The 144,179-nt window shown below is 40.1% G+C and overlaps 1 protein-coding gene across 1 annotated transcript in view; it reads left to right on the forward strand.

The window, feature by feature from the left end:
* Nucleotides 1-141,581: 141,581 nt before the first annotated feature.
* The window catches only part of TENM2 (teneurin transmembrane protein 2), a 1,031,222-nt gene continuing 1,028,624 nt past the window's right edge, over nucleotides 141,582-144,179 (forward strand). The window contains exon 1 of the mRNA XM_054036715.1: nucleotides 141,582-141,782. The gene's annotated coding sequence lies outside the window, so the exon portion shown is untranslated. The remainder of the gene's footprint in view (nucleotides 141,783-144,179) is intronic.

Below are 144,179 nucleotides of genomic sequence, written 5' to 3' on the forward strand. Positions count from 1 at the left end.
TTAGTCTTTGTTTCCTCTCAACTTAAATAAAAATAATTATAAAGTGAGAAAGGGGAAAAACAAAATGGAAAACAGACTTCAAAAAAATCCTTTAAAATATTATCACTACTCTGGGGACATCATGCATAAACAAATACATGAGAGATGCACACTGAAACAACAAAGGAATAGAACGTATTATGTGCAGTCTCTTACTATGTTTGGTAACCAAATGCTTATAAACCAGCTGTCCAAGAATAATAAAAGAGTGGTTCATTTTCTTGCCCTATTTTAAGTTTAAAAGTACAGTTGTAGTCAAACATTTTAGGATTATACAATCTCAGGGAGAATTTGTAGTATTGACAGTTAGCAAATTAATTTGTTTAATTCTAAATTTAGGAAAGTTGACCTGGAGATATTTTGTGGAATATTGTTACAAAAGGAGATGTCACACCAGTATGGTAGTTTTATTCACAGATGGGTATATAAGTACTGGATATAGAATTGCTAGATTTAAGACATTAGGTAGACACCATTCATTGAGAATTTTTCTGATTTTCAGAAGTTCAGCTAAAGTCCATGGGAACTGTAGATACTAAAAACCTTTGACTATCTAGTCATACATAAACCGCAGAATGATATCTCTCTATATCAGGGATCTCAAACTTTTTGTTTCTGAGCCGACCCTCCCCCCACAACACACTATAAAAATTCCACAGCCCACCTGTGCCACAACAGCTGTTTTTCTGCATATCCAGTAGATTTAAATCCAAGGCCAGCATTAGCGGGTAGCAAATAGGGCAATTGCCAGGTGTCCCACACCACAGGGGGCCCCATGAAGCTAAGTTTTCTTGGGCTTCAGCTTTCAGCCCCAGGTGATGGGGCTTGGGCTTCAGCTTTCTACCCTGGGCCGCAGTGAATCTAATCCTGGCCCTGCTCTGTGGTTTGGCAGATCCCCTGAAACCTACTCACAGCCTTCCAGGAAGCCCCAGATACCTGGTTGAGAATGGCTGTTCTAGATGAAGTATAATATGGGTTTTAGCTCAAACTCTTTTTTGTTTGTTTCTAACATTTCAGAAGTAGCTCCCACTGGCTACTGCTAAATGGTCCACAAACCAGATTTGAGCTCTGATGTGTTTCATAATGATCATTTTTTAATCAAATCGACTATATCCGGATAGAAAGAATTCCCATTCCCTCTAAATGTTCTGCACGTCATGTGACTTAAAAAATCTTCATCATCATAAATTTCAGATATTATTTTAAAGTGTAAATGCCCAGAGATAACAGCAGCAAAACAAAGTCAATGTCCACATCATCACCAATCACATGCTATGCACTTAAAATAAATAAATAACTACTGAGTGATATGCACCAGAAAAACAAAGGAGCTGTCTACATTATCTCTAATTGCATACCATGTGCTTTAAAAACCACCCACAAAAATATCACACTAGAATTACAAAGGAACAATCCTCATTATCCCCATTATCTCATTCTTATGGAATTAAAGAAATAGTGGTTTGCACAGTAATTTACAATTTCTAGTAGTATTACAAACACACACACACACATACACAAAAGCTTTGCTGCATTGTGAGATTCAGGATACCAAAGATACATTTTAGAAGTATTTAAGAGCTTGTCTACACCATGCAACTTTTAGCAACAAGGCTGTATCGACACAGCCTTGTCGCTAAAATACTTCCAGCCCCGTGAGCAGCGTTAGTTTTGTCGGCAGGAGAACGCTCACTAAGTAATCACACTGCCACTTGCGTCGGCAAAACTTTTGTCTTTTGCGGGGGGCTTTTTTAAGTACCCGTGAAAGACAAAAGTTTTCTTGACAACTTCGCAGTGTAGACATACCCTAAGTGACTTAAGAGTCTGTATTCCATTTTCAAAAGTGAGTTAGAGGCAGATTGTTAAAGTTATTTAGGCATTGCTCTGATAAGACTAAATTACACAGCAAAGTCCCATTTTCATAAGTGATTTAGGAGCCTAAGTCTTATTGAAAGTTAATGGGGCTTAGGCTTCTGAGTGCCTAAGTTACTTTTGAAAATAAGACTAAACTGTCACTGAGGGCCAGATTTTTAAAGGTATTCAGGTGTCTGCAGATAGATGGCTTGAGGGATTTTCAGAAGTTTCTAGCTGCATCTTTCGGTGCCAAAATACTTTAAAAAAACTGGCCCTTAAACAGTTAGGAGCCTAAGTCTCAATGACTTTCAAGAACCTAAGACTTAGTAACCCTAGTTACTTTTGAAAATGGGACTTATGGTCCTAAGTCCTTCGTTGCAGTTTGCAATTCATAGCACCTTCTGGAGCTTGCTGTGTCCCCCTTGGAAGAATCGATTTTTTTCTGCCTTTGTCTACTCCTATGGTCACTCATTTTCTGATGGTGGATAACTGCAGTGCCCTTTATTTGGGCAGCGGGGGGGGGGGGGGTCGTGGTGTGGGGGAGAATCATGTTTTACAGAAACTGACCAAAACAGCCAGAGATAGATTCCCTATGGGGAGCACTCTTCATCAGGGAAGTACAATAGGCAGAGGGAACAGACTAGAGCTGATCAGGAATTTTCTGATGAAACAGTTTCCTGAGAAAATGCCAATTCATTGAACCCAAAATGTTCTGTGGAAACATCTTGGATTCAACAAACTCTTGACAAATGACCATGCTCTCAGGACTCACAAGCTAAATCTGAGTCAACAATGTAACATTCCTGCAAAAAAAAGCAAATATCATTCTGGGATGTATTAGCAGAAGTGTTGTAAGCAAGACCTGAGAAGTAATTCTTCTGCTCTACTCCACGATAATTAGGCCTCAACTGGAGTAGTGTGTCCAGTGCAACATTTCAGGAAAGATGTGGAGAAATGGGATATAGTCCAGAGAAGAGCAATAAAATTAAAGGTCTAGAAAACAAGACATATGAGGGAAGATTGAGAAAACTGGGTTTGTTTAGTCTAGAGAAGAGAAGACTTAGAGGAGACATCATAAGAGTTTTCAAGTACATAAAAGGTTGTTACAAGGAGGAGGGAGACATTTTTTTCTCTTTAACTCCTGAGGATAGAACAAGAAGCAATGGGCTTAAATTGCAGTAAGTGAGGGTTAGGTTGGACATTAGGAAAAATGTCCTAACTGTCAAGGTGGTTAAGCACTGGAATAAATTACCTAGGGAGTTTATGGAATCTCCATCATTGGAGATTTTTAAAAGCAGGTTAGACAAACACCTGTTGGGTGGTCTAGATAACACTTAGTCCTGCCACAACTGCAGGGGACTGGACTAGATGACCTCTGGAGGTCCCTTCCAGTCCTAGGATTCTATCATTCTATGATTTCCAGGTTCCCTGTCATGGAGCATTAAGACTTCCAGGCTCCCTGCAGTGAAGACAGGAGTCTGGAAATCCTGGGATGGGCTTCCAGGGTCTGCGGCTCTGGGGCAGCCCCGTTGGGCTGCAGGTCAGGGACCACAGGGCTTCCAGACTCCCAGGCTAGGCTCCCAAGCTGCCTGACTGTGACAAAGTGGGACTGTTCTTAATGTTTCCTCTGAATACTGTGTGGGTGCCTCAGTTTCCCCTATGCATTTCTTAAGTCTCCAGTGTTCATAAATGGCCAACACTCTGTATCCTGGCAACAAATGGCTGGGGCCCTTCCCCCATGCAAGGGAATAGCTAAAGGTGAACAAAGAGATCAGGTGACCTCCTGGCCTGGGAAAGAAACAAAGGCCAGGGAGGAGGGGCTGGAGGGGGTTTCAGTTGGGAGCTGGCTGGGGATGGGAAGTGAGTGCAGACGGGGTTGTCTGGCTCGCTGGGCCTCAGAATGGACCCGGCTGAGGGGTCCTGTTCTCTGTACCTACAAGCTCCATTTTAGACCGTGTTCCTGTCATCTAATAAACCTCCGCTTTACTGGCTGGCTAAGAGTCACGTATGACTGCGAAGTGAGGGTGCATGCAGGCCTCTCAGGCTTCCCCAGGACCCCACCTGGGTGGACTCGCTGTGGGAAGCGCACAGAGGGGCATATGCTGAATGCTCCAAGGTCAGATCCAAGAAGGTGAAGCCGTGTGAGCTTCTTGCCCTGAAGACAGTTTGCTCCAAGGGAGAGGAGGATCCCCAAAGTCCTGACTGGCTTTGTGGGGAGCAGTTCCAGAGCATCTCCCAGGGACTCCGTGACACTGACCACCTCAGCCTGTTGAGCCAGTTCAGAGGGTGTTAAGGCACAGGGCTTTTGTATCCCTGGGGGAGCAGCTCCTCTGCTACCCTGAGTGCAGGGACTGCAATACTTCTAGATGTCATTTTGGTCATGCAAGGAAAAAGGAAGGGTTGTTTCTCACACACACATACTTGCTCACCTGGCAAAATCTGGCCCTGTGGTAACACAATTGTTCTGTGTAGCGTTTGGTGCCATCACTGTGTAATGCAGCTAAATGACACATGTAGCTTATTTGAAGCTTTGGTTTCATACCCTAAATCCACCAATCCATACACTTTGTCTTGCTAATTGATTTCTTACAGCTCTTGTGGTACACTGGTAATTAAACACACCAAGTGCTTTCCATGGCTACTGTCATCAATTAAGAACACGAAAGGAGCAACACCGTTTGATAACACTGCTCTACAGCCAAAATGCTTCTGAAATAAATGTAGTCAAACTTTACTAATTCTGGGTCTTTGAGAACGAAAATTATGCTTAAAATTGTTGATTGGCTCTAGTTTTCAAGATATGCTATTGGGTCAGTATATACGACACTTGACTTGGGACTGGAGGAGGATAAGTGAGTTATAAAGGGAAGGGATCTCAATTTAAACCAGAAATGACTAAAATACATCTTTGACTGGATCTATGAATAAATCTATGACTGGGTTTGGACAGTACTTGCTCTTTAGGCAAAACAATGAATGATGCAATCTGAAGCTGGTATTGCATCATACATGATATGAATTGTATCATGTTATTCCTAGAAGTCATGGATGATGCAGTCATAAGGAAGCTTACATCACTCTGCTGAACAAATTGCCCTACATCAGCTCTAGAAATCATACAGTGTCGTGCTCTCTTATTTGTCAGTGTTTGATTTTGCAAAGGGACACATTTCTGTTTAGCCAAAGTGAGCAGAGATGCCTCATACTTGTGTGAACAGTGCAGATAACTTCTGCTATGTTTGTGGTGAAGTGACTTTTGCATCACAAAAGCACAGTATAATAACTATGGTTAAGAAAGCCTATCACCTTTATTTTGGCTGCAAAATTGGAGATCAGGACAAGAGGTGGGCCCCACACATATGCTGCAACACTTGTGCAACAAATCTTCGCCAGTGGTTGAACAGGAAAAGGAAATCTATGCCTTTTGCAGTGCCAATGATTTGGAGAGAGCCAACAGATCATAGCAGCAATTGTTACTTCTGCATAGCGCCTCCAGTTGGGAAAGGTGTGTCAAAGAAGAAAAAGTGGACTGTGCAATATCCAAACATTCCATCAGCTATATGCCTAATACCCCACGGAGAAGGACTGCCGGTTCCTGATACACCAGAATCATTCTCACTTGAGTCAGACGAGGAAGAGGAAGAGGATGAAACTTCTGGTCCTGAACCATCAATGTCACAGGACCCACATTTTCTCCCATCCTCCTCCTCTGAACCACACCTCATAACACAAGGTGAACTGAATGACCTTGTCAGGGATTTGGAACTACCCAAGAGTAAGGCAGAGCTGTTGGGCTCCAGACTACAGCAGTGGAATCTCCTGGCAGGTGATGTTAGGGTTTCCATGTTCCGTGACCATCAAAACGATCTTGTCCCATTCTTCTTCATGGTAGGTGATCTTGTAGCCTGCAACAACATGGATGGTGTGATGGCAGCCCTCAACATGGTTCACGATCCAGATGAGTGGAGACTGTTCATTGATTCATCGAAGACGAGTCTTAAAGCTGTTTTACTGCATAATGGCAATGTTTTGCCATCAATTCCAGTTGGTCATGCAGTCCATATGAAGGAAACTTATGACAACATGAAACAACTTTTGAGGTGCATAAACTATGACCAGCATCAGTGGCAGCTTTGTGCCAATTTGAAGGTTGTTGCTCTCTTGCTTGGTCTTCAGACTGGATACGCAAAGTACTGCTGTTTTCTCCACGAATGGGATAGTCGTGCAAGAGATTCCCACTACATCAAGAAAGATTGGCCACTCTGACAGTCATTGGAGCCTGGGAGGAAAAGTGTTCAGCATCCACCACTTGTTGAATCAAGGAAGATTTTGTTATCACCCTTACACATCAAGCTGGGTCTGATGAAGAACTTTGTCAAGGCCATTGACAAACCACAAGCAACTTTCAAGTACCTCCGTGGAAAATTTCCAAGGTTAAATGAAGCTAAGATAAAGGAATGTGTCTTTGTTGGTCCTCAGATTCGTGAACTTCTTCGAGATGATGCATTTGACCATGCACTGCGTGGCAAGGAAAAGACAGCATGGAAAGCCTTCCAGTTAGTGGCAATAAATTTTCTCGGAAATAACAAGGCAGACAACTACAGGTTGTTTGTGGAAAACCTCCTCAAGGCTTACAAAAGCCTTGGCTGCAACATGTCACTAAAGAGACATTTTTTGCACTCTCATCTAGATTTTTTTCCACTGAACTGCGGAGCAGTGACCGACGAGCACGGCGAGCGATTTCACCAGGACATTGCAACAATGGAGAAACGGTATCAGGGCAAATGGAGCCCATCAATGCTTGCAGACTATTGCTGGACAGTGACAAGAGATGCTCCATTTAATGAATACAAGAGACAAGCCAAGAAGCGCTGAGTAGACACTGAATAGGACTAAACTATGTACATAATAGTTTTTTGCCTTTTGTTTCATAATAAATTTGATTTATATAACCCTTTTGCTGAGTTTTAAAGTGTTACATAAACAGGACAGGTGAAATATTATCATGTAAAGCAACCATAAACACATGAAAAGACCTAGGTTTACAATTCATGATTAAAACTCTACTATCTACACAATATACATAGACATAAAATGTAAAAACTAAAATATCTTAGAAACAGTAGCCAATCAGTTGTTTTAATTGTCATATTTGAATTCAGCACATCAAAATACATAATAAATAGCACATTTTATCTCTGAAGCAGACGACTTCTCAAAAATTGTAGACCAGTGTTATCAATGTGTTACACAGCTGCATTTCAGTTTTGTTTGTCTGAGCCCAGAACAGAATAGATTTTATAAATAGAACCTAAATGTGACCACAGAATGTGCATACTAATCAGTTTATTTTAAGATATTGTTTCTCAATACTTTTAAGATTTACCCATGCTGAGAAAAAAAATTACATGTCATTGGAACAATTTCTTCCCAAAGTTACTAATGGTAATCCATTTCCCACATGAAACATGTAACGATAACAGGTTCACCTTCTCAATCAATGGTGAGATACAAGAAGGCTCTGCTCCACTTGTAAGGGAAAACATTATTCAGATGTTCTAGGAAATAGAACACTGAATCTGTGCTGATAGAACTATTCAGATGCCTGGCAACTCTTTTTCGATAAGCTATTTAGAATAAAATATACACAGATCCCCTTCCCCTATTTATGATCATTCCACTCCCTATAGCAAAGGTGAATCAGACAAGCGGTTGAGGGAGAAAAGTATTGGTAAGAAGGTCAGAGATCTCCCATGTCCACTCTGAAAATATTCTTCCTCCACCTGTGATTTTCTTCAACTAGGAAATCCAACTTTGAATAGTTCAGACAGCTGGAGATTATATATACATATACATACCATTCCCGCCAAACACACTCCACGGTAAATCACACCTGTGTGCAGGAGAATGATTATTCTATTTTCCTGAGAGCAGAAATCTCAAAGGTGACTTTAAATGTGGGTGGGAGTATTGATCCTATCCTAGTGAACTGTGAAGGACCCTTGAATGACCAGCATTTCCTCCTGCCAAGCATGTCATCCAGGTAAAGAGGCAATGTTACCCACTAGATCAGGACCATCAGCTCTCCAGCAGCAGGAGGCATCCACATGAAATGTCCCTACCTCCCTCTAGGGTAGCACAACTCCAGCAGGAGTTGTAGTACCACTGCTTGTGCCCTGTGGCTGCTTAGTAACAGTTGCAAAAGAGATCAAGAGGAAAGTGAAATGGCTTCATGAAGCATTGAATTTTGCTTGGATATTCACAGGGTTACCAGAGGATGTTGCTTCAGAGAATAGCTAGTCCTCTGTTCTAGCTATTCCTAGCCCAACCCAATTCACCAAGCTATTCAGAAATCCCTTCCATCTCCCACTGTGAGCTGTGGGTGTATTGTCCTTCTCTTGATTATTTTGGCAAATTGTTTTAATATTTCATCTCCTTTTTCTGTTAATTAAAGTGTTGACAGAATGGCTGATTAGCTCCTTCCCTAAATTCAGCACCTAAGAACTTGTTTTTGGCTATGAAATTGCTTGTGTTATACTGAAATAAAATAGAAAATAGTAGCTGTCAGAGCTTGAGTATTGGTCAGTCATTTATTTAAATCCTCTCCCTTTTTTCACTCTTTTCTTTGGAGGGCACAAGATGTGTTTAAACTTTATAGAATCAGAAGCCCGTATAAGTTTTTTGTTTTTAAATGGTAACATGCATTCTACTGTTAAAAACATCCTGATCGCAAGAACATAGGCCTCAGTTAGCCAGGGTGAAGGGATGTATTGATGCCAATCTATGCTTTGATTTCAACTTGGCTTGTTCCCTGTAATGCTGTGCTGGCAATTTTAACAGAAGGTGCCTTGTACAAATTACAGCTTGTTCAAAATGTAGCTGCCAGAATAATAATTTGAAGAAAATATTCACATCACATTTTTTTCCAACTTTTAGATCCTTTGCTGAGTTTTTCAGTCTGTTGATGCTGTCCTTCCATGTGTTCCTTGCTTAAGTAGTGAAACCTATAAAAAAAGATTAGTTTTAAGATTCTTTGCAAATGGAACTCCAGAATCCAGGATTATTTAGGGTTATCTTGTGTACTTTTGAATGTCCACCATTGATCTTGCATATTCAGTTGAATCAGTGATTTACCAGATTCTGTTCTTTGGCATACCCTCTCTTCTGACAAATTTACATGGTCTCAACATCTGCATTTTGGTATCTAATGCTTCATTTTGGATTTCTGATACAGAAGAGATTTTCCCGTCTTTCTTTACTAAAAAGACCATTATAATTGTTTGACTAACTTTACTGGTGAATCTCCTAGATTCAAAGCCTGAGTAATTGGGCAGATTAAGAAGTGGGAAAAACCTACATCCCTAAACTGGAGTTGGGTCTATATACTCCTTCAATGTTCCCTTATGCATAAAGATTCCTGGCCACTGGATCTACATGAGCACAAACCAGTGGCCCTACCCAGCTTTCCAGCATCTTTGAACCCTGTGCAGATCCATATTTATGCAGAGGGTCAACTCAAAGCCTGATCTAAGTGTTTACATGGGCTTTAAATGATGCCTAGTTCTGTCAGTGAATTTCAGCTGAGGGACAAGTAAGGTTAGTCTGAAATAGTAAGGTCTAAACACCTCATCCCTCATAGGTATAAACAGAAATACATCATATCTCAGAATTTCCCCCTAAATCTTATAATTTAATTGGGGGGCTTTATAATCACCTAATTATATCCCAGAAATTCAAGACATATTGTAGCTATGCCACCATTTCATGGCACATGGGATGCGTCCAAGAGATGTGGAACGTTGCTTGCATTTTCCATGTGTCCATTCTGTTGTGTTCTTTATGGAGTTCTGAAACAGTTTAAAAAAAAAGTTGAATACTCATATTAGTAACTTGTTTTGATTGTACTTGGATTACTTCCTAAATAGAAAATGTTATCCATATTATAACTATCAAAGATGAAAAAATTACATTAATAAATAGATTAGACTCATCCATGTATTTATAGATCCAATATCCCTGAGGGAATGTCGCCAGTCCACATGCTATTCCTTATATTTGTCTCTCAGTTGTGTATTTTTTTTTTTGAAAGGGGGGTTTTATGCATTAAAAAGAAAATATCCAAGTACAAATAGAAGCATAGTAACTAAGGCCGTGATTCAGCAAAGCACTTATGCACTTTTGTAAGTCCCATTGGAGTCACTAGGACTCAAGAACATGCTTAGAAAACATATGCTTACGTGACTTGCCAAAGAGGGATGGACATAAATATATGCTGAAATGCCTTGCTGAATCTGGGTTTTAGCACTTGGAGGTGCTCGGGTCCTTTTTAGAATAAATACACAAATTCCACAATGGGGAACAGGGGGTGGTAAATTGCACTCATAAAATATTTTCCTGATATCCTCACTTGAGAGACTAGAGTATGAAAAATTGTGGTTTCAGGATAAGACATCAGACTTTGGTTCAACTACATTGCATATTTAAAGCACAAATATGGAGGGAATATATAGATGCCTTAAACTTCAGGATAGATTCTGACACCTTTACTCACATGGAGTGGTACATTGCCATTATGAATAGTCCAACTGATTTCAGTGGATTACTCACCGAATTAAGGTACTGCTCAGTGTGACTAAGAAATTTGGCCCATGCATTTTGAAAGATATCAAAGATCTGGTGGTGATGTACATTATTGTTTATTGTTATCAAACACAAAGATTATTCTATCTGCATATTTGGAGACAGGCTATTCAGCTTTATAGCTGGTAAGACCAATCTCAAGGTGTCTGATTTTAGTTTTCTTTTCTTGAAAAGTTGCCCTTTTAGAATTAATTATTGTGAAGGACATTTCCATTCAGGATACTTAGGAAATATGAATGGCTGTTGAACCTTAAATTCTTCTGAAATGTCAATGCACAGTTTTCAGAAGTGTTCTGAAATTGAGTCCCATTGAATTACATGTTAGTCTCATTTTTTGTGTGACTAATAAATGTTGTACTTATAATCAGAATTAAAATGTGGGGGAAAACATGGGAAAGGATAGAACTTTTAAAATTGACAGCCTTTTGCTGATTACCTAGCTAAGGCCCAGATCCCCCCAAGGTATCTGCAAGCGTGGATACTTACTCCTGCGTGGATGGAACTTCATGCTAGAAGAATGGTCAGCTCTTTCATTTTAATTATAATTTCCAGACACGTAAACTAAATCAAGTCAAGAACAATAAAAAAAGAAAAACGTGATCTCAAGGACTACAGTTCATGGCATCAGGAACAAGAGCTGTATATGGAAGTCAGTTACACAAATTATTTCAGTTATACAAATATATGAAGACCATAAAATTAAATTAAGAAAAGAAAGACAAAAGGTCAATTAAACTCTCAGAGGAAGAAGCTTTTAGTTGTATCAGAATCACCTACTTTCTCTGTAGTCTGATCAATGAGCTCCCATGGAGGCGTTAATTGTGAAAATCATTTTTTAACCTTTTTCTAATCTGTTGTCATTTTTTGCCTGAAAAAGGATTTGACATTTAGCAGGAAAATATATAGTATTTAAGAAATCATTTCTCAGTAATTTAAGCTGAAATGTCTGGTGTTGGGTCACCTGGCTATGTCAGAAAACATTAACAGGGAATCTCCTTGGAGAAATTTTTTTTTTCTTCTTAATACACAGTAGGATTCCACTCTGTTCATTGGAGGCCTGAATCCAGATGCCCTTGAAGTCAATAAAAATCTGTCTATTGGCTTGGATCAGACCTTAGTTGAAGAGAACATACAAGCGTCCAATATTTTCCCCTCCCCATTGCTCCATTTTGTTTCATTATGGTTTGCGTTGTTGTTTTTTTGTTATTTTAACAGGTCTCAAAATTAACCTCTAAAATTTCTTTCAGTGATTTTGATAAATTAATAACAGGGCCAGTACTCTCTAATCCCTCCATTAATTCTAAGATATGGTATGAAGGTTGGTGTTGTTTGCATTGGGGAACCACAGTCGTGGAAAGGATCCTATTGTACTAGGCACTATAAAAACACAGAACAAAAGGATGCCAAAGAACACTTTGAAGCCCTACATTTATTTCCAATTGCCTCCGGTTTTTCTTACTTAGACACACTTGGCCAGATCCTTGGGTTTATACTTTGTGCGTCCAGCATTGTCACTTTTATGCTCCCTCAATCCTGAGACTGCTGGGTGATGCTCTGATTCTAAGGCATTGCATAGAGCAGCTCGAAATTGTACAAACTGCCCACAGCCCTAAAGAAGTTGCTCTACGAGCCAGGAATTGCTGAGGTGTCGGGATGCCTCCTTCACTCAGCCATATACCCTGTGCCAGAGGCCAGGAGAGCAGATGACATAAGAGTAGCTATAATAGTGCTACACCACCTGAGGACTCCCTAGTGTGATGGGAATCTTTGAGCAACTGGTCGAACCAGCTTTCGGATTACTTAGTGCCACTGGAGTAGGAAGAAGCAGCTGGAGAAGGGCCAAGGAACTTGCCCACTGTGCAATGTTCGTATCTTATGTAGAATGAATGCACAGTTTTATTGAATATTTTCAGCTTGCTATTGAATTTATACTTTTTTAAATTTGGGGATCAACAGTGTCAATTTCTTGTCCTGTTTTTCCTGCTAAAGTGCCAGTAATACCACTTGCTACAAAGCTTATTGAATCCAATCCCATTGACAAGCTTGATCTGTGTGAAGGGAAAGATGAAGCCTCAGAGGACAAACCTGCATCTGAGGTTTGCTCACTAACTCTGCTCATTGTAGGTCTAATTGCTTTTGCTGATGAAACTTCTCAACTGATTTCCATTCCTTTAGAACCTGTACTCGAGTTAAAAAAATAAAAATGACATTCTCACCTGAGTAGTCAAGTCACAAAAAAACATAGCAATTTCCACTATAATAATTGTACTTCAGTTACCATTTAGCGAGTTCAGAAGCAGAAGGAAACTTGCATTTTATTCAGTATGTAAATGCTATGAATATTCAAAATACCCCTAGTCACTACCAATCGCAAGAGTGAAAAACAAAAATACTGTTCTAGGAAGGAGGGTTATGTCCATTTTAAAAAGAGAGTAAGTCTAGAAAAAAATAACCCCATTAGTTCCTACTAACTTTATTAATAAATCAAAAATATAATAGCCCAAAAAAGGATCAGATTCTAAAAATCAAAGGCCATCTTCTCTACCTTCTGATTCCCCTTCACCTTAATTTCAACAACAATACTAACATAGATCTCATTTTGTACTGAGATGTATCTCCTCAATAAGGTGACATTAATATATGTTAGATATCAGCCTTATTTATTTTTTTAAAATTTAGTGATCTCCAGGAACAAACTGTGATAAACTCCACCCAACTGGCAATGATCTATCCAAAGAAGAGAGTGGAGTTTCAAGGTGCAAATGTGAGTGGCTTGCTCAGTCTTGAAGGCAGGGGAAAAGGTCAAAATAAAGCACAGTACATATAACAAATTAAAAAAAGTAAATCCAGCCCTTTAAATCCCTGGCAGAGAGGTTATGTCGCAGGAACTCAGGCCCTCAGGAGCATAGAAGAGGCAGTATTCTTTGCTGTTTGTGAATAGTAAAAATCAAATGTTACCATTCTTCTGCAGCTATATTAAGGAAGATTTGAAATTGTTGGAATAGGTGTTAGACTGAAGAGTAAGAAGGTCCTGTTAGAAGGTTTTAATGTGGCTTTTGAATGTGTGTAGCTAACAGTGAAAATATGGTAGGGCTGGAGTGTAAGGAGCAATGCACCTTATCAGCTTTTGTGTGAAATAAACCATATTACATGTATTTATACTAATTGCATAATTCACCATTCAAATTACAGTATGTAAATACATAGTAATCAGCTAAAATTTGCTTTGAAAAACAAGGTAATTCCCATAACAGAATCTACCTTAAAAGAATGTTAAGTTAGGGAAAACTCCATGGAAGTGCAGTAAGGAAATTAACATGTAGTAATTAAACCTTCAATAATTGTGGAGACCAATGTGCCATTTTACCATTTCCCTTTGTGTCCAGCTATATTTAGAGTTTGCTGGGGCCTAATCCAGTGATATGCTGAGCACAATGAAGTCAGTGGAAGTTGAGAGTACTTAGACTCCAGCAGCACTAGGCTCCCATTCCCTTCATTTTAAGAATTCATCTCATTCCTTTAAAACACATGCTCTTTTGTGTGATGGGGAGCCGAGTGTATCAGTCACTCAGAGAGAGAGCACGTAACCTAATACAAACTTACATACAAAAGCAATGCTACACTTGGAGACCTTTGCTGAGTTAATAATAGCTAGAATCATGGGTGGTGGGTATCGTAGGCTGGGGGAGGCTATGCCTCCCCAAAACAGCCTGGCGTGGCCCTGCCCACACTCCATCCCCAGGAGACCCCCTCCTGTAGTTCCCAGTGCTCTGCCTGGGCCCAGGCTGGCTGGGGCTGGCTGGCCTGTGGCGAGGGCTCGGGGTGGCTGGTGCTTGGACCGTGCTGCACGCCTGGTGCTCGGACCGCATCCCCAGTGCTCCGGGGGACTAGAGTGCAAGCGCTATGGACTCCTGCGGTGGAGGGGGGCAGAAGGGATGAGGAAGGGGCAGCATCTCGGGCAGAAGGGAAGGGACGGGGGCTAGCATCCCACAATGGCCAGGTCACTGGCTGCCCATGGTTAGAATATTTGTTGTAGTTCTTCACAGCCCAAAACTGTTCTAGTTACAAATAGGTAAATAAAAACACACTTCCCCAAAGAACCTCACTCTTTCAGTATTAAATAATCTAGCATCGTGTCTCTAAATTGCAGGTTGTTGTCTTTGACTGACATGTTTACCCAGATAATGTAACAGTTTTTCTGAAAGAAATCTACTTAGTGTCTAGATGACATAAACATGTTTTTCATGGAAGAAAGAAGTCCCAAAGTGTTCTTTAAAATGTCTCTTTTTCTCTCATTCTATTTCAAGCTTATAACAAATGATTTACTGTCTTTTACTTTCCTTCATGTAGTTAGTCGTATTGGTTCAGGTGCAGTCTGCATATAAATACGTTAATAAAAAGTGCATTTTTCGGCATTAGCATCGGTCATCATTTAGAAAGATTTCCCCCTTTTATGTTATAGAATACCAACTGATGATGTTAGTGTCATCTTACAATGGTGACATTTGGCATGGCATGTATGGATGTGTGACGCTATCCAATATGCCACCACATTAGATTCCTCTAACTCTAAATCCTTCTTTTCCTTGTGTAAATATAACCCTTACAAGTTTTAAATTAAAGTGAGGTAAATTAGTTCACTCACATTATAACATGATAACGCTAATAAGTACATCAAACAAACGAAGTGTTTGGGGTTTAGTAGATTAGAAAGTTAGGGTTAGATCTGGGCCCCTGCTCTACCGCCTTTATACTTCTGCCTCTGCATTTCTCTGGTATGGAGGTAAACCCAAGGAGATGTGGAGGTAATATATTGAGCTGCTATAGTGAGTGTTAGGGAGGAGACAAGTAGTGAGGAGCCATGGCCAGAGCAAACGGTGTCCCAGCTCTTTTCAGTAGCTGGGCAGTTCCTTAGGAGCCACTACTAACTGGTGAAATACCATTCTCCGTATCAAGGAGCTGCAATCAACTCCCTCTGTTGTGCCCAGCAATGGTGTGGCTCAGCAAAGGATCCAAACCTTAATTCTTAAAGGCCTTCCATTTCCTAGCTCATTTAGATATTTATTTTACTTGGCAGAGACCTAAGTTCTCTTCATGCTCTAACCACAGTCCTGGAGTAGTAGTTCTTTACTAAAATGATACACAACGAAATTAATATCAATGTTGACTCTTAAAATGTTGTTAGTATTAGTCTGTAACTAAGATGAAAGTGGACAAGTTGACACCTCTCTTCATGGCACAATGCTGGTCCTTATTTACAAGGTTGTAAGTGACTAGTTCCAGGTTCTATTAGGGACAGAAGGTGAGATCCTCCCCCTTCCTCTGACCCCTTTATACCAGGTGAAAGGGTGGAGAAGTGTAAAGAGGCTCTAAGAGCTGCATATCTGGTTGGGGGCGGAATCCCTGCAGTGCAGGCATAAGGCTGCCTTCCAACGAACCTCTTGCAAGCTCTGGTGTAGAGGATATGCCTGGGACTGGGTTGGAGCAAACAGAACTGCAGAGATTCCAGGCAGCGTCGTGGTCCATGGGGTGGCCAGAAGAGGTTGACATAACCTCTAACGTGGTTCATGGGGGGGAGGGATAGCTCAGTGGTTTGAGCATGGGCCTGCTAAACCTAGGGTTGTGAGTTCAATCCTTGAGGGGGCCCCTTGAGGATCTGGGGCAAAATCAGTACTTGGTCCTGCTAGTGAAGGCAGGGGGCTGGACTCAATGACCTTTCAAGGTCCCTTCCAGTTCTAGGAGATAGGATATCTCCATTAATTATTATTTATTTAACTTACACCAGCCCCAAGCATTGTCTGCATTATGCCGGTGTAAATATGGCTTAAAGCCATCATATGCCCTCTCCTAGGCTGTGATATCTGTGCCATGCTGCTAAGAGCACTGTTCTCACTGGTCAAAAAATAAAAAAAAGACTGGTGCAAAATTTCAAACATTTTGACATTTTCCAACTATCCTTATTTCTAAGGTTCTCCAGTTATTTATTTTAAAAAATTAGATGTGGTCAGCCAGAATTTTGCTCCTAACATCTAGTTTCTTCCTGTGAAACAAGGCTTTTTCAGATTTTCTGACCAGCAGCTATTAATTTCCCCAGATCATGACAAGTAGCCAGCTTAGTGTAGCTTCAACTCCACTAAGTTCAAAACACTTAGTAAGCTATCGATAGTGTATCCTTTTTCATTCATCCATTGTTTTTCATTTCATTCATACAAACGAATTCTGATAAACTAGTTTAGAAGAGAATTTTGCATTTACCCAAACATCTAGACATTAATTAGCAAATTTCCCATTGAGTTTAATCTAATTTCAACAAGTAAAAATAATTAAAAATGCTAATAGTTTATCGTCTGTCTAAATCACAGTCTGAGAATCAGTTTTGACTGTACCCTTTTCTGGTATCTCTGTTTGGATAAATGCTGATTGAAATAGGAGTTGAGTTCTCTATATGCCAAACACAAACAATTCCTTCAGTATTTCCCCTAACACTATTGCTTCATTACCTGCTGTTGTTTCCCCTTGCACCTAGTGATCCATTTGCTGCTGACATGGTTTTTTAGGGTGATTTGATTAAAATCAATAAGTTATTGGGAAGAGCTCAATTAGCAGTCTCTCACCTCTAATAGCATTGACTGTTAAGCTTTCCATGTGTGTTAATCACAGTATTTTTGCATGACTCTTCAGTCCAGGAACACAGTTTAAAAAGATCTTTTAAAAAACAAGCTTAACCTGGGCCTTTTTATTATTGTTTCCCCAGTTGTAGACTGTACAACATGTTTCTATACTGTACAGCATTTTGGTAGGGAAATATGAATAATAATAAAAGACTTCTCTACATTTCCAGGCATTTTATGCAGTATCAGCTCACTTTTCTTTGTGCCAAATTCTCCTTGTCTAAGGCCTGGGAAGAGCTGCTGGCTGCATGTATGTGAGTGTAGTGTGGACTGTCATTGGAGATAGGGGATATCTTTCTTCCTTTTTCTGGTTTTGTTTTTGTTGTTCAAAGTGCTTTGTATTTTTAATGTGTGTCAAAGGTTCCTGGAGCCATTGGAGAGTTTCTTTTTTTGTGTTCTGTAGATATCTAAGTGAATAAAAATAAATATACCCATTCTAGCATCTACATGCACTTGTTCAACTAGTTGAAAATCCTAATGCTTCCCTATCTGTGGCAATTTCCAAATGCATTAAATAAAAAATATGCTATTTATTTCTTTTAGAACAACATTGTGAGAGCTAGTGCTTGCTATTCAAAGCCTGAATCATCCTTCTCCCCTTACCCCAATCCCAATCTCACAGATCAGTGCTCCGAGGGGTACATTTGCATATGGCTCTGCTCCCCTGCCATATGGCCCTCTGAGACCTCTGCTGCACCATTGGACCCACAAAGTCCTCTCCATAGGGTCTGGTGTGTCTGCTTCAGAAAGTGGATGGAAACTGGCTAGAGCAAGGAGAGAAGTGGATGTGTTAGGGTGAGGGGGAATGCACATGGTCCCATCTCATGCCCCATGGAGTTTACCCAGAAAAGATAACAACCTGAGACTGCATTATCTCCTTCGTGAGACTCCTTCCCCAGGGGCCTTCATGGTGTGTCCCTGGTTGTACAGCTCGTACACAACCATGCAGCCAGGCCCCAGGAAGGGATCACAGGGAGCCAGAACTGCTGTGGAGACTGGGGACCTTCATGCAGATAGTTCTGGCTTCCTGAGAATCCTTTGAGGTCCCTCATGCTTGGGGGTGGACCCTGCAGCCTTTTCCATGAAGGGATAAATTTACACCTTCAGTTTGACAGGAAAATGTGAGAGGATATGTAGAAAGAGATCTTCTAAGGCCTTGTCTTCACTAGTAAAAAAAAAAAAAGTGTGTTCTTAACTGGATTTAGTTAACTTGTGTAAACTAACTCAAGGTAAAATCCCAGTGAAGATAATTCAGTTTGTAGTTTTCTCATGAATTATCTGATCAGATGAAAGACTACAGGCCTATCTTGCACTCAGGCTGCTAAAATGTGAAAATTACAAACTGTCTTTTCTTCATCAGGGTTTTACCTTGAGTTAATCTATATGAGTTAAGAACATGTCTTTTTTCCTAGTGAAAACGCAGCCAAAGAGTGTCATTGACAAAGACTTCCTGCAGCACATTGTCCTGTTTCAGGAGCTTACTTGGGTCCAGTTAAATAAGATAAACACCCAAAGAAAGTGCTGTCAAATCCAATGTAAGGTGATGATAAGCCAGAAGCAATTTCCATTTTCATTATAGTACCATCCCTGAGGCTCACATTAGAGAAGTATATAATAATGGGGTCACAGGAGACTAACATACTTCATACCATTTGGAAAGAGTTTATGTGTGATGTTTGTGCATATAATGTGTGAGAGGGGAAGAGCTTAGTAGTACAGTGTGTTGGTTTAATGGAAACCTGAGTTCAAATTTTACATAAAGTATCAAATAAAATGACGTAATTATGTCTTTCCATTGTGGATTCCCTAGCTCTGTGCTCTTTCATGCTGTCTGCTTTCCGAAACCCATTTCACAGTCTTTTGAGCACTGTTTTCATCCACTCTCCTTTACTGCTTTTATGGATCTCCCTCCCCACTTTAATACTTCATATCCCTCTCCCTATCTCTGCTGCCAAGGGCTCATCTTCCTAAGTTGTAAGCCTCATTCTCTGTTCCAAACCCTTTTCTTTTCTCTTCTTCTCCAGAGTGCATTCTCAATGTCTATCTGCCTCTCTCCTGCTTGCTTTGTTATCCCAAGATCCTACTTTATTGCTAATCATCTTTCCAGGCTTCCCTCTCATGCTCTCTCTCTGTGTCCTCTTTTCTATAACAGCCTTCCCATCTCACTTTTAGTCACATCTTGTATTCCTTCTGAATTCTCCCAACAATCACCTCTGAATTCTGAGGCAATTTGATTCTTCTGTTCCTACCTTCACATTTGCACTCTACCTTGCACTCCCAAGGTATCACCCTTAAACCTTTCACTGTCTCTTGAGTGTGTTACCTCAGACTAAATGTTAATATGAGATTAGTCCTGCTTCTTTCAGCATAGCTTGATTAATCCCACTATATCTGATTGGCTAATGGGGTGATGATGTAACTGTAACTCAAACTTTTTCCCTGGCCTAGCATTATGATATGAATCTCAAACCATGAGCGCTTCAGGTCTGTCAGGAAAATACAAGCCAGTCATTTACAAGGTGCTTCTGTATTTCCATAACATGTTCTACTATACCAACTTATTCGATGTGCACAGAATACTCTGTAGAGTTTATTAATGAACCCAAATACATCAATGCCACCACATTACATAATTTTGCATTCCTTGGGATGCATGAATTATGGATACAAAACTATCATCACTCACTTCTCCATGACATTGTCACTTACTCTGATATTGTACACCTGTGACCTGTTGGCAATGAATTTTGTTGTGGTATGTCATGAAATTCCTAGGACGCTTTGCAGTTTTGTCCCTTTCCTACAAGTATTTTAGTAAGTTTTCCGATGATTTCCCTATGCTTTTATAGTTATGTCATTAACCTCCTAACCCTTTGCCCTGCATTATTAATCATAATTCTACTTTGAGATCCTGAGATGAGAACCACCATACAGTTGCAAAGTGCTTTCAAATGCGCGAAGCACAAATGCAGAAACAAATATACATTTCTCTAAGTATACATGTACCTTGCAAGCAATAAAGCTATGAATAAAAGACCCTTTAAAGAAGTCTTGAACTAGGGTTTCTGTATCCTGTAGTTGGCAACCCTGAAAACTATTGCTCAACCACCACACCACCGTAGGAATGAAATAAAGAGTTTTGTGGGCTGTTGAACACTCACTTTCACAGCTGATAAGTACAGTTTAGTTGAGATGTGTCTAAAGTTCTTTGAATGTTAGTCCATATCATAGTCTACATCCAGCGTGCATGTGTCAGAGAACTTTCTAGTCAGCAGTGCCTGTGGGGTGGTGCATGTGCTTTCACTCCCTTGTGTTCCAGCGATGATACAAAGAGTAGAGCTGCCCCACCACTCTCAGCGTGTGTCAGAGCAGCTCCATTCAGAGCAAATGTACCTTTTTCTAAAGGAGTTATTAGGCAATAGGTGTGTACCAATCTGAAACGCCAGAACAGAACCAACAGGTAAAGAACATGATGCTCATTGGATTGATCAGGTCACCACAGAGGAGGCAGTTGGAGTTTCTGTGCCACTGAAAACTATGCAGATCTTCAATAATCTGCAGTTTAGCCCTTTCTTTTCATAAAGTCTGCACTTCTTCGCCAAGTCTGTATCCTCATCAACCCATAATAAGTTGTTCTTCCCAAGGTGTACATCTGCCTCTGTTCTTATATTTATTTAATTAAAGGCTGAAAATCATATATTTAAAAGCATTCCTTATCTCCATTACTACCAATTTAGGGCCAAATTCTGGCTGCTCTTTTGTGAGTGCATAGGGAACAGGGAGACACATGCAGTGCCCTTACCTTCCTTCCTTATCCCCCTCTTTAAACGAATGGGAGCATGGATGGAAGTCAAAGACTGGGCAGTTGTAATGTTGTAGCATAAGTACCAAAATGACTGACAGGTATAAACTGAATAACCAATTCTATTCACCTCCAAAGAAAGAGAGTGACAGACATCAGGGAAAGAAGTAGCAGCTAGAGACAGTTGCATGCGGAAGTCACTCAAACTTTCACCATTAGTGTTATGATAGAGAACTCTACCATGAGAACTTCAGTTCTGCCAGGAAATGGAAGGAGCAGACATTCTCCTGGTGCTTACAGTCTCTGAGTGTGTAGGAAGTTGTAGTGTCACCTAGGCACATCTGATCCTACACCGCTTCCACCCTGGCTGGCATTGTAGGGTTGGCATTGGAGAGTAAGCATGCTGATGGGCACTTATTATTATTAATTATTTATTATTTGCACTATGCTCACAGGTATGCTAGGTGCCTCTCAAAATATGTATTTATTTATTTATTTATCTATACCTATTCTGCCAGTGCTTAAATCCCAATCAAAGATCAAGGCTCCATTATGCTAGACACTATACAGAAAAATAACAAAAGAGGATAGGCTCTGCCTCAGGAAACTCTTAGTCAAGGTATGAGACAGGCTGACCAAAACTGATAAAAGCAGGGTGGAAGTGCATTTTGGTAGCATAAGAAAACAATAGAACAAATAGCATTTGTCGATAAGTCTTCTGACACACAAAGAGCTTGCAGGTTAGGACTTAGACATGACATGAGTTCAGGAGAAAATACATGAGACAGGGAATCTGAAATTTATCAGATTTATGGTCCTGGTCCTTTAACATTCCTCCTGTCCTGTAGGAAGGAATGTCTTTTTTTTTTAAACAGGAACTCAGTGGAATTCACCCTGCAAATTAGGAAATCTGCTGCAGATCAAGAAGAATTTAAGGGGTCTAGAGGGTTATAATTTGCACCCCTTTGTGGTTGCAACATTGGTCTGGAAATCTCATAGGAGCAGGAACACGCTTGCTTTTGTGAGATTTCCAGTACTTCCTGATTCCAGATGTGCTGGAATTGATATGGAAATAGCCTGTTATGCCGAATCTTTGCACCACTACTTCCGGGCCAAGATAAATAATGCAAGAAAACAAATTTATTTATTTACTTTTTTGTTTAAGTTAACCAAGTTTTCTCAAATCTTTGGCAAAGATTTAAACTGATTCTTATTTAATCTGAACCTGTTCACTTGTTTCTGATCAAGAAGAACTTACATACTGCCCCCCATGACTTTTTTTTAAACAGCTTCTCTCATGTGCACTCATCATTTATAAATAATGTCATGTGTTAGGTCATATCATCCTATAACATTACATTAAGAATCTGGGACATAGCAACCTTCAAGGCAGGGCTCCTATGGAGGCACAGTAGTCCATTAATCTCCTGTACCTTTTTGATGTTTTCTTTTCTTTTTAACCGCCCCTCACAATTGGAGTAACTACAGTTAACAATGCATGGGAATACAACTTTAAAAAACCCCAGCAGCCCTCAGTACTCTTCTATGGATCAGTTCCGATTAAGCCTCATTGTATAAGAATGGACTGATGAACCTGACACAAATAAGGTAAAGTAAGTAGGATGAAAAGGGGATTATTTCTTCTTCTGTCACCTCTGAGAGTGCAGTTCAAACCAATCCAGTGAGATAAAAAAACTGAGGGGGAGGGAGGAAGAGTACACGTGCACAAGCTCTGGCCTAGTTTCCAGACTATAGAAGTATCACTATCATAACTGCAAGCTCTTGTTTTTGTTTTAGTAACAGCACTTGAGGTGAAATCTGAGAACTGACATTTATTAGCAGGTCATTAGCAAGTCAAGTGCTGCTGAAAAGGCCAGATGAAGGAGTAGCAGGCAATAGATGAACTTCCCCTCCCAAACCGTGTGAAATAGTAACCAGGACAAAAAAGCCAAAAAACAAAACAATCAAACAAAACCCACAACAACCAGAGCTCAGTTAAAAGGAATAAAAACCAAATGTAGTAATACATATATTTTTATGCTCCATTATTGGACTATGTAGCATAATAATGATGATTAACAATGTTACAACAATAATATAAAGCCTTTGATCCAGAGAATCCCAGAACATTTACAGTCTCTGAATATTCTGGGCTAAATTGTGATTTCAAACTATGGGGATTGGGCAGAGGCACCCCCAGCCTAGTGAGAGCTCCAGCACACATTGTAAACCTTGAAATGGAACACAGGTGGAACATGGCTGTTGCTGCACCTGTTGAAAAGGTGCAGCATGTGTTCCTTCCTCTGGGAGGCTAGCTTCACTGACCTGTGCAGAGGGACAGGCCTACCCCTTCCACCCACGATGGCTTTGGAGAGAGGCTAGCATCACAGTAGGGAGTAGGCTAACAGAGCCTTGTGGCCAGGGATTGTACCCAGCCTCTGCACGGGAGCCGGGAGCACAAGTGTGTGTGTGCGGAGGAAAGGCTCCATGTGCCCTCTCCCTTCTTAGTCCACCCACTTGGGACCAAGCAATTCTAGATGTATATATGCAAGAATTGCTTCAGCCATCAACGAAATGCAGCTATTTTCACTTATGTGGAAAAGTACTATAGAATGTAATAGTGATTAATCCAATATGGCTCTCTAGAATTTATTTAACAGAATTATATCAAAATTATTTTCCAATCCCATAAAATGTAACAGAGACTGTCTTTTTACATACTTTTTAACCACCCCAAAGAATTCTATAAAAGGGATATCATTAAATCTATTGTGATACTCTAGTCTAGAAAACCTACTGAAAGGATTTCATTCTTTGTTAAATTCTATAGGATTTTTTTCATAATGGCAGAGTGCAAGATAGTAGCTCTTTATTTGTGCACAGGAACACTGTTAGTTTAGAACACACACGTGCACTCACACACACACACACACACACATACACATACACACTATTTGACTGAAACAGTAGAGGAAATGTTGGTAAGTGGAGTTAAACTGGACCTCATTACTTTTTAAAGCAACATCAAAAAACATGAGACTGAGTTCTTGAATGACCACAAATGATAAGGCTCTCAGTTTTACTTTTCATCTGCAAGGTGACTTCCCCAACCACACAAAGGCGCCTAACACCATTGTAGGATGTTAGTTCAACACAGATTTAGCGGGAAATCCACTGAGATACTTGTATAAGTTCTGACAACAGCTAAAGCAAAAGATTGAGAGCCAAAGACTGGGAATGGGTGGGTCACTACAAGAACTAAAAACTCATTTCCCCATGCTAATTTCCCCCTACTGTTACTCACACCTTCTTGTCAACTGTTTGAAATGAGCCACCCTGATTACCACTATAAAAGTGATTTTTTGTCCTGTTCATAATAGCCCACTTTATTTGAATTGTCTCGACCCCCCACTTGGTAAGGCAACTCCCATCTTTTCATGTACTGTTATATATATCTTCCCACTGTATTTTCCACCCCATGCAACTGATGAAGTGGGTTTTAGCACACGAAAGCTTATGCCCAAATAAATGTGTTAGTCTCTAAGGTGCCACGGGTACTCCTCGTTGTTTTTGCTGATACACACTAACACGGCTACCACTCTGAAACCAGAGGAATATCAGTTCTAATAAGAAGCTGAGCCACCAACTTACTGTGTGCTGCTAAGGAACTTTACTGCCTTGAAAATGTTGTGTGTGTCACTTTTCCCATTGATGGCTTGCAGTCTGCTCACTTAACTAATCGTATTTTATGATATGCAAATATGAAATCCTGTAAGGTATCATCATCCCCATTTTACAGACTGGGGAAATTGAGGAACAGAGACAATAAGAACCACATTTTCAAGGATGTTTATGCAAAAATGCACACGTGCTTTTTTTGCCCAGGCATTTTGCATGTGTGTAATGCTTCTCACATGTATATGAAAAAACTGCATGTACTTTAGCACGTATTTGTCTGAAGATCTGAGCTTGGAGTACTTGCCTAAGGACACAGTGACTCTGGCAAAACAAGAAATAGAATTGGGTGCTCAGTTTCTGCTCTCAGTCTGGTGATTTAACCATAAGGCCATCTTTTCCTATCCATAAGCATCTTGATCTGATATCTAATTACATCTGTTTGCATATTATTTTCTTTTTTAATTTATTTTTATAAATTTTCCTGTAGTTGTGCCTCTGTCTTATCAAGACATGTCAGCCTATGTTTGATGGTCAGTAGTGAATCTGCACTGTGCTATGTTTATGTGTGTCTGCTCAACGTTTTTGTACTCATTTTTTTCTGCTGTTGCTCTACTATTTATGTTTACTTGTGTATGCAAAATTACATAAAAATAATTGTTTTAAATATTTTGTGAGATGCAGAAACTATCATCACAAAGATGATTTCCTTTTACTCTACTACCACAAATTACATTTCCTTAAATTATGTTTAAACTCAAATAATAATATCACTCATGACTTAACTGTGCCTTTTGATATTTTAGGCTTTTATATGTTTCAAATAATATCAATGTTGGTATTTAAGATTTATTTATCTTTTCTGACAGTATTTTTCAGGAGATTAGTTTGGGTGGATTTGCTTTGTTTTGCTTTTCCTATATATTTTACATTTTCTACTCCTTGGAAAAAATTCTTTTCATTCACAATATACAGCAGGCATTCAGGTTGAACATTTTTGCACTGTAGTAGATGTATCCTAATTTATTTGAAAAGATAGGTTGTAATATAAATCTATTACTATATAAAAGGGTAGCTGGATTTTTTCATAAGGAGAAAGATTTCTAAACCACCTCACAAAAGGTTACCATAGCAATTCTTGGCATCTGCAGATTATAGAAAGAGGACCCTATTTAATTCTCTGGAAAACAATCAATGGGAAAATGAAAGGCATGTCTCTAAGGATGAATAAGCAAAGTAGACAAACTCCACTCCCATAGTAAACACTTCAGTTTTTCAAAGTAAATAGTATGGGACAGATCCTCAGCTATACCTAAGGGTTACACAGAACAAGTTGGGGATGGTGGGCAGTTCCAGGGTGAAGTTAAGCTCTCCTTTTTACTCCCTTAAAATGGTGGTTTGGTCCTTCAGCCTAAATTAGATCAGCCCCAAGGCTACATCATGTTAGTCAGCTGCCAGTGGTGAACTGGTGCGATATAAGGAAACCCCAGCCTTGCCCCTTTTCCTCCAGCTGAGTTCCCTATATTAACAACAGAGAATGGGTATGGCATAGCAACTCTGCCACTGCATGATCTTATTACACTGGATGTGCCTTCCATGGCTGGTTAACCTGGCTCTGTGGTTGCAAAGGGGTCAGATCCAGAGCCATGCCTTGGGTATGGCGAATCAGGGCAACCGCTGTGCGATTGGCTGGCACGGTCCATCCCAGAAAGGTCGGGCCTGGAAGTGATGGATTTGTCACTTCTGCCATGGGCCCCGCACTGCCCCAGGGACAGCCCTGGTCACATCACACCCAAAATTCTGGTCCTACAGCTGGACAAAACATAAAAGAAAAAAGAAAAATCTAATTCCCTTTCTCAAACAAAAATGCTGAGTTTGTTCTGATTTGTGAGGTTGGTTACTCACATGTATTCCAAAATCCTCTGCATGATTTGAGAAAAATGTTCCCAAATCCAAAGCTTGGCACAATTTAGCATGAATTATTATAAATCTGAAAATTTTGATCAGAAATTCTCCATTTATTGTTGGCTATATATTATTTGTTATTCAGTCATCCAGTGAGCAATCAAAACTGTAATAGGTGACCAGCCACCCAGCACACAGAAGAGAAGATCACAAACAGCATGTGGTCTGAAAAAATGTGTTCATGTGCACAGCAAATATTTCTGAATGACGAATACATCTGAAGATATTCAAGATCAGTTCATGAATGATTAACACAAAGGGTGTAAATTTGTATTTCATTACCAATAGTTTGACCAGCTCTGCTAAAAACAGTGGAAGGCAAATTTAGGATACAGTGTATGCAGAACAAAAACATTCTGTAATTACTTCAATTGAAGGTTGAACTTCAATACTTTGTTCCCCAACATCACCACCTAAAAAAAAAAAATGTGTTTTTACAGTAACTCTGGCTGTGCCAAGATTTTTAAAAGATCTAACATTGAAAATAGAATTGCAAAAAGGTGTGTGTGTGTGTGTGTGTGTGTGTGTGTATGTGTGTGAGAGAGAGAGAGAGAGAGAGAGAGAGGTTACAGGGGATGAGTAGTTGTATAAAGGAATAGTGATGCTATATAGGTACAAAGTCAAACAAAGCAAAAGCACCAGATGAGGTACCATTAGCTAAGGATGTAAGAGAGGAAATGAATCAGTTTTAAAATACCTAGGAAGCAAGAGGATAACAAAGGAATGTGTAGGTCCTTTACTTAAGAGGGTGGAAGAAAATATATGGCAAGAAGAAAGCTGAAAAGTGTAATAGCTACTTTGCTTTAGCCTTCACTAGGAAGAATAACAGGAGTCTAAATGCACTAATAGTAATGAAGAAAGGAAAGAGAAACTCAGAAAGGAATAGGTTAAAAACTATCTACCAATTTAAATTGGAACATATTAAAATAATCTCTGGGGAGCTAGGCAGAATTTTTCCTAGAGTGATCTAGCATCAGTATCAGAACCATTGGCAATTAATTTTCTGAATTCATGGAGGTGAGGTGAGGTCCCCATGGGGGCTGGAAATGAATGATATAGTATGAAATCTAGCAGGCATGAAGATTCTCACTCTCAAGTTCTTATTTTTGATTCAGATGTCCAGGCACATGGGAATGTTCAGCTTCTACCAAACTTCTTTGTTAAGCAAACAGTGTGTCCTATGCCAGTGTGTGTGGCCCTGGCTGAGTAGTCTGAGAGACTGAGCTGTTGATCAACACTTATCTTGCCAATGGTCACAATTCAACCAATAGCCAGCAACATATTGAAGACTGCAGTGTATCATATTTTATTATTTCAAACAGCCATGTTTTGGGTTACAAACACAAAGCAGGCATCCTAGTCATTTCATTACCTAAAATAATAAGAGAAAACATTCCTAATCTGCAACAGGGTGATATGATTGATAGTCATGTTATTTATAAAAGAACAGGCACCCAGCTAACCACACCTAAAGAGGAAGCATGAAATCATTGTGGTTGCTGTTCAATCATTTATTTATAATTATTTAATAAGCTGCCATTTGTAATTAAATTTAAACTGTCAGTGGTTCTATACCATAGCCATGTCACTAAAAAATGCCATGTACAAATTCCATAATCTTTTCCAATGGGAAATTCCAAAGGCATGTGAAATGTTTTTTTTCTGGAGTGGATGAATGAAACTGAAATTCCAGTGGAGTCTCATGATCTCTGAATACTGCTATCTTGGTCCCGTTGGCTTCCAGGGTTTGGAATATTTTTGAGTGTGGCATTATTTTCAAACATTTCTACATTTCTTTGTATTAAACCATTTTTGGTTTTCTGTAATGAATACCCCACGTACAACCTTAAACTTTCAAGCTCAGATTTCAGACTAGCATATAGTTATAGAGTGTAAGGCCTGGAGGAACTATTAGATCATCTAGTTTGACCTTCTGTATATGACAGGTTACCAACACCACACAGTACCCACACACTAAATCCAGCAACAGAAAGTAGACCAAAGTGTTACAGCCCACAGGACACTAGATCAGGAGCAGCCTAATTTTCTGATCCTCTGAGCCACATATGACAATCTTCAGAAGTTTGAGAGCTGGGGCGTGTCCGACAGGGCTCAGAGCTTCAGCCCCACTCCTGCTGAAGCCTTGAGCCTCGGCAGCTGCTGAAATCTCCAGAACCCCTCCCTGCTGGGCAGAAGGCAAATGCAAAGCATGGGGGTGGGGGGGACACATGGGGTCATGTGCCCCCCCCACCAGATTTTTGCCAGGGTTTGCTGGCCCAACTTGGTCACATGGTGCTGCCAGGCCCCCTCCCTTCATGGAGCTGTAAGCTGGGACCTGCAGCCCAGAGGAGAGGCAGTGGCAAACAGCTGGGTGCTGCAGGGAGAGCCGCTGCTTTGCTGCTGCCATTCCTCATGGAGCTAAAGCAGTGGCCCCTTGTTGCAGCTCCCAGCTGTTTGCCACTGCCTCTCCACATGGCGCTAACAACTGGGAGCTGCAGGGAGAGGCCGCTGAGGGTAAGAGGGGAGGCATGCCTACAGGAGAGTGATTGAAGCTGTTGGGGGGGAACCTTTCAATTGTGCCCCCCCAACTCTCAGCAGGCACCAAATGTCTCTGGCAGAAGCCCTTAGCCCCACCATCCCACTGCAGGACAGAAGCCCAGAGCTCCCCACTCCCCCCAATCTGGTAGGCAGAGAATGGGGAGGGCGAAGTGGGGGGCTCTGTGAGCCACACTTTAACTGTAAAAGAGCCTCATGCGGCTCACGAGCCACAGTCTGGCCACACCTGCACATGTACTGTACCACTGGCAGAGAATAGGAGGGACTGAGGGGCACCAATGCCCGAGGCCCCCACAATGGCAGGGAAATGATTAACTGAGATATACCCAGATCATCTTGGCAAATCACCTGCACTCAAATGCTGCAGAGGAAGATGCAAAAAAACCGCCAGTCTGATCTCGGGGGGGAATTTCTTTCCAACTCCACATACAGAGTTTGTTTAGACCCTGCGTATGTGAACTACTGGCCAAGCACCTGAGAAAGAGAATGCTTGAGGCCACCTCAGCTCTGGCCCATGCCATGCTATGTCCCATCTCCAGCTGTGGCCATTCCTGATGCTTCACGGGAAGGAGATAAAAAAAAATCACAGCCAGAATACACTTGGGGGCAAAAATCTCTTCCTGACTCCCTGCCAGTGGCTGGCTAAAACTCTGAAGCAGGAGCTTTAGGAACATAAGACAGAACCGCAAGGGAGGCCCTGGGCTCTTAAGTCCTGCCCCCTACAATCACAAGTAACTGTGTGATACAATTGCACTCATAAATTTGTCCCTCTCTCTCTTAAAACTAATGAAGTTGTTTGCCCCCACAGCTCTTATTGGGAAGCTGTTCTCGAACCTCACTCCTTCAAGGCCGGCTTATTTCCATTTGTTCTTGCGTCAGTATTGACCTTTAGTTTAAATAGCTCTTCACCCTCCCTGGTATTTTCCCCTTTCCCCACCATACCATGTATCTATAGAGAGCAATTCTATCCCCTTTCAACCTTCTTTTTGTGAGCCTAAATAAACCAGTCTCTTTCAGTCTCCTCTCATAAGACAGGCCCTCCATTCCCTAGACTACCCTCAGAGCTCTTCTTTGCACATGTTCCAGTTTAAATTAATCTTTCTTGAAGGTGGGTGACCAGCCATGGTATGAAAGAGAATATAGGGATTGCCAGATTGGCTGTCACATATGATGTCTGTGCTGTGAAATTTCCCTTTTTAGCAGCTAAATCAGCCATTTGTGCACTTCGCCTTGCTGCTGGTGTAGAGGTGGAGCACAGAGGTGACAGAACCTGCCCTCTACTGGGAGGCTCACACTGCCCCTGAAGTGATTCATCTTATATCCTCTGGTCAGCTTCTGCTGGCAGTGTACCCCCAGAGTCTGAAACTACAGACTAAACCTGCCCTTGGCCACTGGAACTCCTGAGGGAGGTCAGCCATGCAACTAATGCCTTGCCTCCTCATATCCCCTGTGGCACAGCATAGCCCTGGAGCAGGGTGGTGAAATTTGCATCTCCCTGTTTCTGGACATGAACACCATATATGTACAGTACAAATTATACGCACACATCTACATACCCTTTGCAGCCCACTACACCCTACTTAGCATATTGCCTGCTGCACATAACTCTCAACACCTACCATTCAACACCTGCACTGGAAACATACACTTCTCTCTTCTTCTGAACACACCATCAACCTCTGGTCCACACCTGTTCATAGTTTAACCCCAATCACCATACAATTTCCCCCACAGCAAATCCTTCTCACCCTCTGCAAGACCCACACAATGTCACCTCCTGTAGCTGAGAGCTCAAAACTATGATCACTGTGTAATTCCCCAAGAAAGAGAGAGAGCTGAAAATGCTCAGACCTTCCAAAGTCTCCCTGAGACCCCTGTCTGACAACACAGGCTGTGTCCTCTGCTCAAAAATCCCCTCTCTGCCCCCTACCAACAATATCTGTAGGCTATATCAAAGTTTTGATGGTTACATTTGTGCAGAGGCATTTCTTATATTCTTGATAGATTGCAGGGCAGATCCTCAGCTGCTGTAAATCGTCATCATTCTGTTGACATCAGTGGACCTACTCTGATTTACAAGAGCTGGAGATCTGGCCTCATTAGTTGATCCGTCCTTATAGCCTTGTCAGATAATGCCCACATTACCATGCTGATAGTAAACAGAGACTTGTTTTAGAAAGTGCTCACACATTTAGCATCTGGGGAACACCCTTGTGCCTCACTGAGTTTATTCCTCAGTTTGACAGTTGGGTTACAGCGTATCTATAAACTGCCAGCGATGTCAGTCTGAATACTTGTTTGTTTGTAGTTTTGACTGTGGTGCTTTAAGTGCCTGTGACATTTTTCTATCAGCTTTATGTGGAGAGAATGTCATCCCAGTAAATGCTCTCTGAAATATTTGTAAGGTTTTTGCTCCTAATGTAGTCATCTGAGCATATTTGTTGATTCCATAAATCTTGGCTATCCACAATAGCTCTTTTAGTACTATTTAGATGGGGGACTTGTATAGTGCAAGTCATTGAAGTGTTCTGTTGGAATCCTGAACAGGGAGGTTTTGAATTTAGCTTGTCTAATATATCTGTTGATTCTGTCTCAGCAGTATGCCATTTACAGTGTGATGCTTGGGAGGAAGCTGTTGAATGCTTTAGGGAGTTTATGCAGTAATGCCTGCATTTTGTTTGGCTATAGAAAAAGTAAAATGTTTTGGCTGTATCTATAATATCTAATATGTGTGTTATTAGATATCTGCAAATGAATGAACATGTTGCACTACAATGTAGATAGAGGTTTCCCTAGACATACTGTATCATATTGACAGTATGGGTGACCATAAGGTCAAGGTGGCTCAGAGATAAAGGCCATCTGTTATCTTGGCATGTTATTTTACTAGAGGGCATTTAATGTGTTTTTACTTTCACAGTTGATTTGAAAAAAAGGAATTACAAAGACACTGTCGCACATCTTTTTAAAAAAGGACCTCAGATAAACAAATAAAAAAATTAAAACCCCATGCATTACAAATTAAAAATTTCTGGCAATGCTTGCGCTGAACATAACTTTTTGAATCTAACACTCTGAATAGTTATTGTGAGAGCTGTTCATTTTTATCATGCTGCTTTGGAGAAAAACAAAACAGGCAGCCACATCAGTGTGGTTACAATAAACAGTCTTAATTCGCACAAACGACTTCATAATTATAAACCCTTCTTATGTAAAGCAGCCAGCTATTTGGTTTTGCTGGCAAGCAATACATCTTAATATTTTCATGTGTTCTCTATTTCCATTTTCACTTAGAGAGGTGTTGGCGTGTGCATTAATGTATCTAGCCTGAAAGTCTTGCTGCTGAAATGGAAAATTTTGATTTAACATTTATAATGCAATCAAATACCTATTTCCTTGTTGTGCTACCCTCTGCTCATAATCTTTGGAGTCAGCTGACTACACTTTATCGGAGCATTCATATGTGCTGTTTGGGTCTGTGAACCCATTGCCCCCCTCCTTTACTCTATTACCATAACATTCAAAGTACTCAACAACGGCAAAGGACGTCAGAGACTACAGAGCAATCATACTTTCCCAACATCAAAGTGAACCAAGACTGCTAGATGAACCATCTTGACCAACATGAAACAGGACTTTGACATTGTAATGCATTGACATCGCTCTCATTTAATCCTCTGGGTTCAGGCAGCTCTCTTTTTTTTTTTTTTTTTTTTTTTTTAAAGCTAAGACAGGAAAAAGAGGATATCCTAAGGACACTTAAGCAGCCCGTAAGAGAACAGGGATATAAAAAGTATTTGCAGCCTTGCTTTGCTTTGAAAAGAGAATAACACCTAACAAACAATGTAGGGATTGTCAGTTGAATGTCACATATATTGTTTGGTGTTGTGAAGTTTCTCTCATTAACCATTAAGTTAAAATAATAGTGAATTGATTCATTATACCAGCCTTGTAGTGACTAAATTGTATCTGATTCATACTGCTAAATTGGTGCCTAAAACGATAAAGGCTTTAGCACCCCTACACCCCTCCCCCCAAAAAACAAATGCAACCTATTGTTTAACATAAAAAAATAGAAAAGAAATGAAAATTTTCTACTGTAATGGACTTATGTATGACTCCTGAGACAGAGATGCTGTCATTACAGAAACAAAGTAATTACTTTTTAGGAAAAAGAATGTCATCACCAGAATCACAGAAAGATGGTGCCAGCTATATGAAGATTAGTTTTATTTAGGAACTAACAAAGATTTGTTTAAAAATGCAATAGCTAAGAAGAGAGCGCTCACAAAAATATGAAAGATCAAACTACCTGTAAAACAGATAAGTGCTATGTACAATACATTTCACGCTTCCTCGGCTTCAGACAGATAAGCACAAGTTAAATTTTGTGTGAACCTGCCTAAAGCTGTGAGCACTCCATTAGGTTCTCAAGTATTTGACTAATTGTGATTATATATATTGGGTTCTGATTGCGCCAACAAGAAATGCAGCAAAAGTATTTTTCTAATAGTATTAAAGAAACACCGTAAGGACCAAAAATTGTCTTTATTTTTTTTTAAGTGTTATGATAATCTAATATTACTAGTAACATTATCATGAAATAAAAAGAAACAATGACAACTGTATTCTTTGGAATATAGCATTGCTTTGCATAGTTTTTATCATCCGGTACTTAGTACAAGTGAACTAGAAATTGAAACTGACCGCAGACAAAAATGCAGCTAGCTACTCTATTTTTATTATCTAAAGTACATGAAATGCCAAAATTAAATAATTCCGTTGATGAAATTAAGATTTTTAACATACTTTCAGTTTTAGCAATATAACATATCATTTTACAGGTAAAAAATTATTTAATAACAAATATTATTTCTGACAGAGCTCTTTTGATTTAAAATAGGTGTTTACTTACAGACTCTGCAGCTACATGATTAAATTATAATAGTTTATTTTTCTTAGGTTGTGGTCTAGTGGAGAAACCTATTTTGTACTATCTTGTTATTGTTACTAAAGAAATCTTTCCTGATAATTAAACAAAGATATTATTTAAATAAAACACCTTCTGTAAAATACTGAATGCAAGGTCAAAAAATCATACTGAATTATGGCTCTATTAATCATGATGATTCTCTGCCAATAACAGTGTTTTTAATAGTGAATTGCAAATGTGCAGTCCTCATCTAAGTATACATAAATGCTTGCGAAAATTATTTTCAAATTGTTCTGTATCTAGGCACATGAAAAATATCTAACTGCAGGTATGGAACAGTAGATAATTGCCTATCAAATTATTTAGACAGACTGCAGTGCAAGTATGTATTATATTTGCTTATCCAAACTAGTAAGAAACGTTTTATAAAGACAAAAATTTGGGGGAAAGGAGACACTTCGAGGGGTTTAATTTGCCTGAGAAGCTGTTCCCTTTATCTCTGCCACCCCCACCCCCCCATCAGAATGGCTATTTTATATTATCCCATTTTTTGGGCTAGACAACACTATGATGTGAAACTGGAAGATAAGAAGGAGTTTAAAAATCCTAAAATGGTACAATTGAAAGACAATGTATCTGGAATTAATTATTGACATTGTTTTGTTGGGGGTTATTGAAGGGCATATGAGAGCTTCCATTTCCTCTGTTGCTACATGGGGGAATTGGGGAGGGCATGACATATGCACTGATGTAAACACGTTTTTTGTTTTTTTACAAAGGTCTTATCAAAGGACAAGGCTTTTCCCTGAGAATAATCTTGTTTTTGACTCGTTTGGGTGCCTAAGAGCACAGATGTGTATGTGAAATTTTTCACATCATGAATATATGAGCAACTTACTTTGTACCAAGTTCAAGGAACACAAACATTTTTTTTTTTTTAATTCTCTCTTTCTCTCTTTTGAGAGAGGGTGTTGAAGACAGCCAATTTGATGTCAGGTCTTTCTATGATCATAGGTTCCTATATACTAAAGCCATTTAGCATGCACAGATTTTTCACTTTACTGTTACAGAAGCAAACTACCTCATGCCAAGCACAGAAAATACCAATACACATTATATATTCATATTTCCTTGCTTAATAAGGGAAAGGTGTTCCAGTGATTGTTCTGTGATCAAGCAGGAAAAATCACAAGCACTTTTTCTTCTCTCTTTACTCTTTGTCAATAAAGCATTTCCTCTCTTCAGCCACAAGCTATGAGAACTGCATAGTGATTCTTAATAGGAAACATAATGGAAAAATATCAAATTGCACAACTCAGTTGCCAATTATGAGTGCAGGCTCCTATAGGCTGTAAGTGGGCTTCTTTGTTGTCCAAAATTGCTTCCAGTGGTTTTCAGGGGCCTGCTTCTATGTTTGCTGTTATTGATACCACCTCTATACTCCTGACTGTGACATCTTTCAATGGGAGCTGCATACACGTGAACAAAGAAGTCACACTTTTTCCTTGTTTTTTCTAGCATCTCTTTTTCTGTAGTTACTCCTTCTTCCACTGTACCAATGTTGCTCCAGTGCTGTCCTGCAAAGCATCTCTCATAATAATGAGTGATTTGAGGGGCTGTTTGCCGATCAGAAATAAAGCAAAAAATGAAGCGTGTTCAGTAATATATAAAATATGAAAGAAACTGCCCGTCACTTACAGCAAAACCGGTAATGGCATCAGAGCAAAGGCTCAATTCATTACTTTACGGAGCAGTTTTGCCAGTTTTACTCATGTTGGGAAGTACCTTATTCTGCTTCAGATTTCTTACAGAATGAGATATTACTTCAGTGTGAAAAAGGGTGGCTGAACTGAGCCATTAGTTTATTGAGCAAAATTTACTACACAACTCTCTCAGGCAGTAGTCCTTCATTTTCTATCAGAGCTATTGTCCTAACTCTAAATCACTCAAAGTTGGCAGAGTTTAGGAGTCACAGGATAGTGAACTTTCTCCATTTACCACACTTACAGAAATAGTTGTATGTAATTGTTTTGGGCCTGATTCAGCCACTTAACTTACTCAACAAAAAAGTATTTATTTCAGTGGGGTCACTTGTGAAATAAGGTATGTAAAGATGGCAGAATCTGGCTTCTTGTACATATTGGCTATGAAAACTCTCTCTTCAATAGCCCTGAATTGTATCTTCATTATTTCCTGGGATGCCCTTGATTCAATACATTCATGAACAAACTAAGCTGCAGGCACATTACATCTTCTGCATCTACTAGCTATAGTACCTGCACCACCATCCCAAATCAACATTTTCCCCTCTAGTTCAAATCACCAAAAATACACTTGCAAGCTGCTTTTATTTCTGTTATGTTTTGAGGTGTTTGTTTTGTTTTTTTCAAGCATAGTAATGAAGAATGCAAAGCAAAACTAAAATGAGCCATTATCTATGATGTAAGCCAAATATATATACTTGTGTTCCATGAAAATGTTCAGTATTCAGCATAAAATGATCTGGTGCAGTTTGGATTTATCCCAATGCTTAGAAGTTAATCTGTGTTTTATGGATACAGGATTGCACAAACAGGAGTGGAAAAAGATCACTGAAAAGATATTGTTTTAAATATTCTTCCACTTAACTTCTACCTATGTGTGTTGCTCAAGTACATGAATCAGAATCTGCATCTGTTCCCACATCTCAGAAAGTGTTATGTGCCAAAGAAATCACAAATGATATAATGTCTCTGGCAGCATCAGCTACAAAAATATTCTGGGGATAGGTAGGAAATATGCAGATCGAGTTATGTGGATTCCAACCTTTTCTCTCTTTAGTCTTCTGTTGTCTTCTTTTGTTAAGGAAATAGTATATCATTTTTTCAGATTAGTACAAACAGTACGGAAATAAGTATCACATGGATATTATACTCCAGTTTATATTTAAGACACTTAAAAAAATCCCATGTATTACAGAGAAAACACACTTACCCCAAAGGTAAACCCAATTAAACTCTGATCTGAATCCTATTCTTGTGTGGAGATGTGCAGTTATATTAAACAGTTACTCTTAGAAATTCTGATATGGATTTTCTAATACATTACTTGGCAAAATTAGCATTGAATAACCAAGCTGTGTTGGAAGAATTAGTACCTTAGAATGGCTTATATACAAGGTTGTGCTATTGCACAGTTAAATTAATCACTTGTGGTTAAAAAAAAAGAGGACTTGACATTCTGATGTTTGTTACATGTTAATTTTATTTACCTATTACATATAAATATTCTCATGCATTTCCAGGAAACCATGACATTTTTCTTCCACTTCCTAAATGCCTCACAAAAGAGAGATCTACTTAGACTGAGAGAAAAAACAAAGCAAACATAAACCATGGTTCAGTCTTTTCACACATAGGGCCAGATTTTAAGGGTCCCAGTCTCCATTTTTGTGGATACAAAATATGGAAGCAAAAATAGTAATTGGAACTTAGTCCCTGTATGCAGGTCAACACAATTCAGATCAGACTGAAAATCCACATCAAGCAAGCTGCTCAGGAGACCTTCTCAAGCTAGGGAGAACCCTGAAGATATACTTTGGTATTTGGGTATACAGAACTATAAGAAAATGTTGACAGCCCATGCAAACTCTCAGAAACATTGTTTTTCCTTTCTAATCCTTAACTACAAATTGTGGGCAGGAGATAATATGAAGACTCATGAAATAAGTATTACCTAAATTGCTACATACAAAGATGGGCCATCACTACAAATTTTGGATCCAATCTGGATGTAAACTTTTCCAGAGTTTGGGGTGTTCAGTTATGGTTTATGGGTTTGGACTCATCTCTAATTCTTTGATATTCTCTCTAGCACAGAATATGATTTTAATCTTTGTTTTATGCTATTTATGCTTTGACATAGAATGTGATTATACTGTTTGTGTTATGGTGTTGCACACCTTATTCCATTGCATGGAGACAAATGGTTCTTCTGAATCATAAACAACCCTCGTTTTCAAGCTTGTGGTAGGATGGCAAGATCCTCTGTTATCCCATTCTCTTGGCATGTACACCTCTACCCCGATATAACACGACCCGATATAACACGAATTTGGATATAACACGGTCAAGCAGTGCTCCAGGGAGGCAGGGCTGCGCACTCCAGCGGATCAAAGCAAGTTCGATATAACACGGTTTCACCTATAACGCAGTAAGATTTTTTGGCTCCCAAGGACAGCGTTATATAGGGGTAGAAGTATATAAGCAAATTCTTGCTGATGAACTGAAGCAGGTGTGCCTTGTTAAATTCCATCCTGGCTGTGAAGGACCTGGGATTAGCTCGCTTGAGAATAAACCAGGATCAGAGACAGACATTTTAAAACAGAAACTAGGTTTAGGTGGCTAGGCTTGGGGTACAAACCTAGCCAGAATATGTTATTTAGTATGAATTATTTTTAGTACTAAAGTTAAGCCCCAGAAATGAAGTAACTTTTGACCTTCTGCAAAGCCTTTTGTTACAGTAGGATGAGGACTTCTTATGGTCTTTCTCTGCTGCACTGTGCAGCAAATTCATAAAGATTTTACAGAAAAGTAGATGTTGAAATTATCCAGTTGTTGAAATTGTGGCATTTATGCCCCAGCTCTGAGTTGGGAGGAGGTGCAGTCCAGTAACAGCAGTTTAAGCACTAGTGCAGGGCAGGTTTTCATGATGCTGTGGTAAAAATGTATGGTTCTACATTATCAGTTTACCTGTCTAGGGTAGCTGCACTACCGCTGTGATTGAACTAGGCAGTGGTGTAGGGATCTCCATTTTAATCTCCTAAGTGAGGTTTGTTTCTAGCTCAACTTCAAGTAAGGTAGCTTGAGCAGGGAGAGAAGAGGGTGAGTAAAGGGGAAGTCTTAAACTGACTTCTTCTATCTATGTAACTTATGGCCCCCATTATCATCGTATCTGCGCTCCTCAAATTTTCAGTGTGTTTATCTTTGCAACAACCCTGTGAGGCAGGGCAATATTATTATCCCCATTTTACAATGAGGAAAGGAGACACAGAGAGACTTTGGGCTTGTCTTTGCTGTCAAGTTAACTTGAGTGTTGCCCCTAACGAGTCCCATCCACACACACAAACCCTTAACTTAAGTGTGGTGCTGCTTTTAACTTAAGTTGGCTGGCCCATCAGAGAATTTGGGCTATAGCTCGAGCTAACACAACTCATCAGGTGCTAACACAACCACTCTGTGCAGTAACTAAATCATGGTGCAGCACAAGTGTTGTTTCACTGTGTGGTCACTCTCATTTGAGCTAGGCAAATTCAAGAGAATTTAACTCAAGTGTAGATCACACACGTTAATTCTGCAGTCAAGGCATAGCTTAAGTGACTTGCCCAAGGTCACACAGGAAGTTTGTGACAGAGCAGGGAATTGAACACAGGTAACCTGAGTCCCAGACTAGTGGCAACCTAACCACTAAAGCATCCTTCCTCTCCTCCTTCCCACCAGGAGCCCTCCTGAGTCTCTTTGGTGGTTTGTGGCCCTTTGGCCACTTCAAACGCTCATGTTCTATTATCAAAAACTAAATTAGGAACAATTCAGTATTCCCTAATGAGATTTTGTAAGCCATAAACAACTACTGAAAGGACATCAGAGCTAAGTCAGAATCAGAGGGAGAAGGATATATAGTCCAAGGAACTGTACAATGAAAATATTATGAAAAATGAATTCAATCATAAATAAAATAGTATAGAAAATGTTTATAACCTCTTCCCTATTTTTTCTTTTGCTAATATTATGCATTATTTTTCATGCAGGAGGAATGTGAAACTCAAAATGAATGAGCCACATTGTAATAGCAACAACCCACATCTGTGTGTGCATTACTAACGTATTCGATGAGCCTGTAGCTCCATGCCATACAATGTGTCCTAGGTGTGTGAAGGCAGCCTGCTAATGCACATGCTGGCTGGGTTGCTGACTTAGCAGTGTTGTGTGGGGAATCTGCTAAAGAAAGCTGCCCACACTGTACCTGTCTCTAGCTGGTGCTACTGTATCTGCCTCTCATTTTCAGGAGTATTACAAATTTATCACAAACATTTAAAGAAGAAAAATGCATTGACTTTTCTAAAAGCAATGTGTTAATTAACATCAAAGGGATGAAATTTGACTTGCATTGCCTGGTGAGTGGCATTCTTCCACAGTCCTGGTTGCTATGGTGATGAAGGAAACTCGTTTGTTCTGGGTCACTCCTAAATTTGCACATGAAAGCATTAGAGATTACTGCTGTCTAATCAAGTTATATGGAAAAGTTTAAAGGGAGGTACAATGTTTTATGGCCATCAACCCTCAACAGAATAAAACACAATAGCTGAAAAAAGGGATTATCTCTTGCTTTTAAAAACATACCAGGAAACTTCAAAATGGTATAAAAGCTTTTTTAGCCATACACCTTGATTTTTTTTATGCTACTTTCTAAATGAGGAATGTAGAATCACATTTCTAATAGGGAATTAGTGTACGTATTGCCAAACTTCAGGGCCAGATTCCGCATAATGAGTAAGGCATGTGGCATGCATTCATTAAATGATTTTACATTTGAACTGTAGAGTCTTCTATGTCACATTATTTGCCATTCTCACATCACTATTAAAGTACCAAAAATGTAGTTACATTGAGAAGGGTTGGAATTAAATCCTCAAAAACAAGGCAATCCAGGGCAGACTCCAGAATTCCAGCTGGAGGCCTCACAGGTAACCTTCACCCTGGTGTGACTAGATGATGGAACTGCACAATTGCTCAATGTTTGAAGAGGCTATGCAATGCCCTAGGAAATGACAGAGTTATTTAACAATATCCGACCATATTTCCAACAGAAATTACTTTTTTTATATGGACTAATGCCAGTCTTTTGTTATTATTTTAGTGTAGTATATTATGCTTAAATAAATGTCCTTTATGATCTTTTTGTTCAGTAGTAAGAGAGGAAGAGAGTTACCTAATGTACATGTACTAATAACTTGTAATAAAACCTACTCTTAACAAATTGATTTTACAATTGTAGAGCTTTAACTATAGTGATGCAAACAGAACCATCATAAAACACATTATTATTCACATGATCTCTTAATATCTATGATTGTACAATACCTCTGAGGGACCAGAACTTAACAAACCTAGAGACCAACTTAATAAGTCTTTTAATAGTTAATTTCAGTAGAACAAGCATGTATGCTCATTTCTTAATTATATGTAAGTATATTCTAGCTATGAAATGTCGTTGTCATGGAAGCAATCAAGAATCAGCAATAAGGAAATTATATTTGATTGACCAAGGATCTTTTTTAACAATACAACGTGCTTTCTTTTTAATAATACATAAATGTTGAAGAAATCTCTTTTTAAAATATTTCATTTCATAGTGCCATACTAATATATAGATATCTTCTCAGTGCTCAGTGCCACACTAATAAATATCTATATCAATATATCTTTTAAATATATACCTATATATACACACACAGACCCACATCTTTTAAAAGTATTTCATTTCTCAGTGCCTAAGTTTTTACATAAATGTAGGCACTGAGAAATGAAATATTTTTAAAAGATGTGTGTAACATACAAAGATGTTGTCATTCATGCTCAAATTCAATTTGAAATCAACAGGAGGAACTTTGGCCAAAGCTAACATTCACTTTGTGCTGACACAATATTAGAGAGACATCTCTAATATCCTGGGACTGACATGGCTACAACGACACTGACACAATATGTTAGCTAGGGAAGGCAGAATAAGAAAAGAGAAGATTCTCATTTGTTAAGTGAAATATAGACTAGCCTTGTGATGTAGGTGTGACACACAGGGTACGTCTACACTGAAAAAAACCCAAAACTCAGCAGCAAGTCTCAGAGCCCAGATCAACTGCCTTGGGCCAGTGGGACTCACACTATGGGGCTAAAAATAGCAGTGTAGATGTTCCCTCTCTGGCTGGAACTCAGGCTCCGAAACCTGGTGAATGGGGAGCTTTTCAAAGCCCAGACTCCAGCCTACGCGGTAATATCTACGTGACTATTTTTAGCCCCATAGTGCAAATCCTGTGAGTTCAAGTCAGTTGATCCAGGCTCTGAGACTTGCTGCTGTGGGGTTGGGTTTTTTTGTTTTCATTTTGGTATTTGTTTGTTTTGAAGCATAGGCATACGGACAGTTACAATACAACTGGTAGCACCCAGAAAGTGTGTGCGTTTGCGCACACATGCATGCTCAGAAAGGATAATTACTATGAAAAGTAGTTTTTAAAAAAGAAATCTCAGTTGTATATGCATATATCCATGGAAGAATTAATATTATAGAAATAACTATTAGAGTAAATACATACTTATATTATTCTTGTTATTATTTATGCTTTATTCACAGTGAGCTAGGCGCTTACAGGAGGATGTCAATTCTGTGCACCTTTATTCTCTGACACACATCTCCCTTCTTTCTTTATCCCATCACACACTACAGCCCCTCCCCCCACACCTCACAGAAATGGAATTGCATTTGTCAGTGAAGCAGAAATGTGTTGTTTCTATAATTATTTAGTCAGTCGACTCACTTTATATGCTCTAGGCCCTAATATTCGACTGTGCCTTGGGAGCACTCAGCATACCCTCACAGGGGGTGTTTGTACAAAGGTGGTGGTGATAAGCCATGGTTGGCCTCTTTGAATCCTGAGCTGGTCATGGGTGGGAGGGCTCCTCACCACAAATTTGAGAAACAGTCGTAATTACACCAGCTGCCAATGGTCCGAAGGACGCGATAAGCTAGCCAGAGATTGCTGAGGCACAGGGACACCCTGGTCTTGCTTCTTCTGCTAATTCTACATTATCCAGTTGTTCTGGGGATTGGAAAAAAGGAGGTAAAAACATTAGCAAAGGAAGAGGAGACACTCTCTCTGTAATTTTAGCAGCACCACCCCGGAGGAGTGGAGCTCTCCCTATGATTTTAGCAGAGGGGGAGCTGTACACCTCACAGTCCACTTTGACTCCAGTGCCACTGGAAGATCCTTCTATGGTGGGATGATTCTCCAGTGGCTGGCAATTTTGCTTAGGTAGCAAAGTGCAATGCAGCCCAAACATAGGAGAGTATTTAGGCCCTACTGTTTTTTAAGAAAAGCAATGAGCTTCTTTTTCCTAATTTTTATTTATTCTTTGTAAGATTTGTAATGTAGTCTGCTTTATATCCACAACAACTGCAGCAATTTATTTAATTATTACATTACCACTGTTTTCATAGGGAAATCTCTTAAATTTATGTGTAATGCGTTAACGAAAGTTAATAATACAAAATAAAATCTGTACTGTGGTGATGCGTGCTGTATGATCAGGGCCCAGACATTCCAAGGGGAAAAAAGGGACATGAACCCCAAAGAATATGCAGTTGAAAAACTGATTGTATACAATGCCATTGTGATATAATAATATGTTGGGTAAGGTCTTTTTTGAAAGCTTGTAATGTTCTGAAGTTGGTGGCCATTATGAGATATGGTTACAGACTGTGGTTATGAAGCTATATATATAGAAAACTGTGCTCATAACCCTGTACTACAATTTCAAGTACACCTCACAGCAGGGAGGGGTACTTCTCAAGCCAGGTATTTACACAAAACTAGGCACAAGTAACAATCCATTGTACAACCCAGAAAAAGGCAACAACATGAGCTATTAAAGTTAATGGAAAGACATTGAGATAACTGTGAACATCAATAGTGACAAGAAAAAAAACTGAAAAACCACTTGTAAAATGGAAGGAGTTTAAAGTGAAAGGTTTCTAGAAACAGAAGGACAGTCACTTGGTGGGTGCTGTTTATGAAACACTGGCTCCCCTATATTTCAAGGGGTATGCTGGGAAACTGTTCAAAGGCAATAGGTAACTTGTATTAGAAAAGGGATTTTATCTAATATGGAATTGCAAAGCCAAAGATTGTGTTGTTATGTCTATTTTATTTTTAAGGTGCCACAAGTACTCCTGTTCTTTTTGCGGATACAGACTAACACGGCTGCTACTCTGAAACCTGTTTATTTTATGTGCAACTTGTATATGTTTGCTGTCCCTTCATATTTCATCTTTGAATCTGTGTTTTTTTCTGTTAAATAAACCTTTCGTTTATTTTTACCCCAAGCAGATCTCCATTATGCAAACTCTCGTGGTGTGTGTGCCGAAACAAACTGGTATCTGGGGATGGGGTGCTGGTTTCATGCCTTCAGGGGGGCAAACCAAAGGCAAAAGTCTGAGAATCTGGGAAAAGTCTGAGAATCTGGTAGCTAAGAACTCAGGGAGGACAGATTTAGGGAGACCCAAGACTATAATGGCTGTTGGTGTCACCATGCAAGGAGTAACTATGCTAGTGGAAACCAGGGTGAGACCTTGTGCTTGTGGGCAGGCTACTGGTGTCAGGGGGTTAAACTAAAGTTGCACAACATAAAGGCATCCAGCATCACAAGGCAGGCAATGACAGATCACCTTACTGGTCTGGGTGATCCCAAAATATCAAATGTGCCAAATCTATTAACTTCCCATTACAGATGTTTCTGAAAAAATATTAACTTTTTCTATATAGGGGGTTAAATAGATGCATCTTACTTACAAGTGCTGCACAGAAATTGACAAAATTATGGATTGATAAAAACATTACATTTGGTGCCAAAGTGAAAATGTATCAAACTAGTATACTGACAGTATTACTCTATGGTCTGGAAGCAACTGCATTAGATGAAAGAGACATCAAAAGGCTGGAAGTAGTTGAGATGAAAGTTCTTTGAAACATGGCAGGTGTAAAGTAGAATGATTTTAAGACAAATGAAGAAGTCAGAAGTAGAGCAGGATGTGAAATCAGGGTACAGGATTGCTACAGTCGAACAGATTACAATGGCGAAGACACTGTAGAAGACAAACAGATGATAGGTTGCCAAAGAAAATAATGCAAACCCAACCAAGGTTAGTCTGACCTAGAGACCTACGACTGACTAATTGGTGGGACATTGTACACAAGGACATGATAAGACTGGGCTTAATGGATAAACAAGCCACAGACAGGAATGAATGTGACACTGTGCTGCTCCCTGTGTCTGCAAGGATGGTATGGCATGAAAAGAAGATGATGATATGTGGGGAGAAACTATATGTTCTTAATATGGACCTAAAATGGGCATGAAATTTACCTTGGACATTGTTTTTCAATCTGAGGTATATAAGGAAAACACAAGGACAGAGCAAACAGGTGCAAATATGTTTGAGGTTTTCCTGAATCTTTCAGATGAGATACAAATCTGAGGACTTGCCAACATATAGATTTGAAAGATCTGGGTGGTAATACCAGGGATCACTAACTGACAATTCTCCCGGTGTGAAGGAAGATCCCCCATTGGCCTCCTCCTGAGCATGTCTGGGATGTGTCTGAGCTGAGGGGATATAGCAGAGAACTGCTACTCTCCATTGATCACCAGCAGATGTAACAGTCTACTAGTGGCCATTAAGTAAGTAAATCCATTTATTCACATCTGAATATCAGTGCATTTTAGCAGAATTTTTGGAAGCTTTCACAAGCCATTGCTAACTTTGAGCACTCAGCAGCTGATCTCCCAATGATCTGCCACACTCCATCCATCCATCTCCTCAGTGGTCATCCCTCACTACAATGACTGTCCACCATTCCTTCCATAATAACTTTCTCGAGGTTATTTCCATCTCTGTACCTAATATGACCAAAGCACATAATTTTGTGTCTGTGGATTTCCAACATCAGGGTCTGCTTCTCTCCAATAATATTTCTAACATAGGCATTCTTCTTTTTTTCCATCCAGGAGAGGGCAAGTCAGTTTTCTTCTTGTCAGCAGCTTTAGTTTCCCATGATTCACCATGTTAAAAATTAGGCTTTTCATCAGTCATATCTTCATACATTTCAAGATGCCACAGTTTTTCCTTACTTACTTTAGGGAGCCCATAGCTGAGCAAGCCATCCGTAGTCGTCTTCCAATTTCTTTGGAACAGCCTCCTTGATTGGATATATATGATCCCAGATAATTAAATTCATCTGCTGCCTTGACAGCTTGTCTGTCGATCATGATGTCTGCTCGCATCCTAGTTTTGTGAGTCATGTGTAAAGGCATGCAATTTACATGCATTTTGTCACATTCAAAAACAGTCCATATTCCTCACTAACTGTCTGAACAGACTCCAACATTTAGTGCCTTGTAGCAGTGCCATTAGCATATCTGAGGTTGGGTAAAAGAATGGAAATCCCTGCTTCTTCCACTTAGTCAAAACCTTCCAAAGCTTGTCTCATTATACATTCTGCATATATGTTAAAGAGGCTGGGGGACACCCTTGTCTCCCACCCTGCCCTGTGGTAAACCAGGGCAAGGTCACCTACTGCAGTTCACACCATGGTCTGTTGGTGGTGGTAGAGAATTGAGATTAGTTCAGTGAGATGCTGTGAAATCCCAGTGACTGCCAGTATCTTTCAAAGACAGTAATGTTGGACAGTGGCAAACACTTTTAGGCATTTAGGGGGCCATTAGGCTCCAATGTATTGGGTAACAGATTAGGCCCTTCACTGCTACTGATATCAATAGCACCTATTCAGCAAAATATTTAGGCACATATTTAAGTGCTTCAGTAGATTTGGGGTGCTGTTGCTGACTGTAATGGCAGCAGGATTAGTCCCTGTGTGCCAATTTATAAACAAAAAGGGAATTTTGCCTGAGTTCTCAAATAATCCCATGTGAGAGACCAAACTAACAAAAAGGAATACAAAATTAATATAAAAGAAAAGTGAACTATAAATATAAAGCATACTGAAGATATGATCCTTACAATGTGAAAACCCTAAAGCCAGATAGCTGCTGGGAACTTATCCTCTGGGATATTGGACTACTCCCCCCATTCCCTGGGAGCTCATTCCTGGGGGGCTGGAAGGGCCACCCCCATTGGTGGGAAACCATTTTTTAAAACTCACTTTATATCCTCTTGAAAAGAGAACCATGATTTACTTAAAAATAAGCATATGATTACCAGTTTCTTAGTACTCAGGTTTGTATGATTCATACAGGGTCATTTGAAGAGTTGGTCAAATCCTGAAAAACAATATGCAAGAACATTTATTTGAAATCCAAATGGTTTTTCCATTCAGCCCCTTATTATTAGTTATTCATAAACAGGGTTTTTCTTTATACAATTCCCCATAATCAGATGCAAATAAGAATATTAAAGCATGAGCCAGAGCGTTTCCTATCCTTCTCTTTGAAATCTTCCATCTATGCAAGTAGTAGAAATGATACCATCTGATTTTAGCTGACCAATAGCACACCATGAATAATGAATTGAGAAATGAACTGTTCTCAAGCAATGCAGAGGCGATTTGATCTAAAAAAATGTCCAATAATTATAAACATATTGATAATCATTCCATTGGCAAATGATCTATGAACAGAAAAAAAGACTGTGACTGATATTGCAACCTCAGGCAATATCATTGGGGACCATGTTGTATTAAATTTATGTATCAGTGTGGTCCAGGGGTTGTATGCAACTCCAGTGGCCAGGAACCAAAAATGGGATGATTAAGATGAATCACTTAGGTTGTAAACACCTCAATTGAAGTACCACCTCCTTTGCATATATGAGTTCAAACTGGGTTTTCCAGGGACTAAGGGATAAAGAAAAACCTTTTGACCTGAGCAGCTACTCAAAATTTGGGATTCTCTGGGTGTTCTGGTTGGGAACAGAAATTGGTAGTAGTCAGGTATTTCTGTGATGCAATCTTGTTTATTTACAAGGAATATACAGAGTCTTGTGTCTCTGAATGGAGAAGGAACCAAGAACAAAAAGGAGCAGTTTCTTAGTTTACCAGCTCCTCAAATATCGTTAGGCCACATCAGACCCAAAAACGCTCTCTCTAGCTTTTTCCAAGGTCACCCTGTGCTTATGGGCTCCTGCTTGGTTTTTCTTGCCTCTTTTCCTCTGCCTCTCTCTGTTTTTGTCTGTGGCCTCAGTATCTGTGTGTTCTCTCATACTCCCAAACATCCCACTACAAACGTCTCCAGTTATGTTAATTGAAGAGTGAGTTCACACTTATCAACCTCATCAGGATTGTTTAATCCAGCCTGTAACAAGGTTTCGTCCAGCTCATAATGAAAAGACTGTGTTTAGATTGATTCAGGGCCTTTTTCTGATCCAACAAACAGACGGGACCTTTTGTCCAAGGGGGGCCCAAACCTTGCTAAAGATTTGGAAAGACTAATCTATCAGGGCTCCATAAGATTGGATCATAGAATATCAGGGTTGGAAGGAGATCTCTAGTCCAACCCCCTGCTCAAAGCAGGACCAATCCCCAGACAGATTTTTGCCCCAGATCCCTAAATGGCCCCCTCAAGGATTTAACTCACAACCCTGGGTTTAAGCAGGCCAATGCTAAAACCACTGAGCTATCCCTCCCCTACATGAGTGGCCTCTGGTAAGCTTTTAGCATTTGTATAGAAACTTCTATTGTTTCTAAATTGGTTTCTATTGTAATGCTTTTACTTTAAGAATACAGTGTTTTCTTTTAGACAGAGCTGTGTGATAACTTTTAACTACAGGCAATACGCTGTTTATAGCCGTTGGAGACAACACAAAGCAAAGGCACTGGCCTTTAGGCAGACTGGCTTGCTGGAGATATCACAGTGTAAAGCTGGGAGCTGTGCAGCTTTAAAACCCCCTGGTCAGAAGAAAGAGGGTTAAGAGTCCTTGCCCAGACACAGATGACTGCTGGATTCCTGAAACCTGCTGGGCACTCCTCCTGTGGACCTGGGGCAATGGGGGGAAATACAGGTGCAGTTACCCAGAAACTGTGACACAGGAATATGCACAATATATATTATTTTTCAATGAAAGTTTAGACCATCTTTAATCATAACTTTTCGTTTCAATTTAAAGTCCCTCCCTTTCTGTTGCATCCTGTTTTGATCCAAGGCGACACTATTAATTTCCTCCATTATTCTAATTCAAGTCTACAACCAGCTCTCTGTGGGTTATTATATTAAGTCACTTGTCAAATGTGCAAGCAAAACAGTACTTTGTTAAAATGAAGGAAGTTCCAGAGGAAATAGATAGTTAACTTTTTAGATTGTGCTCCTATTCCTAATTGATTGAAGGACGAAGGGTAAAAAGGCATTAAAATAGATCCATTTTACCAGCACACAAATGCTTTGAGCATATGATTCCATATAATAAGGCACTGGCACTTATTTAACAAAACACTGCAATTATGACTGATGAATAACCACTGCATTTGAATTCCTTTGTCTGGAATCGTGATAGGACAAAACTGACTGTAGAATGGGTATGTTGGTGATTCAAAAGGAGACAAGAAAAAAGGAAATGTTAATGCTAAAGAAAAAATAATTAGTAATTATGATAAATGAATTTTAAAAAATATGCATGGTGAAAGAATGAACCAGAGGAGATTTTTAAAAAGTCAAAAAATAGAAAGGTGGGGAATTAAGTGATAATTGAGAAGATGGGGAACAGAAGAAGTGGAAAATAAGAATCCAAACTTCTACCCCGTGGCATGTGGATCTCCAAATGTTCACATGTAAGGTGTTGCTGACTCCAGAACACTGTTCTCCTCTCTTGTGGGGTTCCATGGAGCATTAGAAAGTGGGAGGTGTTGAAGGAGGGGACTGGTTCTCTGTGTAGAAATCTAATCAGAGTTAATTCAGCTGAACACCCCACTGAATCATTTTGGCTCCCTTCTACGGTTACTACTGTCTATCTTTGGGGGACCCAGGCAATGGCAACAATGTTCTGCTGTGGATGTGCTGCCAGCGAGGAGCATGATGCAATGTAGGGACCAACCGTTCATGAAGGATGATACTTACCTCTGTTGTTTTAGAAGGTTACTTACTCATGTATTCCCTGGATGCATAGGGTTAGTGTGGCTCATTCCTCCTCCTTCAAAAATCTACAGGTTCCCACTCACATCTTACTTCAGAGGATGTTTTAAAAGAACCACCAGAGATTTTCCTTCCTTTATGGTCTCCTCCTCCCATAAGTTCCTCATATCCAGCTTCTCATCCACTGTAATCCCCAGGTCCTTTTCTGCAGAACTGCTGCTTAGCCAGTCGATCCCCAGCCTGTAACAGTGGATGGGATTCTTCCATCCTAAGTGCAGGACTCTGCACTTGTCCTTGTTGAACCTCATCAGATTTATTTTGGCTGTATCCTCCAATTTGTGTAGGTCACTCTGGACCCTATCCCTACCCTCCAGCATATCTACCTCTCCCCCCAGCTTAGTGTCATCTGTGAACTTGCTGAGGGTACAATCTATCCCATCATCCAGATCATTAATGAAGATGTTGAACAAAACTGGCCCCAGGACTGACCCTGGGGAACTCCACTTGATACCAGCTGCCAACTAGACATCAAGCTGTTGATCACTACCTGTTGAGCCTGACAATCTAGCCAGCTTTCTATCCACCTTATAGTCCATTCATCCAATCCATACTTTTTTAACTTGCTGGCAAGAATACTGTGACTGTATCAAAAGCTTTGCTAAATTCAAGATATATCACAACCACCACTTTCCCCATATCCACAGAGCCAGTCATCTCATCGTAGAAGGCAATCAGGTTGGTCTGGTATGACTTGCCCTTGGTGAATCCATGTTGACTGTTCCTGATCACTTCCTCTCCTCCAAGTGCTTCAGAATGGTTTCTTTGAGGACCTGCTCCATGATTTTTCCAGGGATTAAGGTGAGGCTGACCTGTCTGTAGTTCCCCAGGTTCTCCTTCTTCCCTTTTTTAAAGATGGGCACTATATTTGCCTTTTTCCAATCGTCCGGGACCTCCCCCGATCGCCATGAGTTTTCAAAGATAATGGCCAATGGCTCTTCAATCACATCAGCCAGTTCCCTCAGCACCCTTGGATGCATTAGATCTGGACCCACAGACTTGTGTATGTCCAGCTTTTCTAAATAGTCCTTAACCTGTTCTTTCAACACTGAGGTCTGCCCACCTCCTCCCAATACTGTGTTGCCCAGGACAGCAGTGTGGGAGCTGACCTTGTCTGTGAAGACTGAGGCAAAAAAAGTATTGAATACTTCAGCTTTTTCCACATCATTTGTCACAAGGTTGCCTCCCCCATTCATTAAGGGTCCCACACTTTACCTGATCTTTTTCTTGTTGCTAACATACCTGTAGAAACCCTTCTTGTTACCCTTCACATCCCTTGCTAGCTGCACCTCTAGTTGTGTTTTGGCCTTCCTGATTACACCCCTGCATGCTTGAGCAATATTTGTATACTCCTTATAATGATCACTTTGAAGCATATAAAAAGTATTGAAATACTTGAAAGCCTCAGAAACCAAAACATTGGTCTCTAGCAGATGTTTACCTAATGTACCAATTCTCAGCACAAAATTGGGTAGAATATTCAGGCTTTAAATTATTTAATTGAACATGAGCAGCTATTATTGACAAGTATTGTTCTTTTTAGTGCTGTTTCCCGAGGATGAAAAAGAAACAAAATGCAAATATGATCACTAAAAGACAAAAGGAGAGCCCTGAAAATGACAAATGTTCTTCAACTGTGCTCTGTATCTAGAGAGGGAGAAAAATTTACTTTTCCCAACAAGGGTAACAGGTGTCTGACTCCTCTTCATCCCCTTTCATCTGTCTTCTCCTGCTGATTTGAATGAGCAGATCTGAAGCATCCAGCTTACCAATGGCAGGAATAGGGACCATAAGTAGCAAAACAACACAATAACCTTTGGATTTCTTATCACTGTTATACATATATGCATCATTTGGAAAGTATTTGTTTTTTCTCTAAACCAGCCGTAGCCCATTTCTAATGAAAATTACTACTGTAAGTACACTTGTAAAAGCTGGTAAAATACAATATAGTTTTAAGAGCTAATCCTATTAAATCTCTCTGACACTGTAATTCTATCTATTTGTCTTTCATGCAAAGGGAAGCTTTGTTGGCATATCTTCCAGAATGCCTTAGGTTCACTTTAACGTCTTCCATGGCTTATAGTCTTAGAATAAAGAAGTGAATAGAAAATGCTTGTAATGTATACTGCAATGAAATGAGTTTGATTCTTGCAGCTCTTTTCTATATTGCTTGGCTCACAAATGGCAGCATGCTTGGCACCAAATCCACAGGAGAAAGTAGAGTTGTATTGTGAAATGGCAGCCGTTATTGCAGCATGGTTTCTGGACAAACTCACAGCTGTCAGCTCTTGGACCAGTAAAGTATGGAGTTAATGCAGGGAAAATGTTTAGCCTCTAGGGGAAGAAAGCCAGCTGCCATGTTCATTAGCACCCTTTGTTGACCATCCAAGAGCAGCAGAACCATCCAAGGTAGCATTGTCCCTGTTCTCTTTGCTGGAGGAAATTACTGGAAGATGCCCCATGTGTGGCCAGAGAATGGCATGAGTAAAAATACAAAAGAAAGAGAGAGTTACACATTGAGAGATAGGCAATTTAACTTACTTGCTAGTTTCAAGGATAGACTTTCTTTGCTCCTCTCCTTTTGAAATGAAAAAAAGAGTTTTAGATCCTTCCTCTTGAATGATGGTTATAGAAAAAAAATGGTCCATCAAATGGATAATTAACAGAACAGTAGAATATTTGGACCAACATTTTCAAAAGCTGTCACTGATTTTTGGGAGCTGGATTATTGGGTGCCCGGACTGAGACAGCTGGGTCTTGATTTTCAAAGAATGCTGAACCCCCCAGTTCCTGTTCAATTAAGTGGGAAACATGGGTGTTCAGTGTCACAGTTTCTGGGTTAACTGCATCTCTGTTCCCTTCATGGTCTCCTCAGGGGCACCCCATTAGGTATCAGACATCTTGCAGTCACCTCCCTAGGGGCAGGAACATGCCTTCCTTCTCCCTCCAGACCAGAGTTTTAGGCTTGCAGTCCCCTTACAATTCATTGTACTTATCTCAGTGGGTCTGACTTTAATTCAGTGCCTGCAGTTCTGCTATCTCCCAGGGGCTATGACATAATTTACCAGTGACTAGCCAGCGTTCACAGAACACAGTACATTTATTTAGGATAAAAGCATTAGGGAGAAAATATGTAATAAAACGACAAATGTTCTTTTTGCATGCTAAATTTGCCAGGTGTCACTCTTCTTCCATGTGCAGACCCTGATAGGTTTTCAGAAGTCCTTCAAATCCTTCCGGTTAAGGTCTCATGTCAGTTCTTGGATCAAGTGAGGAACTTTGAGTCAGTTCAGGCTAACACTTTATACAGTGTCGGCCCTTTATTTCTCTTGGAAAAGGTAAAATGAGTCAGTGCTCCTATACCCACAGGGCGAAGCTTCAAAGGCTGGGTATCTGCATAACTGGTATTGGGACTTTGCATTAATCATCCCATAGTAATTCCAGATGCCACAGGAAACCTATGCAGCAAGCCAAGAACCCAAAGACACATATGACACTTATTGATACAAAAGTCTATGCATATTCTATGTGCCCATAGCATCTGGCACATTTCAAGATAATAGTCATTGAAGTGTTCCACGCTTCCAAGATCTCTTATCTGTCACACTCCATACTTTTGAAAATGAGTCCCCAGCTGTCTCAAAATCAGTAACCCAAAAATCAGCAGCCACTTTTGAAAAGTTTGGTTTTTAATTTAAAGTTAAGTGCTTTGGTGGCTCAAGTTAAGAGAGCTCTACAGTTCCAGTCCTATTAAGCACACAGAGCAAAATGTACTTTCTGATGCAGATTTCACTAGATGATACAGTTTGCACCTTCAGTCATTCCATAATGTCTGCAACAAACTCCTGTGTCATTAGTATTTAGGCATGGTGGCATTCACTCTTGTCCTCATAAAATTGTTAAAATGTAGTTCCTTTCTGTGTGTTGTTTGATTAAAAATGGAGGAGTTACAAAAGGCCAAATCAAGCAACATTCTATTAACATCAATGGGAGTGTCACATAACTAAAAACTGCAGAATTTGGCCCAAAGAAAATGAATCAGGATTCTTGTTTAAACAGTTAGGAAATGAAATACAGTGTTTCAGCTTTTAAATATTCACTAACTAGAAAAGGTATTTTAAACATTGCAGAGGAAATTGGCAAAGAAGTCTGTGCGTGTGAGTGTTGTGTATACACACAGTTTATTTTGTCATATTTACACATAAATACACATAATAGAATTATATAGTGCATAGTGTGTTTCTGTATATAAACTATACAGTGTGTGTGTGTATACTCTATCTATATATATTCATGTTTGTATGGATACATGGAAGTACCTCTCTATGTGAGTATTTTCCCCCTACACACACACACACACACACACACACACACACACACACACACACACACACACAGTTATCACTATATTTTTCCCATATGGGTGTACACTACCTTTTCTAACCACTAATACTTAAAATAAAGCTGAAATAGTGTTTTTCAATATTTGAAGAATACCAATATTGTCTAATAACACTGCTCTACAGCCAAAATGCTTGTGAAATAAAAGTAGTCAAACTTTACTAATTCTGGGTCAGTGAGAACAAAAATGATACTTAAAATTGTTGATTGGCTCTAGTTTTCAAGTTATGCTATTGGGTCAGTATATACGACCCTTGACTTGGGAATGGCGGAGGATAAGTGAGTTCTAAAGGGAAGGGATCTTAATTTAAACCAGAAATGACTAAAATACATCTTTGACTGGATCTATGAATAAATCTATGACTGGGTTTGGACAGTACTTGCTTTTTAGGCAAAACAATGAATGATGCAATCTGAAGCGGGTATTGCATCATACATGATATGAATTGCATCATGTTATTCCTAGAAGTCATGGATGATGCAATCATAACGAAGCTTACATCACTCTGCTGAACAAATTGCCCTATATCAACTCTAGAAATCATACAGTGTCGTATTCTCTTATTTGTCAGTGTTTGATTTTGCAAAGGGACACATTTCTGTTTAGCCAAAGTGAGCAGAGATGCCTCATACTTGTGTGAACAGTGCAGATAACTTCTGCTATGTTTGTGGTGAAGTGACTTCTGCATCACAAAAGTGCAGTATAACCACTATGGTTAAGAAAGCCTATCACCTATATTTTGGCTGCAAAATTGGAGATTAGGACAAGAGGTGGGCCCCACACATATGCTGCAACACTTGTGCAACAAATCTTCGCCAGTGGTTGAACAGGAAAAGGAAACCTATGCCTTTTGCAGTGCCAATGATTTGGAGAGAGCCAACAGATCATAGCAGCAATTGTTACTTCTGCATGGTGCCTCCAGTTGGGAAAGGTGTGTCAAAGAAGAAAAAGTGGACTGTACATTATCCAAACATTCCAGCAGCTATACGCCCAGTACCCCACGGAGAAGGACTGCCAGTTCCTGATGCACCAGAATCATTCTCACTTGAGTCAGATGAGGAAGAGGAAGAGGATGAAACTTCTGGTCCTGAACCATCAATGTCACAGGACCCACATTTTCTCCCATCTTCCTCCTCTGAAACACACCTCATAACACAAGGTGAACCGAATGACCTTGTCAGGGATTTGGAACTACCCAAGAGTAAGGCAGAGCTGTTGGGCTCCAGACTACAGCAGTGCAATCTCCTGGCAGGTGATGTTAGGGTTTCCATGTTCCGTGACCGTCAAAACGATCTTGTCCCATTCTTCATGGAAGGTGATCTTGTAGCCTGCAACAACATCGATGGTGTGATGGCAGCCCTCAACATGGTTCACGATCCAGATGAGTGGAGACTGTTCATTGATTCATCGAAGACGAGTCTTAAAGCTGTTTTACTGCATAATGGCAATGTTTTGCCATCAATTCCAGTTGGTCATGCAGTCCATATGAAGGAAACCTATGACAACATGAAATAACTTTTGAGGTGCATAAACTATGACCAACATCAGTGGCAGCTTTGTGGCGATTTGAAGGTTGTTGCTCTCTTGCTTGGTCTTCAGACTGGATACACAAAGTACTGCTGTTTTCTCTGCGAATGGGATAGTCGTGCAAGAGATTCCCACTACATCAAGAAAGATTGACCACTCTGACAGTCATTGGAGCCTGGGAGGAAAAGTGTTCAACATCCACCACTTGTTGAATCAAGGAAGATTTTGTTACCACCCTTACACATCAAGCTGGGTCTGATGAAGAACTTTGTCAAGGCCATTGACAAAACACAAGCAGCTTTCAAGTACCTCCGTGGAAAATTTCCAAGGTTAAGTGAAATTAAGATAAAGGAAGGTGTCTTTGTTGGTCCTCAGATTTGTGAACTTCTTCGAGATGATGCATTTGACCATGCACTGCGTGGCAAGGAAAAGACGGCATGGAAAGCCTTCCAGTTAGTGGCAATAAATTTTCTCGGAAACAACAAGGCAGACAACTACAGGTTGTTGGTGGAAAACCTCCTCAAGGCATACAAAAGCCTTGGTTGCAACATGTCACTAAAGATACATTTTTTCACTCTCATCTAGATTTTTTTCCACCGAACTGCAGAGCAGTGAGCAACGAGCACGGCGAGTGATTTCACCAGGACATTGCAACAATGGACGTTGCACCAAACATTGCAACGCTATCAGGGCAAATGGAGCCCATCAATGCTTGCAGACAATTGCTGGACAGTGACGAGAGATGCTCCATTTAATGAATACAAGAGACAAGCCTAGAAGCGCCGAGTAGACGCTGAATAGGACTATGTACATAATAATTTTTTGCCTTTTGTTTCATAATAAATTTGATTTATATAACCCTTTTGCTGATTTTTAAAGTGTTACATAAACAGGACAGGTGAAATATTATCATGTAAAGCAACCATAAACACATGGTTTACAATTTATGATTAAAACTCTACTATCTACACAATATACATAGACATAAAATGTAAAAACTTAAATATCTTAGAAACAGTAGCCAATCAGTTGTTTTAATTGTCATATTTGAATTCAGCACATAAAAATACATAATAAATAGCACATTTTATCTCTGAAGCAGACGACTTCTCAAAAATTGTATACCAGTGTAATGGAGAGGCAGGAATCTGTTTCAGACATCACGTAACAATGTAGACAAAAGGGGCTAGATCATCAGCAGGTGTCTTCAGTGGAGCTGTCAATATGTCAGCCTAAATAGCCTATCTACCAGTACCATAACTATATACATAGACAGATGTGCAAGGAGTGTGCGTGTGTACATGTATGAGTATATACACAAGAGATAGAGAAACAGTAGTGAGAAATACAGTAGAAATAATTTATGTGCCACAGTTTGTTGATGTGCAGGAAGGGAAAGTCGGTCTCTGGTCTCCTTTTTCCACCTTGTTTTTCATAAGTGTCTTCTTAAACAGTTTAATTTTCCTTATAATGAATAGAGATGAGATAGAACCAAAATCCTGAATCTGCACATCATCAAATTTGGGGCAAAGTAGGATCCAGATATGAACTTCCCTCCCTAACTATAAACACTGCTGTTTGCAGCCTATTCTTTTGTAGTATTGATTGTTCTCCAGTATCCACAGCATTTTCTTGATCCTGCCCACCACAATTTTTTTCCATGTCTTATGGATTTTGATGTTCATTGGTCAAAAATTATTCCTTCCCATAAATGCAAATGCAAGCAACAAGACACATCCTCATTGCTTACAACTTTCCAATTCAAATGAAAAAGTCCTGGAGGGTTGTGTCACAACCTATGATATCATGGGACAGCCAACGGGTGGCAATGAAAATTTCCTAAAGGAAATGTTCATAAATGAAAACCAAGAGAGAGCTTTCCCCAGACACAGAGTTTCTTTTGAAACTCCAGTAAAATTGTTCAATTTACTTTAGACTTTCTTGACTTTTGTGGGACCCCATTGTCCTTTAGGACTCCCTTATCCTACTCCCACACTTTTTAGTCAGTTTGCTCTTGATTAGAGATTGTACCACCATTATGAACTCTACTGTCTCTACGTATCTATATATCTATATATGAGAGAGAAATTTTTTTCTGAGCTCTTCAGCAGAAAACATGAAAGTCACAGAAAGGTGTGGATCATGTTTCTGTGGCTTCTTGTGCTAAGGAACAGAGAATTCATTCAAGCTGCATAATTATTTTTAGCCAGCTGTATGAGCACTTCCCATGGTGACCTGATAATGAGCTCTCCACCTCCAGGAAACCTTTCCACCTGATTCACAAATGTTGGCCCTATGCATACTCAGAAACAATAGTTTGGAAGCTGACAGTTAACTTAGCCAAAAAAACAGATTAAGTGCCTTTCATAACCACTGAATTCCAGCCAGGTGCTTGTCTAGCTGACAAAATGCAGACGTTTTTGTTTTAAATTCTCTGTTTTCAAAAGCAAGTTGATCTCAATCAACCATTTTCCTTTTTAAATACACTCTTTCTAGGTTATGGAAGGCTTGTTAGCAAGTGGTTTGTTGTCCGTTATGTCTGAAGAACTTTTCTCCCACACCGTTAAAGCATGCAAGGCAATGTCGGTGCAAGGCAGCTTATGTCGACCTAAGCCTGTAGTGTAGACCAGGCCTAAGTCTCACTTGACTCTCTACGTGACTGCACTGGAGTTTTTCTATTTGTCATGTTGCCAATACTTTAGCATACCAACCAAAGGCTTAATTTGTACACCTTGCTGGAATGAGTTTGTCCCACAGGAGTCCATGGTACAGTATAAGGAACATCATCTTGTCCCATTTATAATTGTGCAGCTGTATCAACTACACATAGAATTCTAGCACGTCAGGAAGGCAGATCATGAACTTCAATGCTCCAAAATATCTGGACTCAATAAATAATTTATCCTTTAATTACCTACAAAGATCACGGCAGTTTATATCTTTAAACACTGCAATACATGTGCTGCTGAATGTGAAATAAATTCCTGCTGTGCTATTAGGATTTTTTGTTTGCTTGTTTGCTTGTTTTCTAATTTTTTTTGATCCAGCAGAAACTTTTCTGTTTACATAAAGAACAGGAGTACTTGTGGCACCTTAGAGACTAACAAATTTATTAGAGCATAAGCTTTCGTGGGCATCCGAAGAAGTGGGTTGTAGCCCATGAAAGCTTATGCTCTAATAAATTTGTTAGTCTCTAAGGTGCCACAAAAACTCCTGATCTTTTTGAGGATACAGACTAACACGGCTGCTACCCTGAAACTTTTCTGTTTACATGTATATCCATATTTGATTTTGTTTAAATTGAGAGTTAAAGAACTTATTTTAACATTATGCTAAAGGAAGCTATTTTCCTCACTTCTCCATTATCTTCTTATCAGACACAATTTCATTCTGAATGTGTCATTTTCCAAGTTTAGTGCCTTTGATGGAATACCGTTCCTATAATTGAAGGAAATTTCCTTTCCTTTAGTTTCTTTGATGAAGGAGAGTTTTCAACTTTAGTTGCTTTAACTGGAATGTTACACAGGAACAGGCAGGGAAGAGGATTGAGACACATTCCCAAAAAGCCAAATACCCCCAGTCTCAAACAGCAATGGGCGGATCTGCAGGTGTTTGCCATGAGAATGTTGTTCAGCCTCGGCAGTAGACAACTGCTTCCCCAGGGTGGGATAAGGATGAAAAGGGGCTGAATGCCATTGAAGGATCACAGGTTCTCTTGAGTTCTCCCCCGTTTGAATCAACAGAAGTTTAGCCATTACCTTAAAAGGGAGCAAAATCAGGCTCATATTATTTATTATAGCTGGGATGAATCCTTTCCCTCTTACTTTAGGGATTATGGGCCAGCTCTATAATGTCACTGGTACCATTGCCTCATATCGGTGATAGCTGCAGGAAAAGATCCTAAGTTTGGCCTGAAAAGACCAGGATATTCTTTGCGCTTCTATATTAAAATGATCTTTATACTCAATAGGTGCTTAAACTCAGCTAACTCACATTGAGATCTGTGCTTATAGTTACCACTATCACTTCAATCACCCTGTCAGACTACTTTATCACATCATATGCCCATTTGTATCCATGACACAATTTAACATTCAACTCATGATATGACACAGGTTATTATGACCCTTTCAAACAAGTTTTCTTTAAGTTTGTTCATCATTTTGATGGAGTTACTATATTCATAGATGCACAGATTTTTAAGGCACAAAGGGACCATTAAATCATCAAAGTCTGATTACCTGTATAACACAGGCAATAGAATTTCATCAAGTTATTTCTGTATTAAGCCCAATAACTTGGGTTTGATTGAAGCATATCTTCCAGAAAGGCATCCAATCCTCAATGAGATGGAAAATCCCACTTCCTTTGGTAGTTTGTTCCAATGGATATAGATTTTAATGTGACATGCTGTGATACCATGTATCATGAGGTTTGTGATAAATTAATGCATCATACAGTAAATATAAAAGTGCTCAGTCTCTCACATAAGATCTGATTCATTCTTTTTAATTTTATTTTTAAGTATGAGTCAATGGGACATTTGCTACCAAACTGAAGGCCCTAGTAGTTCAAGTGTTTAATTATAACATTTGTGTCCTAGGTTTTGGGTTGGTTTGTTTATTCATTTTTATTCTCCACAAATCTGAGAGGTTATCAAGGAGGATGAATTTAGTAATAGAAACATTTTGATTAAAGTGAATTTATTTTTGTTTGTAGCAGTGTGGCTACATTTTCAATAGAAAGATGCAAAGGGTGAAAGTCACCCTGGTGCATAGTGCCAGCACAAGGCACATATATAAACTAAGTTTCACTTAAGTCCTAGAATATCTACATTGTATTCTACATTGTACAATATTCAAGGTCTTAAGTGGGATGTTTCGGGTGGTGCTTTAGTCTTATGCTGGCTTTTTGCATGAATTTCACCACTAGAGCTGTGCAGCTCCTAATGGGCATTAAAAAAACTTTCATATAAATCCAAATATATTCAATAAATAAAATAAAAATATGTATATTACCTGTAATTTGGAAAATTAAAGTTATCGCACCCTGAATTTCACTCCACTTTCCATATACATTATTACATTTTTTCATATGGGTGTAATCCCCAAATTGAAAGCTTATGAGACCAAGTAGTTCTGTTCATTTTCAGCATCTCCTCATTTTTAATAACTTTCTAACTGCTGTAGAGAAGACGTCTGTAATATAATGGGCAAAACATTGTGGGGAGAGCATATAAAATATCAAATGGTGATAGAAAACCCCTGAGGAAAAATATTTACATCACAAAGTGTTCTCTTTTCAAGGAATCTTTGAAGTCTGCCATAGGACTCCACATACAAAAATTTTCCTGCTTTGTTTCTTTTTTAAATTAATCATTTGAACATTTTGGGGGCTTCAAATGTTTACTGGGTGATTATTAACACACTGAAGTACTGAAAGAAAGCCTATGAGACTACATATTCACCCTCATAGCCTTTTTATATTGTATTTTGACAAACCATCAATTGGAATTTTTAATTCAAAACTATTCTCAAATGTTGCAGCATTTTTACACAGTATATTATCAAAGTATCAAGTCCTTTGATAAGGATAATTAAACATGCCAAGTTTGTTTCCATAACCCTAGGTCTGCAATTGCTAAGACTTTTATGATGTTACCACACTTAGTTCAGCTCTCTCTATTCACAGCAAAGTCAATGGCAATGCTCTATCCACTTATAATTCTTAGTAAATTTAACATTAAATTACTGATAACGTAATGAAATTGGTGGGGAGGTGGAATAAAAGCAGTGGACATGAGAAAGTGGTCTCCTAGAAAGCTTATGAGAAACAAAGAAAATCTGATATCTATTGGCATCAGTCATCAGAGATATGGGGCACCAAAAAAAGTTGTCAACTGCTGTCCTTGCTGTACAGACAAAACAATATTTTAGGGCAGTTGAATAAGATGAGTAAAAAATTGTGCCCATATTTTATTGCCTAAATGTTTAATTTTGCAAAGGACTAAGCAACTCTTGAAGTTGCCAAAGACCCACCATTGCCACAGAAGTCAGTGTGGTTGTGGGCTCTCAGCACCTTAAAGGATTCAGCTTCAACTGCCCTACCCCGGGAAAAGCCAGGCTAGGACCCTCCCAAGGAAAGGTTTAGAATCAAGTGCATGGTTTCCTTATTTGTAGATGTATACCTACTGCAAGGCTTTGATCCTTATGCATACATCTTCTGCAGAATGTTCCATTATGAATAATTTGTGCTGGAGACAATCATGGGTAAGGTGTTTCTGCTTGTCAACATATGGGTGCAGAATTTATGTTCACCTATGTTGGGGAATGTTACATTTTGCATCATAATTTGGTCCCCAAACTTGAAGGAAATATTTATGACCCTATCTAATGCCTATTAAAGCCTGTAGCTTCAAATAGATTAACATTTTCTTTGTATCCCAATGTAATATCTGAGGGGGGAAATCTCTCCTATTTCATGGTGAATAACTGGCTGATCATTCTCATTTGCTTCCTCTTTATCTAAGGGGATTGGAATTTTACAGGGCTGATGCCCTGGATTTTTGTCATTCATATATACTCCTAGCAGAAATTCCATTCCACAGAATAAGGCCCTATTTATTTTAGATTTCCGTAGAAGTTGGCAAATTAAAAGTATTTTAATAAGGGGAGTAATGATAGCTCAGGAATAAGGTTTAGACTAAGTGTCAGTGCCAATGAGTGCATTAACGCTATTCAAAAATAGTGCATGTAAAATGGCACACTACTGATAGGAGTTGATTATGATAATTTGGTAGTGCAAATTTTTGAAAATCAGATACTATAAAAATATACCGTTAACTTTATGTTAATAAAATATTTTGCTTGATGCCTTTTAAATTATTCATTTGAAGTAGTCTAAAAATATAAAAGAACTGTTATTATCTGTCAATTTACATGATTACTTTAAGTTCACTTTTTTGGTTTAACATAAACAGGGTGTAAAATTCCCATCAAGGTTTTGGGTATTTAAAATGTGTAATTTTTATGCAAAAATGGGAGGCTGTTAGGATTTTAAGCTTGCCATTAGTATAAATATAATTTCAATTTCTGATCTGAAACTATTTTACACTTCTTAGAAATTACCATGTTTGCTGATTTGAATCATTATTTCTGCTTTGATTATGTATGTGCTCTTCTTTAAAACATATAGTTAGTTTAAAAAATTAAAGGTTAAAAAAACTATTGAACTGCTTTAAAAGCTTGATTCTAGATGCTCCATATCACTAGTCTGGGGACCAAGGTCACCCTGGGAGAAGACGATTGATTAAATAATGAAGTCATTCATTTTTAATTAATTTGGGCCATGTATTAAGTAGAGAGAAGTTAATCCAACAGGACTCTCCACAACACTTAAACTGGGGCTGCATAGGACAGGGATCATAAGCTGAGCAAGAAGCCTACAAGTTTGGTTGCATGAGGAAGAAGGGTTTTCTCCTGCATTCCAATATAGGCACTGATTCACCACAAGGTACTTAAGCATGTGTCTAAAGTGTGCAAGTTGTGCCATTCAGTCATCTGACTTTAATGAAACATTAAACTGCCCAGCTGTGGGGCAACACCAGAAGAATATATCTTCAGCTCACATTAGTGCAGGGAGTTCTGACAAGAGGTGTATCCAGGTCCCATTGCTGTGAGAGGCCTCAGAAAAGAGATGCCTTCACATTTTTTTGCTTCCAGAAAGGCCCTGTGTTGTCAGTGGCTCTGACAGAATTTATCATTGTCCTAGGCTGCTCTGGGGGAGAAACCCCAGAAAAGATATGACTTCACCCTCACTGGTCCTAATTTCTGTCAATAGTTTAACTCTCCATCTACAGGTTGGCTTGAAGCAGCGGTTGAGCATGTCTTGATTTCCAACAGGGGCGGCTCCAGGCACCAGCGCAGCAAGCGCGTGCCTGGGGCAGCAAGCCATGGGGGGCGGCCTGCCGGTCGCTGTGAGGGTGGCAGTCAGGCTGCCTTCGGCGGCATGCCTGCGGGAGGTCTGCTGGTCCTGAGGATTCAGCGGCAATTTGGCGGCAGTGACGCCGAAGGCGTGGCACCAGCGGACCTCCGGCACGCATGCAGCTGAATCGGCATGACCAGCAGACCGCCCACAGGCGCATCACTGAAAGCCACCTGACTGCCGTGCTTGGGGCGGCAAAATACATAGAGCCGCCCCTGATTTCCAAGAAAGGGGAGGAATCACAAAAGTAGCAAATTCTAGCATGATTTTCAACAGTAAGTAGAAATCATGATGAAATTGTCTAATCTACTTGCTATTTGCTAACGTTAAAAGAGACTTTGTTCTTGTGTTTATTCCAGTTGTATAGAGGTGTCCTGGGGTCCCTGACAACATTGTTTCATTTACCTTGAACACTGATGAAAATTAACACCATGCTATTTGCCTATCAAGGACACCAAAAGAGAAGTTTTCTTGTAAACAACTTGACTGATGCCCCCAGAAACTGTTGAGTAAAAATGATGGAAAACTAGAGAGATCAGCAAGAGAAGCTGTTCAAAGGGATCTTCCTTGCGTGATCAAGGTTCATTAGAAGTAAATGCTCAGGCTCCACAAAGTTCATAACCATAGGTAAAAAAGCTTCAGAAAGAAGCAGGAATGTAACAGCTGCTGCTGCTGAAGCCTCAGGTACCTTCAGTAAGTAGGCAGAGAGTGATATAAAACCAGTGAGCATTGCAGTTAATGGACGATAGATGTTCTCCTGTATTTGACAACATACAGTAAAGTATAATAATTGTTTTTAATGTTGTTTGTTTAATTCAGTAAGTGATCCTAGGGATTTGATCAGTTACCTGGTTCTGATATTTTTTTAACCAAATACCTGGACATTTTAGACATTTAGTCTAAATTTTTCAAACCTGTGTGCCTAAAGTTAGGTACTTAAATCCATATTTAGGGACCTAAATCAATGACCAGATTGTCAAAGACGCAAGTCATTGTGGGTCACTGGGACCATCAGGTGCTTAGCATAGAGCTGGTTGGAAAATTTCCCTGAAAACATTTTCTTCCAATGAAAAATGGGTAAAATATTTGCAAACATTTTGTATCCATTTTATGACCAGATCTACTTTATGCCTTAATCAGTAAACCAGTTTCATACAGGTGCCTTGTTTTAGATTTGAAAAGGTTTCAATCAGCTAGTCAAATGAAATGGTCTAAATGCAAATAGTAAGGATTTTTATTTCTATGTACATACATGTAGCCAAGACAAAGGCAATTTAGGAAACAAGTTCAATATGACATAGAGAAATAGAATATGTTTAAGGATATATACTGGGTGCATCTTAGAAGTTTTATTGTAAACTGATGCACTGCAGATAATATTCATTTAATGGGTGTATACCAATCATTATGCACTATTTCACTATTTGGCTTGGTTAGGTTTTTGCTCTATTTACCAGCTTTGTTTACCTGCACATCATGTCCTAGAGCAGGGGTGGGCAAACTTTTTGGTCTGAGGGTCACATCGGATTTCATAAATTGTATGGAGAACCGGTTAGGGAGGGGGTTGTGGCCCGGGCTCCCACTCCTATCTGCCCCACCCCCCGAACTCCTGCCCCATCCAACCCCCCCATTCCCTGATGGCTCCCCCAGGACCCCTGCCCCATCCACACACCCCCACTCCCTGTCCCCTGACTGCCCCCGGACCTCTGCTGCCCCATCCAACCCCTCCTCTCACTCCTGATGGCCCCCCCCAGGACCCCTGCCCCATCCAACCACCCCTTCTTCCTGTCCCCTGACTGCCCCCAGAACCCCTGCCCCTTACTGCTCCCTGCCGCCCCATCCAACTCCCCCTCCTTCCTAATTGCCTCCCCGGGACCTCTGCCCCCATTCAACCCCCTGTTCCCACCCTGACCCCTATCCACGTTCCTGCCCCCGACCACCCCCCAAACTCTCCTGCCCTCTATCCAACCCCCCCTGCTCCATGCCCCCTTACCACACTGCCTGGTGCACCAGTGGCTGGTGGTGCTACAGCCGGGCCACGCCACCACCACCACGCAGCACCAGGTCAGGCGGGGCTCTGCAGCTGCGCTACCCCAGATAGAGTGACCAGATGTCCTGATTTTATGGGGACAGTCCCAATTTTGGGGTCTTTTTCTTATATTGGCTCCTATTACCCGCCACCCCCGTCCTGATTTTTCACACTTGCTGTCTGGTCGTCCTAGCCCCAGGAGCTCACAGCCCCGCCACCCAGAGCATTGCACCAACGGCAGCGCGAGCTGAGGCTGAGGGGGAAGGGGAACAGCAGGGAGGGGCCGGGGGTGAGCCTCCCGGGCGCGGAGCTCGGGGGCCGGCAGGATGGCCCCGTTGGCCGGATGTGGCCCACGGGCCATAGTTTGCCCACCTTTGTCCTAGAAATACTTTGAATGGTTTGGCAGAAAAATTATGCATCTCTGCTGATGGGGAGGGTGGGAGGAAGCATTTTGATACCTCAGCCACTAATTACCCATAAGAAGTTATGGATAGTGAATATTCAGCCTGAAGCCTTTCTGCAGTTAGTTTGTTTCAAACAGAAGGGGTTAGAATCAGCCCTGTCATACATGAGGCTATGGTACTGATAAAGCCTCTGGGGTACGTTTTCTTTATTTTGAGCTGATATTACATTGTGATGCATAACATCAGGCCGTGTCAAAATGACAATTAGCTCACTAGTGTAAAAGATGGTGGTTTTCCTTAAACTGGAGTTTGTTTAAAAAACAAAACAAAACCTGAAGCAGACACAGTGGGGGAAAAAGTTCTCCCTCAATTTTTCACATTTGTATCCTGTCTTTTATATGGAATTGGACTAACTCTCTGTGCAATGGGTTTCAATTTGAACTGATTTATCAGGTACTTATGTAATTGTAATTCATTCGATGAAATGTAACCATGCTACATGTAACCATAAAATTACAGATTTGCAGCTTCAAAATGATGAATATACATTCAGTAGACATCTGTTGCATTGACAAGAGGAAGGTAATATGGCATTTCCATATATACATCTACCTAGTTCTACCCCAAAAAATAACCTGCAGCTCTGCAAAACACACACTCTGTGAGATGGCAGGGAGTAGACCTAATTTTGTTTCTCAGATATAATTATTTTCTCTGCCCCCCAATTTACAAAGTTACCTTCTTCTGAGTAAGTAACATTGGATATAACTCCCTTCAGAGTTCATCAGTGTCATTTATTCACCCAGAGCAAGTCACTATGAAATTCTAGCTCCATTTGAAGTCAAGAGGAGATTTGTCATTAACTTCAGTGAGGCCAGGATTTCATTCATGGTACTTTTTCTACTCAGGGACCAAGAATGATGATTCTTCACTACTCCCAGCCCAGGGAGTCAGAAATAAATCTAACACAGATCTCTCACTATTAATACTGAAATGGACTTCTAGATGTGAAATAATCCCTCCTTCCTAAACATTTTGGACTGCTTGGGTCCACTTCCCAGCTCTGACCGTTATCTATCCTCTGCCTCCCTGGCACCTATTTGGTACCATTACATATTTTTAAAATGATGGGATAGATTAAAAAACACTTTAGATGTGTAATTACATGCCTATTTTGCACAAAATTACTGGATGGCACAAATCAGGTAATTGCAAATGCAAATTGACAGAATTAGTAAGTTGTTCATTCACTAACTGCACTTGCCTTGCACATGTGAACATTGCATGTAATAACTCACATTTCGGAAAATCTGCCCCTGAAAAGATTGTAACATTGCTTGCTGTTTTCTAATTTTATGTTTTTCTTAGCTACGTTTCTTTCTTTTTTCTTTTTCTTCTCCCTCAGTCAGCTATCATAAAACCCAGACACTAAACTGTGAAAGAAATTTTTTCAATGGCATTTGTCTCCTTGGGAGGAATCTGAGCTTGTTTTACTGGCAACTATGAATTACCACTGGGTCTGTCATGTGGTTAGGTTGCAGATGGCCTGCCTGGGTTGCTTGTTTCTACCGCATGAAATCTCCCTTTGGACCCTGCTGTGATTCTGAGAAATGTATGCACTATCAGCCGCATGAAAACAAGATCATGTTTCACTTGTCTATGACATTAATCCTCATTGTCTCAGCCCTAGGGTTAGTTATACAATACAGCTGCTGTTTCAGGTGAGAAAAGGTAGGAGTATCAGGGGGATGGAATGGTGAGCTATAATGAGGGCCCTCGCACAGACATCATACATCCTGGCTTGCCCTCGTGAGATGCTACCATAGCCGACAGGGAGAGTGAGTGGGAAAGAATTCTCACATGCAAGCTTGAGTCCATTACTGTATCAAAATGAAAACTTTTTTTCCATGGGCTCACCAGTACTAATAGGTCTTAAATGACAAACTTTCCTAGTTTAAAGTAACAAATAAAAAGTATTGGCATATTTCCTAAAATAGCCAAGCTTCTTTTTTTCACAAGAGCAATTTCCATGTAGAAAGAAGCTCTTTGGGTCAGTGCAATTCCCCACTTCTTCCCCCTGCTGCCTCCTCTCCAGTGTAACTTGTTTCTGCACAGGGTCCTGGTTGATACAAAACTAGAGGCAACATTGTGGCTTGTTATTGAGGGTTGGTTTCATTGATACAATTTACACACATACAAATACAAATTCTAGCCCTGCCTCTAAATATTTTAAATATCAAAAAGCTCTGGTTACTCCAAAGAGGACTAATGGGCTTACAACACTAGCACGTACATCATGGTTTTGGTATGAGATTACACAACAGCCTAAATGATAAGAATATGAACACTATGTCCTGTTTTGTTCTTTATGAACTCAGTGCTCATGAAAGGTGTTCAGTTATTAGCTCGGAAGTTTGTTCTTTTATCCAGAAACACAAGTACAGCTTGGACATAAACAGCAAGGAGCATATTTTCAAAAAGCTCAGTGCCCTTTTAGGCACTAAACAAAGTGATCAGTTTTTCAAATCCACTGAGTACTTTGGAACATTTGGCCTGATTTTTGGTGCTGAGCAGAACTGATTGAAAATTTTCCAATGGAATGTTTTTCTGTCAGAAAATGACATTTTGTCACAACAAAAGCTTTCTGTGGGAATGTGTTGATTTTGATTAAATTTAATTTAGGAAAAAACATTAAGTATTTAGACATATTCAGAATGGAACATTTCTTTTATTTGGGGTTGGTTTTGTTTTTTTTTTTTTTGGTTTTGTTTCATAACCTTTTAAAGAATTATTTATTTTATATTATAAAAATTAAAAAATTAAGTCAAAAATGAAATGTCTTGATTTTACAAACAAAATGTTCTAATTAACCCAAAATGAAATTGTTTTGAAATTTTTGTTTCTCTGGAAATGTCAAAATTTGAGAATTTACCATGAAATGGAAATTCTCGTTTCTGCACCGCTCGAGTGCTGAGCCCTTGAAATTGTGTCCCTGAAGTCCTTTGAAAATTTGGCCTTTTCCAAGTAAATCTACACTGCAATAAAAAACCTCTGGCACTGACTCTCAGAGACCAGGTCAGCTTCATTGGGCTCATGGGGCTTGGGCTGCAGGGCTAGAACTGCAGGGTATACTTCTGAGTTTTTGCTGGTGCCTGGGCTCCATCACTTCCCCTTTGTGGATCTCAGAGCCCAGGCTCCAGCCCAAACTTCTACACTGCAATTTTATAGCCCCACAACCTGAGTCCCATGAGTCCAAGTCAGCTGAGCTGGCCAGCTGCGGTCGTGCCATGGGTCTTTTATTGCACCCTAAGAGTTTACTCTGAAACCAGTGTGCTTGAAGAAGCTCCAGGAGAAGTGAGCTTATTCTTCCTTTCTGACATTTTGATACATGTGGATCCTAGTGCTTGCTTTTCCACCATACCACTTTATAAAACATCATATAGAGCTGGAACTGATATCAACAAAAATGACAAGATGGTAGATCCTACTGCAATTATGCAGTCAGCAGGACCAAGAAAAAGCTTCTTTTAAAAAATGATTGCTCTCCCCAGTTTCTATTGACTCCTCTAATATAAACAAACGCTTAAAAATATTATTCCAAAAATATTTTTGTTATACATTTTCCAGGTGGTTTGATCTTAATTTTTTTTAAATTATTTTGCACTCTCTTCTAAACCTCCAATATTGGATATTGGATGTGAGGGATCAGCAATCTGATCCATTATGTCAGGAGATGGGATATTAGGTTTGCTGGGACAATGGTCTGATCTGCTGTGACAAGAAACAAGATACTAATCTAGATGGATCAGTCACCTTACAGGCAAATATGATAGCAAACATACTGTGAACAGATCGGACATTAATAGGATTTTAGAATGTGAAATTTCAACATTTGGATCAGTTGCAGAAGGATTTTATTAATTATTATTAACATATGTTGCTATGACAAAGAGCCTGATTTTGGAAAAAGCAAAAATGAGAAAAATAAGTTAATTATTTGACAATTGCAGACTTGCCTGACAGAAAAAAAGTTGCCTTCCATTTCAGTGCACAAAGTAGAGATTGAGAAGATTATTGGGCCACATTCTTTCTTCACATTCACATGCAAGACCCCCCCTCCCCCCCCAAGTTCCGTGGGTGTTGAATATGTGTGTTTGAGGGCATAATTTGGTCAGTTCATAGATCTGCATGAGTCAGAGAATATAAAATAGTAGGATGTAACAAATTACAAGGTACAAAGTTGCACCTTCTCAATTTCCCCTTTCTCTCCCTATTTCTGAAGTAAAAAAGTTATAAACTAAAACAACACCCCTGCCTTCTATTTGATTGCTGAGTAAAGGTTAGTGACTTCACTGCTTATTCTGGGAAAGGGAAAAAATGTTAAAGTACATCTTCCTGGGGAGTAATTATGAGTAAAGACATAGCTACAATTTTTGTTTCCACAGTGTCTTACCACCTGGTTTCTGTGTAAGTGACCTTGGGATTCTAAGGTATTCACTCAGTGGTAGTTTGCCACTTGAAGTTAAAAATTATTTGCCTTCCTGCCATGGGTCTGGCAGCTTTCTTCTACTTGTATAGCAATTGTTCCACTCTGACATTTATGGTACAATTGTGCTTCCATCCAGATTCCACTGTTTGCTATTTATTTGCATTTTATCATATTTATTTTAACACACAGTCTTCCATACTCATTTACAAATTCCCTGAAATTAGCTAAGAGTCATAGTCATAATTTTTCAGCACAAATTGGACATTTACAAGTTGCTGAAAGGCTGTGCTGGCTATGGGAAAAGATGTAATCTAAGCACTAATCTTATGAGCATCCATCTGAATAACTACCTTCCATACACAATGGAAATACCCAGTCTGTAGGATTTCTGAGTAGGCTTTTAGATCCAGATTATCCATTGAATTCTGGCCCCTTTTCACTGCCACACTGGTGAAAAAGAACCAGAAAATAGCCAGATCTTGGTGTGTTCTCCATTGGCTCCTGCCAATGTGCCAGTTCCCATGCTCAGCCTTGGTATCAGGGGTAGGGAAGATGCATGGATGGAATGTTCCACACGCCATGTGTGCTCTGCTGATGCATGATTCCTTGTTCTAACCCATGCCAGGGCTTAAACAGTACAGATGTATCCTGAGAATCTGGGACCAAAAATTGGCTCTCTGATAGACCCCTACCTTTGCAGTGGGCAGAAGCTCAGCAAACAAACATTCTAGGCCTTAAAGTGTTTATATATGAAATATTTATAGACATATTTAGTAGAGCTTTTCACTTTTCAGTAGTTATTTCAAATCTATCTAAGGTTAGCAATGACCAAAAGTTGCTCTCATCTGATGGTCAATATTATGTGGTGGCCAATATGAAATGAGTTTGATGCTTGCAGTCCAAGTCTCAGTTGATAAGGGTCCATATCACACAAACCACCATGATAGGTAATAACCATTATTTGTGGCAGTGTTAGGAAACAGGCAAAGAATTGAATAGGCAGAGAGAATGAACCTGCTTCTAGCCTTGGATGCTATCCTTCCTTGACCCCAAGAAAATTGGGACAAGTTACACTAATCAGTGCACAGAGCATGCAGTTTGGATTGCTGAAACCACAATGATAACACACTAATTCAGACATTTTACTAGCTGTACAGTATTTGGTTCATATATAAAGATGAAAAGACAAGACATTGCTGATCGCCTACGAATTTTTTATCCTGTTTAAAATAAATCACAGACACTTTTCTTCAAACAATGTGGAGAATTAACCTGATAGAAGAAGGAGAAAGTTTTACAGCCACTTATTAACCAAGGCACAGCCTGGCTTGTGTGTTTTGGAAAAGCTTCAGACATACTGGCAAAAGATCAAGGCTTACATGGAAGCTTAATATAATTTGCCATTTTTATGTTGGATTCTGCTTCATGACTAGTGAGAAGAAGTCACTGATTGCTGCTTTAAAGGAAAGTAATAGTCATTCCCCATAAAGCACATATTAACAGTAAGATGCAGAAAATATTGGAATTCAGATTGAATGCCACTATGTAAGAATGGCTGAATAACATAACAAATGTTTGCATGAATAAGCATTACTTATCAGTCTTTTAAATAAAGGCAGTCTATGCTGTGTAACTTAAAATAGAGCTTTTTTACAACAAAATTGGAGTTGTGTTAGTTAAAGTGTTTTCTAGGAGTAGACGATGAGATAAGAGGAAAAACTTTTGAGTTTAAGCCCATCTGAAGATGGAATATAATAAGAGTGAAAAAAGAGAAGAAATATTTGAGAATCAGCATAGAGGACATTGAAAAAGATCTGAGAAAACAGCAGTAAAAGGGAGCTTGAAGACTTATGAGACTGAATGCACCATTCGTCTCAAGAATTTATCATCATTTTCAACACTCTCTCTATTAAAAAGTCTGTGCAATGCAAAGTATTTAGAATCATTTTCCCTCTGGAATTTTCTGAGATTTGGTGCTTCAAGCACCAAATACAGCTCCCTTATAGTGTTTGATATAAATTCACACTAACAGTGCTCAGTAGAATTTTCTGCAAATTAGTATCCTCTTCCGCACCTTGCAAAGGTTCACCAGGAATAAAATTAATGGTTGACAATGCAGTGGCCATTTTAAGAAATTATTGAATGGCTTGTACAGCTCCCTACAAATCACCATTTTGCAGTTTCTCCCTAAGAACAATATATGTATCAATTTCCATATCACCCTCTGGTGAAACCACATATCTTGCTATGATTTAAACTGGTCCAAATGGTGCTTTCATCATAAAGACAGTGAGATGTGGTGTGTCTATCCCACAATGCGGTGGAGGGGGTGGTTTACATAAGAACACACATAAGAACAGCCATACTGGGTCATACCAGTCGTCCATCTAGTCCAATATCCTGCCTTCCAACATTGGCCAATGTCAGGTGCTACAGAGGGAATGAACAGAACATCAATCATTGAGTTATCCACCCATGTCATCCACTCCCAGCTTCTGGCAGTCAGAGGCCAGGGACATCGATAGCATGGAGTTACATCACTGACCATCTTGGCTAATAGCCATTGATAAACCTCTCCTCCATGAATTTATCTAATTCTTTTTTGAACTCTGTTATAGTTTTGGCCTTCACAAAATGGGTTCCACATGACTGGAACCCATAACTGTGTATTGTGTGAAGAATTATTTACTTTTGTTTGTTTTAAACCTACTGTCTGTTGTTTGTCAATTATTGCTTTTTCTATAGAGCAGTAGCAAAAACAGTTGTCAGAGACCCATGGGGGAAAAAAAACATTTTTTTTTGTAAACCTTTGGAGACCCTGTAGATTATGTTAGCTGAGGAATATTGGTACAGCTCTTAATTTTGTGGCCCCTGTGTATATTTGCCTATTGTGCCATTTGTTGGAAAAATACTTTAATTTTCATTTTTACAAAAGAAATACAGCTGAACATTTTAAGTAAACTGTTATATAAAACAAAAGACTTAGGGATGCCATAGATTTTTATAAAGCAATTCTCTTTTGTATCATAGGCTTATAATTTTTCTCAATCATTGTAGCTTGGATAATTGAGTATAGCATGCCCACCAATGGCACTGTATACTTTTCATCATAGACAAGACTATGTTTATCTTCTTTCTGTCTTCCATGTATCATTTTGAAAACTGACCCCTTGCTGCCTTTTTTCACTGGGAGACAATCATTGAACCATGAGGAAAAGAATGAGTCTTGTGTCTATATGACATATAAACACATATATACATGCATAAAATAATCTTTAGAAGTCCTTTCTTTAGGACAAGTAATTGCTCACATTCTCAAAATCGTGTGATAGGGTAATCCAAAATAGTAATTACTAGCTTAAATTGAAATTGGTCTTGAGAATTTTATTTGGTATTTATGGCTGCTTTTATAAATGTTTACTGCATTATTGTTAGTGGATGCAATGGGTAGTTGGTGCTGTTAGTTAATAAGCCTATTTTTAGGGAGAAAGGCATGCTATATTTATAGCCAGGCTCATGTGCTCAGTATGGTTATTTATGGAATGCATGCTATTATTATATTTGGAAAATTGATACACAGCCTTTTTTAAGATACGGTATGTATTTGTTAGTAATCAAAGAAATACTGGGGTCATATCCTCAACTGGTATAAATCAGTGTGGGCCTGCTGAAGTCCTAGCATTGTGCCTAAGGAATTAACCTTTCCTCTGTTTCTCTTAAGTTTTCTCTAAAAATCTAACTAATTTGGCTTTATAAACCTGCTTGGGTTAGAGGTGTAGGTGATTTTTAGGAGGGAAGTGGTGGCAGTACTGTGCTAATGGATGGAATGTTCCTGTGTTTCTAAGGTTCCCAATTTACTAAAAAAAACCCCATCGGTCTGACTTTTGCAAACACACTGGCCAACCTCCAAAACTACCTTGTTTTGGATGAACTTAAGAGACTGTATTTTTTTCATTTTTCAGAGTTTTGCACTCTGTTTAGATGCCTAAAATTCTTGTTACAATATTCCAGGCTGTCAGCCAATACTACCAGTAGAAAAGAAAAATCCCAGAAGTGAGGATCACAAATATTGTCCCATGGTACTATGAGCCAACTGTGGGGAAAATCTGCATTAACAATGTGAACACAGAATACTTACCACTTACCACAATTACCAGGCACCTTTACACAATGGCAATGGTCTTGACTAACTTTATAGCAGACCAAATGGCTCTTACACTCCTAACCATCTAAGATATACAGTACATACCAGAGGCATGCAGAACAAATGTATGCTTCCTAGCCACCTACATCAAAATAAGTTGGTTGTTCTGAGTCTCTGTTGCTAGAATAAAAAGTTATCTCTGGCTTTTAGGTGTAATTGAATCAAGCAGCATTCAGGTTGGTTAGATGAGTAAAATCTATTTATGTGTCTACTTGGAAATAGCAGGCTAAAACACCAGCATAACACAACTAGCTTAACGGAGGGGAAAAATCTTCAGCTGGTATATTTCATAAAGTCTGAGTCATCAAATGAGGAAACCTTATTCATAAGCTTTCAGCCACATGGGGTTCTAAGGCATTTATGGTTACTAGTTTCCTTATTAGTAAATTCATTTTTAAATGAGCAGCTTTAACTGTATATTCAAAAGAGTACATATCCTTAAGTTCATATCTGAGTTGTATATCCCTCTCCATAGTGCATTCAGTCATTTCAATTCACATATATAATATAAACCCATAAATAATATTCTATATAGTGGTATAAGCAGATATGAAGCACCCATACTTGTTTATTATTATTTTTAGGGCCTGTACATTTAGGGCCTGATTTTTAAACATGCTAGTGAGGCCAATGGTGTGCAAAATATGAACACAATTACTGTAACAGTATGTGTAAACCACAATACTTAAATGTTCAAATATATAATTATCTAATTTGCATGCACAGTCTCAGTAATTGACAGTGCAAATTAGGTGTACAAATGTGCATGCTAGTTTTGTATCTGCCATTTTAAAAAAATGTTAAAAATCAGATAGTCTGGCTTTAAGAAGAGAAAAGTGTAATTCTTCTTTCTGAATCAGATATTCCAATTTGGCTCATATGAAGGTTCAGCGGAAAACTCGTGAAGCCCTTTAGTTCTTGTGCAAAATGTCACAAACTGAATTGTTTTTGCAAAAATCTTTAATCAAAATTACAACCCTAGACATTCACCTTTATAAAAGAAAGAAGGCTATATTTTAGCAGTAGATCATTACTGAAAACTATTATAGTTTTGGGATTGCTGTATTTATAAGGGCAAATACTGAACAATGTCTCCATCTTTACAGTTTCCAGAATTTCTTAACAAAGAGAAGCTAATTTCCTATAGCCAGTTAAGCTTTGCTACTAAGAAACAGCTCTATGTGGCATCCATTAAGCCTGTGCAACAGGTGAAGAGGGAAAGAAGGAAAACAGTCAAGAAGCCACCTATTAATAGATGTAGGTGGGTGGGAAGGGGGAGAGGCAGAGCAAAAACAGCAGCTGCAACAGCAGCTGCACTTTCTGCCAGATCCAGAGTTTCACCAGACCCATCAGTATTTCCCATTATGTATACATTATTAATACATTCATTATTTTTAATTAATAATGTATATATAATAGGGAATACTGGTGGATCTGATGAAAACTCTGGAACTGGTGCCCACTTAATATATACACACACTTCTTTCCTACTGGTAGCAGTATTCCCCATTATAGGCACAGAAAATCTCTCTCAAGTCAGTAAAAAAAAAAAAAACCCTTCTAAACTGGGTTAACACTGAAAGCATGATCACTGTAATTGCTTTAATCCTGCAGAATGTTGCTTTCTATTTGCTGTATGGTGTTTTCCTATAAATAAATGAATAAAGAATAATTCTAAATAAGAAAAGAGAAAAATTTGGAAGGCTGGTTGATTTCTATTCTGTTTTTTCCCCACAACAAAAACTACAAATTAATTTTGTTTCCTTTTTCCAGTTCCTTGCCAGTGCTCGACCAACACCTGAGGGATCCTGAACAAACCTCAGAGTAAGTAATTAACATTCAAAGCCTCAGTATTCAGACACCTTTTACACTTTCTCTTGCTTCCAACTAGCAAAAAAAATTCCAAACAAGCTTTTAATTAACAGGTGAGTTTAATTGATATGTAGGTTGTCTCTGAACAGAAAGGACCTTAGTGAGGAGGAGGGGAAAAGTCCATCATACTCACTCACAGTTGAAGACCATTAATTCATTTGCACCTGGATGTTTTGAAGGAATCAATTTACTGTAGTGAAGAAAGGAGGCAGAAAATCAAAAGGTTGGAAAGCAACAGAGAAGGAAGAACTCTGCTATTATTGAGTATGCTTATCAGAGTGATTTTTAACTTTTACTAAGTACCCCAATGTACTCCAGTAATGTGTTCTTCTGGGACAGAAATACCATGTAAGTAATTATTGTATTAATGGGATATACTTGGTAGAACTCATATATTTCTAGGGCACCTTATAGGATTGGGCATATTGTTTGCTGACTAAATGTTGTCAGCCTTTTAGTGACCCATTTCAAAATAGGTAGATAATGAAAATATCTAACCTACGGTATGCTTGTATCTACAAAGGATTCTTGAGAAATTGATGACCCAGCCTACAAGGCACCCAAAAATAATGTGTAAATACTAAACAACTGAACATATGAGAGAGAGAGATTTTCAAGTAAGCATAGGTGTACACCATTTGATCAGATGAAAATATCATTGTGAATAATGGGATGACTGTTCTGTGACTGGGCCCCCAGGTGCAATTTTGGATCTGCAAAATATCTGGGTGTACAGGGTTGTTTATTTGTTTAAATGTGGAAACAAACGGGGGACTAAAATTTCAGAAAAGATAAAATGTTAGTACATTATTCCTTATCAAAGGTAGTAACTTGCATGCATTATGTGAAAGAAAGAGCAGCATCATAATATGTACAGGAATGAAAACTTCTTAAATGTGGAAAGTTGCTGTGTTTTTGAATAGGGTGTCCTCCCTTCCTATTCATTTCATGGTAACATTGAGTATTTGTGGGATTTATTTAGTTCTGTTTTTTAACTGTTGGCTTCAGAAAGTAGTCTAAAGAACCATGAACGCTGGTAACAAATTTAATCATATGTGTAAGTAGCCAAATATTTACAGAGACTGGACCATATTATCAAGATGTTTGTTCATTTCTGGCATGCATCCTGCTTATACATTTTAATGCTATGGGCTCTCTTTGTATGCTAGAAATAAAATCTGCACCCGGTTTGTCATATGCAGTATGACAAGCATTCCGGTAAATAGTTTGTGTGTGATTGTGTGAAGGAGACACTTTCTCCTTCCTTCTGTGCCATCCTTACTCCTGTTGCTGAGTGCTTATTGCCATATGTAGTCCCACTGAATTTACTCATGTGTAGATCTATTAAGTGGTCACCCAGTTAAGAGTTGCACTTACTTTAAGAGATTATTCTAATTGGTCTATGCAAACCCATGCATTAATATTTAGAAATTCTGATTTTGGTATTAAAACAGCATAGCTTGTCTCCAAGAGCATTTAATTTATCTTTTAAAAATAAGTGGACTTTCTCAAACAGTGATGTCCCCATTTATCTTCCCTGAAAGATAATATTTCACAATCAGGTGCACCTATCATAATAAACCATTAAAATGACTCCAGCCTTTCAATGTATTTTTAGAATTTCATATTTCGCCAAGTGTTGTTATATATAATTCATGGCGGTGGGATATGATGGGATATGACATTTATCTCATTTGTGAAGAAAGGCCAAATAACTCACAGCTGCGTATCTTCGAATAAATTATAATCATCCTCACTCACCAGCTTTTATTTTCTTATTTCTCTTCACTTTAATTTATGTTCTATGAAATATTAATTCTCTTTTGAGAAACTTGAGTGGTAGAACTGCAAATGTCTACATCCTTATCACAGCGCAAGGAAGTTCCAGGTTTTTATGCTTATAATTAAGCTAGGTGTGTGTTTGAAAAGAGAATTCATACTGGACATGGAAATCTGAATAGGGGAAACAGTAGCCCTGAGAGTAGTAGGATAAACTGATAGTACAGAATTTTTGCTGAAAGGTATCCTCTCTTTCCAGATATTTAAGCCTATAGTATGGGCTTTATCCCTTTATCTACACAGGCACATAAAATCGTCTCTCTGTTTCAGAACTCAGCAGATCCCCTTTTTCTCTCTTTGGGCCAGTCGCTAGCGGGTGACATCTCTCACATAACATGTTTCTAATTTTGGTTCTGTTGATGTTTCTAGATAACGATTTTCCCAGAGCACAGAGTGATAATGAACCCAGTTATTAATTTAATGCAAGGTCCTTATTATGGGATGTAGTGCTCTCCCGGGGAGAGAGAATTTAACTGTAACTTAAGGAGAGCCAGGTTTTATTACTGGCTCTGCCATTGGCATGCTGTGTGCCACTGTGCAGTCAGTGCCTCTCTGTGCCTCAGTTCCCACTTCTGTAAAATGGGGATAATACCACCTCCATTGTAAAACACTGGAGATTTACTGATGGGAAAATGCCATATAAGAGCTAGGTATTATAATTATTTATGAAATCCTATTGAAAGTATTTTCAAAAGCACCCAGAAACCTCTTATTCGGCACCTACCTACATCTTTAGGTGCCTAAGGGAGACATGGCTGGATGCTGCTGCACAACCACATTGATGATGCAGTTGACTCCAGCCTATTACACTGTACTGCATGAGATGGTCAGTGGGACGTACGGCTATGCTCATTGTGTCTTGTTGGACATGCAGAAGTTTATCATGCTAATGATAAATCTGAGTGTGTCCATTAGGTGTTTGAGTTCCAGGATGGAAATAAGATGGAGCTGGCATTAGACTGACCTATCTGCCTCTGAGGAGATACATGTTTGCTCCTCTCTGCATTCACTTTTGCCAGTCTTTCTCACTGAGGTTCTGAATGTACTAGGCATGCTCCATGCCACAGTGTGTGTGCTGGATCTGTGTCCTTTCCCTTTTGTCCTGGGCTGAGTAGAAAGAACTGGGCCCACTGTTGGTATGGATTGTCAATATTGTCTCCCTATGAGATATCTCTCTTCAAGAAAGCTATTCTGTGGCCTCTACTTATGAAACCATATTTGTCAGTGAAGATGCTGCCATGTATTCACCTGGATTCATCCTTGGGGGAACATCATTAAGAAGGTAGTGGCAATTCAATTTCCCATTATTTCTGTCTTTCACATTCACTTTAAAATTCCATCCTTTCTTGGCTGCATTGGATGATGAGCTATCACCCTCCTTAGGTACAATTGAACATGACATTTTATAGGGATATCTACAGTCATTACTTGGTGTATTCAGTTAAGTATTCTGTTCATTTTTTGCTTGACAGGTCCCAAATGTAGGTTTAGGCCAGTTGCCTTCCTGCCCAACAGCTATTTATCAAACCTCCTGCTCAGCGTGTGTATGAAGCCGCTTGGAGAGTTAGTGAGGAAACATGGACTGCTGCTAATGATAAGTTCTGCATTTCCATCATATAAAATTTAGCTGGTGCAGTGAAACAAACAACCTATTGGACTAGTTTCTCATCCCCATTAGAGCTGCTTTATGACACTACAGTGGTGCAAACCTTAAAAGGGGTCTACAAGCTGGTCAGAGATTACCCTGTGCTGAGGAATCTCCAGTTTTTGAGACTGACATAGCCAGTTCTACACCACCCCTTCTGAGCCTCAGTTGTAAAAAGAGGCATGATCAAAGATATGACTAGACTGCCTTTCTATTCTAGCTGCTGGAGCAGTTCCAGAGCCTCATTGGCAGCTGCCATATTTATTCTTTCTTTATTTAGATATTAAAAAGATATCTGTGCAGAGGTTCCAGCTGCCTGGCATTTAATTAATATTACATATAACAGTGTTAAAAACCAGACATTCAAACAGGAAAAAATAACTCAACTCAGCCAAGCAGCTCCTTTCCACTGCCCAACATTCTGGTAACATACACTCAGCCCTCTCCAAAACCCCTGCTAAACAGATGGTGTTTGTGCCCAGACGGTCCTTGAATTCAAAGAAGGGGAAGAGTTTCCAGAGTCATGGGATCTTCACAGAGAAGGCCCTGCCGGCAACCCAGACTCTCTTTTATAATGAGGGAGATCTAGCTCAAGGGCCCCTGATAATCCCAGCTGTGGCAGTATATCATGGAGCATTCCTGAAGATGATCTAAATTGCTTTTGGGATTGACCCAAGGATCAGGGGTGAAAAGGCTTAAAGGCACCTTTGTGTCCTCTTCCCTTGAACTGGCCATCAAAATCCTACCCCAAAGGTCTGTCTCAATAGCTTTGTAAAATTGCAGAATGGCGGAGGGCAAAATGGCTAAGGCTTAATCCAGATAATCCATAGTGATATTGATGGATTGGGGGTCAGCAATTGGAGGACTTGGCAGGGATAATGCTGGCAATCTGGACAACTTCTTATCTTTCAGAGTTTTTCATTCTTATTTTGATTAATTACAAAATATCTATTTTGTCAAACAAATATTTTAAGTATTTTAAATCCATTTAAATAAAAGGATTTCACTGTACATTGAGAGACAAATTAATGAATCAGACATTACGGTACTATCCACTGGGGCTCATTTAAAAGCAAATGTCTGTAATGTCTGATTCATTAATTTGTCCCTCAGTATAGAGTAGCAATCATCATCATCAATGTGCACCATCATGAAATAGTCTTAAAATAAGCAGTTTTCAACTTTATCATAGGGTGAGTCATACTTTAATAGAGATTCTCACAGACCCCCTACCCCTATCATTCGTCATTGCATTATATCACTGCAGCCTCTACAGCAATTGCTTTCATGGAAGAGTCATATTTAATATACAATGATTGTATATGACACATTAGTTAATCATAACATCAAACAATAAATTAACGATAAACTAAAATCATTGGCTACATAGCTGTCTTGTAATGCAGTTTAGCATCTGGAAAGAAGGAAAGCTGGCATCAGATGATCAGCTAACTCTCTAAGGGCCACCAGCAGTTGATATTTAGTAGTTAAACTAAAAATGTAAATGGTGAGGGAAAGAGGAGGAAGACATTGTCCAAATGTTGAAGCAGGATGAACAAAAAGGAAATTCTTATAGATGCTTATTCTTCAGGAGATTTTAGTAATTTTGAGGTGCAATGATTAAATGTCCAAAGAGCAGGAGATAAAACAATAGTATTAATGTTACTACTTAGATGAGATAGAAGTTAATCTACTAAATGTCAATCTTTACAGAGATCCTGTACAATTTTTACGTAGCCCTGTATACCAGTGGCATCTGTCTATCGGCTTTTTTGCAACCTCTTCCTATGGCAATCTTGTTTTCCTTATATATGCTCATTTCTTTTGTCATTTAGCATGATTAATGATCATTGATATTAGTGTGGAAGTGGGGGGGGGAGGCATATTGTTCCATTGTACCTTAATGGTTATATGTATAAAGACCATCAGATTAAAAGATCACTGTAAAGAGTCTATCTAAATGCAAAAATCTGGACTGAGCAGGCAAGAAAAATGTTGCCTGAGTAACGTTAGGGTTTATAACCACAGTTGTAGGAATATGTGTATGTTATGACTAGTCCATAAATGTAGTGATGAGGAGGATGATCAGTAAAGAGCCCATATATGTGTGCTTTATAGTCAATCCACACACTGTTTTCTGAGAGACGTGAAAGGTATTTTGCACATGGGAAACCTGAGACATAAGAGTTATGTGACTTATCCACAGATACATAGTGAATGAGTGGCAGAAGCAGGATGAGAATTCTTGAGTTCTTGGTTCCTATTCCAATGCTTGGATCAGGACATGCTATCCACGCTGCCATTTTAATATTGTTTCTATTCCATATTTACTACAATTCAGTTTTAACTTGGATGAATGTAGTGATAACAAAGAGTACCTTTCAGCAGAGTTGGACACTGCAGCCTACTGTTTATCCATTGAACAACACTAGAGCAAACCTCCCCACACCACCCTTCCAATATGCCTCATTGCTGTTCTGCAGGAACCACTTCTAGCTGTGAAAAAGTAGTTTCTCTTGTTGGGCCTCTCTTCTGAGGTGTCAAATATTGCCAGGGCTGTTGTTTTGGGATGTGATCAGGTAACTTGTATGAAGCCATAGGTGAAATTTTATATGCAATTAAAAGACAAGGCCCCTGCCCTGTGGAGATCACAATCTAAATTCAGTGCACAACGAAATAAACATGTATAATGAGCTTGTATCATGCAAATCACTGAACATCATCACATAGCATCATTCAGTCTCTATCAGCCTTAATTATATTTGAGCAGTACATTGCTCTAGACAGGTACTCCATGAGTGTCATGAATGAAGATTTTCTTTACTAGTGCCTACTCTCCTAACCAATCAAGATGTGGCAAATTGTTTTGAGGTAAAATTTTCAAAACCTTCACTTAGGAGCCTAACAAATCCCATGTAAAATCAATTTCAATTTTCATTTACCATTGCGAGTCAGTAGGACTTAGGCTTCTAAGTGAAAGGCATTCCCTTTGTGCTGTGCTAGTTTTTAAACTCTACTTTTTTTTTTTTATTTGGTTGGTTGGATTTTATTTTTGTTTGATTTTATTTTTCCTCTCTCAGAGTTCCTCTGTGGCTGCCATTCAGTTTCTGAAATACTTACTGCCACTTCGACTTCATAGTCCAGTTAGCCATTTGTGGCCATTGCCCTGTCAGCAATGACTGAGGCATTACAATTCTCCTTTGTATGTCGTATGTCATGGAAAAAAACATGTTTAAGATCTTATCTGGATGATAAAACATTTTGAAATTTCTGTGCATGTCATCCAGTCTGAGTAGGTCCTCTTACAGAGCAGAAAAAAATAGCACATTACTATGCTTTCACTACCAGCCAGATGAAGATCTGCTGAAGTCAGTGGCAAAAATCCCATTGACTTTAGAGGTGCAGGATCTGGACCCAAGTTTGCAGTGCGTTTTCTTCCTTTTTCAGTTTTTAATACAAATTGTTATATTACTTGACTGTCCTTGTGTAGAACTAAATAATTCTTGCTCCTCTTTTAGCTTTATCATTTTTAGTCCTAGAATCAATGCAGCAATTTATTGCCTATTCTGTGGTTTATTTTTGCATTACGTTTTCTCTTACCCTCTGTGATGAGAACTACTGTAGGCCTAGGACACAATGATTTTCATGGCTCCTTTTAGAAAGGGAACTGTGTGGGTGAGCAAGGGAACAGCAAGAAAAAGATTTGGGCAATTTAGTAGCTGAGGCTGAGCCGTCCAACCTAGATGGGAGCTGCAAATTTATGTTAAGGATATATAATAGTGGAGGAGTGACATAGAGGGAGGAGGGAGTGAAGAGGTCGGTCAAAAAAAGGAATTGTAGAGCTGATTAAGGATAGTTGACTGTTTATAGGATTAAAATATTTCTCCTCTTTGATCACTAAACTGATACCAGTGTGCTACTTCAATGGAGTGTTAGGATCAAAGGGTTAAAAAATATAATCTGGGGACACAGATAGGGTTGATCTGGTGATTAGTTATGACTATTTTGTGTCTCTCTTTCCCTTTTCTGTCTTACTTATATATATATATATATATATATATATATATATATATATTAATTCAGTTCCATGCATTAGATCTTCTCTAGTCTTTGAAGTCCTACCTTGCATGCTATTTTTTCTTCAAAAACATTTTTTGCTTATCTGGAGATTCACAGCTTTGTTGCTGCTCTTATGTTGATGAAGCATTTTCTCAAGGATGTGTTTATTTTCATTCATATGCCATTGTGGTCCTATTGCCTCTGTTCTGAATGTTGTTCCAGTTCTTAGCAGCCTCTTTTCATCATTGCTTTTAGCATGTCCAATCCTCATAATCAGTCTTTTTGGAAAGTTTAATTCCTCAATTCTTCAACTGATGGTATCAGAGCTATTTATGTTACTAGGCACAGCCAAAGAATTATAACCTGTGTGCTCTGTTCCACTTCATGCACATGTTTATTAATAAGTTAGTAATGTTGTAAGAAGTTGCACCAGCCATTCCCTGATGTGTACAAAAAATACAGTATGGTAACTTAAAAATGTTTAAGAAATAAGCTTTCTACTTATGAACTTTTACTCCCTATTCATTGCAGGTTATTTTAGCGAGCTAACAGAGATTGTTAAACAAGTTACTACTTACTTGTTTGGGTTATTTTCAGATTTTGTAGAAGTCTTATAAATGGCAAAGTGCTACAGCTAAATGGTTGAACTAGATATTTTACAGGTCACTGGAGATTTTAACATTTCTAAAGATTCTGTTCAATGAAAACCCATTCCTAAACTTCTGCTCTTATTTGTTCTTTTTTTTTTATTGTTGTTTTTTAAAAAAACTTTTGAAAAAGTTAGTGTCATTGTTCCCAAGCCCACCATCTAATATTCAAGAACCTTTTGGCTCTTTCCTTAAGTTTTCATTTTATTGTTTGAGCATCACAAAGCTCTGAAAGCAACAAAGAAAATGAAGGTTACAAAAGAGATTTAAAGATTCTGCAAAACAGCTTGCAAACCATTTAAAAAAAACCTTACTAGTAAACTTTAAGTATTGTACAGATAATGAAGTTAAGTAGTTCAAAATAAAAATGAGTCATTGGCATTATTTTAACAAGCATACTGAGCTTGGATTGCTGATGATTTGGGAAAGGGTTTAACACAACTAAAGTCTTGTGAGGAAGCCCAAACAGTAGAAAATGGAACAGTTGTGTTATCAGCACTCATTTTTAAGAGTAACCAAAAGTCCTGTGCTATACTTAAGTACTTTACAAAATGGACTGAGAGGTTTGCTTGTAGTTCAGGTACAATTGCAGGAATCTATAATTCATTTAGGGAGTCTCTCCCAGAGCTAAACAATGAAAGAAGCTAGTGACATCTATTACTATTGAGAAGTAACTATTTTGTATTTTAATCAACATGTCACAAATACCATAAATTAACCCAGATGACCCTTCTGATAACTGACTATTCAAAAAATATTTCACTCATAGCACTTGTCATCAGTAAATCTAAAGCATTTCACAGAGAGAAGTAAAATATCATCTCACTTTTACAAATGAGGAAATTGATTCACAAAGAGTTGAGGTGACTGACCCAAGATCATCCAGCAGGCCAGGGGCAGAGCCCAGAATCAAACCTAGGTCTCCTGAGTGATTTCTCTATTATGTAGAATACACTGCATCCCAAAGAGATGAGCAGTGCTATTCTGATCATATAGCATACAAAGTTAGGCAGAAATATTTTATCACATCTTACAGAAGGCTACTCTGGACAAGATCACAGAGTCAGTATTGGCAATAAGAATTGCCACTCTGTCCATGGAAAGCATTGACAACCAACATTGTTGGACATGCTGACTTGTGAAGTAATTAGAAAACTTAAGCAGAATAAAGAGGACACTTGTGAAGTAAAGACCACAATGAAATTCTTAAAGCTTCAAAACCGGTAGCATCCTCCTATGCTATATTTAGTCTACTCCATATACCACACTTAGGAGAAAAGGCAGGAGGTTTCCCTGTGGCCTTCACCAAAGCAAATACTACACTCTCAGGACTGAGGATAATAGTAGGGTCAGGTTCATTTTGTGCCTAATGCTCCTTGAAGGCTGAGTTCTGCCCTCAGTAGGAACCATGTTTGCATGATAGCAAGCAGAAATTGACTCTCTGTACCATAATATAATTGTCACTTGCCAAGACTCATTGCAAGGATGACCTTGTATCCACCATTGTTTTTGTGATTTTTATTATTGTATTTTCCTTTCTTTAAAGTACTGCATAAGGGGTTAATCAAAAGCAATACCATCCGACACTTCCCCTTGCATGAAAATTTCATTTAAATACTTCTCTAGAACTGACTTGGGGAATTATAGTTTAGAAGTTGAAAGATATTACATGGGGGAAACCTCTCAGACATCTTAGTTAGTTAACTGGTCTTTGTTCAGATCAGAGTACCCATCTGTTGTGTTCTATGACACATGACTAAACAAATTTGGTCTTTAATCCATAAAACACACTGTCAACCTTGTCTGTCTCTTTTGGTGTCATTGCTTGTTTGACTATGACTACAGTTGTGAAAAATTGAATAAAAACAGGTCTCTTGCTTATATTTGGTTTGCATTTTTGTAGATGTTTCATTCTATTTCCATATATACATTTTCTGAGAACTAGTCTTTAAAATTACTTTTTTACTTATCTTCATGACTCTAGACTTTGAAGTATTACTTTAGTGACAGCCGAACTGAGACATTTAACAGCTTCCTGAACAGACCTCTCTGTATTCTGTACCATACTAAAGAACTCCTTTGCTCTTGAAAATTTTATCATGTAGGAGGCTATTAAAGTTACGAGGATAGGCTGAAGCATGAATAAATTCTGAGATTTACTGATGATGTCATTATACTGGTCAATAAAATACATAGAAGCAAGAACTTTTCATGCCACTAGGATCAGCTAACCAAATCAGGATACACGAGCAATTAACTCTTTAATTAAGATGAATGGGTGACATTAGCCCTCCTTAAACCCTGCTCGTCAGCATTTACAAACAGAAAAAGACTGATGTCTCCTTCCCAATAAATGTACCTTTTATTTTTCATTTGTTGACAGCACTCATTCTTTCCACTTTGAAAACAAATTCACTGGAAAACACTGCCGACCACAGAGATATTAACAGCTCCATTCAATCAATGTGATTTCTCATTGCTTAAAGGTATCATGATTTTAATATATTCTCTAGCCAACTTGCATTCAATTTTTGTTGTTTTTTTAATTGAGAAAAATGCAGTCTTGCTCTGCCCAAATGCAAAAAACTCATTCAATGTGATACTTTTGAGGCCATTGTTATATGCAGTGTTTGTTGTAGCCATGTCAGTCCCAGGATATTAGAGCGACAAGATGTAAGATGGTTGAGGTTATATCTTTTATTGGCCCAACTTCTGTTGATGAGAGAGAGAGAGACGCTTTTGAGCTTACCCAGAGCTCTTCCTCAGGTCTGGGAAAGTTATTCAGGCCAGGTGTACACTATAGATTTACATACCCCTGAGCAACGTAGTTATACCAATCTAACTCCAGTGTCAACATAGCACGGTCTATGGGAGAGCTTCTCCCATCAACATAGCTACCGCCTCTGAGGGGATGTCTACAGTATAAAGTTATGTCAACCTAACTTACGTCAACGTACAGCCACCACAATAAATAAAATGCTTTTGCATGTCCACACGACACTCTTTGTGTTGGCGGTGCATGTTCTCACCAGGAGCGCTTGCACCAATCTAAGGGCTTGTCTACAGTGAGACGTTGTCAACAAAACTTTTGTCTTTCACGGGTACTTAAAGTCCCCCAACGAAAGACACAAGTTTTGCTGACGCAAGTGGCAGTGTGAACGCGGCTTTGTCGGCAGGAGTGCTCTCCTGCCGATAAACCTAACGCTGCTCGCAGAACTGGAAGTAATTTGTCAGCAAAAGTGCTGACAAAATACCAACAGAGTGTTCACACACGCTGACTTTTAGTAATAAGGCTGTGTCGACACAGCCTTGTAGCTAAAAGCTGCCTAGTGTAGACAAGCCCTAACTGTCAGTGTGGGACTGCTTCCAAAAGCCAGCAACAGTCAATGTAAGCAACATAGTCAACCTAATTACATCAACATTGACTCTATGCCTCTCGGGGAAGTAGAATTATTAAGTAGCTATAAAAACAACAAGGAGTCTGGTGGCACCTTAAAGACTAACAGATTTATTTGGGCATAAGCTTTCGTGAGTAAAAACCTCACTTCTTCGGATGCATCCCTCGGAAGTGAGGTTTTTACTCACGAAAGCTTATGCCCAAATAAATCTGTTAGTCTTTAAGGTGCCACCAGACTCCTTGTTGTTTTTGTAGATACAGACTAACACGGCTACCCCCTGATAAGTAGCTATAGTGGGTGAGTTACACCTGCAGGAGCAACATTTTGGTGTAAACACTTACAGAGTTAGTCAACCTAACTTTGTAGTATAGACCAGGCCTCCGGGACAGGGCCGGCTTTAGGCCAATTCAACCAATTCCCCTGAATCAGGCCCCGTTCCTAAGAGGGCCCCGCGCCCAAGCCCAGGCACAGCATACCGGCAAGAGCCAGTGTGCCGTACCGGGGTGGCCCGGCTTCCCCAGGGGGCAATTTAAAGGGCCTGGGGCTCCCAGCATGGGCTGGAGCCCCAGGCCCTTTAAATTGCCACCAGAGCCCCACTGCTGGAGCCCTGGGGTAGGGCTGCGGGGATCTGGGGGCTATTTAAAAAGTCCGGGACTCCCATTGCTTCTACTACCCTGGCCCTTTAAATAGCCGCTGGAGTCCCGTCGCTTCCCCAGGGCTCCCGCAGCTATTGAAAGGGCCGGGGCAGTGGAAGCAGGGGAGCCCCAGGCCCTTTAAATAGCCCCCAAAGCCCTGGTATAGCGGGGGCTCTGGGGGCTATTTAAAGGGCCGGGGCTCCAGCTGCCTCTGCTGCACCCCCTGCCCGCACCAGCCCCGCACCTCCTGCCCTGCCCGCAGCCAGCCCCTGTCTCCAGCCAGCCCTGCCTGCATCAGTCCTGCACCCCCTACCCACAGTCAGCCCCTGCCGCACCCCCTGCCCTGCCTCCAGCCAACCCCTGCCGCACACCCCTGTGTCCCTGCCCGAAGCCAGCCAGCCCCACACACATCCCTGCCCGCACCAGCCCCGCACTCCCTGCCTTGCCCGCAGCCAGCCCGTCTGCAGCCAGCCCCACACCCCCTGCCCGCAGCCAGCCCGTCTCCAGCCAGCTCCACACCCCCTGCCCTGCCCGCAGCCAGCCCCTGCCTGCAGCCAGCCCCGCACCCCCCTGCCTGCAGCCAGCCCCGCACCCTCTGCCCTGCCTGCAGCCAACCCCTGCCGCACCCCCCTGCCTGAAGCCAGCTAGTCCCACACTCCTCTGTCTCCAGCCCTGCCAACCCATGCCGCACCCCCCTGCGGCCCTGCCTGAAGCCAGCCAGCCCACCCCACACACCCCTGTCTCCAGCCAGCCCCACACTCCTTGCCCTGCCTGCAGCCAGACCCTACCTCCAGTCAGCCCCTGCCCTGCCTCCAGCCAGTCCCATGTCCACTGGTGCCCTGCAGTTCCCAGGGCAGTAACCCTGCACACCTGCTTCAATGAGGGGGGCAGGGAGCAGCTGGGACCCACACATGTGCACATGGGGTGACCAGACAGCAAGTGTGAAAAATCAGGACAGGGGGTGGGGGGTAATAGGAGCCTATATAAGAAAAAGACCCCAAAATTGGGACTGTTCCTATAAAATTGGGACATCTGGTCACCCTAGCACACGCCCAGGGAGTGGAGGGGACCCAGACATGTGAAACGGAGCTCATTAATAACCGATCAACAGCATATATGATGCAATGTACATAATATATAATTTTATTATTTATATAGTTATGGAAAGTAAATAATACATGGAAAAAATGAAAGGCTTTTTTTTACATGTTTTTTTGGGGGCCCCGCCAAGAATGTTTGAATTGGGCCCCGCAATTCCTAAAGCCGGCCCTGCTCAGGGAGGTGGATTAACTGCTCCGATGAGAGAAGCTCTCCTGTCTTCATAAAAGTGTCTTCACTAAAGCAGTATAGAGGTGAAACTGCAGCACTGTGAAGACAAGTTCTGAGTGTCACTGCTAAATACAAGATGGAACAGGTGTTTAGCATAAGTTAACACACATTTTAAGGGACCATTCAAGGTGAAGTGGCCCATTAACACCCCTCCAGTCATGGGGAGGATAGGAAGGGGGAGAAAGGAGCTAGAGGGGGCTTGTTTGTGGGTTATAGATTGTTGTAATAAGCCATAAATCCTGTGAGTCTATTCAGTACGTGATTTTTAGTGTCTAGCAATGTTATGAATTTAAGCTTTCTTAGCAACTGTGACCCGTCAGACATCCGTTGTGTGGTTTTACTCCCCAAGTACTTAAAAACAAACGTGAAATCATTAACAGCAGCGCACTTACAGTGAAAAACCGATTACATGAGAAATGGATCATTTTGTGACACAGGGAGAAAAGCAAACAACACAAGACAAAGTGAGGGCAGCAGCGGAGGTTCCAGCAAAACGCAGAAACCGAAAATATGACCAAGCTTATTTCAACCTGGGCTTTACATGGAGTGGGTCCAGCGATGCACTGAGACGCCAATGTGTTGTATGCAGCGAAGTATTGGCAAATGACAGTATGGAGCCCTGCACGTTATACCAACATCTCGAAACAAGATGTCCTACCTTGATATCTAAACCCATAGAGTTTTTCCAGAGGAAGCTCAATGATTTAACAGGAAAAAATAAAGTTGTTGATGTGTACATCACTGTTAACATGTAGGTTACTGGGGCTTCTTACCATGCAGCTTTGCACATTGACAAAGCTGGTAAGCTGCACAAGGTGAGTGAGAAACTACTAATTCTAACTGCAAAGGATCTGTGCTCAGTGATGATAGGAGAGAAAGCAGCACTATGGCTAAACATGAACTCACTTTCTAATGACACAGTTTCATACCATATTGTGGAGATGGCTACCAATGTAAAAGAGTAGATCCCAGAAAGTGATGTTCAGAGCCCATGTTACTCAATTCAGATAGGAGTCTACCAATATATCAAATGCTGCACAGCTACTTGTGTATATTCATTTTGCTATAGCAATAGAACTAAAGCTTTCACTTACAACACAACTGGTTAAGAACTTTATAAACTGTTAAATGGTTTTGTCCAAGACGTAGGCCTTGTTTTGGAATTTGCAGCAATGGAGCACAGTCAATGACAGAATGGCATAGTGGACTTGTGACAAGGGTACAAGAAGTGGCCCCTACAGCAACCTGGAATCATTGTATGATCCACAGACAGGCATTGGCTGCTAAGAAGATGGCAAAGGAGCTCAACAATATTCTTTCAGTTGCAGTAAAAAAATATAAACTTTATAAAGTCATGCCCAGTTAATTCAAGGGTTTATGCCATTTTATGAGATAGGGGCAAACTTCACCCCATTTTTACATTCAAAAGTTTGTGGGCTGTCCACGGACAAGGTGCTGACAAGACTGTGTGAACTGCATGAGGAAGTCCCATATTTTTCTTGCAGATAATAATTCTCCACTTGTACAGCATTGTTGTCATATCTGGCTGACATATTCGAGAGACTGAATTCTCTGAATGTGTCACTTCAGGGATGAGTTGCAAATGTTTTCATTGCTAATGATTGGATAGGAGCATTCATTAACAAACTTGAACTGTGGTCTTCACATGTGCAGCAGGGATCTGTTTCCACACACTGAGGACGTTGTGCAACAGTGCAGTGACCTGTCAGTTGACAGTATCCAGATTGCAATTGTTCAGCACTTAGGGGGTCTGCAGGAGCAGTTTTGTGAATACTTTCCTGAAGTGGGCAAAGACAAATGTGATAAATGGATCAGGAACCCATTCAACTTTAAGCCAAATCCCATGGATATGCTGTCTTCAAAAGAAGAGGAAAGACTTATTGACCTGTCAAGCAACAAGGACTTGCAGCACAAATGTTCACAAATGCCAGCTGCAGACTTTTGGTTAACACACTGGGCTCTTAAAGTCTTTTCATCCACCTACCTATGCGAGTCATTAATTGCAATCAAAACAAAGTATCTCTCCCAGCTTTCTGTTTGAAGATGACTTGTGTCTCCTCCTTTCTACAGTGCAACCATGAATTCTACTGCTTTGTGCAACCAGGAAACACCCCTCCTACTGATAAGATAGGACTGATGGATATTATACTGAATTAATATATCACTGTTTGATGTCATGTTTCCTAAAATGTTTGGGAAGTTTTATTTTAACTGCTTCAGTTTGTACTGTTTTTAACATAAAATTAATACTTCTGAAACGCATACTGATCTATAATTGATGAAATCTCAACTTTTTTATTCATTTTTGCAACATATAGGATTTTCAACTTATGTTGTTTTAGCAGACTATGGGGAGGCACAGTCTCTCTCTTTTTTTTTTTTTTTTTTTTTTTTTTTTTTTTTTTCATAGCTCAGGGAAGCTCACTATGACAAAGTTTGTTTAGCACAGGGGTTCTCAGTCTGTTCCATCATGTATTTAACAGTGACAATCTGAGTAAGTTTCCTGGACCTGAAGAAGAGCTTCATGTAAGCTTCGAAGCTTGTCTGTCTCACCAACAGAAGTTGGTCCAATAAAAGATATTATCTCTGTCTTGCCTGACAGTGGTTCAGCCCTTCCTGTTCCCCAAATTTATAAGGAAAGGGCTGGTGGGACAGGTCACATTCCATATTTGTTGCTGTCTCAGACTGAAATAGATCACCCCACTGCTTCCAGCTTTGTCCTTTACAGGGAGCAGGTACAGAAAATTCACTGACTTTTTTCCCATGCATGGAGAATGAAGACAAAATGGTGGGTGGACCAGCTGAGAATCTGGAAGCTGGCAGAAAAATGGCCTTTGGTGTAGCAAACAGATTTCTATGGCATCCTGACAAAAAGTGAAATAATGTAGCTAATGTAGCTATACCGATGCAGCTGCTTTATACACAGGCCCGAATGAATGAGAGACTCTCAAGTTTTAAGACCCTTGGGAGGTGGGGGGGAGGGGAAATCTTGCAGCCATGAAAATGTTCTAGCTAGTGCAAACCTGCAGTTTGGCAAAGTCTAGATGCTAGGGCTCTCCTGAGCTGACGCTGCCAACTGAAACAACGTATGGAACAGTTTATAATATAGAGTGCTATCCACCTTGTGTTCAGCTGAAACTGTCAAAACTACTTCACGTATCGTAACATATATTAGAAACACACACAAGAGGGGCGAGAACTAATCCCATTTACAGATTGCCAGCAATGCACATTTTCGTCGTTCCAAAATAGTTACCGTGCTGAGACAACTTGGGGGTAAACTGCATGAAAATTCAAATTCTACTGCCTTTTCCCTACATCTTTGTTGTGCTAATTCTGCACTATACCATTTAAAATAAATAATTCCAAACTGTCTATTCAAAGAGGCGAAATCCCTAGAAAAATTTCTAATCAGGTAAATGAAAATTATTTACTATACTTTTATATAGTCAAAGAATTTTAGGCACTTTACTGACACAAAGAGGTGGATCATGCCATGAAGAGCTTAAAATCTAAGAGGCTTTTCCAATACCTATTGACGTCAGTGCAATTTGGACCATTCACTAAACGAGCATGTAACTTAACAAGGAAGACTAAAGAGCCTAGGGGGACTAGGCAAGATTATAAATATACTTAGATGTAGCTATGGGTCAAATTCTCTGCAGGCATAAACATATGCACTTTCTTTGTGCTCAGTCTAGTTGCTTCCTCTTACACCAGTGGTGGAAATGGGTTGACGCCTCCATGTTTGTTGATTAGCCAAATACATGCAAGGCAAATTTTATGCTCTCAATCCTCTGCTCTTTGCAAAGAGGGATTGTTACCATGGTAACAAATGCAACACATGGCATCCATTTCTTCACGGAGTTACAGGAAAGCCTCTTAAACACTCTACATGATATTTAATGTCAAATATATTACTTCAATCATTGTTTCTGTTGAAGTAACTTCACAGCATATTGGTGTGATGGCTTTTGTCATTTTTAATGTTTATTTGCCATTAAACTTTCCATCAAGTTCCTTGTATTTTAAACTGTATGTTAATAGTTTTTGTTTTAATGGACTGAGGCAGGATATGGGGTTGATAACAAGTGCAGCTAAGTGGAAGTATTGCCTGAAGATTATCTTCCAGTTTCCTTATATTTTCACACGGCGTATATGGTCAGCTGGAAATTATGACAATTAGTCCTGATTTTGCAAAAGGAACATTTCTCCAAATCTATATCTTAATATGTGCTTTCCTTTGAAAATGTAGCTACCAATCACTAAACAGATTATATTAAGCATGCAAATTTGGGCACCTAATGTTAGGCAACTAAATACAGATTTTGTCTGTCAGAGGGTGGTCCCTTGTGAGTCACTTCAGGCTTTAACTGTATACCACAACCACTCCAGTTCTCCTTCACCGCCACCATTTTTATTGTATATTTACAGTGAGTCGCCAGCTTCCCCATTTGCTTCTGGGGAAGGGTACAAATAGCAGCAGCCAATCCTGCCTACTCCTGCCTGCCTTCAGGCTCCCAATTCTTCCAGCTCTTCTTTTTGGTTAATGTATATAATTCTATCTGCTGGCGTTGCTTTCCCTTCAGTTGTAGCACTACTCAGTGAAATCACACCCTCTGTCAAGTGCCTGTCTTCCAATTAATATATACAGGTAGGTGTTAGGGTTGCCAACTTTGTAATATTTAAAAACTGGACACTCCAGCAGGAGTGCTAGAACCTCCCCTGCCCCCATTTGTTCCTCTTCCCCTCCTCTGCCCCCAGCTTCCCTCTACCCGGTTCCGAAAGGAGCTGCAGCTGCATGGCAGAAGCGACCCCGGCTGCGTAGGGCTGGCACGGGCAATGACCCGGTGCCTCTCCTGCCCACAGCAAATGGACTTTGGGTGTCCGGTCAGTAGATCTGATTGGATGCTGTCAGGTCCCCTTTTCAACCGGACTTTCCAGTTAAAAAATGAACACCTGACCACCCTAGTATTAGAGTGACAGGGTGCAGAGAGAGCTCCTGATTCAGCACATCCTGCTTCAGCACACCCTGTTACAGGCATGTACATAAAACTAGTCTTATATCCAGAGTTGCTCCCAGCGCCTCTGATAATCAGGCCACTATTCTATACCTGCCAAAATATGGATTTAGGCTCCTAACATTAGGTACCCCAATTTAAAAATGTCTTCCTGTTTAAAACTAGACCAGTAAGCTTTCCCCAGGAAAATGGATGAAATATGTATGCCTTCTTTCATTGACTTAGTAGTTAAAGATGCAGGAAGAGATTTTCAAAAGCACTTAAGTTACTTAAGCACTCAAGTCCCACTGGAAATCAATGGAACTTGGGTGCCTATGTCATTTTGGTGCTTTTGAAAACTCCCACAGCATGCGATAAGGACATGAAAATCACTTTGCTGTCTGTTTACTCGGCAGGGGATGTGTGGAGGGATGGGGATTGTTTTGAGTCTTGGATCCACCTGACTGGGCAGCTAGGGCTCTTGAAAATGGCAGCACTTTATGTATGTTGAAACACCAAATGATTACACCTTGAACAGGTAAGAGGACAATGACATAGGGAGCATAAAACGCATAAAATGTCAATAATGGAAATGGAGAATAAAGCTATAATCCGAATGAAAGTTAATCACTTCATTTTACAACTGACAGTTCAGTGAAGTTTCTGTTTTAATATTATGTGCAAGCTGAACTGCCAGGTTTTATTTGTCAACTGATATAACTCTAGCTCTAATCCAGGATACTGGAAAACCTCTCCTGTTGAGTTTTACCTCTTAACCTCAAATGAAAACTGGCATTCCATCTGGATAATGTCCAATGTGTCACATTTTGGTAGTCATCAACCACCTCGCCTTACACATCAAGAGCACTGATTAAACAATCAAGATTTTTGAAATGCCTTGAGGGAGCTGTACGCTCTTTGCATCAGTAATTAGCATTCGGTGGGATTACTAAAAATGTACTCGAACTTCAGATATAAAACTGTATTTCACATACTCTGTATAATCACAACTTATATTCAAAGTGTGTGCCACCAAAAGTTTAAGGCCTCGACCGTGGTCCTGCTGTTAATTTAAGTGAGTTTTCTTACAAGTTCTCCTTGCTACACAGCCTTTTATTGACCTAGCAGAGTGAAACCTTTTCTGGAGTTGTGTACTTAGAAGACTAAAACTCTGAGTGATGACTTTTATAGGGTAACTGGCTAAATAAAATGTGATACAGTTCTGATTGCTGAATTGGAAGTTAATTCAATAATTAAAACTCAATGTTCAGTGTGAGTATCATTTCTCTTGTTTTTACAAATCATAACTGTATGACTGAAAATCCTTGTCCCCCTTACAACCACATACACTGCCAGGAGTAATACAATTGACTGTTTACAAAAGCTACTACAAATATTGATTAGAAGATTAAATGATTAGGAAAGAAGATATTAATAAGAAAAACAGGAACTAAGTCAGAAAACATTATTAAACATTGGTACAGGGATGCAAGGCTTAAGTAAAGTTTCTGAAGTCTTTTGAGGTCTTTGGATGAAAGAAGCTGTGAAAGTACAAAGTATTGTCATTATGATTATTAAATGTGATGTATATGAAAAACTGGCTAAGAGCAGAGAAGTTCAAACCAAAACCCTGGATCTAAACATGCCCATGCTTATCAGGCATTCAAAATCAAAATTGGTTCCAATTCTCAATTTTGCACATGGACTTGTTTTATAACATGGATTCTATCTCAGTGATGTGGGCCCATCATCAGTTAAGGCTGAATTCAAAGTTACTAAAAGCTAGTCATTGTGTTACTTAAGCAAAGCTTAACCTTCAGTGAAATGTTTCCTTATAAGGAATGAGAGGGGTATAGGGAAACAGGATGGGGGATGATAGCTCAGTGGCTTGAGCATTGGCCTGCTAAACCCAGGGTTGTGAGTTCAATCCTTGAGTGGGCCACTTAGGAATCTGGGGCAAAATCAGTACTTGGTCCTGCTAGTGAAGGTAGGGGCCTGGACTCAATAACCTTTCAGGGTCCCTTCCAGTTCTATGAGATAGGTATATCTCCATATACTATTAGGTGGGTTTCACTTTAAAAGATTTAAAAAAAAATTATTTACTAATTTACAAAAGTCTTTGTACAACAGCTCCTGAGAACACATGTACTAAAAACTATTTTCATTTCAAAGGGCCTTTTCCAGTTGTTAATATCCTTTTTAGGTCAAATACCCAGCTAATATAAGCAGGCATCACTCCATAAGTTACACCAGCTTGAGCACTTGGCCCCTACATTTTGTGTCTGTCTCAAGGTTTTTGTTTTTGTCTTTTTCTGGAAAGCTTCATGAAAAACATTTTTAGCTGTTTTTAAGTAAAGGAATTGATATTTTTTTGTCATAAAAAATGTGGTGATCTATATTTGAAGAGGTCTAGTGCCTCAGTGGTTTGGAGTACAAACTTGATTTTTGGCAGAAAGATATTTCCTAGATTAAATGCATGCTTCTTGTGTGGTGAAAAAGTATTTACATTTGGAAGATTTTTATAAAGGTTTAAAAATTGGCATTTTATGTGCCCAGTACTTCAGCATATGATAATGGGGTTTATATTAATGATTTCCCAATAGTCTGCATGAAATAGGTGAAATGGGTGCATGAAAGTTGCATGAAATTTGTTTCAATTCTAGTCTTGGAACACTATTGTAAGTGTGCATAAGAAAGTTGATTGGAATTTCTGATTCAGTGTGTTGGTATATGTGGAATGTAAACTGTGAACATTCCAAAGAAACTCTGCTAAAGTAGATAGAAAAACTTAATGCATTGGGGGATGTTTGTCCCTACCATATCATGTTTTATTTAAATGTTTTATAACAGTCTTTAATTATTGTTTCAACAATTTACCTACTATTGATACAAGGTTTACCTACTATTGATACAAGGTTTACCTACTATTGATACAAGGTTTGTCTGTCGGTAATTGCCAAGGTCACCCCGGTTCCTTTTTTTTAGAGAGAGATGGCATTGACTGCCATCCAGCCCTCCTCTGATAGAAGCCAATTTTAATTATAGATGGCATACTCTTGTTAGTAGCTCATTTGCTTAATTCTGAAGTTCATTCAGAGCTCTTGGTTGACTAGCATCTGCTCTACATGCCTTTTTACTATTGAAGCTATCAGTTTGTTTAATTTTTTCTTCTTTTGCCATCTATATGACTGACAGTGCCTTATATTTATCCGTGAAAAGTAGTCTTTGGTTCTCTGACTTATACTAATCTTATATCATGTAACTCATTGTCTTTAGCTTTGTTAGTCCTTGACTTACACCAATGTAGGTGAGCGAAGAGTCTGATTCATTAGCTCTGAGGGTAGGCAGGCCTCCAATGTTCTTTGTGGTAAAGACTGATGCAAAGAAGTCATTTAGCTACTCTGCAATGTTTGTAGACTCCATAATTGCTCCTTTTACTTCCTGATAATCCAGTAGACCCAGTGACTCTTTTACAGCCTCCCTGCTTCTGACATACTTAAATAATTTCTTGTCATTTGTTTTGTGTCTTTGGCTAATTGCCTTTCAAATTCTCCTTTTAGACCTCCTAACTTCCATTTTATGTCTTACTTGCCATAGTTTGTTTTCTGTTGGCTTTATTTGAGCCCCTTTAGTTAATTGAGTGTTTCTAAGGTGTGGTTTTTCTTTGGATGTAACATCTAGTTAGATGTTTTATTATTTAAAATCAAAACTAGCACAGATAGTTTGTATTAGGCTAAAGACAGCATGTCACTCACGTCACATCACAATCAATTTTAATATGGTAAAAAACACAGCATAGGACTGAGTTCACACACACTTCTTGCTAGATCTGGTCAAAGAGTATTCAAATAATTGTCACTCATCGAATAAATTATTTCTAATAGTTTTATATCATTTGACCAGGTTTATTTAAAATATCCAGAAAACCTAAGTCAAGTATTTCATGTTCTCTTTCTCGCTCACTATCTTCTGATGTTTATGCTACTGCCTACTATGACTAACTTCTGATACTACTAGCAAAGACTAGTTAGTGTCTTTGCTATTCTAATAATGAGCTATCATGAGTTAACTGTGAAATAGCCTTCACACATTTAGTTATAATATACTTTACTTACATTACTTTAAAAAGTGATATTTCATAGAATTATTGCATATTCTGTCATAAGATGCAATGCATAAAGCTGGAAACATGCACATGCATCTAAATGAAGCATCTGATCTTTCTTCATTGCATCTGCCCTTGTCCCTTTTTAACGTCATTGCCACTGCTGTCACTATCTCTTTAAATGAATGAATGCTTCCATTGTATTGTAGTAGTCAGGATTTGTACGTGTGTGTTGATTTACGACATATTACATTACATCATAATTTAATACTATATAGTGGTATCTCTTCCCCATATAATGATATGTAAGCCTTACTGCCATAAAAACTGCATTACTGATAGGAGAATATAGACCAACCAATTTTGCTCATGTAATTTTCTCAATATTAGGAGAATGAATATGCCCAATATCATTCAGTCTTCACGGCTGAGGATGTTAGGGAGATTCCCAAACCTGAGCCGGCTTTTGTAGGTGACAAATCTGAGGAACTGTCACAGATTGAAATGTCACTAGAGGAGGTTTTGGAATTAATTGATGATTAATTCCAAAACCTTTACAAGTCACCGGGACCAGATGGCATTCACCCAAGAGTTCTGAAAGAACTCAAATGTGAAATTGCGGAACTATTAACTAGGGTTTGTAACTTGTCCTTTAAATCGGCTTCTGTACCCAAAGACTGGAAGATAGCTAATGTAACACCAATATTTTAAAAGGGCTCTAGAGGTGATCCCGGCAATTACAGACTGGTAAGTCTAACGTTGGTACCGGGCAAATTAATCGAAACAATAGTAAAGAATAAAATTGTCAGACACATAGAAGAACATAAATTGTTGGGCAAAAGTCAACATGGTTTCTGTAAAGGGAAATCATCTTACTAATCTATTAGAGTTCTTTGAAGGGGTCAACAAACATGTGGACAAGGGGGATCCAGTTGACATAGTGTACTTAGATTTCCAGAAAGCCTTTGACAAGGTCCCGCACTAAAGGCTCTTACATAAATTAAGTTGTCATGGGATAAAAGGGAAGGTCCTTTCATGGATTGAGAACCGGTTAAAAGACCGGGAACAAAGGGTAAGAATAAATGGTAAATTTTCAGAATGGAGAGGGGTAACTAGTGGTGTTCCCCAAGGGTCAGTCCTAGGACCAATCCTATTCAACTTTTTCATAAATGATCTGGAGAAAGGGGTAAAAAGTGAGGTGGCAAAGTTTGCAGATGATACTAAACTGCTCAAGATTGTTAAGACTAAAGCAGACTGTGAAGAACTTCAAAAAGATCTCACAAAACTAAGTGATTGGGCAACAAAATGGCAAATGAAATTTAATGTGGATAAATGTAAAGTAATGCACATTGGGGGAAAAATAACCTCAACTATACATACAATATGATGGGGGCTAATTTAGCTACAACAAATCAGGAAAAAGATCTTGGAGTCATCATGGATAGTTCTCTGAAGTTGTCCACGCAGTGTGCAGAGGTGGTCAAAAAAGCAAACAGAATGTTAGGAATCATTAAAAAGGGGATAGAGAATAAGACTGAGAATATATTATTGCCCTTATGTAAATTGATGGTACGCCCACATCTTGAATACTGTGTACAGATGTGGTCTCCTCATCTCAAAAAAGATATACTGGCACTAGAAAAGGTTCAGAGAAGGGCAAGTAAAATGATTAGGGGTTTGGAACGGGTCCCATATGAGGAGAGATTAAAGAGGCTAGGACTTTTCAGCTTAGAAAAAGGAGACTAAGGGGGGATATGATAGAGGTATATAAAATCATGAGTGATGTGGAGAAAGTAGATAAGGAAAACTTCTTTACTTATTCCCATAATACAAGAACTAGGGGTCACCAAATGAAATTAATAGGCAGCAGGTTTAAAACAAATACAAGGAAGTTCTTCTTCACACAGCACACAGTCAACTTCTGGTACTCCTTACCTGAGGAGGTTGTGAAGGCTAGGACTATAACAGCGTTTAAAAGAGAACTGGGTAAATTCATGGAGGTTAAGTCCACTAATGGCTATTAGCCAGGATGGGTAAGGAATGGTGTCCCTAGCCTCTGCTTGTCAGAGGGTGGAGATGGATGGCAGGAGAGAGATCACTTGATCATTACCTGATAGGTTCACTCCCTCTGGGGCACCTGGCATTGGCCACTGTCGGTAGACAGGATATTGGGCTAGATGGACCTTTGGTCTGACCCAGTATGGTTGGTCTTATGTTGTGATTTCCATACTGTAGATTTTGGCATCTAGGGAAAGGTACATCACACTGTGACAAAAGGATTCTTTAAAGAATAAGCAGAGGAACAGCCATTTTTGTTACTCAATATACAAAACCATCTCTGGGGTTTTGTAGGAACACTTTCAGAGTTCTATGGAACAACACTGACCCCTATTCAGAACACTTCCTCAAGAAAAATCCCCTTTGAGGTCTGTCTATTCTGCCAAAAGAAAAATGCATAAGGAATATTAAATAGTCAAGTGATGGAGATATCCTTCCCACAGGGGGCATATTCATTCTCCTAATATTGAGGAAATTACATGAGCAAAGTGGTTGGTCTATATTCTCCTATCAGTAATGCAGTTCTTATGGGAGCAATGCTTGCATATCAACAGAGGAAGAGATACCACTATACAGTATTAAATTATGATGTAATGTAATATAATGTCGTAAATCAACACACACGTACAAATCCTGACTACTACAATACAATGGAAGTATCCATTCATTTAAAGAGAGAGTGACACAGCAGTGGCAATGACGTTAAAAAGCGACAAGGGCAGATACAATGAAGTAAGACCAGATGCTTCATTTAGATGCATGTGCATGTTTCCAGCTTTATGCATTGCAACTTATGACAGAATATGCAATAATTCTATGAAATATCACTTTTTAAAGTATATTATAACTAAATGTGTGAAGGCTATTTCACAGTTAACTCGTGATAGCTCATTATTAGAGTAGCAAAGACACTAACTAGTCTTTGCTAGTAGTATCAGAAGTTAGTCATAGTAGGCAGTAGCATAAACGTCAGAAGATAGTGAGCAAGAAAGAGAACATGAAATACTTGACTTAGGTTTTCTGGATATTTTAAATAAACCTGGTCAAATGATATAAAACTATTAGAAATAATGTATTCGATGAGTGACATAATTGTTTGAATACTCTTTGACCAGATCTAGCAAGAAGTTTGTGTGAACTCAGTGCTATGCTGTGTTTTTTAGCATATTAAAATTGATTGTGATGTGAAGTGAGTGACATGCTGTCTTTAGCCTAATACAAACTACCTGTGCTAGTTTTGATTTAAAATAATAAAAGCAACAACAACAAAAACCTACAAAGCCCTGTGTTTACTTTAAGTATTAAGAGATGCTTGGATCCTATTATTTAATTCATGTGCTATTAATTTTTATCACTTTGCAGATTAATGTTCTGCATGAGGACCTGACAAGGCAAGTTGTAATGCAATGCAATGTAATGGGATGCTACTTGTCGTAAATGCAGTCCATCAGTTCCAGAACACACACACATTTGTCACAATACTGACCCTACTGGCAGAACTAGAAGCAGGTATTTCAAGTTATCCACAGATAATTTGCTGCCCATACGTCTGTAACTGACACTCATAAGAACGAGGAAACAACAACAACCTATAAAGCTTATTAAAAGATTTTGCTGACTGTACAATTGCTGTGGTGGTAGCAGAAGTATTATCCCTGTACTCCAAGTATGCCATTCACTTGTCTGCAAACACTACCATAAAGTGGCTGAATGCTTTGCAATCTCTGAATTTCAGTTAAGTAAAATGAGCACCATGCTATTTTGTGCATGCATGCTCACTTACCTGAATTGTCTCCATGTAGGGAGAGAGGGATGTCGCACTTGCCTCCCTGAAAACCTGTACCGTACCCCAGCTGGTAAACATTACTGTGGCTGAACAATTGTGATAACCATTTATAATAATCTATGGAGGCTGAGATTGCGTATTTTTGCACTTCTGGATAACAAATGTTTTTTGTGTTTTTGTTTTTGTCTGTTAAACTTACCAGATTGTTCAAAGAGCCACTCAGAATTGTAAAGAGAAAGTAGCTCATCATTAATAGAATTGCATTATGTTGTTGCTAATAATGGGGTATTTTCACAATTTTGTCTGCAAAACTCAGCTAACTTCCAAATAAGCACATTTCTCTACCCCCCAACATTAAAGGACTAGATACTCCACTTCTCCCTCAGGGCCTTATTTCTTCTTTATTGGAGACAGCAAGTCTTTTACCTTCATTTCAGCAGGCTGTCCTTAAAGTTCATGCCTTCTGGAGACTAAGCTGAAGATGATAAATTGTTAGCTTGGCAGGAAAGTATGCTATGGTGGTACATAAAAGAAGCTCCAATGGTCATGCTTAAACCTTCACTACTTGCCTCAGATAAATAACATTATCTCTGTATCTTCAGTATTTCCTAGGTGATTCCTTCACTATATATGGGGAATACTGCAACTTCCAGTTTGGCTTTAGATGGGTAAGTATCTACCAATGTAACCATGAGAGAGAGATGGACTCAAGAAGAGTTTAAGTACTGTATCATAGTTTTCCAAAATGAAGTCTCAAATATAATAAGTGTCTAATTTACTAGTTAAACTTTTTCCCCCTACACAGCTAACACAAAACCGGGGGAGTAGGGAGGGGTGGAGGGGGTGGAAGAGATTGTAGATACAGTATTTCCATGGTTTAGTGACCAGTTAAAAGGTTCCCTTTTTATTCAGCACTAGCTTTGCAAATTTCATTGCAAGCACCAACAGCTTTACACCTAGCAGACACAAAGAAGTTTTTCATCAAAGCAGAGGGGTATGCCACATGAGCAGGTGAAAATGTGATGAAGAGAGGTGTGATATCAATTCTGTGTTTGTTATACATTTAACCCATGCCAGGCTTCATCTGATACACAGTATTAAGGTTTCTGTTCAAAACTTAGTAGCTTAAGCAGAAAAGCATCTTTCTCTTGAGATGAACAAGTTTTATATAATGTTCGTTTCCAAATCAGAATGCAGACATACTCTCAAAATTCTGCAGACATTACCTAAGGTGTTAATTTTGCTGCCAAACTTTCGTGAAATTAAAAGGATATTTTAAATCCCCTTCAGTCTCAGTACCTCATTTATTACTGCATCATTTAGCTATTGTTTATCATAGATATTTTAAGCTAACATCAAGAGAAACCATGAATATACAGTAATGTGATTAATCAGACAAAACTGCTATCTCTTAGTCTGCAGTAAAGTCAATAATATCTGCTTTCTCTTTTCTTGCTGGCAATTTTAACTCTTCAATATTTTTATACTCGATAGCCTACTATATTAATAAAATATAAGCTACCATGAAATATGCAGTACAGCCAGGATAATAATCTCAAGAGATTTAGGACGGAATTCCTACTTGTACTAGGCACCAACAAGCAGTAACATGTAAAAGAAGAACTGACGGCCAATCTAAATATCACAGGAGCCCATTAGAGACGAAAACATTGGAACAGCAGGGCAAAGCCTTAACTCTTCTGCTTCTCTGTCTTTAGTGATTCCACTATGCTATAAGATGTTCAAACTACCAAGTAGACAGCCAAAGTGGTGGAGGAAAGTGTTCATGAATTCAAACTATCATGTTGATAGCTGCTGTGCAGGGAGGGCACAAACAGCCCATAACAGAACTACCCAAGGGCCTGGGCACGATGACCATTCTTGTGCTCCCTGGAGGGTAAGGACTGCTGTAGTCCTATAAAGAGCTGGTCATACATATGAGCGAGGGGGAGAGAGAGGATCTGCACCCTCCATCCAGTTCAAGAATTCCACAGCCACACCCCCTCTGTGCCCCTAGCAGCATTGTGCCACTCTGTGCTATTTCTTAGCCTGGGCCCCTGTGTACTTAGACAATTTATATCTGAAAGAAGTAGAATTGTTTGCTGAATTACACAAATGGTTCAGAATTCTTCCCTAAGAACATTAAACAGCACTGTATTATTCTGCTCTTATGACTTTCTGTTCAGCTAAAAGCCAGTGACAGAATAGTGGCTTTGTGTCAGGGATAATATAAGCCAAACCTGAAAACAGATGTAAAGCCACCTCAAACAGGCACATACATATACAGTAAAAGCAACTTTAGCATGCACCTGTATTCTGGCTGAAACCAACTTGACACACTGCTTTCTCATGTAACCTGTTACTGCTAAAAATAGGAATGCAGGAGGCTCTGGAGAACCATGCATGAATACACATGGTCTCTGAGTCCTAAGCTATGCCCAGTAGTTCCCCTTCTATAACAGACAGTTTATGAACCAGCCTGGCCATTTATTATAAAGGAGTCAAACAGGGTTGGCCAACAGCCAGTTCCAGGTAATCTGGCATGAATCTGTATGCAGCACCTGCCAGAATTTGGCTTTTTATATTCCTAAAACCAGTCTAATGAAGAAGTAGGCCCTCCAAAAAGTAGGATGTGGCAAACATTCATTTAATGTATAGAGTTATGACAGTTATTAAAAAAAAAAATTGTAAAATTTAAAATATAGTAAAATTAAGCATGCAAGTCTATAAAATCCCATCCAGCTAAATGGCTAGCAAATGCATTTCTACTATGAATAAAACAGCTTTGCCAACTAAAATGTGATGACAATTCATCTACAATTCTTTTGGTCAACAGAGTGAACAATTTTTAAGGAACTTACAAAAATGCCATTAAAAGATATTGGAAAATTGTTTGTTTTTTTTCTGCAATACAATACTATTATTAAAAGTTCACTGGCAGAAAAGAATTTCTTTAAACAGAACATCTTTGAATTGGCATATCGAGGGGAGAGGGAGAAAGTATTTGTAAACATTTTAATAAATCCCTAAGCATGTTTTGATTCTGCTATGTTCATCAGCCTTTTGCTTTGCTATCACACACTTATTAGGGCAACTTGGTATTTAACGGAGACCTTACCTATATTCACACACTAACTAGAGCATTCATAGTATACCGGTATTTTCTATTTGTGCTGCACTACTTATTTATGAACTTTTCATCATCCAGTCAGTGAGCAGAAACACTCCATGACTTAGACCAATCACACATGATGAATAATAAATAGCAAATAGGCAAAGACATTGTCAAAGCAAATAGCTTACAAGCAATCCATAGGTTTACATGTTAGTGTAAAGTATGAAAACAAATACGAATAGCAAAAACAATCATTTAAACCAAAGTTCATTTTCTGGACGATTTGCAATCGTCCATACTGATGTAAATAATTTTAAAGCAAAAGATGAGAAATTTAAAATCTAAAATGAACAGGCCATTTTGGTCTATTTTTATTATAAAGTGGGTGATATTTTTTTGATCGTATAACTGAGTAAGGTTTTAAATACTTTTGAAATTATATCTTTCATAAAACTGTTCATGGAAAAAAGCTGTTAAGAATTCGTTGTACAAAATATTTATAATAGAACAAATATGCTCATAATGTGAGTGAAAATTCTTTTCATATATTCAGTATTTTTATATAGTCAAGATGAGCATTTGTTACTACAAGTTTGAATAATACATAAATTTGTTTGACACAGGACTATTTATATATCATATGCACAATACATAGATGTGTAGAAAATAGAGACCTTGTGCGTATCAAAATATACTATAAACTACATGTGAAACTGTGGTAAAGTCTACATAATGTTTTACCACCATGCTTATTTTCTTAATAGGAGTGGAAACAAAAAGCCAGATACATCATTTTACAAAGTACTAAGCAAATGTCCATTTTCCAAATAGTAGCCATAAATCAGAAGTGTATGAGATCTGAAATCTGGTCACCCTTGATTGAGCTACAGGGTATTTCTGTAAAAAGCTTCCGCTTGATTTGCCTTGAGACCACCAATGAATCATAATGAGCTGACATATTAAGGGGTTTCCATACTAGCCTTTTCTTCTTAAAATCTTCCACCATTGATACTATGAATGCAGCTCCACCAGTGGTGGGAATGTGACTGTATATCCCATTGCCAGCATTGTAACTGCTATGCAGTTCTAGACTGCACAGTTGTTAAAATACTGGTGACCTCTGGAAGCTTGTCTACATTAGATCTCTGTCCATTCCTACCAAGAGTGAAGCTTGTCAGCGGTAACAATGGAGGGAAACAGAGGACAAGGTCTAGTGTAATCCCTTCACCTACACTCTTAGGGCACGTGTACACAGCATTTTGGAGTGAGCCTCCTAAGCCCATGTTGCCAGACTAGGGCTAGTGCTAGTGCCATAAAAATAGCTGTATTGACAGCACTTTGAAATTGCAGCTCAGACTCTGAAGCCCATCCTGCTCCTTAACCTTCAGAGCCCAAGCTCCGCTCTGAGCTGCAACTTGAAAGCACTGCGTATATGCAGCTATTTTTAGAGCACTAGCATGAGCCCCCCCCAAGTCTGTCTACCTGCGCCAGGAGGCTTTCTCCAAAATGCTGTGTAGACAAACTCATTACTTAGAAAATCCATTTGCTTGTTCTCTCACTTAGCTCTTGACCATACTATAGTTAAAATTATACTAGTCACAACTGCATTTAAACATGGTTATTGCTGGCAAAATTCGTGCAGTTTTCTCAACTAGTGTGGACAGGAATTAGTTCTGTGTACTTTTCACTGTAATAAAACCATACATAAATGCACTATAGACTGGGGATTTAAGGCCAGAAGGAATAGTTCCTCCAGTCCCCTGCATGACACTGGCCATAGGAGTAAATGGATGAAATTCTTTATGGAGTCCAATAACTTCTTTAACTAAAGAATATCTTTGATATTTGGTGTCAAGTATCAGAGGGGTAGCCATGTTAGTCTGGATCTGTACAAGCAGCAAAGAGTCCTGTGGCACATTATAGACTAACAGACATATAGGAGCATGAGCTTTCGTGGGTGAATACCTACTTCTTCGGATGCATGTAGTGGAAATATCCAGGGGCAGGTATAAATATGCAAGCAAGAGTGAGTAAGGCTAGAGATAACTAAGTTAGTTCAATCAGGGAGGATGAGGCCCTCTTCTAGCAGTTGAGGTGTGAACACCAAGGGAGGAGAAACTTCTTTTGTAGTTGGCTAGCCATTCTCAAATGGCTAGCCAACTACATCTCCAACTCAAAGAATACTTTCAAGATAACACTGATCAGCACACTGATACACAGATACCCTCCCACCAACAGCACAAGAAGAACAACTCCACATGGACTCCTCCTGAGGGTCAAAATGACAGTCTGGACCTATACATAGAATACTTCCGCCAACATGCACAGACAGAAATTGTGGAAAAACAACATCGCTTGCCTCATAACCTAAGTCGTGCAGAACACAATGCCATCCACAGCCTCAGAAACCACCCAGACATCATGATGACAACAGCACCTCCTTGATGATGAACAGGTCTAACTACCAAAAGGAGGCTGCCAGACAACTCTCCAATACCAAATTCTACAGGCCACTTCCCTCGGATCCCACTGAGGAATACACTAAGAAACTGCACCATCTACTCAGGACACTTCCTACACTAACACAGGAACAAATCAACATACTCTTAGAGCCCCAACCGGGATTATTCTATCTACTACCCAAGATCCACAAACCCAGAAATCCTGGACGCCCCATCATCTCGGGCATTGGCACCCTCACTGAAGGTCTGTCTGGATATGTGGACTCCCTACTCAGACCCCACACCACCAGCACTCCCAGCTATCTCTGTGACACCACTGATTTCCTGAGGAAAACTACAATGCATTGATGACCTTCCAGAAAACACCATCCTAGCCATCATGGATGTAGAGGCTCTCTACACAAACATCCCACACACAGCTGGAATACAAGCTGTCAGGAACATGATACCTGATGATGCCACAGCGCAACTGGTTGCTGAGCTCTGTGACTTTATCGTCACACATAACTATTTCAAATTTGGTGACAATATATACCTCCAGATCAGTGGCACCGCTATGGGCACCCACATGGCCCCACAATATGCCAACATATTTATGTCTGACCTGGAACAATGCTTTCTCAGCTCTCGTCCATTCATACCCCTTCTCTACCTACGCTACATTGATGACGTCTTCATCATCTGGACCCATGGGACTCTGGAAAAATTTCACCACGATTTCAACAGCTTCCACCCCACCATCAACCTCAGGCTGGACCAATCTACACACAAGGTCCACTTCCTAGACACCATGGTGCAAATAAGTGATGGTCACGTTAACACCACCCTATACCGAAACCCCACCGACCACTATATCTACCTTCATGCCTCCAGCTTCCATCCCGGACACACCACACGATCAATTGTCTACAGCCAAGCGCTGAGGTACAACTGTATCTGCTCCAACCCCTCAGACAGAGACCAACATCTACAAAATCTTCACCAAGCGTTCTCAAAACTACGATACCCGCACAAGGAAATAAGGAAACAAATCAACAGAGCCAGACGTGTACCCAGAAGCCTCCTACTGCAAGACAAGCCCACGAAAGAAACCAGTAGAACTCCACTGGCCATCACATACAGTCCCCAGCTAAAACCTCTCCAACGTATCATCAGTGATCTACAACCCATCCTGGACAATGATCCCTCACTTTCACAAGCCTTGGGTGGCAGGCCAGTCCTCGCCCACAGACAACTCGCCAACCTGAAGCATATTCTCACCAGTAACCACACACCGCACCACAGTAACTCTAACTCAGGAACCAATCCATGCAACAAACCTCGATGCCAACTCCTGCCCACATATCTACACCAGTGACACCATCACAGGACCTAACCAGATCAGCTACAACATCACCGGTTCATTCACCTGCACGTCCACCAATGTAATATACGCCATCATATCCCAGCAATGCCCCTCTGCTATGTACATCGGCCAAACTGGACAGTCCCTATGTAAAATGGACACATCAGATATTAGGAATGGCAATATACAAAAACCTGTAGGAGAACACTTAAACCTCCCTGGACACACACTAGCAGATTTAAAGGTAGTCATCGTGCAGCAAAAAAACTTCAGGACCAGACTTCAAAGAGAAACTGCTGAGCTCCAGTTCATTTGCAAATTTGACACCATCAGCTCAGGATAAAACAAAGACTGTGAATGGCTAGCCAACTACAAAAGCAGTTTCTCCTCCCTTGGTGTTCACACCTCAACTGCTAGAAGGGGCCTCCCTGATTTATCTAACTTTTGTTATCTCTAGCCTTACTCACTCTTGCTTGCATATTTATACCTGCCTCTGGAAATTTCCGCTACATGCATCCGAAGAAGTGGGTATTCACCCATGAAAGCTCATGCTCCTATACGTCTGTTAGTCTATAAAGTGCCACAGGACTCTTTGCTGCTTTGATATTTGGGTTATATATTGCATTACTTAACCAAAAATCCGTGATCATTTTGGTCAACTATTCTGAAAAACATGGCTTTTGAAGATTACAAATTTAAGTCTCTGGGAGTTAGGCACCTAACTCCTTTAGACACTTAACTCCTACCTTTTAGTCTATATAGTTTTCATGATCAATAATGTTTGCATAGGTGTTGGGATTTCTCTAGATCAGTGTTTCCCTACACAAGCGGCGTCCCAAGTTTGGGAAACACTGCTCTAGATGAAATGTTCCACAAATACTATCATTAACACTCTTGGTGTTTTTTTTATAAATATTTATTTAGGACGCTTATCAGGCTTACAAATCATTGCCATGTAAATATGAGAAACAAAATTATAATCATTGCACATATTGATGATATTGTTTAGAAAAATATCATTCAGTAATCAACAAATTTCTCTATTTGATGGGGTGTTACCTATTACAGAATGAACCTCTTTACAGTATCGGGGCTCTGTTTAATGGATCTGTGCAAAGTATCTGTTCTCTCTCTCTCTCTCTCTCTCTCTCTTTTTTATTCTATTATAAATTCTAACAACATTGCCTGTATTCCTGCTACAGTTTTGTGTGTGATTATAGGAAGATTTTGAAACAAGGATATCCTTGGCAAAATTATTCATTTTGGCACTGGCTGTTTTTCCCAACCACGAAATTGCATACTTACCATATCACTCCAACTCTTTTTTACAGAGGTAGTGGTTAGACATTTAAATAATACAGCTCTCCTAGGCTGTTTGAAATTTGAATTCCCAGTATCTTACAGAATGGTTTGCCCATTTCTAGCCAAATGTTTCCGGAAGGATGGTAGTGTTTGCAGAGAAGTGAATGGCATACTTGGAGCACAGTGATAATATTTAGGTTACCATAATAGCAATTGTACAATCAGCAAAATGTTTTTATAAGCAAATTTATATCTAGCATTTCAGGAAACTGTTTGGCTTTAAAGTAAATTTATGCCAAATCTGAAATAGATTTCTTTAGATACTAGTTTTAGGGCCATGTTCAGGTTTGATCATTAATATTACATGAGCTGCACATAAAGTTATTCCTTTTTTTGTTTGTTTGTTGTTTTTCCTGCAAGTTTTTTTTTCCTGTGATAAAGATTATTTTTTTGTTTAAGTTCTGCCAGCATTTTTTTGTCTTTTAACTATGTTATTTAGCCCTTTGACATCCAAAACGAAGTAATTGATAACTATTTTTCTTCTTGAAAATTTGGAAGTTGTTTCTTTGCTGCTTGATGGCATGAAACCTTGTGTGGCAAATATCTATCATTTCGAATTATGTTGTATGCATGGTTGTGTTCCTGAATATCGTTTGGTTTATTTCTAAACTTCCATAGCTATTTCCTGTATCATTCCCCACAGACACCCCCCCCCCCACACACACACACACCATTTTGCTCTGATCTAGATATCAGAATGATCTTTGACTGGCCCTCTCTTCCATGGTACTTACCTTGAAGTTAGGCATTCTGGATGCAATGCATGAAGGCACCTACGTCCCATTTTTCAATGCCGCCACCACCATCCACAAAATTTCAGCTCAGCTGCTGCCTAACCCTGTAGGCACCTCAACTCACTCGGCCCAGAGGTTTTTGTTCTTGGGCAAGCACACTGCAACCTCACTCTAGACGCCAGGCACCTATCTCCTAGCTGAGTGGGTGCACTGCTACCTCATGATAGGGATCTGGATATCTGTCTCATGCCTAACCCCCAGCGTGATTCACAAACTGGGAAAGATAGGCATTTTGCTGCCTAAGTTGCGACTGGGGGCCTGATCTGGTAGGCAGCCTCTGAGTGGGGAAGGGAGGACCTCCTCACTTATATCCTTTAGCCTAGTAGATAGAGTACTCATCCAGGGTGTGGGAAACTCCCATTTCAAGCCCCCCACCTTCTGAGGGGGAAAAGGGATTTGAACAGGGATCAGCCACCTCTCAGGTGAGTGCCCAAACCACTAGGCTATAGTCATTTTAACTGTTTCACTGGCTCAGTAAATATTTAATTATTGCTTAATTAAAGGGAACAACTTCAGTAGGACAGATCAGGGATCTTAACATCAGAATATTTCATAGCTTAGTGGCTCAGGCACTCACCTAAGAGGTGGCAGATCCCTATTCAAATCCCTTCCACGCTCCCAGGAGGAGAGGAATTTGAACCAGGGCGCTCTCGCATGCAGTGTGAGTCCTCTCCCTCCCCGGTTTTGTTTCGGGTCCTGTACATAACTTAGATGGCCGAGCTCTGAGTTAGTGGATTGGTAGCAGAGATAGTTCCAGCTGCATAGAGACGTCTTAGGCACCTATTTCAGAAAGGGTGGGGGGGAGGTCAGAGCTTGCCACACACCTCTCTCATAGGCATCTCCCATTGACCAGCTTAGGCACTTCCCCACCTAGCATGCTGACTTTGTGGATCTTACTCTAAGGCTAGGTCTACACTACCCGCCTGAATCGGCGGGTAGAAATCAACCTCTCGGGGATCGATTTATCGCGTCCCGTCGGGATGCGACAATCGATCCCCGAATCGACGCTCTTACTCCACCAGGGGAGGTGGGAGTAAGCGCCGTCGACAGAAAGCCGCAGAAGTCGATTTTGCCGCCGTCCTCACACCGGGGTAAGTCGGCTGCGATACGTCAAATTCAGCTACACTATTCACGTAGCTGAATTTGCGTATCTTAAATCGACTCCCCTCTGTAGTGTAGATGTACCCTAAGATGCCTAAATCTCCCCATCTATTGAATAGGGAACCTTGACTCTTAACTTAGTCTTTGTGGATAGCACTGGTGCTGCTGTGTTTTTTTTTTTTCTAGGCTCCTAAAAGTAAGGCACCATGACACTAAGTCTAAGTGTCATTGTGAATCCCGCCCTGTGCTTCTCAACTTCCTAGAAAAAAACTTGTTTTATAAAGAAGCTAACTTTTAATAGAATGGCTTCTGGTCAATTAGGAAACAAAAAAAATAACTAATTTAGATCAGTTTTTGCAGGCAACTTTCTTAACAAAGCAATGTCTGTATATGAAACAGTAGGTAAAGGATTTGGATAGACAAATTACTTCAGAGGAATGGGCTTTGATCTGGAAAAGAGACCAGAAACCTCAATCAGTAGCACAATAAAAGAGAAGCTCTTTAAGATGCTGTTTCAGTGGTACCTCAGATCAGCCACGTTAAAAATATAGATTATGACTTAATGGAAATAAACATTGGAGAAACTGTGGTGAAAGAGGATTTTATAAATATTGGGGGGACATGTCCAGTCATTAGAAAGTATTGAGATAAAAACTGTAACAAAATACTACAAATTGTCAGATATTTATATTACCAAATGATCCTTTGGTAATCCTCCTGGGGCTTCCTAATGGAAATGATCATACTCCAAGAAATGAAGAACTAATCCCTTATCTGTTAGTAGCTATTAGATTGCTGATTGCCTCTCATTGGAAAAAGAAAAGAAAAATTGACCAAAATTAGAGGAATGGTTCCAAAAAATATGGAAGGTGGTTGTTATGGAAAAAGATAATGCATCTGTTATGTACCTAGCAAAATAAACAGAAGATAAATAGGTATTTAGTTACCATTTATTCAATACTTAACTTATATTCACCTGCAAAAAACAGAATACCTATCCATTTTTTTTGCATCTTAATGTTTGATAGACAATACCAGTTCCTGCTGCTTATTATCTGCTCAAATACTGGGCCAGATTCAGCACTGCTGTAAGCCAGTGCAATTCCTGTAAGTTAATGAAGTTGCACCTACTTGCACTAGGTCTGAATGTAGCTCTCTCTGTTTGACATCATACCAGTTTCCAGCTAAATGTCATGTTCAAAGTGAGGATTATGCCATAACATTGAGAATAGGATGCAAGAACTAGGTGAACTCTTAAACAAAATCCTGTTTTCATGCAAATCTCTTAAGTAATGAAGAATACTGAAAATGCAGTAGTACAGCTGTGTCTGAAAGTATAAAACAACCCTTTTTGGAAGCTGAACCTGAGTGCTAACAGCTCCTTCAGATTATAATAATACTTAGCACTTTTATAATGCTTTATGCTTTCAAAGTGCTGAACAAACAAACATTAGCTAATTAAGATACCTTCCTAAACTTCAGCGGAGGAAAGAAAATATTCAAATAAAATTTGTCATCAAACTCTTTTAAATAAAAAATAGTAGTATCAAATTTGGCAGCTTCTACAGTGTTTTCCAAGAAGCAGCCAATTTATCCCTATTCTGAATACCAATCAATTCTACTTTTTACAACTGATAAGATGTTCCCTAATTAAATTATGTTTTAAAAGTCAAAGGCAATTAATGCAAGAGAAATGGCAATATGCTTTCTGTTAAAATACCTCCTCCCCCCCCCCCCCCCCCGTACACACATTCACATCTATCTACTGTGATTGCCATTATACAGCAAATAGTTATATCACAGTGGTATCCTACAGTTTCTCTTTATGGATAGAATATGAAACAACTGCAGTGTTTTAGATACCCTTGTGTTATAAATGGTGCCTTTTTAATGTTGACAACTGTATCTGTACCCAGTGATACTTATTTACACTGTAATAGTATTCTCAGAAAGAATGATCCAAGTGGCATTTCCAGGAATATAGTTATAGCACTAATAAACCAGTGCATCCACTGGTTATGTTAATCCTGGGATGTGATATTTTCCTATTTTCACTCATTTAATCACAAACAGCCTTTACAGGCAATTAATGAATCCTTGCACCACAACTGTGAGGTAGATAAATGTTTTTACCCCTTTTTTTATAGATAAGGAATATCTGAGGGTAAAAGGTTAACTATGGTCACAAAGGGATTTAATGTTGTAGCTAGAATTAGAACTCAAGACCTCCTTACTCCCACTCTTGTGTTCACATGTCTTTCTCGAGTAGCAATACAATATTTTAGGGAATGATGGGACCCACATATGGACTGTATGAATAAACAAATCACCTTGGTCCAAATGCCAAACTCCAAATAGGCCTCCCAATTCTGAATGCTTGCTCTTGTCAGCTGAAGCACCCCAGTACACTCCATACAACAGTCATCTTTTGGAGAAAAAGCAATATCCTGACAGGCAGTTCTTCTCCTTCATCTCGGGAAATACATTAGTGGTTTCGCACCCTGCATTTTTGGTCAATTCAAACTGTATTTCACCTTAATATTGAAGTAAAGAAAGGTAGACAAACTATAAACATACACTGCTGCAAGATATGGAAAAACTAGATTTCTTTGTGCTTTGCGATAACCAGACTGGGGGAGGATTTGACATTCATGCTGCATTTAATTGACTGACTCAAGAAAACTGTTGCTACTGTAGTAGTAAGGGAAATACCAGCTCGAGGCCTAAACACAAAGCCTTCTATGTTCTGGATTCATTCATTGTCATACGGACCTAATACTATACTACATGCCATGCTTCTCGGCCCTGGTTTACAAATAAAGCACAAAGTACTGTAGCTACATTTTTCTAGATATTCCTACAGACAACCGAGAATGATGCATTTACTGCTGGGATATTTGATGTAACTAGTGGACATTTTTGTCACCACACGAGTCCTTAATCTCCCTAGGATCCTGCAGGAACCAAATTATTTGATATGAGAACCTTTGATATTACAAATTGTATTTAACATTTCAAGACTCATTTGAATCAGCTCAGTTCACTGAACTGCTAAAGCATACAGGGCAACCGATCATGTAGAGAGAAACCTATAGATGTATTTAGTAGCCTGAAGGTGTATTACATAAAATCGTGAAAATGAGTCGGTGAAGATGGTGCCAAAATCTATTGGTTTGGTTTTTTTTAAAGTAAACAGCCCTGGTACATTACAAAACAAAAGAAAAGGGTAGATAAATGAATTACTGAGATTTACATGATATATTGGGTATGTGCAAAAGACAGAAATTCTATTATGTCCTACATATATCAGTAATGCATGAGTGAACCAAATCTAATATTGATCTAAAAACTACTATATCATAAACTCTCTCTCTCACACACACACATACACACACTTTCAATAGAGATGTGCAGGCAGTAACATACCTACTGTGCCTTGGCAATGTACTAATGGCTATTGCAAAACACCTGCTATTGTAAGCATTCATCCAGTTTTTGCCCACAGCAGAAATGAATAAATAAGCTTTTATCCAGTTGTGTTAACACAAGTAGATTGATTTGTAACCTTATTGTAAAATAGCAAAATACATTCTCTTGGGGGTTTTAAAGCATATTTTATGATGCACTGAAGAATGTATCCTTCATAAGGCTTTCTATTAGAACAGTGTCTTTGAGAGAAGCCTTTGGTAAAAACCTAATTTTTTAATAGTCAAAGTACTATTTTTTTGAATACAGTACTACAAAAAGAATGAGCATATTAAGATAATCAGCCTCCTTTAGGTTTTTGTTTTGTGCTTTTAAACCTGCTGGTAACAGTGAGCCAATCCTGAGGTTTTACTCTGGTAACATTCTTACTAATTTCAGTGGAAGCTATTTTTTAGTAGTGCCTGTAGGATTGAGCCTATAATTAGTCATATGTGGAAAGTACACTTTTTGAAAAGACACCTTGGTTTCTAGAGGCAGTATCAAGTTGTTGTAAGTTGCTGCACAGACCTAAACTTCAGAAACACATATACTTTCCCCACCATTGCTTGCTGGAAAGATGATAGGGAGTAGCCATAGAAGATACGATGAAGCGAAGTTAGATTTTCTTTTTACAGAATATTATGCTGCCTGCCATATAAAAGGTAGATATGTAGAAAAAAATAGTGAGTGTACAGTACAATCAGAATGGTGATACACGTGTAATGCAAAAGGGCGGTGTCTCCTTTTGTGCAGTCACAATGATGAAAAGATCTGGTTCAAAGCCCACAGCAGTCAATGTAACTCTTACTGCTAATTTCAATGGACAGTTGATCATGCCCTGAATTCAGAGTAACTCTTCTGAGGGCAATGTTACTAAGAACTGAACTTGACCCTTTTTTTACAGGTATATACCAGTGCAGTAAAAATTAAAATGACACATATGAGTTTTCATTTATATAGTTAAGTTGCATGTTATGCAATGCACATCTCCTACAAACTGGGTCTAATGTAATGTTGCTATAAACTATGGAGTAAGATGGTTAGAAGACTGATAAGTGATTAAAATATAGCTTGGATTTATTGGGGATTCAGTTGATAGGCGAAATCAGTGAACATATACTTAGGGGGGAAACTGTGGTGTAGCAAAAGAAACCATTAACATGCAAGTGTTAGACTGAGACTGAGCAATTCATTCATAATTAATACATTCTTTGCTCCCTTTTCTGTTTGCAAATTTTCTAAACAAACTCCTAATTTATATGTTCAAGATATTTACTGAATATTCACTTCACTTCTCAACTGCTTTTCCCCAATTTACATGGGGTCGAACAAGTCCACGATTCTTTGCCACTCCTTTTGGTCCTTGGCATGGGTTTGTAGGACTTGGAATTCTGGTCCTTTCTCTTCAAATTAAATTTAGAGTCTTTCCATCCTATTCTCTTATGTCCAGCCTGAGGTGGGCTGGAAAGCACATGTTTATCTATCACTCTGCTTGCCTGCCATTCTCTTCAGTATATTATATGCTGAATAATAGCTCTGACCATGTTTTGGTCTGTAATTCATCTGAAAGCAGATTCTTGCAAATATTCAATATTTGAAATTCAAGGTTTTTTTTGTTTGCTTGTTTGTTTTAAATTAACGTGTAGATCATGCAGTACGTTTCTCTTCCCTGATTGGAGGAGTGTCATTCTTATAAGTTTCTGGTGTGAACATTCATATTTACAAATTGTAAATTCATTGTCCACACACATTCACAATAGTTTCTTAAAATTCATTGTTTCAGCAAACATTCATACCAGAAAACTCATTTGTTAGAATAATCATGGAAAGGAGGTGCAAACACAGGCAAAATGAATTATTCTGACCCCCCCCCCCTTACTACTTGTGTCAGAAATAATTTGTACTGTCAATAATTCTGTTTACCTTTAATTAAAATACATGAAATAGCTAAAAAAATGAAAGCATATTCTCAAACACTTCTTCAGGATTTGTTCAAATCTAGTTTAGAGTAACACTCGTGTACATGTGTATGTACGTGTCCTGATTCGCCTCAGACACTGTTAGTTGCTTTTCCTTCTTTACCCTATTTCACCCTGCATGTGTAAATTACACTAATTATGCACATCCTCTGAATACCAAATTAGTGCAACTTAAGTCTACTTTGTCACTTACACCCATTTTCTCACTAACTTGCACATGATGCATAGCTTGGCCCACCATTTATGTTGTTGAATTTCACCCATTACAGCTGCATTATGCATTCAAGATGCATAGCACCACTTTCTCTGTTATTAGATAAAGAGAATATTACATTTTAAAGGATGCAGCTAATGGAGGTAAAATATACCGTTAGTTGACACTCAGAATTATTAAATACAGAGACAGAGTTTATTGTGCCAATGTTGATAATTGGGTTTTATGGACAGGGACCACATTTTTGAACTGGTCCAAGGATGTGACTACCTAAACTAAAGTGTAGATATGGACAGAAAAGTGAGTGAGTCAAAATGGCAACTTCTTACTTAAAAAACCTGCTTCTCGAGTATATTCAGAGTAATCTGCTTATATTTCTGACAAATCAGTTTTTAAATTTTTTCTTAGCACTTCAGGTCAATAGAACCAACAGAGTGTGAGCTGCATTCTATTCTAATTTGTGTATCATCAACACAGTTGAGTGACTTTCCAGGAGCAGAATGTTTCTTACATCATTGCCAGTAAGAACCCAGTTTCCTTTTCATATCCCAGGGAGAGTTTGCATGGTGGGCATTTAGGGAAAAATATTTTTACTAGTAAATCAAGCCCATATACCTGAGAGGGAACAAAGAAGCATTGGTGGAATTCTCAACTCTGTCAAAGGTGTCTTTAAGTCCCCTTTGCACTGGTACTGGAGCAGTGGAAAGAAGATTTATGTAAGGCTGAGGATCTAGCTATCTGGGTTTATACTGCTGTACACAAGATCAGAAACTAGCCTGCAAAGTGTTTGATGTCAGCAAGAACATGGAAGGCTTCAAACACCTCCGACTTCACTGGGAGAGAAAAATGCAGCACAGACACAAATATCAAATAGAAACTAATTAGATTGTGAAAGCTATGGTGTGGTTTTGCTTTGGTTTATCTTCTGCTTTTGTTTACATTTTAATAAGGCAAAAAGGCATCTACGGGGGTTAGTCAGGGTAGACAAGTGAAAATTTCTGGACTAGCAAATTTCTTCAAGCTCTGGTCCTGGACTAATGGTCAGAAAAAAAAATGATTTCAATACCTGGTGAACAACTCCTGGTGCAGATGGTCATTAGCTGTTCCCAATCCATCAGGATGTTTAAAAAAAAAAAAATAAATAAATAAATAAATCTTTCAGCATTACATAGGCCTAGGTAAATCATAGAATTGTTTGAAATGTTACTAGGTTGCATTTAAAAATAAGTGAAAACTACCAGTAATTGTGCTGCAATAATTTGGTAGATCTTCTATAGCAAACATGTTTGGTTTTAAAAATGAGATACAAACTAAACTAAAAAGACAAATGAACCACGCAGTTGAATACACAGTCTCCTTGTTCTTATGGCAGCTGCCTTCTCTTTATACCTACTGCACCATCTTAAAGTCAAACTTTATGAAACATCTGGATGTAGATCACATTCTTTAATGAACATGTTCCAATATGACTATTTTCTTGGCTCCCTTTCCATTTTCCCACTATGATACCCTTAAAGAGAACTAGAATTGTTTTGAATCTAAGTACTTTATTAGAAATTGTTCTAATATAAAGGTATAAAAGTTAAGATGAAATCCTGTATGTTCTTTTCATAATCTCTAAACATACAGTGTAGAATACATTTTTATGCGGAAAGCACTCCTGGACTAAGTTCACAGTCTGTCACAGCTGCCTTAATTTCCTTATGCACTGCAGTATTTCTTTAAGTGTGGAAATGATAAATGAACATTTTTCTTTGCATTATACATATTTACAGAAAATAAACTGTGCATGCATATCACTGTACCAGACCTACTGCACTCAGTGCACTAAATCTAGGGCTTCCAAAGGATTGCTCGGTGCAGTTTAACACCACAAATAATGAAAGGTGACCAGGCATGAAAACTACTACTTATCTTGCACCCTACTTCGCACAAACTAACTGATATCCGCTAGGTTCTTCACTCTTCCTTCTTTCCTACAATAGTCACAAGATCAGATGCTTAGGCTGTAAACTCCTCAGAACAGGGACCATATCATCTTATGTATTTGTAAAATACCTCGCATATTGGGGTCTGAATCCTGACTTTGGGTGCTACCATAATATAAATAAAGCCAGTGCCTCACTTTCTTTGCATGTAATAGTAGCTTTACAAAACATCTTTCATGTAAAAAATTTTGCAATAAGAAGAAAATAAAAACCACAACGAATAAAATCAAAGTGTTTTACATAAAGGCTAATACTGGAAGAGTTAATTAAATTGGTGGGAGGGATAGCTCAGTGGTTTGAGCATTGGCCTACTAAACCCAGGGTTGTGAGTTCAATCCTTGAGGGGGCTATTTAGGGAACTGGGGTAAAAATCTGTCTGGGGATTGGTCTTGCTTTGAGCAGGGGGTTGGACTAGATAACCTCCTGAGGTTCCTTCCAACTCTGATGTTCTGTGGTCTCAATTAAAGGTAAATGTAAAGTAGAAATTTATTCAGTTATTAATTTACTTGAAATGTTCATGGGCTATGCAATTTCAATCATTTAATAAAGACCAAAAGATTATATAATTTCTCTCTTAAAGTATTAGGATACTAACCAGTACCTTATAGTGTTGATATTTGTGAATTTGTTCAGCCATTAGGAAAAAAATTACTCCTATTCTGCAAACGTATACTGATTTTTAAAGATATCTGGGCAAGAATTTGAAATAATGTAGGTTCACAGATGTGTGCCTAATTTCTGTAGACATTTACTCTAATAGAAAATACAAATTGGGTAACCACACACAAAAATTACCTAAAATAAAATTGATTTTGTACACTCCATTCAGGTAAATGCACATGTACATTAGAACAACAAAGAGTCTGGTGGCACCTTAAAGACTAACAGATTTATTTGGGCATAAGCTTTCGTGAGTATAAACCTCACTTCTTCGGATGCATCCGAAGAAAACAACAACTCTTTGTTGTTTTTGTAGATACAGACTAACACGGCTACCCCCTGATACATGTACATTAGAGATGCAGCTGTATAACTTATTTGAAAAACTGATTCCTAGTTCTTTTTCTTTTTAGCTAAAGATATATTGCTCCTGCTATTCTATTATTCTAGCTTGGCCTTAAATCACATTAAGAATGTCCTTTATTTAAAGTGATAAAGACATTAGGCCAGATCATCAGTTGATGTGAATCAACATAGTTGCAGTGCCTTCAGTGCAGCTACATTGATTTATAGCAGCTGAGGATCTGGCCTCTGATTTGCACCATTCTTAATTTTTTCTAAACATGAAAAATCTCTATATTCGCAAATAAACATTTTAATTTAGATTTTAATCCTGATTATTTTAACATTCTCTTGCCATATATAAAATATGAAGTGTTTTTTCAAGAAAGCTCTAGCCCCCCCATGTCAATATCTATGAAGCAATTAATCATCATAACCCCTATACAGAATATTATCTGTTCCTACACCAAAGAAAACATGCCCATAATAGGAAAACCTCAATCTATCCACTTAAATATTTCTTGCAAGCTTTAGTCACTGTCTTGCTGTAAAGGGGTAACACAATTTTTAGTAGGCCTCAGGATAATAAACTCTGCTATTTATTCTTCAGTAGATAGTGTCTCCACAGCAGAAGATGACTATTGAAGGACACAATTTCACACATTTACCATAAGAATAGGATGATAAACAAAGTTCAATGTCTACTGTAGTTTGAATCAAGATAGTGAGGGGTCTTCTGCTAAGTGTAGTCAGACTCTTTGGAGAGGAGCCTTATGTTTCCATCACATTCTAGAGAACATACATGCTGATGAGCAGTAATGAAATTTGTTAGACCATGCCTATTAGTAGACTATGTTCATAGTGACATTATTGTTGCATAGGAACAGGACATGCTTGCTCTGTATTCTCAAGATAGTTAAGTCCAAAGCAGACTGTGAAGAGTTACAAAGGGATCTCATAAAACTGGGTAACTGGGCAACAAAATAGCAGATGAAATACAATGTTGATAAATGCAAAGTAATGCATATTGAAAAACATAATCCCAACTGTCTATACAAAATTATTGGGGGTCTAAGTTAACTGTTGCCATTCAAGAGAGAGATCTTGGAGTCATTGTAGATTGTTCTCTAAAAACATCTGCTCAGTGTGCAGCAGCAGTCAAAAAAGCTAACAATGTTAGAAACCATTAGGAAAGAGATAGTAAGAACAAAAATATAACACTATATAAATACATGGTACACCCACACGTTGATGTGCGGTTCTGGTTGCCCCATCTCAAAAAAGATCTATTAGAACTGGAAAAGGTACAGAGAAGGGCAACAAAAATTATTCGGGTTATGGAACAGCTTCCAAATGAGAGATTAAAAAGACTGGGGCTGTTCAGCTTGCAAAAGAGACGACTAAGGGGAAATGTGATAGAGGGCTATAAAATCATGAATGATGTGGAGAAGGTGAATAAGGAACTGTTGTTAACCCCTTCACATAACACAACCACCAGGGGACACCTGATGAAATGAACTGAAAACAAACATAAGGAAGTACTTCCTCACACAACACATAGTCTACCTGTGCTATCATTGCCATGGGATGTTGTGAAGGCCAAAAGTATAAGTGGGCTCAAAAAAGAATGAGAAGTTTATGGAGGACAGGTCCATCAATGGCTATTAGCCAGAATAGTCAGGGATGCAGCCCCGTTCTCTGGGTGTCCCTAAACCTCTGACTGCTAGAAGTTGTGGATGGATCACTTGATAAATTGCCCTGTTCTTTTCATTCCCTCTGCAGCAGCTGACACCTGTCATTCTTGGAAGACAGGATACTGGGCTAGATCGACTATTGGTCTGATCAGTATGGTCATTCTTATGTTCCTATGTATCAGTACATGGAATTAATTCTCCTAATTTTCCTAACCTGTTACTTTAATTCTTGCCCTGCCCTTATATTTACTGGAGCTGACTGAGCCCAGTGAAGTTCAAGGATTTTCAAACCTGTAACTATTTCTGGGTTCACAAAATTAACACATTTTTCTATTTTAATTTAAACTTCTTCTCCCCCTGCCACATCACTCTCTGCATTTTCATGACTTTTCCATTGGATGATTTCTGTCTGCTTCTTTTTTACATTCTCACTCCCAAGCAGAACGCTAACTTTTTAATGTTGTTGGGGTTTTTTTGTCAGTTTTTAAACCTCATGATGTTTGAGTGGGTTTCAGTATTAGGCAAAAAATGTTCACCTACTGTATCCTTTACACTTTGCTAGCTTCCCTCCCTTCATCTCATTCTACATGTATTATTCCAGAGAATATTTCCACTGGATGAAACTCCTGGCAATTAAACTGACTTTTCAGCGAGGTCATGCATTAGAACTGATCTTTGTGCTGCCATTTACTTCTGCTGATACCCAAGACTGTAGGTAACTCATTTATTCATGCTACAGCAAAAGAATATTTTATCTGTAGTACTGCTTCATCACAGCTGAAAGAAAATAAATTTTGGATGCCAGAAACAAGCATTCATTTTCCCCTTAGTTCAATTTAGAAAGCCCCTAGTTCCCTCACAATAACCAAAATATCACGTATTCTCCTTTTTACTGTTATCATTTTTCCTCTTGGTACAAAAAAGGCAGAGTATGTAGGTAAAACTATATACTTTTTTATTTTATGGTTACAGGATGGGATCTATAAAGGGACTTCAATCTTGCAATGCTGAGTCCCCTCACACCTAACTTTTAGGTGCCTAGAAAATAACAAGAACACTGCAATCGACAAAGTCTGAGTTAGGCACCTACGTTCCCTATTGCAATGAATTGGGAGAGAGAAGTGCCTTGAAATGCAATCCACAAAAGCTAGCATGCTAGGTGGCTCCCCACCTAAGCTAGCCAATAGTAGACATTGACCAAAGAAAGGCAGGGTGCTAAGCCCTGCCACCCTCTTGAAGATAGGCACTTCCCTATAGCTCAATCTCTGCTTAACAATCAACGGGAACCATGAAGTCAGATGCCTAAGGCACTTCTTGTGGGAATGAGTTAGGAGCCTGCCTTGCTCCACACAAAACAGGAGTGGGAGGTCGTTCCCACCTTATAACATCTAGCCATGTGGCTAGAGCACTCACATGGGATGTGGAATATGCCAGAGACTGAGTCACAATTCAGAGCAAGTGCACTGGTATTTTCCCCCTTGAGGTACACCAAGGGTATCCACTTTTAGACTTGCAGTTCCTCGGCCATCCTCTCTCTTGGCAAAGACCTGTCTCTCTTTCCCTTCTGACCAGAGTTCTTCCATGCTGCACAGTTCCCTGCCTGCACTGTAAGTTCCCCTAGGATGTCAATCCACCTATGCAGGACTGCTTTGCCTGCTCCCCAGAAGCTGTAAACAGTGTAATTACTCACAGTGATAAGGTACCACACAGTTTTTCCGAAGCAAGCGCATTTATTCTTGAGGTGAGAAAAGCACAAGAGAATCTAGCTGCATGCGTTCCAGAGATCACTCCAACTCCAACAAGGGCTGCTATAGGAATCAGTCCTTCCGACCTCACCAAGAGGTTTTTCTGTGGTTACAACTTTGTGCCACTTTTTTTTTTTCTCGGTACAAGGGCCCCCAGATGCTATATGTGGGTCCAGCAGAGAAGGAGATAGACCCAGACAGATGTTGTTCGAAGCACAGCTTTTTGCTGGGGCAGGAGCTTTATTGTTCAGCAGCAAAACTGAAACCAACACAAAAGTGAGGCTTTGCACTGAGGAGATGGGAATGCTCAAACATTTCAAGAGACAGTACATCACACCATGAATAAATCAGCCTGTCCTATGTACAGCTGGGGTCTTTGATCTTGAGATTGCGGGAGTAGGCAATCTGTTGGCAATGGTTTTCTTTTCAGGTCATAGCTTCAAAAGGTTGGGTCTGGAGGTAGGAATTTGAATTTCCCTCCTCCCAAGTGTTTCCTAGGAAACCCACTCAACTAAAATTCCATTATTGTCTGGCACATTGTTTAAATAAGTCATCTGATGTTCATAACACTTCCCAAGGGGTTACATTAGTCATGTCTCTCTTCCCCCTCCCCTCCCCAAGACATTACATACGATCCCATGATACATATACATTTGCATTTTTAATACAATTAAATCCTAGGGTACTTAAACCTAATTAAATAAGATTTTATCTTCATGCAATAAAGTTTGTCCAGGTCTTTTCATGAAATTGCCATATCTGTCACAAGACCAATATCAGAATATCCCATAGCTCAGGGATTAAACACTGTCTGTAAAGTGGGAAACACCATTCAAATCCTTTTTCATCCTGTGGCAGAGACGGGGAAATTGAATCTGGGTCTCCCCTTTCCCATTCCCCTACCCCTACCTCGGTTAAGTGTACTAACCGCTGGGATAAAAGTTTTATAAGGTGGGTACTGTGGCATCACCACCATCTCGTCCTTCTCCAGCCTGAATGGGACCCAAGCCAATAAGTGGCCTCAGGGTACATGCAGCCTATTAGCCCCCATCCCCTGTCCTGGTTTTTCACACTTGCTGTCTGGTCACCCTAGCACAGTGGTTCCCAAACTTTAACAACCCTTTCACTAAAATGTCAAGTCTCGTGAACCCCTTCTTAAAAATGAATATTTCCAGGGATTTTCTCCTTTACCTGAGTATGAATTATAAAAGCAGTGATCTTGGAAATATAAAATTTGTGTTTGTGACGTGTTTATTACACACTATGTATTATTAATTATTATGTATCATTACAGTATTTTTATTGCATTATGAAAATGGCAAGACTCTTCCAAGATCTCACTTTTGTAGCTTGTATCACTTTGAATAAACCTGTTATAAGATAAGGCTCCTATGTTTCATCAAGGAGTATCAGATGTGAAACAGCATGAAGGTATTTAAGAAGCCATCTCAAAGAGTTCCTCCTACACAAGCATTCAGATCTTGAGCAGTCCGGGCCAACAACACACGTTACAACAAAGCTTGATCTTGTTCTTCATAATAATTTTAAAAACAATACTAGCTGACTATTTAATTTTAAAAACAGCAAAAAATATCCACCTCCCTTTCCATTTCTTATAAGGACTCTTGAAAGTTAAGTCTCCTCAGTGTCCCATGCTGCCCGGGGTCCCTAGGGACAAAGCTGTCCGCCATTAGGGAATTTTTCCCCGAGAACACCCTGTAACATTTTGTGAACCCCCAGTTTGGGAAACACTGCCCTAGCAGTACCTCAGAAACTCCAATTAAAAGTTGTGAAATTTCACTATGTCACACCCCTTCTTCGGGTTTTACGAATTTTGTGTGCATGGCTTGCTAAGGGTGCTGTTTATTAGGAGCAGACCCCATTAGATCACAGAAGCCCTTCTCAATGCTGGCTGTATTCTCCTCTAGACCTGCCAGGAGACCAAAGACTTGTCTAAGGCCATGGCTACACTTGCAGATGTAGAGCGTTTTGGGTTAAACCAGCCTTCGGAGAGCGCACCAGGGAAAGCGCTCCAGTCTGTCCACACTGACAGCTGCAAGTGCACTGGCGTGGCCACATTCACGGCATTTGAAGCAGCATTTGGAGTGGTGCATTATGGGCAGCTATCCCACAGATCACCTCTTCCCATTCTGGTGCTGTGGCTTGTGGGAAGGGGGCATGAGGTGCGGGGCATTCTGGATCCTGTCCCAACGCCCCATGATGCATCACTTCGCATCCCAGCAATCCCTGTGTTTCCATCCACATTTGGTGCCACCTTTCAATGGGTTCTGTGCAGAGCGCGCTTTGTCTTCCCTTTCGTTCTGCGGGAATGGAGCCTAAACTGCTGTGGAACATGCTGACGAGTCTCACCAGCACGTCTCGTTTGGCAGTCGAGTTACTGCTTAAGATCCAAAGTGACAGTGAGGTGTCCGACGATGATATCGAGTCACGTAACGCATACGACACGAAATTGCTTGTTTCATTCACGGACATGCTTTCCACCATGGAAGGCCGCTTTTGGGCTTGGGAAACAAGCACTGAGTGGTGGGATCACATCGTCCTGCAAGTCTGGGATGATGAGTAGTGGCTGCAGAACTTTCGGATGAGAAAAGCCACTTTTATGGGACTGTGTGCTGAGCTCGCCCCCACCCTGCAGCGCAAGGACACGAGATTAAGAGCTGCCCTGCCAGTGGAGAAGCGGGTGGCTATTGCAATCTGGAAGCTGGCAACCCCAGACAGCTACCGATCGGTCGCTAACCAGTTTGGAGTGGGAAAGTCGACGGTTGGAATTGTGTTGATGCAAGTTTGCAGGGCCTTTAATCGCATCCTGCTCAGAAGAACCATGACTCCAGGTAACGTGCATGACATTGTGGCTGACTTTGAACAAATGGGTTTCCCTAACTGCGGAGGGGCGATACATGGGACGTATATTCCTTTTCTGGCACCGGCCCACCTAGCCTCTGAATATGTTAACCGAAAGGGGTATTTCCCCATGGTTCTCCAGGTGCTTGTGGATCACTGTGGTCGTTTCATTGACATTAACGCCGACTGGCCCGGAAGGGTGAATGACGCATGCATCTTTCAGAACGCTGGCCTGTTCAAGAAGCTGCAAGCCGGGACTTTTTTCCCAGACCAGAGGATCACCGTAGGGGAAGTCAAAATGCCCATTGTGATCCTTGGAGACCCCACTTACCCTTTAATGCCGTGGCTCATGAAACCCTACAGAGGGAGCCTGGACAGCAGCCAGGAACGGTTCAACTACAGGCTGAGCCAGTGCTGAATGACTGTGGAGTGTGCTTTTGGTGGTTTGAAGGACCTCTGGTGCTCTCTTTATGGGAAGCTAGACTTGGCCGAAGACCGCATCCCTGCAGTTCTATCCGCATGCTGTACCCTCCATAATATTTGTGAAGGGAAGGGTGAAAGTTTCACTCAGGCATGGGCCTCAGATGTTCAACACCTGGAGGCTGAATTTGCACAGCCAGAGAGCGGGGCTATTAGAGGGGCCCAGCGTGGGGCTGCAAGGTTAGGGATGCCTTGAGGGAGCAATTTGAGGCTGAAAGCCACCAGTAATGTCCGGTGCTCTGCATGGGAGTTAAGTGCAGTGGCTGTGTTTGGTACACTGACTTGCAGTGCTTGTTGCTTTCCTGGGCTAAGGTATATTTTGCTTTATGCACTAATAAAGTATGTTTTCAAAGTAAAAAACTCCCTTTCTTGAAAAGAAAATTCATTTATTGAAAAAAAAAAAAAAAAACTGAAAACAAAAAACCAAAGTAACACAGAAATACCAAAAGGGCAAGGGGGTTGGGTGGGGTGGGGACTGGTTCATTCATAGGCTTGAGTATGTCCTGATTTCATACTCTTGAATCCTGTCTGGAGTGCTGTGCACTGAGTGCTGCACTTCAGGATGGCTATAAGGCATGTTGAGGGGGGTTGAGTGCAGTGGATAAGGGTCTTAGTTTTCGTGGGTGGGTGGTGAAGCTACGGGTGTAGGAGACAGCTGGGGGCGGTAAGAACCCAGATGTTGGGGAAAGAGGGTTGGAGGGGATATGAGGGCACAAGGGAAAGAGTTTTGGGACAAAGGCTGCGGGGTGGAGGGGCGAGTGCGGTAGTGCTCTGCCTGCAGGGTGATGAGTGCCTGGATAGAGTCCGCTTGGCGCTCCATTATGCTAATCAAGCGTTCCATGCTTTGCTGCCGGTGCGTCGCATTTTCGTGGCGGATCCTCCTTTCACTCTCCCTCCACTTCTGTGCCTTTCAATTCTCGTTTACAGACTGCTGCATGACTTCATGCAACATGTCTTCTCTGCTTCTACGCGGCCTCATCCGGAGTCTTCTCAGTCTGTCGGCCGGTGATAAGAATGGTGGCTGAGATCTCAAGGTTGCACCTAGACAGGCAAAATGCAACACTTAACAGTGGCAGCATTGTACACGCCACACAGAGCAATGATTCCCCTGCACTTAAGGAGGGCAATCACAAAAAACATATTTTGTCTGTCCCAAACCAAGTGCACATAACCCAGGGGAGCCCCAGAAATGGTGAGTAAGCACAAGATCCATGGGGACAGATTGTTTCATGGCTGTCCTGTCCTGTGGGTTTCTGTGCCTTGGGGAGAGCCAACAGCTGCAGGGGGCACCTACACTGAACACTGTCCCAACATTCTCCACAGGAGTTCGTCCTGGAAGATATCTCACTGCTGAGGGTGACCAGGGAAGCAAGGGAGGGTCTTCTCCTACAATGCGACTTCCGCCCTGGTCCATACGCAGCTTGCCTGTGTGCAGCAATGGTCCCCCCACCCCTCACGGCACAGTGGCGTGGACACGTCAGCCTGACTGGGACAAGAACCACGCTGGCTCTCCCAATAAACCTGCACAGGCGCATTGCCCATGTTCTGGCTGAGACTTTTGAAGAGATCACCGATGCCGATTACTGCAATGTGATAGACCACATCAATGCGCTATTCCACATTTAGGCATGCATGCAGCCCTTACCCTCCTTGCCCAAAGAGCCTGTACCTAAAAACTTCCTTCCCGAAAAGAAAGCCGCTTACCAGGAACCTCCTCTGTTGTTTGCCCTTCCCCAAACACCGGCTGCCTTCCTCTTGGATCGAGAAGAGCTCCTGGCTGCATGCATCTAGGGATTCCGGGGTGTGTCCCCCTACCTCAGCACCATTGCTCGTGCTTTCCTCCCCCTCCTCTTCCCTTGCTGTGCTGGGCTCAGAAGTGTCCATGGTGGTCATTGCAGTGGAGGTGGGATCGCCCCCAATTATTGCGTCCAGCTCTTTGTAGAATTTGCAGGTCGTGGGGGCAGCACCGGAGCGGCCGTTTGCCTTGCAGGCTTTGCGGTAGGCATTCCGCAGCTCCTTCACTTTAACCCGACACTGCACCGCATCCTGGTCATGGCTCCTGTCCATCATGGCCCTTGATATGTGCCTGAAGTTATCGTAATTCCTACGGCTGGAGCACAGCTGGGACTGGACAGCTTCCTCCCCCCAAACACTGATGAGGTCCAGCACCTCGCCATTGCTCCATACTGGGGATCGCCTGGCATGTGGAGGCATGGCCACCTGGAAAGATGTGCTGAGAGCACTCCACACCTGGCTGAGCAAACAGGAAGGGGATTTTCAAAATTCCCAGGGAATTTAAAGGGCGGGTCTGACGCTTGGTCTCCTGAGGACAGGGCAGCAGAGTTCAAAAGTGATGACCAGAGTGGCTAGAACAGGCAGTTTCATTAGGGATGACCATGTCCACCAAATTTGCTGTTTTTAAATTGCTCATGAATACAGCAATTTTGCCCCTCTCCAGCAGATGGGAGAGGGATGACATAACTTTTGCTGTGGCAATATGTACCTGTTTCAACTCATCAGTTGTCGGTAAAAGGCTTCTAGCTAGTATACAAACTTTCTCTAACACACTATTTCTTTTTTGTCCCCTTCTCCTTCTTTCCATAACTTCAAAGTTGTTGATGGCTTTGAATTGTTCAGAGCTGTTCAAGCATAGAGAAAGTAGCTTTCTACCTGCTCAGAACTTCCCATCTGAGCTGTTTCAAAGGCAGGCTATAATTCTCACAAGGTATGATGGGTTGGCTGTGAAACAGAAAACAAAAAAGACTGAGGGAGCTAAAGACTAGCTGAAAATATCAGCATGGCTTCAACATTTTTCTTCCATCCATTTGCTTGACAAATCACAATCAGCTTCAGACAATATGTAAAACTTGGCACACGGACAAATTACCCGTCTCTGTGTCATGCTTGCATCAGATTTGCTGAACTATCAGAAGTGATAATCCCAGTGTTGGAACATTCCCTTTCCTCCACTCCTCCTGCCTCTCCTGGAAGTTAGCTACATGCTGAGCAGATATTTCTCCAGCACTATGGTGCGGTTATTTTTCAGGTTTCTTGGAATAGATATTGCCATATGTACTTCTGATTTCTTTCCCAATATTCCTTGCACCTGCTATACTGAGAATGTATTTCCTGCTGTGGAAAAAAAGACATAGCAATTGTGCCACCAATGATATACCAGGATATATCAAATGTTGGAAATTCTACCAATTAATTAAAATAATCCTCTTTTTTTACATGTGTTACAGCTTTTGAGAGGCATTATGTAATTACAATAAGTTTTCTCTTTATTCTGAAAGTTTTGTCATTTGTTAGAATAAATCACCTTTCATGAGACTCAGTTTTAAGGCCCAAAGTGACCATTATGGTCATGTAGTCTAACTTCCTACATAGCACAGGCCAAAGGATCTCCCCCAGCAATCTTTTACAAACTCATAATTTCTGTTGGAGGTACAGCATATTTTTTAGAAAGAAATCCAGGCTTGATTTTAAAGACGTCAAAAGATAGAGACTCCACCACATCCACAGGTAAATTGTTCCAACAGTTGGTTAATTGCACTGTTGGAAAAAACACACCCTAATCTCTTGTCTAAATCTGCTTAGCTTCAGCCACTGGATCTCATTATTCCATTTTGTTAATAAAAGACCCATCTGTGACTGTCGTGGAGCTGTTCTAGTTATCCAGAGGTTAATACATAAGTAATAATTGCATGAGTACTGTCAGTGACCTGGTCAGCGAGCTAAAGTTGCTGTATAGCTATGGAGGGTTATTAAAATTTCCTGTATGAATGTATTGCTCTAACTTAATTGGTAGAGCCTTGCAATGCAACCTGAACCTGATGGGACTTGACTATAGGTGTTTGGGTCCAGGTTGGGTCAGAAAACAACCAGACCCATTCAGGTCGGGTCAGCTCTCCTCCTGCTTGCCCACCTCACTGCTCTGTGCGCTGCAGAGGGATTGTGCCAATGAGTTACAGCACTTCTCATTCCATAGGGCACATGCAGCAGAGCAGAGGGCGGTGGACGGCAGAAGTAGGGCACACAGCCACCACTGCGCTGATCCCATGGGAAAGAAAACAGTGGTGTTGTTGACTCAGGCTCAGGGCAAGGGTCAGATTGGAAAATGATTGACCTTCTCAGGTTGGGTTGAGAGTGTTTGGGCCTGGGTTGGGCTTAAAATGTAGGCCTGAGCTGGCCACTAGGGGTCTGTAGGAAGAGCAAAGGGGAAAGCTACACAGTTGTTCTAGCTAAGTAAACCCAAGCACACATTTGGAAGACAATGGAGAAAGCTGATAGCTTCAAGGATCCTGGCTCCAGTCAGTTGCAAAACTTGTTTTTGCCAGGCTTGGCGGCTAGAGATCAGAGTTTAAAAGCCTTGCAGAGGAGGAGAAGTAGGTTGAGGAGAGGGGGGTCACTTAGCAGCACTGCCTAGGAATATGGATTGAGAGAGAGAGAATGTACGGAGAGAGTATAAGAAATTTGGCCTTCCCAGGTCCAGGCAATAGCCTTCAGGGAAACCTGGATGTGAATACAGTGTTTTATTGTTTTTAAGATAAATTTTTGCTTAAAAGCTTTTGTTGTGTATATAAATAACATTGCTTTAAGGAGGCTGTATGGTCATTGCCCCAGAGAGGTATTGCAACACTTATCAGTGCCCCAGAGGGAACAGAATTTCAGGGTCTGAATATGTCTAAGCTGCCAAAGTAAATCATAATTGATACATGCAGGACTACAACCCTGGTCCCAATCTGAGTGCAAAATTTGCATGGTTCCATCCTGAGAAAGGTGCTGGCTCTAAGTTGGAGACCTGAGTAGATGTGCTTGCAGAGACCAAGAGGATTTGGAGGTGCAGTTTGCCTTATCTATGAACACTATTACCACAAATCTCTCCCCCATGTAGGTACTTGTAACCATGATCAAGTCACCTCTTAACCTTCCCTTAGATCAGTGGTTCCCAAACTTGTTCCGTCGCTTGTGCAGGGAAAGCCCCTGGCGGGCCGGGCCAGTTTGTTTACCTGCCGCATCCTGAGGTTCGGCCGATTGCGGCTCCCAGTGGCCACGGTTCGCTGCTCCCATTGGCCTGGAGCAGCGAACCGCGGCCACTGGGAGCCGCGATCCCAGTGGAAGCAGTGAGGGCCGAGGGAGTACTGGCCGCCGCTTCCAGCAGCTCCCATTGGCCTGGAGCAGCGAACCGCGGCCACTGGGAGCCGCGATCGGCCAAACCTGAGGACGCGGCAGGTAAACAAAACTGTCCCGGCCCGCCAGGGGCTTTGTCTGCACAAGCAGTGGAACAAGTTTGGGAACCACTGTCTTAGATAAAATAAATAGAATTTCTAAAGTCTCTCACTTGTAAGGCATGTTTTCCAGACCTTCAATAAGTCTTGGGGCCATTTTCTGAACACTTTCCAATTTTTCAACATCCTTTTCTTGAAGAGGGGACAAAAGAACTGGACATTGCATTCACCCTCTTATATACAGCATCCTACTGGGAGCATAGATTCAGTTGGCTGTTATCTGTCATGACCCCTAAATACTTTTCAGAGTGGCTGTATTCCAGGACGCAGCCCCCATCTTAGATGTCAGACAGTTTTGTTCCCAAATATATGACCTTGTATTTAGCTATATTAAAATTTGTGTTCTTCAAATGAGGCCGCCTTACCAAGTGATGCAGGACTGTCTGTTTTAACCGACCTGTCCCCATCATTTGCCACTCCACTGCATTTTGTTGTTTGTCATCTTCAATTTTAGTCAGTAATTTTATATATTCTTCCAGATAGTTGATAAAGATATTGAATAGCATTGGGCCAAGAACAAATCACTGTGTAACCCCACTTAGAAACACCCCTATTGGATAAGGATTCACTATTTACAAATACTTTTTTGAGATCTATCATTTACTAGTTCAAAACCATTTCATATGGGCTAGGTCTATTCTGTATAATGCTAGTTTTTATGAGAATGTCATGCAGCATTGTCAAATGCCTTACAGAATCTAATGTATGCAGTGTAGCTGTAGCTGTGTCAGTCCCAGAATATTAGAGAGGCAAAGTGGGTGAGATATTATCTTTTATTGGACCAACTTCTGTTGGTGAGAATCCAAGTATGTTATGTCAACATTATTACCGTTGTCAACCAAACTTTTTATGTCATCAAACATTGCATCATGTTTGTCTGACAAGAGTAGGCCTATTTTTTATAAATCTATTAATGTAGGCTACACTTCCTGTTTGGAACAACTTGCCTCTTAAAAGCAGTTCACTTTTGAATACATCTTTACTATTCATTTTTGCAGTTTACAATTTGTCTCGGGGCAGAAATTCTTTCCCTTAACCTAATTGTCACAACATCCCTATACAGAGGTCTCTTAGCAGAATCAAGGCACATCACCATCTATGTTATGTGAGAACTTAGTCTGCAGTGTCTGACACAGACATCTATCTTGAAATGGTGTGGGAGAGGTTGCGTGTGCTTCACCCTTATATATGTAAGCTTAGTCCTCCGGCAAGTGGACTGTTTGTTTATAAATTTAGCAAACTCTACTAACACACTCCGCTAACCCCACTTCTCAATTAACCTGGAAGAGCTGAGAGATACTTCCCCGCTGATTTCTGGATTGCCCCTTAAAACTCCTGTTCTTTGCTGACAATTAGAAAACTATAGTCACAGTCAGAAAATTAACTCTACTGTAGTTTGTCTCCAACGAGACATTGACAGTATGCTTCTCTACCACCGCTGGTGCACCATACATTGGTTTGCTTTGCTCTTCCACATAGACTTTCTATTTTATGGAATATAGAATTGAAGACAGTTATGTTTTAGCAGTACCATTACAAAAAGCCCTGCTGCTGTGGATTATATGTCTCTACGGTTTCTTTACTGCTGTTTTTACATATCCTGATTAATTTAAGCTCCTACTTTTTTTTTTTTTTTTGGCTTTGCCAAGTAGCTGGAGGGAGTTTTATAGGATCCTATCAAGTGCTGTTTAGCAGCCTGCTGCTCTTTTCTTTCTTGAACTTCTGGTTTGCTTTGCTGTGGCTTTTTGTTCCTGGTTCCAGGTATATAACGCTGTCCTTGGGATCCAAAAAAATCTTACCGCGTTATAGGTGAAACCGCGTTATATCGAACTTGCTTTGATCCCCCGGAGTGCGTAGCCTCACTCTCCTGGAGTGCTGCTTATATCCGAATTCGTGTTATAACCGGTCGCGTTATATCGGGGTAGAGGTATATGTGTTGGAAAAGTGGAAAATCTGAGGTCTGTCACATAATACTCAACACTTAGGTCTTCAAAGTGCTTTACAATAATGAATAAATACCCCAGCTTGATCTGCTTTTGAGGCAACTTAATCGTAGTGGCATGAAGGAAAGCAAGGGTCAAGGCTAATGTGGGCCATTAAACATGTGTCCATTATGGAAGTTAAGGCTCTGTGTTGTATTGCTCAAGTCTGCTACCTATTTCCAAGGGCCTGGAGGGTAACTCAGTGAAAGTTCTGTAACTCCTAACTATGGGGAGAAAACACCTCTCCACCAATCTCACCTTCTCAGGACTTATCCTCACGTACAGCGGTGCAGTTGGCTGCTGTTGTGCTTTAGTGAAGACACTATTACACCAACAGGAGAGCGTCTCCTGTTAGCGTAGTTAATCTAGCTCCCTGAGAGGCGGTAGCTAGGTTGATGGGAGAAACTCTCCAGCTGATATAGTACTGGGGGGTTAGTCGCTAAAACTATAGGCATGGCTACACTTGCAGTTGTAGAGCGCTGTGAGTTAAACCAGCCCTCGGAGACCGCAGTAGGGAAAGTGCTGCAGTGTGTCCACACTGTCAGATTCAAGTACACTGGCATGGCCACGTTAGCAGCTCTTGCAACGGCCACAGAGAGCAGTGCATTGTGGTAGCTATCCCAGCATGCAAGTGACTGCAATGTGCTTTTCAAATGGGGGCGTGGGGTGGGGTGGAGTGTGACAGGAAGTGTGTTGTGTGTATGTGTGGGGGGGGAGAGAGTGGGTTTTTGGGGGGCTGAGAGCATGTCAGCATGCTGTCTTGTAAATTCAGACAGCAGCAGACCTCCCCTCTCCGCCTCTCACACACAGCATTCCACAGTAATGGTTTGCTTTGTCCTGGAGCAGATAAGCACGCCAGCTTTGAAAGGGCATATCCGCATTCCTGCAGCGATTCCAAAACAGTGACAAGAGTGGCCACTTGACTTAAGGGGATTATGGGATGTTTCCGGAGGCCAATCAGAGCGCAGGCGTTTCAGCCGAGGGGCACCAAGCGTTATGCTTCTCATGGAGGTGGATTACCAGGAGCGCTCCAGCTGCAGAGTCCAGGCACTCTAAGTGCCTTGCCAGTGTGGACGGGTCGTGAGTTAGGGCATCCAGGGCTGCTTTAATGCGGTCTAACTTGCAAGTGGAGCCAAGCCCTATGTTGCTCAGGTGTGTGGATTTTTCACACCCCTGAGAAATATAGTTATACCACTATAAGTCTTTAATGTAAACCTGGCCTAAGTCTTCAGCTAGAGGAGAGTCAGTCTGTGACCTCAACTTCCCTCTTGTACCTTAAAGCTCCACTATTTCTAACATAGAAATATGATTAGACAGACTATGCAATGAATTGTTTGAAAGCTAAGGCTGAGCCTGAGTTGTGCGTCCCTGACACAGGGATAGGAGGGGGCCAGGGGCATGTGCCTGGACTAGTGACAAGCACTGTGAAAAAATTCCTCTACCACCCTCATTAATCAAACACAAACCATTTGAAGGGAAATGCCCCTCTCCTTTATTGCTGTTCTCTATCGTTAAAGTTTACATTATCAGTAAAAAGCAACAGAGGGTCCTGTGGCACCTTTAAGACTAAGAGAAGTATTGGGAGCATAAGCTTTCATGGGTAAGAACCTCACTTCTTCAGATGCAAGTAATGGAAATTTCCAGAGGCAGGTATAAATCAGTATGGAGATAACGAGGTTAGTTCAATCAGAGAGGGTGAGGTGCTCTGCTAGCAGTTAAGGTGTGAACACTAAGGGAGGAGAAATTGCTTCTGTAGTTGGATAGCCATTCACAGTCTTTGTTTAATCCTGATCTGATGGTGTCAAATTTGCAAATGAACTGGAGCTCGGCAGTTTCTCTTTGGAGTCTGGCCCTGAAGTTTTTTTGCTGTAAGATGGCTACCTTTACATCTGCTATTGTGTGGCCAGGGAGGTTGAAGTGTTCTCCTACAGGTTTTTGTATATTGCCATTCCTGATATCTGAACTTGTGTCCATTTATCCTCTTGCATAGGGACTGTCCAGTTTGGCCAATGTACATAGCAGAGGGGCATTGCTGGCACATGATGGCATATATAACATTGGTGGACATGCAGGTGAATGAGCCGGTGATGTTGTAGCTGATCTGGTTCGGTCCTGTGACAGTGTTGCTGGTGTAGATATGTGGGCAGAATTGGCATTGAGGTTTGTTGCATGGGTTGGTTCCTGAGTTAGAGTTTTTATGGTGCGGTGTGTGGTTGCTGGTGAGAATATGCTTAAGGTTGGCGGGTTGTCTGTGGGCGAGGACTGGCCTGCCTCCCAAGGTCTGTGAAAGTAAGGGATCATTGTCCAGGATGGGTTGTAGATCACTGATGATGCATTGGAGAGGTTTAAGCTGAGGACTGAAGGAGATGGCCTGTTGGTTTCTTTTTTGGGCCTGTCTTGTAGCAGGAGGTTTCTGGGTACACATCTGGCTCTGTTGATTTGTTTCTTTATTCCCTTGTGTGGTATTGTAGTTTAGAGAATGCTTGGTGAAGATCTTGTAGGTGTTGGTCTCTGTCTGAGGGGTTGGAGCAGATGTGATTGTACCTCTGTGCTTGGCTATAGACGATCGATCGTGTGGTGTGACCGGGGTGGAAGCTAGAGGCATGAAGGTAGGCGTAGCGGTCGGTGGGGTTTTGATATAGGGTGCTGTTAACATGGCCATCGCTTATTTGTACTGTGGTGTCTAGGAAGTGGACCTCCTGTGTAGATTGGTCCAGGCTGAGGTTGATGGTGGGGTGGAAGCTGTTGAAATCATGGTGGAATTCTTCCAGGGTCTCCTTCCCATGGGTCCAGATGATGATGATGTCATCAATGTAGCATAGGTAGAGAACGGGCGAGAGTGGATAAGAGCTGAGGAAGCGTTGTTCCAGGTCAGCCATAAAAATGTTGGCATATTGTGGGGCCATGCGGGTGCCAATACCGGTGCCACTGGTCTGGAGCTATATATTGTCACCAAATTTGAAATAATCGTGCGTGAGGATAAAGTCACAGAGCTCAGCAACAAGTTGTGCTGTGTCATCATCGGGGATACTGTTCCTGATAGCTTGTATTCCGTCTGTGTGTGGAATGTTTGTGTAGAGAGCCTCTACATCCATGGGGGCTAGGATGGTGTTTTCTGGGAGTAGTGGATATCAGTATGCAAGAGGATAAATGAACACAAGTCAGATATCAGGAATGGCAATATACAAAAACCTGTAGGAGAACACTTCAACCTCCCTGGCCGCACAATAGCAGATGTAAAGGTAGCCATCTTACAGCAAAAAAACTTCAGGGCCAGACTCCAAAGAGAAACTGCTGAGCTCCAGTTCATTTGCAAATTTGACACCATCAGATCAGGATTAAACAAAGACTGTGAATGGCTATCCAACTACAGAAGCAATTTCTCCTCCCTTAGTGTTCACACCTCAACTGCTAGCAGAGCACCTCATCCTCCCTGATTGAACTAACCTCGTTATCTCCATACTGATTTATACCTGCCTCTGGAGATTTCCCTTACTTGCATCTGAAGCAGTGAGGTTCTTACCCACGAAAGCTTATGCTCCCAATATTTCTCTTAGTCTTAAAGATGCCACAGGACCCTCTAAAAGAAGAACAGGAGTACTTGTGGCACCTTAGAGACTAAAAGAAGAACAGGAGTACTTGTGGCACCTTAGAGACTAACAAATTTATTAGAGCATAAGCTTTCGTGGACTACAGCCCACTTCTTCGGATGCATCCGAAGAAGTGGGCTGTAGTCCACGAAAGCTTATGCTCTAATAAATTTGTTAGTCTCTAAGGTGCCACAAGTACTCCTGTTCTTCTTTTTGCGGATACAGACTAACACGGCTGTTACTCTGAAACTTAGAGACTAACAAATTTATTAGAGCATAAGCTCTAATAAACATAAACAGGACCCTCTGTTGCTTTTTACAGATTCAGATTAACATGGCTACCCCTCTGATGCTTTGCTCTAGTATCCCTACATTTTCATAATGAGCAAAGCTAGTTTGGGGCAGTTATCAGACCATTTTTTGTATGTTATTACATAGAAAGTGAAACAACCCATCTCTATTTCATATATATAATTAGCGTAGAGCAAAAAAGCACCATAATGTTTTCGCTTCTCAGCTCTCTATGAGCTGATGGGTGAAAACATTATCTACTGCCTCTTATGCAAAATAGGGAATGGTTTATCAATCAATCCTGCTTCAGTTTCCCGGGGGAGGTATATGAATGGTGGGCCACAGTCTGAGACCCGAAGGAGTTTACAAACTAGTGAGGATTCAACAGCTAAACTACAGAAAGAGCCAGATGAGTGCCACATAAACTTGGGTATGGGTATAGAGTTATACAGCTGCACACACGTTTCCACAAGAGAAACGAGAGTTAGGCTTGAGATTTAGAACAGTCCCAAGGACGCCCTGCCACCTTGGAGGATCCTCCTGCAGGTTCCTTCATTCATTTAATCACTAAGCAGCTTGTTTAGGCCACAGCGGAAAGTGTGCAACCAACTTACTTCCCTACAACCCCTTAGGGAAGGAGCTGAGAGGGAGCCGTTGCAATGTGCCTGCCTGCTGTGAGTGTCCTGCCCCTCTTTCTCCAGCCACTGGCAGGCCCAGAGCTGATGAACCATACCCGTCGGTGCTTGGCTTCGGCAGCCAAAAGCTTCCCCCGTCTTCATGCTGTCATTAGCATAAGCACCCCCGCTTGGGCGATCTGCCGGTGCATCACCTTCTCCCCTTTTCCCACACCTTTACCGTAAACACACAACTGCAAAGCACAGCAGCAGCTCAGCTGCGGGATTTACAGTCGCAAAATGCAAACAGCCCGGAATGGAACACAAAACACCAGACACAATCTTGGCGCCTCGGTAACGGCGTGAACGCAAAGAGCAGGCCTGGTGCTTGCCATCGTCACCTCCTCCCCGCTCCGCACCCGGCATCGCTTCGGGTGCACCCACTCGAGGCACCCCAGAGGCGGCTGCCGCTTGCGGTTGCTGCATCCGCCGCCGCCTCCCGGCCGTGCCTGTGCACGGTGCCCCTGCGCGCGCGCTGCCTGCTGCTTGCAGCTGAGCCCGGGATTGGCTCGCGCCCCCCATTCAGGGGCTCGTGCAACCTGGTGTCTGCCGGGCTGGATTCAGAGAGCAGCTGGCACTGAGCTGCTTGGGTAGCTCGCAGGCAGCAGTCGCGGCTCCGTCCGACGCTGAGGCTCAGCTCTCAGGAGGCAGGCGCTGTGGGGAGGAGGCTCGCAGGGCGCGTTGGGATATTGCATCGGCTCTCCCTAGAGGTGTCCTAGCCCCCCCCGCCCCTCAGTGAAGGAATCCGCGCTGATGCTGAACACTGGGTTAAGTTATCACCCAGAGATGGTGTGAGGGACTCAGGCTGCTCAACCTGCTGCTGCTGCTGCTGGTAAATGCTCTTCACTTCTTATTTGGCTACAGGCTTTTTCTCTTGCTTTTCATTCTGCAACAGCGCCTAAATCTGCAGCACGCTCTCTCCCCTTCTCTTTCTCTTTCCTTTTCTTATGTCTCTTCTTTAATTGTATTAGCGCAGTTGACAACTTCTTGTATGTCTCTCTCATAACCAGACTGCGAGCGGTTTGTCTCCTGGAACCTTTTAATTCAGCACTTGGAGAGGTCATTAGTTGCACGAGTTCCAGTGAGAAGGGGGAGATTGTCGCTTATTTCCCTGCTGCTTTTCTGCCCACTAATTTTCATCCTCGGTTGCTGAGATATTTTTCCCAAGTGTTTTAATGTTGTCTTTGTGGTTTTAGGTTTGTTTTTCTCCAACCCCCTCCCACCCCCATCCAAATGTAATTTTGTTTCCGTTTTTACTAACAGAGCAGAAAGGTATCGCTGATTCAGAAACTATCATGGGCACAGGGCATGTTGGTTAGAAATCGGGAAAGGAGACATTTGTATTCCAAAAGGGAATTAAAAAAAAAAAAAGCTGTTTTGCATCATTGCTGCAGATTTGCAGGAGGTAATAAAGGACACCACTACTCATGTTGCTTGTAAAGATGATAAACACAGAAGTGCTTTAGTGCATCACATACTGTCCAATGATTGAGCTGTGCTAAATTGTATTTAATAATAAATTCAGGGCTGTGGAGGAAGAGAGATTGGTGGCATTGTATTGCTCACACTGCTGAGACAAAGTGCATTTATTTGCTAACACCACACCAAGACCCTGTTAGACCTTACATGGAGTGGCAGTTTGACAAGATGTTTTTGTTTGTTTCTGTTTCTTTTATACACACAAACTAAAATTTAAATTAGCCAGCCTAATGAATGCAAATAGAACTCTTTAATTCTTCTTTTACTTCAAAATAATACTTCTTGTTAAACTCTTGCTGGCAGGATTTTTTTTTTAAATATTAGAAGACATTCATACATAACATATGTTTTAGATACATTTATACTACTTAAAGAACAATAAGATTTAAATTAGTTTTAGTATTTCATTCCTATTTTCTTTCCTCTCACTCTCTACAGGTCAAGGAGGGGTGGGGAGAAGAGGGAGGAGAGGAAGGGATATAAATAAATAAAAAACATGGAGGGTCAATATAAAATTGGCAAGTCAGCTGTATCACAAGAAAACTTCCATTTATAATTGTAACATTATTGCAAAACCACTATTACACGCAGAACATAGCTAATACAATGCTGCCTAAGTGTACATTATCAGATTTTAGAGATACTGTATTAAAGTGGGCTACATTTACAGTATTTAGGTATTGTCTTTTTAAGGTGTTCAAACTACATAACTAAAATAAACATCAGATATTTATTCCACATATGTAATATTGGAGTGAAAGTATAGAAGTAAAATCATTGCAGTACTTCTTCAGCTTTGTTCCTGCAGCCTAGGATACAAGTTCTTAGAGAGGATGTGTAGTAGTAGACCACTTCATATAATGCTGGATAAAACTTTTTTTTTTAAACTTCATAGATTTGAAAGGTGTAATCTAAATGTGGAAGTTATTGAATTATCAGCAAAATGGAAATTAAATCACAGTTGACCCTGTTCTTTTAAAAAAAACATAGTTACAAATCACTATGCAAATTTACCAGTTAATTTTGGTTATGCAATCTTAAATCTTTTCTTTAAATTATAGACAGAATTTAGAGAGATAAAATACATTAATCTCTTTTTTAGTTTGCATGATATTAATAAGATGGTTCATTGCATTTCATCTCAACTCTTATATTGAAAGAATACAAAAGTCATTACAAGACTCATAAGACTGACATATTGCTGGTTTTAAATATTTCCATGAACTCCTTAAATTTACTAATTTAATAAAATAAAGAGATAAATCCTTCCATTCATAAAGATCAGAGATGTTTTCTAGGGAAGCTTTTCCTTGTCTAGGTGGCAAGGAAAGGAGTTCTCCTAGAAGACGCTGATATGCTAAAGAACCTTTGATTCTGGTACTGCTTTGATACAGTTTCCATCATAAAATAATAACAATCATTTAAAAAACCCAACACACAAACAATATGCTTCATGCTGTGAATCTGCATCATTTAAATAATTAAATTAATTCCTTGTGTATGGGCACAAGTGCAAATGACTGACCAAGTCAAGGACGAATCTAGCTTGGCCCATGTGATGAGACTTCCTGAGTAATAAAATCAGAATATAAATATATTTATATTACACTGAGTTGGACTCAGTTTTGGAATCTAAAATTCAATTGTGAAGTCTAAGCTTTAATTGATTTAGAGAGATAATCTTTTATTGCTGAGGTTTCTTAGTTTTCTGGCAACTTCGAAAAGCTCAGAGTATTACTTTGTTAAAATA

This window comes from Malaclemys terrapin, chromosome 8, assembly GCF_027887155.1.
Source record: "Malaclemys terrapin pileata isolate rMalTer1 chromosome 8, rMalTer1.hap1, whole genome shotgun sequence".
Classification (NCBI taxonomy): domain Eukaryota; kingdom Metazoa; phylum Chordata; order Testudines; family Emydidae; genus Malaclemys; species Malaclemys terrapin.